The following is a 144,179-nucleotide window of genomic DNA, read 5'->3' on the forward strand; positions in this document are numbered from 1 at the left end:
GGTTTTTTTTGTTAAAACCGCAATTTTCTTAGCACTGGGGAGAGCTGGGACAGACGGACACTTTCCTGCAAGCGTTCACTTGAAAGTCAAATTCAAGCTAAAGAGCTGTGAGCAGCACCCAGCTGCAGGTAAGCAGCTTCAATAGAACTGAAGTAAGTCCCACGCGCTCCAACTAAGAAACACCAATCCACCAAATGGCTAAAAACACAAAGTAGAGCGGTGTGGACTGCTAGGCAGTGTCATGGAAGCGATTTCAGATGCTTACCTCAGCGTATGGCTGGTTTGACCCCTCTCTGAGCAATTTCCCCGTAGGGGCAAGCAACTGGAGCACCGTGCTCTGCAGCCCGAGCTGCGGGGAACACGGGTGTTTGGAGAGGTTCGCAGCCTCCCATGCAGCCAGGTTATATAACCAGGCGGTCCCTCCGCAGGTGCAGACCTGTAGGTTTGGAGAAACGAGGGCGGGAGACTTGTTCTGCAGCATTTGTTCTCGTCTGCCTGCTTTCCGAGAGTATTCAACGGAAGGGATTCTGCGGGCAGCGAGGAGCTTGCCAGAATAAGGGCAGGAACTAATGGACCGAAACGTTTCGCTGTACTGACAGACCAGGACCAGAGAACCGAGTATCATTAGCACCTAAAGCCACTGATGTTTTAAAGCTGGATGTTCCTCTGAAAAAAGCCTTCCCTTGGATCAAAACCCTTGGATTTTTGACCCACTGTAGGAGCAAGGATGTTTCTTTGTACCACCACACCTCAGAGCTCGTGTTCTGCAGCCGACCGCAAGCGCCGCGTGTTGTTTTAGGACACAGCACAGTAACGAGACGCCAGCAGTTGTTCCCACGTTCGGCCCACAGAACAGCTCCACAAAAAAACTGGGGTTTGACGTGCTGCTGGTCTTTTCCCCCCCCACCTTTAGTGGTTAAAGAGCAGCAAGAAGCTAAAATTGTATCAAATAACGCTTATTAGCAAGAACAATACTTGGGGAATTGCTGGGGCTGGCACGGGGACGTTCAGCTGTTATCACTGAGCGGGGCAGAGATCTGCACTATGAAACTATGAAAATAAGCCTGAGACCTCAGCTCTCCTCGTACGCTGCAGGAGACAGAGCAATGGGTTTGCACCCAACCCGTTTTCACTGGCATTATCAGCAGAACAGCTCAGGAAGTTGTCTTTTCCAAGGCTTTTCCATCTTCGCCTCAGGAAACTTCCTCAGCAGAGAAGCAAGAAAAGCAGCAAGAAGCACATTCCACTCGACTCATAGACTGAGGTGTTACCTTGGACAAAGCATCTCCCCCAGGCGAAGCGGAAGGAGTTGTTTGCTCAGGCTTCGGACACAAAAGGGCAACGCTGCTGCCACCCTGCTTGGCGCTGGGGGAAGCCCTTGAGAGCCCTCCCCGCACTCGTTCTGACGGAGGCAGGACGGAGCACACGGATCAGCCCCTTCCCTTCGTTCTCTCGTTTTAACACAGAAAGCATCGGGAACTCACGGATTTTTTCTTGTCGGGCAAGTTCAGCGAGAGAAGCCAAGGCCGTTTGTGCTCTCCTCGCTGCAGCGCACGGGAGCCGCAAAGGTCAAGTCAGAGGCCTGCCAACAGACCAAGGAGAAAGCTCTTATTTACATATGCTCTCATTAACATTTTTTTTTCTTCCATATTCAGCACATTTCTTCACTGCCCATCGCATTCCCTCGTCAATCTCCTGCTCCCATCAGCATTTTCAACCTCTCTATCATCTCTCCCAGTGCTTTGGCACCCGATTCTCCCTTTTCTGCCACAATCTCAATTATGTCACGGCCTTCAAGCTGCAATCCATTTACGTCTCTCCCAAACTTCCACCAGGCTCTGCAAACACGTACTGTTCATCTAACAGAGGCAGGATTTCACCCCGTGCCCCCTTTCTTGCTGAAGGGCTGTTCGGCAGCTGGAATTTCGGGACTTCAGCAGCCGGTTGAATGGGCACCTGATGTCACAAAGTCATGCAATGAGTGTTTTAAGCATTTCCCGAGGTACTGGCAGTGTGAATTTATTGCAGGCAGCAGCTCAGTTTAATTTGTAACTGGAACAAAGAGGGTGAGGGTGGTCAGAGGCTGGGACAGGCTGCCTAGCGAGGTGGTTGGTGCCCCGTGCCCGTCAGAGTTCAGGAGGCATTTGGACAGTGCCCTCAGGAACGTGCCTGAGCTTTTGGTTCCCCCTGAAGGGGTCAGGCGGTTGGACTCGATGTCTCCAAAGGTCCTTCCGACTGAACAATTCCATTTAACAGAAGCAGGAGAAGAATTTAGGTTGTCAGATGAACAATCTGCATCTGCGCTTTTAGAAAAGCTGCGAGGTTACAGCTGTTCAGATTCTTGTTGGGGCAACAATGAATGTCTCAGGAAACAAGTCCAACGGTTCTAATTATATAAATCTCTGATGAAAAATGTTGATTCCTACATGCTAGTTTTCTTCACAAAGCTCTAAAAAGAGCTCCAACCCTCTAACCAAGCACTGCTTCCTCAGCACAGGAAGCTTTCTCAGACAGTTTGCTCTTCTAGATTATACAACCTTTGACCTCAGTTTTGAAGAGAATCAGGTTTTCGCATTCCCCTGTTACTGAAAATGCACAGTAATTCAAAAAGAAACATGTCTGAGCTATGCTTTTTCAATTAAGATACAACTGAGTGTTATTCCAGCAATAATGAAAGCAAACATACTTATTAGGAAGAAGTTAAATGGGAAAATAATCCTCAGAAAATTCTCAAGCCTTCTTTTTCTTTTCCTTCCCTGAAGAGTAAAACTAAAAGTTCATTATCAAAGCCTCCAACAAGGTTTAGCCTGGACAGCATCTGTGCTCCGCAACGCAGCAACTGTGAGTTACCAGCAGAGGATAACAGAGTTAGTCATCCCTACAGAAGAGCCTTTTTGGAGACCAGGAGTTTGCAACCTCAGGCTCACAGCCCCCCAAAGGGGCTCTAAGGAATCAAAAAGGTCTAAGTAAATTCAACAAAACAGACTGAAAATACTGCACAGAGCATCAGCCCTAAAACGGAGGTTGGTGTTTATCACACCCCAGCACACCGGGATATGGAGAAGGAACAGTGTCTGCCTTAACCTTTTCTATGAGCTATGAACAATGTTTCTGAACAATCCCTTCCCTAGCAGTCACCAATTTAGCCATCAGGACACAAACATCCACTTTTTTTTTTCCCCATCTAACCTCGACTCAGCTATAATCCACATTTCTGATGTTCTAACTGCAAGCAAAAACTGAAAAGAAATTGTTCTTGGGCGGCACACCCCCAGACTGAAAGCCTCGCTGTAGGGAGGTAAGGATTTAAGTAAGCTGTATACGAAACTCACCAGATCTAAGCTTGTGCATTAGGTACGCTGAAACAGGTTCAATGTTTTTATTTATGCTTTTAGAAAGAAATTCTAAATTACCGATCATTTTGAGATGTACAGTTATATACCTTCAGGACCAGCTTAGGGTAGTTGAGAGGGAAATTCCACTTCTATCAGAACCCTGTGATGAAAACCAGCATCTAAAGCAGACGGTGGCGCGAGCAGCTGCTCAAACCTTCTCCAGCATTAGCTATCTTGGGGAAGATACCTAAATAATTTTTGGTGTATTTGTGCTTCTTGCCTGGTTATAAACAGTGCAAGTTTACTGCCATGAGTATTTTGAAAGACTAGAAGATGGGGAAACATCATCTTAAGGAATCAGCTGTTGCTGCGACAACTCCTTACGATGAACTAAGACCCTCCGCTATGGCACCACCGGGAAGACATCGCACAGATCGTGGCGTTCACGGCGTGGTGCACGGCCTGCAATACAATCCGCACGTGTGAAATACATTTGGTATTTTATTAAGTAAACAATGCAAGTATCAGTGCACATTTGTAAGCAGCAAAAAAGAAAAGCACCTCAGACGTTCATACCGTAACAAAATTCTGTGGAAGCTGCATTTTATTTGAAAATCCACCCATCTTTGCTAACATACATTTTAATATTTTAAACAAAAATAGAATCTGCAGAGACAATGCAGCAAGTATGCTTTAATTCATGTACAGAATTGCTTTCATATCACTGACTATCCTTCTGAAGGCCCCTCTCCACCCAGAAGTAATGATGTATTTACACAAAGCACCGATCAACAGTGCTGCTTTAATTCTTCATTATCTAAATTCCCGCTAGGCGTATGTAAGGAAGCTACTTCCCGCTTTTAACTCTTAAAAGGTACGTGATCAGAAACATGGCACTAGCCAAATGAAAAGGCTTCCCCCCCAACTCACGATACCTCAATTTTTTGTTTTTTATTTTATTTTATTTTTACAGAAGAGAAGGAAAGTCTTAAAGTGAAAGCAATTCCTCACATTCATTTTGGAAAGGCCTTATAATGTCAAATGTAAAAATAATGACATGCCAAGCACAAAGCAATAAAGTTCCTTCCCAATGCACTAATGCTGAATTAAAAATGTAGTGCTTCTTCTAGTCAGTTAACTGTTCCCTTGCAAAATCCTAGGCACAGAATTGACTATAAGGATTAATGCATTTTACAGCTCTTCCCTAATTCCCATATATACTGAGAATTCATTAGATTCAGACCTTTAAAATATTTAGTGCTCTGTATGTCAGCTGAAAAGCATTCTGAATCAGATTCATTCTTTGTGGATAAAAATCAGACATACTGTATACATCCATACTCATTTTCATAAGGAGTTTTTTTTTGATACAATATTAATGTTAAATTGATAATCATAAATAAATACAAACAATAATACATAAGGAATGTCTACTGCAAACTGAATATATAATTTTTTTTAAAAAAAGTTAATTTCCATTACTGCTGTGCCTACATTTGTGAGGACTGAAGAAAAGGTAACTGCAGAATTAAGAGTTAGGATTTGACCCTCCCCTCCCCGGAGTCTTGTTTTGAGTTACAGCAAAGGACACATCTCCAATCCAGACAGCATTTCCAAACACCAATCTCAATTTCCAGAATAAAGGCTTCTCTTTGTACGTTATCGATTATGGATATTATTAGAAGCTGAAAGTATTGACGTGTTAGTCACCAGGACGAAAGAACAGATCTCAGTCTTAACTGATGTCAATTCTTGGCTTTGTGTTGCGTATCGATGCTTTCCGATGGAGTTGTCCCAGGTTCCTTCATTGGTCTTCATCGTGTCACGGCATCACTTAGTGGAAGAGGAGAGTTTGACAGACTGAAGTTCAGTTTTTCCTGGAGTGGGGGCTTACTGGTGAGCACATCTTTTTGGAAACGTTCTTTCTCTTCCATCTAATCCAGTTACATAAACTGAATCTGGAAAGACGAAAAACCTTCACGTTAACATCCGGCATCACGAGAAGTGGGATTTTACTACAAACTTGTGCTTTCTTCAAAGGTTTCCATTCCCCAAATGCCCAGGATAGCCACAGTTCTGAAGTTGTGAATAGAAATTTGCCAAGAAATAAGAACAGATGAGGACATTTGTCCGACTACACCAGCCTTCAGAACGCCTGCTTGCACTGAGCTGTTCCATCCAACAAGAACAAACCTGACTGACCCACGGGACCTCGCCACCAGCAGCAAGGTGACACAGATCAGCGCGGCCGCACAGCAAGCTCAAGGCCACGTTCGCTTTGCTCCAGAGGAAGCGCCCAAGGACGAGCAGAACGCGCTGTGCGCTAACAGCCTACTCTTTGCACCGCGTATTCTTTATTCTTACATTATTTTAAGGTTTCACTCATTATTGCTCCCACCCACCCCAATACCAACATGACCAGGAGGATCCCATGACACGTCCGTACTGAAACGCAAACCCTGCACACTCGGAGCCCAGCACCTCCTGCAGGAGGCCGAGCAGTCGGCGAAGGGCGCGAGGAGACCGTCGGAAGCAGTCAGGTGGGTGCTGCTAACCCTGAGCCCTCAACATTTTCCTGACGTTTATGTACCCGTGAACAGCAGGCAGAACCAGGCCGGTCTCCCTAGCAAGTGCTGCGTGCCCTGGCTCCTGCAGCGCAGAAGGGAGCTACCAAACTGTTTCCAGTGGGCTGAAGCTAAACACTGCTCCGCTTGGTGAGGCCCTCGAACTGCCAAGGATACTGAAATTCCCAGTCACTTCCACAATGCTTCCAACTCGACTGGTTTTTATTAGCGTTTTCTTAAACCACTTCTAGCCATAAAGCAGGAATTAGAGCTTTAATTTCTATGTCACAAAACCAGCATCTCCCCAGAATAATGGACAATACCTAAGTTGTTCTACAAGAAATCCTGGAGAGAGAGCTCTGCAAAGGGGTCCTTTCCTGAGGCTCTGTGAGGACTCTGACTGGAAGGGCTGGATGCTGCAGACAGCTAGTAGGAAAGACGACAGAGAAAGGGAAAGAAAAAGAAAAAAAGGTCTCAGAATGACAGAATATGAAAGCTGAACATGTAATGAAAGGACAAGGGGAGGTTAAGAGGCAAACCTGGCAGAAACCAACTATTAAACCAAGGTTTTGGTCACATGGAAAACAGAAAGCCTCGTCATGGTTGGCGTAATGCGGAAACGAGCCAGATGTGTCCCTCCAGAAAGGAAACTTGAAGTGGTGTTTTCCAAACAAGCAGGTAAGCCTTGCGCTTTCCCAGCAGTTTTCTCCAAAAGAAGATACAAAACCTGACACTCCTGAGGAACGTCAGCGCCCTGCCTGCTTCCCGGGGAAAGCTGTGGAACCGTGCCCAGCAGCCGCCCGGGCATCTTTCTCCTGAAGAAACAGCTCTCGGCGTCTTTTCCCCTTAAAGTATGAGGCATCTAAAAAGAGGATGGAAAGCACCTAAAAGATCATTCTTAACTTGGGGCCTAAACGGAGAGCACGGGATATATTCTTGGGGAAATAAACAAGAGTTTGTCAACTGCTGCTGTTTAAGTGCGAACTGAAGACTGAAGCCGCCAGTCCGTGCCCTGACAAAAATCCCACCAGACAGCCACGTCTTTAAAGCACCCCAGTACCAACTCAGCCATACGAAGTGCAGAATTGACAGGTAGGGATGCTGGCTTTTCAGCAGCCGCTGCTGGAAGGAACCAATAATCCCCAAGCTGCAATGGCAGGAGTATCTACTATTCGTTTTCTTGATTTTTTTAAAGCTCTTTTCCCCTTTGTTAGTGCTTTCCCAGTTATAAATGGCGCTTTTTTAAATTATGCTTGCCCTTGCCCCTCACAGAACTTGCCTGTTTTTGCGGTTACAAGTTAACAGTCGGCTTTCTCCACTTCCAGCTCCACCACTTTACTGGTAACTGAGTCACAAGTGACCAGCGCACACCCGCGCTCCGTACCCAGTGCAGAGCCCCCTGCGTGGAGGTGTATTTCCTTCAGAACCGCTCAGCGGCTGCCCACCTACGTGTGACAGGGAACACGCTCACGGCAACTGCTTGCAGCAGTGCCCGGAGTGTAAATACTGCCATTGCAAAATAACATTTTTCACATTAATTTTTTGGAAACCATATAACAGGGAGGAGTTCTTTTAGGATCGATACTCTCTACCAGGACTGAAAACTATCTCCTTCCTGAAACCCTGCTACCAGTGAGGCACCCTGACCCAGTCCCCACAGACAGGTTATGGAAGAGCCATGAGACAGGATGGGAAGTGCTCGAGAAGCAGTTTCGGGGTGTCAGAAGCCCTCCTTTCCAACCCAGTTGTTCCCTCTGGAAAGCTGCAGCTCCCACCCCAACAGCACTCTCCAGGATTTGAAGCAGGCTGATGATACCAATGACAAGTCTATCAGAGTCCTAACTCCAGCAAGGCATGCCCACTGCAACTTGATTTCACGTCACATCCTTTCTCTTCATGGTCAAATGACTTGAAGCTGCACATTAAAAATCCTGTTAAATTGGTGTTAATTGGAAATTTACCAGATCAAGTCCAAAGAAACGTCCCAGTTTGAAAGCAGTGTGGAAGACTGGTAGGTTTAGAGCTCTGCCATTTGTGTAACATCAGCATGTAACCAGAAATAGAGGTGAAATTTCAGGAAGTCTGTTCACATCAAATACTTACTAGATGGCTCAGCTAAATTCAGACAAGACAAAGTAACTTAGAACAAATACATATTTTAACAAGACTCTCTAATTATTAAAAAGGAAGCCTAGAACTAGTGTGAAGTATAGTTAGATAAGGTTTCCTACATCTATCACATCTATCTAGAATACTGCTTATAAATATAACTAAAACCAGAACGTACCACAGCAGTTTTTTAGCAGAAGCATTTAAGAACAACAGCACTGGCCATCGGTTCCTCTAGCACCAATAGGTTTAGAGCTGGATTTCGCCTCCTTCCTGCCCAGTGCTCATGCTGTTTGAAATGCAAGGCACTATGCGGGACCAGACCCAAAGCCTCACCTCCAACACCTTCTGCTTTATTGAAGTCAGATTTCTGAGAACTCAGCACCTGCAAGCAATGCAGACTGTGTCTGAAGGAAAATCCTTCCTGGTCATCAGTAAGTGCTGATTCAAAGGGCGCGTTTTCAACCAAATTCATTTTTGCAGGAACCAAGCATGCTGTCAGATAAGCACAATAAACATAGCTCTACACACCTCACTTGTGATTAATTCCTCCTTTTCCTGTTATGACAGCCAGCTGGGATTCAACCTAGACCAAGCCCTGCAATGTCAAATGAGGCAGGAAGGCTCAACCCACCTATTTAGACCCACCTACCTGTTTATAAGTGAATTAGACAGGCCTGCCTAATTAGGCAGGTCAAACATTTTTTCCATGAAATACATAAAACCCCAAGCAAAAGATGCTGAATCATTTGCCTGAAGTGACAATGAACGTACAAATCTGCTTTCAGAAGCCCAAAAGAAAGTCGATTGTAAACAGCATTTCTAGGTGAAGAAACCTAACAGTGGCTCTTTCACAGAAAGCCTTTAAAAAAATAAATCTACCCACATAACTCTGAAGTGAGAAGAGGTTGAACACTGCCCACTGGAAGCATAAAACAGCTTTTCCTGTTAAGGGTCAGATTAAGGCACTGGAGAAAATTTTGAGGCTTTTTTCCCTTCCAATTTACTGTTGAAGTCTGTTCCCTCCACATTCCAGAGGCCCAAAGACACACACACCCCCCATACACAAGTTTGGGTGCTTCACCTAAATGAAGAAATACCTGCATGTTTTTGAACAGCCACCTACGAAGACAGAGCTTTGATCTTACTTTATAGTAAGATCAAAATACAATCCCAATATATTACATACTTTTTAAAAATGGAATCACAAAGTACAGCGTGAACTTTAAGAAACATGTGACTGGCAAGTAAAAACATGCAGCATTAATACCGGAGTTCCAATCTTCCAACTAAACTTGGCTCCACCTTACTACACATATTAAATATGAGTATCTTGGTAAATGATCTCACTGTTTTCTGAAAATAGTATGGAAGCATTCAATATTTGTTTCCCCCCCACGTTCTTCCCTCCCCCCCTATTTCTTGGTCTGAGTCCAGGCAATCTTCCCAGTGACAGAAGTTTGCAAAACAAACAACCAAAGCGAAGAATTCAGGAGCAGCATGGATAGTCAGCTACTTTCAGTGTTCAGAGTATCCCTTCACCACATCTTTTATTCCAGCCAGTTAGGAATGGATCTATACAGAACATTACATGAGAACCAAAAAAGCAGGCACATGTAGCATCTTTCTTGTGGGGAAAGACCAGAGTGGTTTGTACAGCTATTGAATATCTTTACTGTGCCGTAAACAAAGGAAAACCTCAATCATACTTCCAGAAGAACAATGGCTTAAGACATCATCTGCTTTGCTTTTGTAAAACAAGCTCGATGCCATCACCCTGGGCATAAGAATCAATCCTTACATGAACTAACGTGCTTGTGCAATGCATTTGCCCAACACAAGATACTGAAGTACCTTTAAAGAAACTGACCCAGCTATAATTTGTTCCTTTTGTATTTGTAATTTTGAATGTACACACCTGTGCTCCTGGTACAGGGCCGAAAGGGTTTGGTGGTCTCATGACAGGCTGACTGTATATTAAAGTTGGCTGTGTCATTACTGGTATACCTCCCATCTGTGATGGCTAAAAAAAATCAGGACAATATCAAGTCATATGTAGCATTAGTATATTTCAACTAATTAAGAAGAGAAAGGAAAATGGTAAATGCATGAAAAGCCTTGGCCATGTCTGCTATGTGCAATCATATAAAACATTTCTACTTTATTCCACAAATACAGGTTACTAGTAAGAAACAGAGCATTGTTAAGGAATATTCACAGTAACAACAGAGCCCATTTAATCTCTTGCTGCAGAGATCTGAAACACTGAAATACTTGTTTAAACACAAGCATTTGTGCTGCTCGTCTTGCCCCTAAAACTGAGGTCTGACAACACTTCCCTGTCCATGCCTCCAGAAGCATAAGAGCCATTTTACAGAGCTGGTGGAGTACAGGAAAAATTCAAAACTGAGAACTACGCGTACAGTTAACGGTAAGTCATTTTGCAATCAAAGTCTAAAGTGTTCTGAGATTCTGCCAAATTAAGAATTTAACATATAGTAACGGTATTAGGAGTGTATTACTGCTCTTAGGAAAAAATAAAGACTAGGTTGTAAAACAGGTCAACATTTATGAGATTCCTAGCAGTAAATGTCTTGAGTCAAGTGTGAATGAGCCCGAATGACTTTCGGGATGTGTTCTAAGGCCAACTGGTCATTCTGTAACAGCCCATCTCATCCATCGGCTCAGATGCTGCATGTTTTTGAACAGGTAACAGCAACTTGGAACAGCAGAGCTATGGCTATGGCTACTATTAATTCTAGCTGCCATTTCCTACTGGCATTTAAAGCTGCTTTATGCAAGATTACTTTCTGAAGATGTTACCTTCCCCAGCTGCTCAATCAAAATCACCAGGAAAATGCTTCTTGTACCTGCAGTGCCTGGTTGTATTGATCAAGTTTGAGTCGGCACTAAGGCAGTTTAACCACAGCGACTTTACACAGAACACACTACAGGAGCTAGGGAATGGGTAAGGGAGAACACGAGACCCTCCAGAACACCATTTGCCACATTAGCTGCTCGTTTACTGAAGGCATAGGAATTATAAATCGCGAATCAAATTTGATTATAAGATGAAGCATTTCAGCTTATTTTTATTATACAAATCAGGGAGCCATTTAGCAAAATAGTTATTCTAGGAAAACTCCCTCCCTTTTTAGTCAACTCAGCAAAGCTGTGCTGTACCAGTAAAAGCATACTAATAAAGAGTTAAATCCCATCATTTCAGAAGTATTTTCAAATTGGAGCTAAGAACAACACTCTGAACAATTTTCTGGAGCAACAAGCAGCAAAGTCAGGTCTGTATCAAAGGACTTGTGGCACTGGTGTGTCAGTGAGAAGTGCAATTCTCAAGCGACACCACAACACAGTGCCACAGTCTCACAGGTTTGTAGCATCATCCACTTCAGATACCTTTTGCTGAGGTTGGGAGCACGTACCTGGGGATGGTTTTCACTTCACTAATAAAACGCTCCTGTTGTGAGTGTAGCTATACTTACATGACAGACCTATTCCTACACCAATAGAGCCCAACAAGAATACAGTGTCTTAATTTAAACAAAAAAACAACCAGGTAAGGTAAGAAAGGTCTGAATTTCATGTAAAAAAACCCACTATGTTCATGCAGAAAACCAGGTTTTTACTGATCTGGTGAAGAATAAGGGGCTGAAATTCAGTCTCTAGTAAAGTAGTTCAGAAAAAAAACACTGCTACTGCAATAAGCAGTTAAATTGCAATAAGCAATTAAATCCTAACAGAGTGTCTGACTTCTGCTGGGGTTACAGCAGCTGTACTTACCATCCCGTAGCCCATCATTCCTGTCGGTGTTGTGGCAGGGTACGCCATGACGGGTGGTGCCTGAAGTGACAAACAGGGGTGAACTGAAAGGAGACCACCAGCTGCACGCCGCAGCGCTTTGCACATTGTGAATATAGCAAAGAGTAATTGTGCACTTATTAGAATTTGCAGTCTTGTGTTAAAATGTACCCAAATTATTGGAGACCGAGTATCTAAGCTAAAGCTTCCAGATGACCTTGACAATTTTATAATGAAATATTCGCTTTTAAGCTCTTTGAACTCTGGCTGACTAAACTGCAAGCTACCATTCTCCTGGCTTTCTCCGCTTTCTCTTTAAAGAACAAAGTATGATAAACAGAAATTTTAGAGGGAAAGTTCAGAAAAAATTTTTGAATCCCATGAAGTAAATGTTTATATTTCAAAATCAGAAGTAACGGTGCACAAAGGATCTTAAGAGAGAATTTTAAGGATCAAAAGGTCAAATTACCACTGCTTCTGTAGACATTACAGGAATTCTCTTCTATCTAGCCAGGGGATTTTCCTACCACGTTTCAGTATAAATTCAACTCTAACGATTGGGATGGTAACTTAACTGGCTTTTCTCGTCTCTTCCTCAGTCTCAAAAGTAAATCTAGCTAACAGGATAAATGATTAGTTCTAAAGCTACAGTGGGATCATTCCCTAAAGCAGACAGAAGTCCAAAAAGAATTTACATCTACAGAGAAAACGTGAATCTGCACCTTACGTTCCCTCTCACTCACCCAATTAGTGCACTCAACTTGAATAGGTTAAAAATCCTCTTAATACTTTATAGACATGTTTATATTACCCGTAACCCGCTCGTAACTTTTATGAAGTTACAGTAAAAATGCTGTCAACAGAAAAAAACTGGGATGAAGCTACTGTTTATAAACAACTTGGCAACATGTACATAAGAACAGCTGATAACTCTTAGGAAGTAGGAAAATATATTAAATATCTCTTCATATCAGAAGAGATATTTATAATATCTCTTCATATCAGCTCTTCATATCAGAACCACTTTGTTTTTCAGTTTCATGAGCCACTTTTGAAATTAGTATAAACTCTTACAAGGACAAAAAATGTCTCGTTGTTTTTCTGGACTATGAATTGTGCTTATAAGTATTCAGATAGCTTGCTGTCTATCCTCTCCACCTCCTGTTAGCTTCTCTTAAGAAAAAGTTTAATTTCCATGTCCTGCGCTGTGGGGAATACTGTTCGTAATGAGACAAAGACCATACGCACCTCTCAGTGCACAGGAGATTGTTAATACAGAAAAAAGGGAAGCAGTAAAATATCCATAATGCTGCGTTAATTACAGCAGACAAGTGGTAACCTAATGAATAAGACATCAGCAATGCTGCTTCTGCAGTCAATCCTTAAGTGTCAGCTGCCTGCCCATGTACAGTGGCTGGTGTCACCGGTATTTCAATTGTCACCAGGACAGATTTCCCCAGTCAAGAATCATCTATGCTGCCTACTACCCAGGTACTCCACACAGCAGAAAAGGCTGCCCTGAAGGGTTTTGTTTGCTTGTTTTTTTCTTTTTTTTTTTCTTTTTTTTTTTTTTTTGCTTACACACTTACAAACATGCTGACTAAATTTGTTTCTTGAGTGCTCAAGTATAGACCTACCATCCTTTACTTAGTTACCCTGCAATGAAAACAGGATACAGGGAAAGACCAATATTTACATTAAAAAACCTCTGAAACGAAAAGAAACTGCATTCCTCAGACAGCAAGCACAGGTTACTGCTTGCCCACTGTAAACTGTCAGCGTGGATTTTCTTTTTTTATAGGAGCATTAATGGCATATTGGTCTCTCCCCACCAAAAATAATTCAAGATCTATCATAAATGTGGATAAAGTGCCAAGTATAACAGAAGCCCGTGAGATTTCATGCAGTTATTCAAACACAAACACCTTATCTTCATTCAAAAGTCACCAAGTGCATTAAAGGCAGCACAGACACACACCCCAGCTCTCTGGCAGCAAATGGTACAGTTTAAAGCAAGGAAAAAAATCTCGGTACTTCCCATGCCATCATTCGAGTCAAGAGCCTGCAGAACACCTATGAAGTTTGTGTATGCTAGGAAAAGCTGAATTTTTTGGCACACCAAAGGTTTTAAAATGAGGAATGTGTAAATAGCAAGAAGGTTATGAGATTCTGCAACAGCAGTGGTTAATATCAGCATGCCAGTTGATTGCAAAAAGGCTGTGGGTTGTTTCACTTACGTATTGTGGAAAATGCATGCCATTCTGTATTTCCCAGGGAGAACAATTACATAATGCAATAACACTGGATTAGAAGCAAATACTTACACAACGGAATATACACAGATAGCATTTTAGTTCACAAATACATTAAATGTCTACCCCAACACATTCTTGTAATTCAAGTCATTTAATGAGACAACGTACATCTGTGATACTGTCACCAGTAGGTCTGTAACTATTTTGCATAGTCCATTTATTTGATATATGCCTTTTTTCTGAAGGCAAGAAAGCCTTATTTTCAAAAGCATATTTATTTAGCAAGCAGCAGCAACTCCACAATAAATAGACCAGCACAGGAAGACAAACATTCTTCTAGATTATTTCTGTTTCCTTTTATATTTTTTTTTAATGTTAACAGTTTCACAGGAAAAGTGTCTCAAAAGTATCTCTAAGGAATAAAAGCTGCTAAGTTTAATGACTTATCACAAGAAGATGTGCACACAAGACACAAGTTATTCAACAGATCCAAGCACACACGTAAACTCACACCACCAGTCGTTAAAGCAGGTGAGTAGTCCCAGTTTCTTCAATACCTACACACCCTCCAGTAAGGCCCACAAATATTTCTGTCTATGTGATTAAGCTGGTAATGGGCACCCACTAGGGAAGATCTGGTGGATCCACAGAGAGACTCTTTCCTAATCCATGATGTTTTATTATTATACTGTGGCTTCAACCTCCCCCAGTCAGTTACAGCTGCAATAAATCCTCAGGGACTTTTTGCTACCTGTTCCGTCAGTTCTCCAGGTCATTGGTGAAAGGGTGAGTAGGATTCATATGCAAAAGTGTTCATTAGCATTGTGAAAACTACCCACATAAACTTTTTTTTGGACACATTAGTCAAGAAACCTTGCCCTACACGCTACCCAACCCCCTTGCCAATACTACATGCTACGATAGACACTAAAAAATAGACATCACCCAAACTGAGATGCATTAAAAACGATTGCACACATCAGGGCAGGAAAGCAGTAGTTACACACATTAAGAAAGCTATAGCCTGCATTGCTGCACAGACACCTGTGCAAGTACCCCACGATTAATCTCCCTGCCCATTCTCACTCCCAGAGCAGGCTACGTGTTGTAACATTAGACGTGCTTGACATAGGGATGCACCCATGAACACACTTTTCGCACTTCTACTTATCCGGACTGTGAAGTGCCCTCCCACATCACCTCAATTCACAGCTTTATGTCAGTTTAGTGAAACACAAAGCCAGCTATCTTGCCATGAGAGAGACTGGTCAAATACTGATTTATGACGAACTTGCATGTCACACTGCAACTACTGTACTAGAACTGCACAGGTGACGAAAACAAAATACAAACACACATCTCAAACTGACTTCTTCGATTTTCTACTACAGCTATAGGTCACTTACAAATTTCAGTTACTTGTCAGTCCACATATCTAATTACACAGAACTCTATTTTAAAATGAGTATTTGCTTACCAACGTTGGAGCGTTCCACGCAGTTGTAGGTGCAATCTTGGGTTGCCAGTTGGAACCACCTGTTAGTTTCTTTTCACCTGGCTGAGTCCAGTTTACATCACTTCAAATAAATGTGTAAATTGTTAGAAAACAATGGATTTGCTTACTAAATTCCCTCAGGCAAATACCATTTCCTCTTTGAAACATGACTTTCTTTCAGCAAAGGAGTTGAAGAAATGTCTCATGACAACTTGTTTTTGGTAGGAAAAGCGAGGTAAGATGTCTAGTATGAGCCACCTCAGCCTTATCTAAGCTCAGTCAAGTTCCCCAGTATAGGTAAGTTAGTCCAGCTGACTTTCCTTGGGTCAAAATAGTTTAGTTAAGAACAACCACATACTGTATTTCTCAAACGATTTCACAATCAGCATAGAATGCCCCAATAAGCCTGAAATTTGCTTATCGCATTCTCAACTTTGCTGCTAGAACACATATTAGCTATTCTAGAATAGGCCCTGCTTTGAAATTCTCTTCTCTAAAGGTCAATGTGAAGTTTGACGTTGTGGTTTCACAGTCATTAATACAGCTCTGCACACATTTGAATCACACAGAAGTATCTATAAGGTCTGCTACAACTACTACAACGTTTTGATCAATTCATTTCCCAAATATGCAGACAATCCCAAAGGAATCATAGAAAGGATGACACCTTGCCAAGTATTATCACTGTCACTACTCAGCCTACAATCACCTTCAACCAGCTTTTAACAACTCATTGTATCTCACGTGAGAAATGAAGCACTGTCCCAAGCGTGCTCTGAAAGCTAACATGCTATTCTTATGGAAACATTTGAACCTGTACTTTCATAAAATCTCGCTACCAAGAAAATCAAAACGCTTAATTTTTGATTAGGCGTACTCACTTTTTAGCAGTTCCATTTCCAATGCCCAAATCTGTCACAAAGTAGGAAAAGACACTATTGAAATTCCATTCACTTAAAAGAATTAAGTGTGTGTTATATATGCAAGTCATTCAATACTTACTGCCTACAAGGTTGGCTAAAGATGAATCCAGATCATCTGACACTAACTTGTTAGGTGGTACTTTGGCAACTGGAAGACTCTGGTTTTGGGAGGCCACTGTTGGTTTTAGGAGACCACCTAATTCATCAAAGCCTTTGAATGATAAACAAAAAAAGCAATTTGAGTCACTGACCTCCCATGAACGTTCAGTTAAGTAGACAGCAAGTTCAACACAAAGGCTAAAATACAAAATTTAACCTAGTGATGCTACAAAGTACAAGAAGTATAAGACTACTATGCCTATGGATAAAGGAGGTATTTACTACAGAAAGGAGATTTTACTCTACTGGTTTAACTTAAATGTCATCTATTTTACATGAAATGGATTCACAAAGACTATACAACAATGAAAATGTAAATCAAAATTAAGATTATCTAAAAGATTCCAATCTTATCAAAATATGTAGATTTGTTTTTAAGCAGATCACTTTTCTGGCCAAAACCAATCCAATACCAAAAGAATCCAATGTCAAAAGACCAGAAAGTATTTACTTCCCAGATGCTCAAAAGAACGTATGATTACAATCCAAATTAACTGTTTTGATTATTTTCAGGAAGTGATCATATAAGATAAATCATCTCCACATCCAAATATAATACATCAGCAAATAAGTGTTAAAAAAATGTGTTGCACGTAAAGTTAAGAAGTAACATTAACTCTACTTCTTATGACCATGGTCTCCAAGTGCAAACTTCAGTTGACAACACACAAATGAAAAAGGCTGTTCACAGTGTGAAGTTTTAATGCACAAAAGCTTTAAGTGTAGGAAATAAATGTAAACATGTCATCAGAATGCATACAGAAATAACATGTAAGGAAAAAATTTTTTGATTGTCCAAGAAAGAGCTGGGTGAAGAATGCTGTTATTGACCTTTTAAAACCTGCTTTCTTTTTTTCAACTGGAACATTGTCACAGCAATATGAGTAAAAACAGATTAAGAGATTTATACTTCAAGAATAAATAAAATGTTAAAGGACATATGTCATCTATTTTAGTACACGTCTTACCACCAGAATCTAGGACAACATTAGAAGATTTGTTTCCAAACACAGACTCAAAGTCAACATTAAGGCCAGCTGATGGCTGTGGTTGAGCAACAGGGGACGGAGTGAACCCTGTGGGGAAAAAGAAGGAAGTTTAATGTTTTGTAAAGTATGCTTCCCATAAATTTATCTTCTTATGCAAGATAAGCCAAACAAACGTGTAGATTATTTAAGTACTGAAGAAAGATTAGGAATACCTCAAATACCCAGATTATACCCTGACATCAAGAAGTGTATTGGGAAAGCGCTAGAAGCACTTTATTTAAAGTTATTCCTCAAAAAAGATAAAAAAAAAGCTTCTCTCAAAATATAAGGCAGACAGGCCACGGCAGACCCTCGCCCCATTGCTAAATCTCAGCACTATTTATAACATCCTTCTTCTTTCACAAACTACTTACAATAAATGTATTAAGAAATAATCATTGTGCTTTTGCAGGCAATGCAGCTGGCTGAACACAGAATCCGTTTCAAGATTAGCTGCCCGCAGATTGCTCCCTCCATCTTTTGTGTTAGTTGAGCTGCTCTCAGATACAACCAAAGCAAGACCTGTACTGTCCCAAGATGCCTGACTCATAATCCCTCAGTTAGAGGCTCCTAATACTAACATTTTTGTAACATTTGCTTAGTTATATTTGAGAACACGTTAATTACTTCATTTGTCTCCTCTTGTGCATCTGTAAAGCAGCTACAGTCTGCTTGTAAAGTGTTCTCCAAATACATATTTTTTTCTACCCTTAGAAAGTTTATTGCAGCACAAAGTATTGAGATTTTGGGGCAATATTAAATAAAGTTGATTGCTCAATAAAATTAAAGTGAATGCCGAGCTGTTCCTAAAATCACATTTCTGATGTTATATATAGCACACATGCAAGTCTATGTATACATGTGTGCCTTGACATCTTGACATTCAGGCAGTTACAGAAGTAGTTACTCCTTTTGTATGAGAAGCACCAAGGAATGCAATGCCATCTTGAAAATCAACTTTTCTGTTAGAGAACAGAAAATTTGATGATATAGAGAAATAAAAGGAAAGGGTGACAAATAGTTTGGTAATAAAACATCTCCATGAACTGATGTGTCATTTAGTTTGCTGTGACAGCTCATTTCAATCTTACTGTTCTCCTGAAATGAGCTTTCACCTACCAATTAATAACTATGTGATGCTATCCTTGTACACAAGCTTCACAGAATAGACTGATTTGGATCACCTTTTCTTCTTATTTGTCTTAAAGGAACATACAAGTCGAAAGCATCCGCCACTAAGAATTTATACAACTTATATTAAAAACAAATCAAAGGAAAATTTTGACCAGCATACAGCAACACAAGGGAAGCAGTAATGTGGGAGAAGATAGAGGGTAAATAAACAACAAACCAAAATGAGTATCTTTGTGACAAGTATACCGTCAAGTTGTAACAAGCCATTTCAGAGACTCTGAACTGCAGATAGGAATTCCTTTGATGGGATGTCCTGCAACTCTTAAAATCGTGCCTGTACCAATAAAAAACGTGACTTAAAATAGCTCTGACTTTTCTTTAAGAAAGTGGGCTTAACTGGTACAAGCTAAACCTCCTGCTCTCACATTTTAGGATGTTTCAAGCTACATTAAGCTAAGTGAGAAGACAAAACGTTACGTGGGACTCCTTTGAGTCAGGCTCTGAAAACATCTAATCCTACTGCTGGTAGGAACCATCAGTCCAGGGCACGTTGTCTAACCTACGTGTTTAGAAAGGTGCAAAGGCCGGACAGAGCTCCTTTAAGAGGGTAAAACAAGACTTGACAGGAACTAATTACTCTATTTCTTGGACATGGAACAAAGGAAACAGTGACACAGAGTATTTAACCTTTCATTAAATGACTCTAGCCGGTTTCTATTTAAAGACAGTAAAACAAAACGTAACTTTATGTGCTTAAGAATTAACTCTTCCACGAAACATTCACTGGAGGTATTCCTAAACCTGGCATAGCAGCAATGTTAACACTCTTTCCACCTGGTTTAGACGGATTATCTGTCACAGTCCACAGCCTAGTTAACAACTGTCAGCAACGTATTCCTGAAATAGCATCAGTACCAAGTCACTACGCCGACATTACATAGCTGCACAAGTGATTAGACGGTAATTTAATGCAGCAGATACCTTTGGCATGTTTTGTTGCAAACCTTTGTTTTAATGCACGGCTTAAGAGCAGTATATCAACCAAAGTGGCAGAAGCAGCAACATCCCAGTCCCTTTGTCTTCAAAACCGTGAGGCTAAGTAAGATGAGAAGATACTTCTAATGTGGAAGCCTTTCATGTGGCATGAGGCAACATGGGAACTACAGGAAATCCTGAAATGGGGAGATACTCATTTCTCACACTAAATACAAGTCACATACCACTTGTGACAACACATCTAGCATAAGCACTACTACATGAATCAAAGTTGGAGGCAAAGTAATAACACACTTCTGTAGCCAATGATATACCTACTAGCTCTAGGCACACAACACATTGAAATTTCCGTGCTCGTGGTAAGGCTGTATCCCATTACCTACCTCCAAATAGACCAGCTACAGAAGAAGGCTCATTGCGGAAATGAGAAGCATTAGGGTAAGCTTGAGGACCACAGAAAGAGTCTGATAAGGCATGGCACACAAAAGAGAGAAAGCCAGGAAAGGAGAAGAAGAAGGAGAGTTACAGAAAGAGAACCAAGATATACTCTATTTGCTATTCAGAAGTTTAATTTCAGGTTAGCCTATAAACCCACATATAGTCTAATAACACAGAAATAACACAAATGAAATTAATACACACAAGACATACAAGAAACAAGTTTTCATTATCTATAATACTAAAGGGAAAAAAACTGTTTCAACACCACAGCTATGTTAGGATAAACACATTTTTCTTTTCTTTTCAAGCAAATGCCATGTTTTACACCCTTGGAAAAAAAAAAAAAACAAGTGTAAAAGCTTCAAGGCATTTTTTTTTTAATATACCTGACGTATAATGATACAGCCCAACAGTGGATTCATATTTGGTTGCCACAAAGGGATTTAGTTCAGTAAATGGATTGTAATGATCTAAAGAATCAGAAAGAATTATTTTAAATCAACGTTCACATTAATGTAGCACCTTGCCTGTGCTACCACTACAGCTGCATCTACGTTTCACAGCTCAGTCTGCCAGGAAGTCACACTTTGGATCGAGATACGACTTTACAGAATGAGATGCTGGAAGGGAAAGCAGTGTCACAAGGCCATCCATCTCCAGTGACTTCAGGGCTGAGTGCGATGAATGTGACGCCAAACTTATCCCCAAAGCTCACCCAGCTGCTCGCTGACAGCCCTGCACTGACACAGCTTTCTGTATGGCTGCAGAACAAATGCACAGGATGTGGTGGAATAACAACCCTACTGAAAAAGGCGTATTTCAAACAGTCATTCTCCATCCGCCTGCAGCCATACACATTGTCTTGGAAGCATGGCAAAGAGTGATTAGAAACAGACCAGGTTATTATGCAGGAGTTACAGCTTCAAGTATATGTAAGCTCCTGCCTTAGCCAGCTAATCTGCCCTGGGAATTCTGGACAGGAGTTTCACAGCACAAGTTCTGCTCTAAAGACCTGCTCCTCCTTCTGTCCCCACTAAGAAAAGACGAGCCAGGAAACTAGGCAAAATACAGGTGGTATCTCTGAAGCGATCCTTTTTTTCATCCTTGTTAACAAATGTCAGAGCTAACAAATCTCTCTTATAAGACAGCCTGGATTCTTCTGAGATCTATCCTAGTGGGGTTCAACCTGCAAAAAGAAAGCCCTGTTGGTTCCATAAGACTGTCTTTAAACCAAGCTTTACTTAGGAACAGAACTAGCATGTAATTAACTGATTTTTTTCTTAAAAAGCTAAAATATTGAAACAATCAAATTACTAGGTACCTGCACCAACAGAAACGGCAGAGGGATTTCTAGTATGACAGCACATTGAATCACCTCTGAACTAAGTTATTCACAGTTTTTAAAAGGTGAGTTCTTAGTCAATTGCCTGGTAGGTAGAGTTTGAGCACAGTATGTACCAAAATGCCCGTGGCTTTATCAGTTTTGTTAATGCCAGCACAACTGGGGAAAAAACAAAGGAGCTCACTTTTTTTTTGCAGGGGATATTTATAAAGAATATTTCAACGTGAGGAACAGAAAAGTAGCATTTCCTTTCAGTTCTCAGGCACATAGAGTATTTTACCTTAAAATTCCCAAGCATAAAAAACTGTGTTGAAACGTACTGAAATGCAACTGCTTTAACTGTAACTAAGTTTCTTTATATCAAAAAGAAAAACACTTAAGCAGTTAAGCAAGGATACTAACGCTATTTTCATGGCACAGCTATAAAATCAAGTTCTAACATAGCACAAAAGCCCCAAATGACCAGCTTTCAGTTCCTCTAAGGCCCCACAAATATACTTTAGAAACCAAAATACTATTAAAATTTTAGGAAACAGGTAATTAGTTTAAAACGGTACTTTACCAACAAACATTTCATGTGTGGGTGTCCTACTGGTGAAAGTAGAAACATCAGAAGACACAGACAGATGAGCAGCATCGTTAGTTTTTGTAAGGAAAGGATTTAGGTTTGGAATGGCATCATCAACATTATCAACAGTAGCAGAAAAAGGATCTGTCCAATTCCAGAGAGCAAGAGAAAGAAGAAAAGGGAGATGGATTTAGTTATATGTTGCTTCCTAGGGATAGGAGAGTAAGAATTCAGAGTAGTCCAGGAAGTATAGTTTTCTCCTGGACATCTCTAAATTTGGGGTGACCTAGCTAATTACCTAATTTTCAAGTTGTCCAGAACTATCCACTCCCTGCTCAACAGAAAGACTACAGGTATTAGCCACTCCTGTAATTTTAAAATGAATTAATACCGTCTTGGTCTTATGAAGTGTGCTTCTTCCATAGTTTTACATAGAGAGTTAGTACGTTACTTCTCTTGGTTGTGTTTACAACCAGCTTCTGCCTGCCTCGGTCATGTCCTCTGATACCTGCAACAAATTCTCCAGAGCAGTGACTGCTTCCTACCACAACAGAGCCCAGATGGGAAGAAAGGAGTCAATTCTACAGATGGCTTTAACAAAATAAAGAACATCCCCCAAACCCCAACACTGGAGCTGTTAACCTGCACTTTTCCATCTCCTGATCTTTAAACTTTGTTTATGGATATCTTGTTACTGGGCATGGTGTAATGCTCGAGAGCTTTACCTGCACTGAGGTAGGCACGCAGGGCAGAAGCCTGTTACTTACTGCCAACAGCCATCAGCTTTGAGCAAACAAAAACCTGTTCTGCTTCAAGGGACAACAGCCAGGAACAGTGTCAAGGAAAGAGTTCCTCACTAAAAACCAGACAGTAGTGGGAATAAGGGAAATACGGATCTGTGAGAGTGACTTCCTAGACACAGAAGAGTTTTGAGGTTTCTTGAGGACGGATACAGTATTCCAGGATCCAGCATATAAAAAGAAAAGGAAACACAGCTGGAGTGAAATAACTTACTGACAAAAAGAAGTGAGGCTTAGCTGTCTGGCTTCAACGTACATGAACCCTTGGTGGAAAACTCAAGAACTCCCTGGTGAGATCAGCAAGAACTGCATCTAGCCCTGCATATGACTGTTTTATCACACTGCCCAGAACTGCAGCTTACTCTTCTAGACAAAATCACATACAGAAATGTTGGAGTAATAGTCGCAAGAGATTTCTCAAGTGATTCACTGTTTTGGCACATTGTTCTTTTAAACCTGGTTAGGTTACAGCTTACCCACAACTCTTGCAAATACTACAGTGTTGTAGGCAGCAGTTTCAAACTAAGTTATTTTCTCTGCCCAAATCTGACCTTCATGATTCTTAACTATAAATCCTAAACAGCTTGGTATCATGTAGCTTTCAGTCATATGTAAGTGCTAAAGAAAATGTTTTAGAACCATTATTCTTTGCAGGCTTAATACATACTTTCATTTTCTGCAAGTTTGACGTCTTACTCAGTAAGACTTGACTTCTCTCCCAGACTGCCTGGCTATGTCGCAGGAACCTTAAAAGGCCTTTTTGTAAATCATTGTTATCAAAATCACAGTGCCCAACAGCGAATAAAGAATAAACACCATAAACTAATATTGTATTTGTTATATACACCAACAATACAAAGCCTTCCACTGGCTTACGCATGTTTTAGACAACCATATTACCACCTAATGTACTTGTGGACATGCCAGTCAGCCAGCCACCTGAAACTGCGTCCTTGCTTTCAGGTTCTTATAACCGCTGTCTGTTACGAATGCTATTTCAGAATGTGCAGAACAAACAGATCTGACAATAAAACAGATCAGATTATTCTGTAATCAACGCCTGCTTGCTTGTTCTGTTGCTGCTTCACATTCTTCTGATCCTATTGGTTCTCCTTGCAACTGGAAAAATTCCCATCAGATAGAGCAAACTGATTATTTCCACACTGATACGTTTGTTGTGCTTCTTAAATTTAGGTACAAATTGATAACTGGCAAGTATACCAAAACAAATACTGCTAGAACGGTCTTTGAACAATCCCAATAAACAGCTCTGATAAAAACTTCCTTTACTCTTCTTAGCTTTTTTTTTTTTAATATTAGTTTACAATATTAGTTTGTATCTACTATCTACTGAAATTAAACATGTACAAAATAGGAAAACTGTTAAATACCACCTTCTGTTCCCAAATGCCAAGACTGAATATAAACTCGTGTTTTGGCTAGTAAGACCACACAATGCAATTTTATATTATCAGGATTTTCTCAGAAATATAACCTGGTTTTAGACTCTTTGCTGATCTGTCTCATTCTAGCTCTAGCCAGTGTGTTCAAGTCTCAAAACCTGCCAATGCTCGTCACAAAGGTAATTGAAAATTAATTAGGTTGGGGTAATTCACATCCCAGCATATTCAAATAATAAAAAAAAAAAAGCTGTCTCTCCTGACAGCAACACCTAAACATTTCTAGAGCCTAATTTCATCCTTGAATACACATGGCATCTGCTTGTGGCAAGGGAGCTGCTCTGCACCTTCAGGCTATCTGAAGGCATTAGTGATTCAGGTGCATTTAAAAAAAAGTAATCTAAATTCAGCCAACTTCTGTCTTTAAGTTATCCAGCTAGAAGCATCTTACCCGAGATAAGAATGACAAAGGTTTTCCAGTGGTATCTCTTCCAATTTGAAAAAAATAAACTGAAAACATGCGATTACAGAAGCTATTCTTTGGGAGTTTTTAACCTCGTTATTAGCTTTAACATCTTTTTTCAGGATGACAATGAAAGGCAGCAACCCAAATGTAACGCCTCTGTAACAGTTTATGCTTTTATTACATACCTAAGAGTTGCTGCATGAAAGTCACAACCTGTAACTGACTCTACCCCATCTGCACCTGGTTCCATACTCTTCTCAAAGTCACCACATACACCAAATACAAACATCATCATGTCAGAAAGTTACCTAAGGGAGGGATGCTGTGCAGTGGTTAGAGCACAGGACTGGAAATAGTTCAGGTTCCATTCTTGGCTCTGCCACTGACTGGCCATATGACTTCAGGCAAGCCAGTTAATTGCTCAGATTTCCCCATCTGTAAAACGTGGAAAGCACTTCTTATCTACCTCGCCTATGTGAAGTGAGTGTTCATGTCTGTAAAGCCACATAGATTCATTTTCTTTTAATGAAAGCTAACAAAAAAAAAACTCTGGTGATCTCAGAGTTTTGACCTAAAACTTCAGCAGACAATCTGTAATTTAATCCTGAAAGTATTTAGAAACTTGTCATTAGCAAGCAGATTATCAATGACTATTACTGAAGACCTTACCAGGAGTAACACATAACGTTAAACAAACAGACTTCCAGGCTCAATTTCAGGTTGTTAATACCAAAAATAATAAAATTAATAAAAAACCCTAGATTGTGAATGACATTCATGAGGAAGGTAACTTCCCTGTCCTTTCCCACCCCTGAGATAATTAGGACAAGCTGAAACAGAAGGTACTCCCAAAAGCAAACAAGATGAGCCAAAACATTTTTCTCCATTTCTAAACTTTAAGCCTAATAAGCACTGAAATTTGTCTGCATAACTTGATATGCTCCCCACTGCATCCTTCTCAAAAGATGCTCTGCTCAGCCAAACTGAAGGACAAGTAAGCCATGATTTTTTTTTGAAGCTAGCGCATATATTACTATTGCTTCCATCACCCCAAATCGTGTGTTATTTCCCTACAGACCAACACATAAAGATACAAGACATGAAGCACACAACAAAAGTAAACAGGAAAGTGGAATACATACACTCCTTATTACGAAAATAAGTTAGTTAACTGGAAGGATGCTTTGGAAAAGCTATAGCTCAAAAAGAAATTGTGATGTAAAGTTTCAGAATAGTATTCTCCAATGCCTATGAAGTTTTTTGATGTAGCACCTCCCACTTCTTTTTCCACACCACAAAAGAAATTTGTTATAAATCAGATGCTTGTTAAAATGCTTATCTGGAAATAGCCACAGAATAAAATAGTAAACTCTGGAACTAAGTGTCATTTATGTAGAAAGGTAAAAAGAAACATCTTGTAAGAGATTTTTAATCCCCCACCAGTATAACCAACAACACAAGCAACCAGCATGTGTTACCTACACAAGAAGTATTCTGTAACATTGCAAAGCAGCAAAGAGAAGAATGGCAACAGCTTTGACCAAAAGGTTTAAGATTAACTCATCTTGAAGCAACACTCATGACTTTCTACAATACTCCTGCCTTGCCTCCCTGGTTTAAGGGCATACCGGGATCAGTAAGATCATTTAAGATCTCATTCAGTCCATCACAGCAACAGGGCAGAATGACAATTTGCATGTTCTGAAATAAATTGAAGAGATTCCCTTTCACAATTTAGCTCTTCAGTTAAAACAAAAAAAAAAAAAGGTTTGGTTGGATGTCTTTCTTTGCTTTAGCCACAGCTTATTTGCTTTTGTAGTTAAATACAAGTTTTCTGCTGCATTTCAAAGAGGTGCTTTGTTTTGTTTTCAAAAACTAGCTTTGGATTGTCTTGCCTTTTAGACACATTTGTCTCACAATTGCCTCATCTAAATTCTTCTCTATTATCACTTGCAAAATTGATTTACCTTCACACCATTTAAAATGTATTTGAAAACTTGCATATTCGAGTTCAGAACATGACACGGTTCAGTATCTGACAGACATCTTCACAGAAACCACTTCTCACAGCTAAGCTTCTGTAGCTCGCTATGTGACCCTTGAAGACAGCAGTTATAAGGCTGACTCAGCTGGAACTAAAGGAACATTTTTATTAACAACACTTATGTCAAGACTGTGATCACCACATGCTTCTCCATTACTTTAATCTGTACCTGGATCTGACTTTTCCCCTGCTCCTTTAATCCATTTCTAGCTTGTCTTTGCAAGTTCTCTTCACAAGTTTTTCCTGAAGAAACAGCCCACAGACCAGGGAAACATTTCACAGGAATCTTGCCACAGCAATTAGAACCTTAATCTGAGTCAGAATTCTTACCTCCCCAGGTACTTCCTACTTGTGGAGCAGCAGATATTGGATGTACAGATGGATGAAACGTTGGCTGCAAATCAAGCAGATCATTTGGCAGTTTTGAAGTGCTACAACGACAAATTAATACAACTGTTTGAACTGCACCACAGTTTTCAATACAGGGCAAACACTAACAATTGCCAACAGTAAAGAAAGCTTTGTTACAAATTGGCTGTTACAAAATGGATGCAACTAAGCCATAATCATAAAGTCTGCTGATTTTCACATTTTCAGTTTTGTAGAGAAGTGTTAACATAGTAAGCAAAGTTCTGTTATACCAAGTGACTTTTGCCAAAGCCCAGACAAAAATAACCAGCCTTCCCATCTTCCTCGTGGTCTAACACCATGGCTAAAACTCTTAAGTTCAGTAATCTTCACCAAATAACCTCATGAAAGCTCCACAGTGTAAGATCAGGCTGATGGAACTTACTTTAACGGGTTACGCCATCGAAAAGTTACATCTAAAAATTCCACAGTCTATCAGATCTATCCACTCAGATCTAAACCAAACTGAGATCCAAGAATATCCTACAGAAATGAAGAGTGAAGTCTTAAATACAACTCTTGCAGTGACTTCAAGAGTAACAGGCACAATAAAACTCATCCTCTAGCAAAGAGTTAATTTCAAAATTAAATTCCTCCTAAAAAAAGAAACGGAGCACTGGTGTTCACCTGGAACTTTTCAGCATGTGAAGTGAACCAACATCTGCACACTTGGCTACAGACAGAAGCTCAGTAACTGCGGCATTCAAGGTTTTCTTGAAATGAGACTGGCAGAGTTTGAAGGCTAGAAGGGACATCCTAGACCTTTATCTCTTCTTGCTGACCCAATTCCTTGTGTCATTCAGTTCTTACCATTTAACTTCAACAGTGACCAAAATCACGTTTTGCCACCACTGCCTCTATCAAAAAATAGGGTGGTCTGGCACAGCCCTGTTTAGTGAGCAGGAGAGTCAAGGTCGTTTTCAAGTAAAGCTTGTCCAGGTCAACAATTCCATGGGAAACATTCTGTCTAATAGCAAGCAACTGAACTTACAATCCAACAAACCCACTTCATGGCAGCTTCTGTTGTAAAATCTATTCTTTGCTCATCACAGTCATACTGCTGAATTTAGAAATATGAAGCATGTCTAGCCAGATATTTCTGTATTTCAGACATTGTAAGAAGGAAGATCAGGCATTCAAAGTTTCTAGTTCAAAGCATACTGCCATTTCAAATATTTTGGCCTCTAAAACGCAATTTAAAAAAAAAATCAAGGAAACCTTTCAGTTACAAACACTGACAGATTCTCAAGCTCCTTACACATGACTCAGCTGTTTGCTACTTATGTGGTGTCAAGTAACTTCCTACAATAGTTTTCTAGTGGGACAGAAGGCTGTAGAAGTGCTGACTCCTTTTAAAGAGCCGCAAAGAGCAAAAGGGGGCAAGTAGATTCTTGCATGAGTTCTAATGAAACTAAGCAATTCTTCTTCAGGTTTAGGTTCAAATCCAAAGCAAAAATATGCCTTGAGAGAGTTATTTCCTTCTTCCGTACTCATAGAAGCACTGTACTCTCTGATACTATTTGATTTGACAAGTATTTTACAGAATAAATCTCACACACTTACTCATACCAATAGCTCCTGCTAGTCAAAGAGCAGGATTAGCAGGCAGTGAGTACTCCTGCACTATCTTTGCAAGTCCTTGCAGACAGATGTTCCAGATACAACTCAAGACAGAAAAACCTGCCTCTCTTCTTTCAAACCCTGTTTCAGGCTGTCCTTTTTCTGAAAATCTACCCAGAACATTTGTTACAATTCAACTTCTGAAGATCTAGAAATGCAACATGAAATCCTGTGTTATCTTTAAGACCTCCCATACTGAACTTTTATTTGACTTTTCCTAAAATAACTTGAAAGGTTTTCTGGGGCAGGACACATGCAATTTACAATTTCAACTGTCTTGCTTGCCTGACAACAGATACAAGAGCTGTCAGCAGCTGGTTCTTATCAGAAATTATTCTGCAAACAGAGGATGAAAAACATTTCTACGTTGTTATTTTTAGTGACAGGTCATTTTCCCATCAACTTTACACTAAACATTTCAGTCACTAACGAGCTCTACACCCAAACAACCTTCTCCAACGTACACTCCTCCGAAGTTTAGAGGAAACCCTGGCTGCACCCCATCTCACAGCGAAGCAACATCATTGAAGCATACCTGTTTGAAGAGCTAGGGGTAGAAAAAATATCAATGGCTGGTGTAGTCATTATGCTTCCTGCTGCAGTCGACACGGGAGAAGCTGCAGTTGTTAAAGAGGTATGAGGTTTCTTTGCAAGTTCTTTTAGACGTTGCTCCTGTTGGGAAAGTGAGCTGGCATAAGAAATCCAGAAACAACATTTGTGTATATGAATTTGGAGGCAAGTAAAACAAAACCTAAAGATTGCTTTTTTAATTATTCCACACAGTAGCGTGTCAGTTACTTAAGACAGTTACAGGAGTCAGTGGTGCCCCAAATCCTTCAGAAACTGCTTTAACAAACCCTTCCCAAGTTGTACAGCATACGTATGTAAGAGTCTTCTTCCAGTGCTTTGCCACCAGCACCCATTCAGTATGATCAACACTGGCTTTTCGTTCTGCTCCCTCAAGAATCTTAAGCTATCAAATAAGAGCACAGAAGTGTTTTCAGTTAGAAGTTCTGTATGCCTACCTTTAAAGCTTTCAAGCGAGCCTGTTCCTCCTCTAATGCAGCTTGTTTTTCCCTTTCATCAACTTTTGTCAGAGACAGGCCGGTGCTTGCAAGGGAAGAAACTGCATTGGAAAGGGTGGTAGCCCTAAAGTAATTGGACCGGAGAAAAGCTGGCTGTTAATAGGTGACACGTGATAGAAACATCTGAAGAACACTTTGCCTGTATCCACCCTCCTGCTCAGTTCCTTTTGAACTCTTTAAAACACCGGTTATATCACTGTACAAGTACCGTAAGTTTCAATAAGATACAATGTATGAACTTGCAAAATAAAAATGCCTAGCAATCAATCTATTCTCACATGTCGGATCGTGGGTTTACCTTCCTTAAATGTTTCCCCTCCTAACTCTGTCAAGGAAATCTTTATTTGAAGCTTTTGCTCTTTCCCTATTGACTTAGGACAGCAATATGTGTAGATACACAAAAATCTCTGATAAACTAGGTTCTGATTCAAACTGTTGTTAATTTAACAGATTTAGTTAATAAACTATCAATGGAACTAGTAAAACCCAGAGAAAAGTCTGCAATTTATGCTTAAGAGTGTGCAAAAAGATTCAAGTTAAATACTAGACTTCTAAAACAGACTAAAGTAACACTACAAAAACTAATAAAACAGTGCTAAAGTCCTAAAATTGTCACCACCATAAACAAGAACATGCAAAATGTTAGTGCCTTATTCTTTGAACATGAAAAAATAAATGCTATTTAATTTTGCAAGTCTTTTCCCCCACCCTCCAGTATTAAGGGTTTTTTTATTTAATCATTATCAAGTTAGTCGCCTAGAGGATTTCTCTGGATTGTACTTTGTCTTTTAGCAAGCATTCAAAAAACAATGAATGCTTTAATCCCCAATTACTTTGAGCATCTATTTTTAATTTAAGGACTTCTAGAAGCATTTTCTTGCTTCTGACAAAAAAAAGAAAGAGACTCTCTCATCTGGAATCCTAAGGACATTCATAAATAAATGCTCCATAACTTATGGAAGTGTAATTATTAACAAAACAAGGATTTCTGACAGTTAATTTAAAAAAAAAAAAAAAACCACAGTTTCTCTTCCAAGGCTCAAGATTAGATGTTAGAAGTCTACTACACTGTGGGATTCTACAGCAAGTTTTTGCAGTTCCTTAGGTTCTATTTCTGTTGACAAGGAAGAAACTGTCTGAAGTACTCGGCAAGACATAATGATAACCTGCTATACCATGATAACTAACACAATACAACCTTCACTTCACAGAACCTATGCAAACTTTAGTTCATAATGGAGTCCCAAAATAATGGACTTAACATTTGATTTATTATATTTTTTTTTTTTAAAGGACAAGGGCATAAGCACCTGCTTGCAGCTGTGGAGTCTTTGATTTTCTTTCCTTCTAGAGAAGCTAAATGCTGCTCCAAAGCATCAAGAAGGCTACTTGGTGCCTGGAAAGAGACACAACAGGTAACAGATAGGAAAAATCTAAAGACAAAGCAAGTCAGTAGTTAAAAGACTTTCAGAGAGTACAACTCTAAGGCAACTCGTAACAACTCAAAATACTTATATCACATCTTGGCGCCCAGTTGATATTTAATTACTTTAAACATCAGGTGATTTAGTCTCCTCACTACATTATTCTGTGTCATAATGACTCACCCGTAAGGTACTGAAATATGTCAAGAGATGTAAAAATTAACAGCTAGGAAACAGTAAACAGACAATCAGAAGCAGTCTGTATTTCTGGAGACTTTAAGAGGGAAATTGTACCTAAAGTCACTTCTATGTGCATGCTCTGCAAACCTTCACAAATTATTTCAATGGGCACGTTGCCAAAAAGAAGCTTGCTAAAAATCATAGCCTCGTAACATCATGTAAGAACTTCATTACGTGAACTCAGAGACAAATTGTGTTATCAAGCATGATGAAAATTACATTGTCTCAAAACTCAATTAGAGTGTGAAATAAACAGCCTATAACATTTTAAAATAGGATCACTGCATATGAAAGCCAGGCTCTGACAGGGGTTTGGATTTAATCACAAACTTTGAAATAACTCGGTGGCAACATATGCAAGAAAGCGTAAGTGAACGCTATAATGCCAAATTCTTCTGATTATGCAACCCCAAAACAGACATGTACTGACAAATGCATAATAGCTTTATCTACCTGTGAAAGATCTGGTATGTCTCCTCTGTCAATTCCAACTTGCTGTAATAAAACAAACGAGCTTTAGAATCTGTTTGTGTTTGTTACAGGCAGAGATGCTCAAAAAGCAAACAATGTTAAGATGGAATCACGTAAAAAGCATAAATCTGTCCAGATACGTTGTAAATATTGACAATCTGAACTCTATAATGGTTGGTTATAGGAAATTCTTTTGTTAAATGCACACACATTACAGAGATTTTAAACAGATGTGACCTTACAAACAAAACAGAATGAGAATCAAGTGTTTCAGAATTGTAAGGCTGGAGAACTTTGCCTATCCCACAACTTATGGAGCAAGTTCAGACCTACAGAGATGTAAGTGCTAAAATAAAGCACCTTCAAACCTTTTTAAAGGAGCTTTATTTAACTATTGCTGTTTTCTGAAATGCACAAACTAAATGTTCTGCAGCAGCACGTACACTGTTACAGTAGAAAGACTAGTAGCCTATCAATTGAAAGGACAAACAACAAAAACAAGCTTTACTGTTGAGATTTTTGCAAAAAAAGTTATGAATAACAAAGAAAAGTAAAGCAAGAGCAGCAGCACATCTCAACTGAGAAATTTCTTAATACTAGGACATTCAACAATCCTTCAAAATGCAACAGAATAAATACATTAAATACATATTTTTCTTCTATGAGCATGCTTATAGGAGTTAGTCATAAGATCTTTAAAAAAAATCACAGGTTCACCTACTTATCTCAATTTCTTATTTGTTGAGCTGTTATTTCATCTAAAACTTAAAATGACAGAATTTTGGGTTTCAAACTAGAATACATAGAAAGTAGCAGATCACCTTGGTTACAGCAACGCTCTTTTCAAGGACTGCTAACCATGTTACACAACCAAGGAAGTTTTAAAATACTGGTTTATCTTTCGCTTAAGGAGGATGTATAAATATAAAAGCATTTTGTAGTCAGGTTTTTCAACACAGTCCTCAAATGAACTGATCACAAGGAAGGAGACTGACAGGATGACACTTTGATGGAAATGAAACTAGACAGGCTGAAAGGAAGCAGTATCTGCTTTACAAGAAAATAAGCACTTTACAGACTGTTTCAACTAGAGGACTCAGTCACTGTGGTTTACCTCTGCAACTTTGAGGAACTCCGAAATCCGTGTCATTCTAGTGAGAAACTTCTTATATATATCAAGACCTTCTTTGCACTGGTTCTTTTTCATATCAAAGTATTTTTCTATAAACAGTAAGAATATTTGCATTAACTAAAATCGAGCATCCTGCAATGTTCCTGTGTGTATTTCAAAAGCAAAAGCAAATAAAACAGGGCAAACAGAAAATGCCTGCAGATTTGGTTTGCCATGTTAACTGTAGAAGTCACCATGCCTACCTCACATCAAATGACAAAAGCACCACTAAACACAAGCCAATGATCATCTGCACGCAGTTAAATCTTACCTTGGAGGTACTAGATCTCTCAAACATAAGCACCCTGAAGAGGACTGTCAGGCCTAAGAATAGGTCACCCAAAGAAATGTAAATTCATCCTCCTCGTTAAAAAAAAAGTTTATGATCTGACAGTCACAAGTCTACACTATTCCAGTATTCAGCTATCAGGCAAGATTGCGGTATTTTCTGCAAGACTGATGCCTGTTTTTATAGCGTGGCCTACAACGAGATGCAACAGATGGCAAAACACTGGTGCTGAAAGTGGGAGGTTCTACCCCACCTTCTTGAAATAGTCCTTTCAGGCCTGTTTCTATACTGGGCTTCATTCAAAACATCAATCAAAGCAACTTTATCCAAGTTCTTATCACTAAGGGAAAACAACTTGACAGGGACTCTAAATATATCTGTCCTTCATTGACTAATTCTGGATTTTACTTTCCATTTTGCCAGCACTGGCTATAGCTGCAATCACATAGCTTGATCCAATCACAGAATACAACTGAAAACAGGCATATCATCAGGCTACTTTCAACTTAGTTATTTCTAGACTTTGTCTGCCTTGTATGTGCAGTGTGTACAAGTGAAAAGACCTGAAGTGGGAAATTATAATTTCCCTTAAAACACAAGATATGCTCTAGAAACAGAAGCCAGCCAATTACTTAAAACAACCAACATTAAGGCTTCAGAAGCCACTCAATCAATCACTGATACTGTGGCTGCAAACTGGTAACTGACAGTAACCTGCTCCATTTAACAACAAACAAAAATGCGATTGTTTCTTCTTCCTCAAAAAAAAGAATCAGTATTATGGTTCATATTTGCCAAGCAGTTCAATGAGAAACAAAACACTACAAGAAAAAAAAATAATATCTTAAATTGGCTTTGCTTTCAAAAATGTGCTGATCCCTATATACAATGCAGTGAAAAATGCAACCAGACAGAAAATCCTTGGAAATAAATCTGGCTTGGGAAAAATAGCATTGCTGTAAAACCAGTAATATTACCATTTCTATTTCTCAAAAAAAGAGCAGATGTTTGCAACTGTTTACTGAGCTCCCTCCCCAAAATGTAGCATTGCAGAAAGCAGTTATATTTACCCAAGAGGTTAATAATCCCTTCGTTATATGCAGCAAACAGTCTAATGGCATCTTTGAAGAGAAGCATGAAGGCAGCGTTAATTACACCATTTGTAAGTTCATTGCTATTGACCTAGGAAGATCAGAAAAACGTTAATTTAACTGAATTGATCCCTTATTGGGAAACTTAGAGTTGAACTTCAGTAGTCTGTCCCAATGCATGCTTTGCGATCATCTCATTGGCTGTTACTGGAAGTTAAGCAGTAAATCAACACAGGATCCCTCAGCAGAGAATAAATTCAATCATTTTGATAAACATTTGTGTTAACTAATGTTAACATTAATTAACAGAACTGAAGAGAGTGCAGAAGTAATCAACTTTTACATGAATAACATTATTATACAATGTGCACAATTAGCACTGATTTAGTATGGAGCATTCTCTCCAGTGAGCATCACATTTCTTTTTTTCTGGTTTCTTGGGGTATATCAATGAACAAAATGCATTTTGCTTTTCAAACTCTGGATAAGATGAACAAAAAGGAAGAACACGAAACCAGGTTCAAGACCTTTAATCTTAACCTATTTTACAAGCTTGTAGAGGTTGTAGAATTGTCAATAGCGTGTTTGATGTGTACACACAGCTAAACTTACATTGAAGTCAAGAAGTGCATCCATTTGATTTTGTATAATTGGTACAGTTTTTAGGAGTTTTTCTGTGCTCATTGTTCTCATCACTCCGTCAGCCCTGTTTGCACAAAACAAAAGAAAATCCTTCGAGTGAATTTTGAAGGCAACCGTTAGCGAGAAACGGAATGTAGAAAATGAAACAGGTCAGTGAAAACATTTAAATTCGTATGGCCATACAAAGCAGGCATTTTGATGTTTAAAAATGCTGTCTGGCCAATACAGCTGTAATAACTGCAGTGCACAAAAGCAGCAAATTTTATTTGGCCAAAACATGACTCCAAAATGAATATTTATTCTGAGGGAATGAAACTGATATTGCTTAGAAATATAGTAGTTATGACACATCAGGTAACCAAAAAAACACTCCCAAGTTGTTTTTTTTTCCTGAAGCATATTTTTACCTATGCTTTTCCCAATAACTCGATTGTTTCATGTCACTCTAGATTATTTTCTTTCCGACTGAAAGCAATAAGAATGAAAAAACAAGCTCAGTAGTATGCTTTTCAATCTCTTCCAGAAAGGCTATAGAGTTTACATGACAATTCCTTTTAATGGTGAACCACCAATGGTTGTTTAATTGCTCAGAACAGACTGAGTGTTATTTTGCCGTCTGAAAAAAATGTATGAAATTACTATTAAATATCCAAGAAAAGCAACAGCCAAGGAAGAGGTTAAATCACCTCAGTGAGGAGAAACAACTGCTGCCTGTAAGACAAATCAGCCAGCCTTACAGTCCATCTGCATGCGCACAGCAAACCAAAGGTTTCCTGGAAGTGCAAGTCTGTGCATCTGCACAGAAAGGCTGTGGCTGTTCTCCAACCTGGAAGGCAACAGGCAGCTGGCTGTGGTCAGCTTTCTACTTGAGCAGTTTATTCCCTCCTAACAGCCAACAGCGACTGCAATAAGCCCAGTGTGACAGGGCACGGGTGCAGTGCCCTGGGAAAAAATGAGGTGTGGAACCAACAGATCGCTGTCCCCAGAACAGGTATTTCTCCTACCTCGTGGAAGAACCTCCAAGCACATGCTGGGGGCTAAATAATTTACCTCTTAGGCCTAGAACATCTTGACTATGAAACAAGTGTGCACCTCTGGTGGGTCTGCAGCTACCTGACCCCCACGCACACCTGCTGTGAGGCCAAGAGTTTGGTGCTGCTGGGACTCCAATCATCTCTGAAGGCAGAAAGAGTAAAAGAAATCCAAGTGTTCCCTTTTTACTTTATTATTACAGTTTAAAACAAAATGGGCTCTACAGCATTAGCAATGAGACCTAAGGGATTTGGACAGTGTTCTCAGGCCACTTCCGCTGCTGCAAGACAGTAGCAGATGACATAATGCTATGGTTAACCCCTGCTTAATTTTTAATTAAGTTTTGTGGGTGAAATAAGATTTTAGCAACACTAAATTATCCTGTCTATGGATGATAAAGGATGTTCAAATGTAAAACTGTTTTTAAACTTTAAAAAACACTGCTTACAGAGGTAATGAACGAAAAAGGAAAGACTTTTAGCCATGATCGGTATACTCTCTCTGGCCTCTCATGAAGGACATCTCCTGATTAATAACACACAAATTATCCAATTACTGGTACTCTACATTGTTATTTTGCATGCAAAACAGGTACCAAGTCTCAAATAACCAATTTGTCTTGAAGGAGCTCACTTTCAAGGGAAATTTTTAATTCAGGTAGACAAAAAGCAACTGCCACAATGTCCTCTCAAAAGTATGAGCTGCACTACCTGAACAAAGGCAATCAACTTGCCCCAAAATTGCTGTGTGAAGAACAGAGACACACCAGGAAATCCAAAGTATTGTTTCACTAAATATGTGTCATTTAAATATTCCAAAGCTAGATGCACAAGTAAGCTGCAGTCCCATATACTGCACACAAGGTAAAGCAACTTTTTGATTTATCACAGAAAATTTATCCGTTTTTCTTAATATACTTTGATGCATGTTGTTTTTCATTTCTATATATTAAACTCAAAGTTTACAAGAAGTAAGATTACAATAACTGAAGTCAAATATTCTGGCAATATATATTACTAGGAAGTTGAGAGTGTGTCTTGTGGGGCATATCTAAGTGAGGAAAATAGCCATTACTGTGTAATTTCACAAATATTTTTACGTATACAGCACTAAGTTGTAACCAACATATTTCCACTTTAATTACAGACGTATGTAAGACAGAACCTCAAGATAAGCAAACCAAAAAGCAGTTCTTACCCTCTTTTTACTTTTGTGAAGTCAAAAGCCACCTGTCTATAGGAAACTGCCTTTTCATTCAGATACCTGCTATACCGCCTTATAAATGTTGACATGTCATACCCTGAAAAAAGAAGTTTCAGAAGCTTATTACTTACCCAGTCAATTAAAGAACAAAAACCTTACTCTAAATGTTCAAGATACTAACACAAGACAGCTTCATTACATTTTTGCCTGGTCTTCATTATATTTTTGCCTAGTTTTGCCACATTAGTCTGTGTTACCAAGAATTGTGTACGTCTTTGTATTCAGCTTGTAAATCCAACAGACAATACTGCAAACATGTACCAAACAAGAACCAAACTATGTAGAAGTTTACACTTCACTTCCTAAGGAAATTACTTTCAAAAGCAAAACGGTATTTTTATGCACATTTCCTAAAATTAGGAGTGAAATTACTACCAAAAAATTATATGATGCATTCATGAAGATGTTTGCATCAACTCCACAAAAGAAGTGGCATTGAAGCAAACAAAAGAAGGCACTGAAGGAAACATTAGAATGTGATAGAAATTTTACTAAAATTAAGATGGTGTTGACAGACTAACAGTTATCAAAATATTTCATAAGAATGCAGGCCAAAAAAAATCTGTTCATAATTTATATTGGGAGCATGGAAACTGAGACTCAATAAAATGAGGCAATTTGGTAGACCCTTGGCTATCCGTGAAAGGCAGCTGTCCCCAGGCAATCACCCAACATACCAGGGTTAGTACACTCATAGCAAAAATTACAACCAGCTATATAAAAAGCAATGCAGAAAGCAAAAAACACCTCATGGAAAAAAAAGAGGAAGACAGCCACATGTATGATCAGCACTGCATTGAACTGTACTGTAACGGTTTGGAAGAATATTCCAGTTAATAAATCTGAACCAAGTGAAAACTCATTTACCCACAGAATTGAAAGGCTATTTCATCCATATCAAAAATGACTGAAATAGTCTTTAAACAATTCTGAAATACATTAGGTCGGGTTTTTGTTTTATTGTTTTTATTTTAAGACAGCAGTTCTTGTCTCACTGACATACTGAATCCAATGCACTTATGATGCATTTCGAAATTTAACTTACTAATAAAAATATACCTTTCCAAATGGAGAAGTCTTCTCAGAAATTGCAAGAATACTAATTCAGATCTATGTAACTAAAGACATTTGAAACATTTATAGAAATTATTTCCAAAAGACACAACAAATTCCTCCAGCATATAACTTCTGCCATGCCACAACAGCACTCTAAATTAAGAAATGCACTCTGGGGTAAAATGCACAGAAAAATTACTTCTTCAGTGACAAGGGTCCATCAAAATTACTGAGTTGCATTTACTGTCTGCCAGCACACCACTAATTTTTAATGAAAGATATCTTACCTTGTAATCCGCTTTTGTCTAGGAAATTGCTCAAATTAAACAATGTGTTTCTGGACGCCAGATACTGGATAAAACGCTAGATAAAAGAAAAAATTTGAATCCTTTTACTATATTACCAGTGAGCTGGAACTGAGGTAACAGTAGTAGAAACACTTGTTATCCAGGTTATAAAATTTAACTTTTAGGCTTTAGAATTGATTTCAAATCTGGAAACTATTACAAAAACTCAGCTGAATTATCATATGAAGCTATTTATTTATTTCAGTAAAAATCTGTGAGCAAATTCAAGTCACAGATATTGCATGAAGGATTGACTGAAAGACTCTTTATTTTAAGCCAGAATACCATACAGGAAGCTTCTAAAAAATCCCCCCAAATCCTCATTCTGTATGCTCAAAGTTTTTTCACTAACTTCAATTTTAAAACAGTGAATTTAATTTTACCAGTCTGCCATGGAATCTTTACTCAGCACATAATTTTAATAGCACTTAGCTTAAGTATGTAAATAAGGTAACAGAGGTTAATTTGCTTATAAATTAAGCATTAAATAAACATAATAATCCATATAAAACATTGCAGTACCATGCTTAGTACATCTCAGGTTAGTTACATGTAATTCCAAACTGTTTCACAAAACGAACGATGTGATTTTCATCTTTTAAAGACATTTCAGACCACTGGCAGCACATCTTCAGTTAGCAGGAAAAATCATTTTATGAAACACTCTCTAGAGAGTGGCTACAAATATAACCCAGACAATTATTCACTTGTAATAAAATTTTCACTGAGGAAAAACATTTCTGATTAGTGTAACACGTACTAAATTATTTTCATTAGCATAAATAGATAATAGACTAGAGGAAGGTAATGCACTCAGTACTCAGCCATAAATGAATTAAGTGAAAGCTGAAGGACCAAACGCTTCTCAACTTTTACAGAGAGATTTACAGATTCTTTATCACCTTCCAGATATTTTCATCAGCATTCAATGATTTCCTTGTTTATTGTTCAAGTACTATTTCTAGCTGTGAGAAGCTGAATCTTGAGAAGCACTCATCCTCATAATTTCTGTAACACACTTGTCAAGCAAAATTTGTTTGGCAGTTTTATTCTTAAAATTTTAAGAATTTCAGACAGCGGTTCTGTGAATACCTTTAATCGTAAAGCATATCAGTATCAGTTTAAAACTTATACCAAAAAGTGCAAGCACAGCAAAAGCGTAGAGGCTACTTTGGAAAGTATCAACTAGCCCAACAACGATGCTTAACGTCAACATGAAAAGTTTGCCCTCTTGTGGCTTACTTAGCTTCAAAGGATAAATCCAGTGTACTTCACCAAGACCAAAAGTACTCTGCAGCTAACCTGCAATAGAAACCTGTGCGTGTGTGTAAATGCTGATATTTTTTGTACGTATGTATGCAGGCATGTATTTTTTACTTATTTATTTTTAATTTAAACCTCACAACCCAGCCACAGAAAATACAAGAATGCTGAATGCAAACTGAAATTAAAAGTTTTGTCTACAGAATTCTACTTGTAATTTTCTAGAGCTATCCCTCAACTCCAAAATTCACATAGCTTATATCATACTGACTGTTTGCAGTAGCAAGCAATGTTTACAAATACTTTCTAATAAAGCCTGAAAAGTATACAAAAGCTTTGCTGTTTTTTAAACACAGAAGATCCAAGCAGCTGCTATGCTTGGCATCTTGAAAAATAAAGCCCCATAGGAATTCATGTTGTGGAGCAAAACAAACTTACTGCTTTTTGTTTAAATTGGGGTTTTATTCATTTGTTTAATTGTTCTACAGGATTTGGTGTTACTGTGATGTTCACACTCCAAACCAGCTCACAGGCATGTAGTTCCCTTCACTGCAAAAGGCTGGGAGACGATGGTAGAAATCAGTAAGGAGGTGAGTTTTAAATAACACCACAGAAAAAGGTACCTCCAGCACTCAAATCTGCATTCAGAACAAGCACTACAAACTTTGAAGCAGAAAAACGTAAGTAGACAGATACAGTAAATCTTATGTTCATGTAAAGTTGGACACAAAACAGGCTAAAATAAAGATTTTCTTTCAAAGATAATTAGTGGAAAAATTTAGCTGAAATAGGAATGAACTCTTGTAACTGTTCTCAGAAAAATATCGTTTTCTGTATTACCTCATTTCCATACACCATTAGATGATGGGTTGTGATGAGAGATTTGAAGACCACTACCCAGCTACTGTTGGTCGTTCTTTCAAACAAACTGTCCGCCAGCTGTGGGATGTTCACATTCATCTCATTTGTGCACTGGATTAAATCTGCAAAATAGATATTTTCAAAATTATTATTACATGTTCTATGACGGAAGATCAATGACAAAAAAATCAGTACACTGATTTTATAAATGAATATTTCCAACAAAAATGCTGGGGCTTTCCAGGGAAATGAATAATTTTTTGAAAAGCACCATGTCTCTGGTCCACCAGAACCTCATAATACAAACTCCACTTTCCTTGCTGCCAAGACTCCAGGTGCTCCTTTGTTTTTTGCAGTTGCCTTAGAAGGTCCTGGAACAGAATCACCAAAATAATTTATGCTGCTTCTGACTAACAACTCCCAGCTTCAACTATCCAACACTTTAATCCAACACTTTAAAGAGCAAAAGAATTCTTAATTGCTACTATTTAATGAAGCTTTGCTGGAAGACTAGAATTAATTTTTAGTATGAAAACTCAGATTTTTGGCTTCCAAATGAACCAGTAAACTCTTCTAGCCTTTGGTACAGTGTGAGCAATAAAAAATTTAAAGACTGCTTAGTCTTGATACAGTGCAATCAACACCTTCAAAAGTGCAGCAGAAGTGTAAAATGAAAGAATACACCTCTAGCTATAATGCCAGAAGCTGACAGGTTAATTTAGTTAAAACACTGTTGGTTCTTCTTAACAAAGCATGGTTAGGAGCACAGCAGAGACCAAGGCTGGCTAGCTGAAACAATGCTACCCAATTTTTATTCCGTGGACTTCTGATAGACAAGATCTAGTGAATCTTCAAACGGGTGTTTAAAAAAGTTACCCTGCCTACCTTCCTTCCAGCTTTGCTAGTGTCACAACCGTCACCAGGAGAAGACAAAGTTGAAAAACTGCCAAAATAATAAGTAGCACTCCAGTAACTTAGTTTCAAACTCTGATGAATGAAGAGGTGATTTACGAGCATGGTGCTACAGCAACACACACAGAAGCAACTATTAAGATCGAAACGTGACATAAGGCAGCTTGCTAGCACTGAATATGAAGCTTTAACTTTGCTCTCCACAATTACCGATGACATTTTACTGTTATTATCACTCCAAAAATCAGTCACTGGCACTCCGATAGCCTTACCAATAAGCATCACCCAATAAGGATCAAAAATCAAGCCTTTGTGTGGTCTATTGGGACTTGAACTGGAGACTTTCACCTGAAAGGTTTCATTCATCCTTGAAGGCAAAGCTCTGATCATGGCAGGACAACCTCTCATCCGGAAGGACTTGGGACAGACAATCTTTCTTCAGACACACGAAGCAGGCAGCACAGCCACCATAAACTCGGAACCAGTGCTGCCAGAACTGGAAGAGCTGCCATTTACAAGTGTAATTACCAAAGGAAGCATGCAGGAAATGACTTCCCCATCCAAAAGGCACTGAGATCGAGAGATTAGCCCTTCCTTTAACTACAAGTCAAACTGGGATGACTCCAGGCATTCATGACCTCATCTTTAAGTCACGGTTATCTATTACTGGAGGATGACTTTTGGTCTTAAGACAATGCGAGGATATTACTCAGCAAGAGAAGTGCTCTGAACCGGATCATTAAAACCAAGCCCTGCAGCTTCATCTCCAGGCCCTGCCACCTAAGGAACAACCCGAGCTGTTCTGTGCGAGGCTATCTGGCAGCACCACACATCAAACACACAGGTAGGCATCGCGGGATGGCACATTTTGCCCTAAGAGGTGCAACACACAAGAAAGCCAGAACTTCTACGATTAAACGCAACATTTGCCAACTAGTCAATAGTCCCAAAGAGGCGTCACCTGAAAATCCACTACCTACAGTTACTGAAGAAATCCCATCCCTTCTAGATGGGATCTTCTGCTGAAAAGAAGTGCTTAAAAAAAGACTTCGAGATCAGGCTTTGGGATCTGCTGCTGTGTGAAAGAAAACAGGCTCTGTGACAGCAGCAGCAAATCATCCCTCACAGGACTGATGAGTGTTTGTGTGAAAAGCATATGAATGAACTTCGGGGTGGGGGAAGAGAGGGCAGGCACGTTAGGAAGGAGAAACATCAGCCAACTGGGAGAAAACGGGCGAGAAGAGAAGTAAACAGGCAAGTCTGGCCTTGAATGGAAGGAAATGCATTTGCAAATGCAAACAAGGGGAAGAGTGACTGTGAAATAAGTTACTACAAAATTAGTTTAGCAAGTTAAGAAGCTTCTTTCTATATAAAATGCAGGTTGAACAGATGCACAAGTGTGTTCAACAGAAGATATTTTCATCAGCACAGATGCTTAATAGCCTGGTACATCCTTCTACACTGAAGTGCCTATGTCAGATGTACTTTGGAAAAGTTAAAGCTATCTGAAAGCTTCTTTGAAAGTATTTGCATGAGGAATGCTCATCAGGTAAAGAAACACACCAGCGATTTGCGTGCTAGGCAGGGCACGAGAAGCAAGCAGCGAGGCAGCAGGAGGGACACGGCGCCCCGCATCCTGCTGCCTGCGTTGGCTCACCAGGCAGAGCGTCACACGCGGCGTTATTTATCCTACCCCACCGACAGCCCTCATTAAGGGAGGGAACAAATGTATAATTAGTTTCAACATCCTACGCCTTAACACGAGGTGTCTCACGCCCGCCCATCAAAACACCAGCTGCGTATTTGGAAACCCAAGTGCCCAGAGCAGCGGATCTCGGGCCCCAGTAACCAACCCCACGGGCAGGTGCGCGGCCAACGGCACCCACGGGCAAGGCACCAAAAGGAAAAGATTTCACCTCAGAAAAGGCCAAAAAAAAGATAAAACAACCCTCGGTGAAAGAGTGGTGACTTTCAGGGTGGTGTTTTAACTGTGATCTTGTTGTGCGGGGGAGGACAAGGAGGGTTGACTCCTTACACCCCCACCTTTCCAGCTCCAAAAGCTTCTCCAACTTCCACGGCGCGCAGCACACGGCACAGAAACGTGAAATAACCAGCAGGGATCGTCGCTGCAAAGAAAGCAGCGCTCGGCAACAAGAACTTCAAGTTCAGCTTGTCGCTGGCTGGGACAGGCGTACACGGGAGGCTTAGGCTGCAATTAATGCACAGCCACGGATGTAGCCGGGGACAGACAGACAGACAGGCCATGGGGATGGCCGGGGTGGAAGGAGGCGGCTTGTTCATCCGCACAACACAAGGCTAACTGAGGTGGGAGCACAGGGAGGGAACATAAAAGCTGTCTTCGGTTCACAGCAGGTTCCTGGAGGCAGCAGATGTCGCAGCAAAGGGAATCCACACCACAAAAAGGGGAAGATCCACGCAGTGGAAGCAGTCAGGTACCAGAACCTGTAAGAAACCACGTTTTTAAGCTTACCCTGGTCAAACAGCGGGATGATTTGTGGACCTTCTGAAGACTTCGTGATTTTTTGCCCAGTCAATGTAAAGAGAATAAGAAAACGGGCACACAAGAACAGAGAAGTGATGTACACAGTCTAGAAGAGTTGTCCAACATAAATATATTTCAAATAAAGGTTTCAAAGCCTTAAACCTCTAAGTAATAAGAGGGTCCGTAGAATTGTTTCACCTACCTACATTAAATCACATATCAAATTTCAGGAAAGATTTCAAAATTACATTATTTCCTCAGAATCATTTTTTTTTAAACTAGAAAATACTGAATCATTTTATTACATCACTTGAAAGTCATTTAGCAGTAAAGACTTTTTTTTTTTTCCTTTTTCAGCAAAGCAAGATCTTTCCAAAGAATCACGACAAAGGTCTGGCCTGCAGACTTTCTAGCGACACCGAAGATGTGCAACTGCACCCACACCAAAGCAATTCTATTACTTCAATCTGCTGAGGTCAGCCGATACGGCCTGTGCAGCATCGTGTTGTAGAGTACCTTGGGTGGGAAAAAGAACGTATTTGCTCTCCCAACCCAGATATCTACAATCTTTACAGCTGCTCGGCCTTCCTTACGGGACAGAACCAAATGATTCATTGTTTTTACTAAAGCATTACACATCGATAGCTGGTTGTGCAGAGCAGTACAAAGGTGAGAGGCACAGCAAGACCGGGGATTCACACCCAAGAAACAAGCAGCTGTCTGTGCACAAGGCTGCTTTGGTGCAGCGTCTACAACACACCAGGCATGCTGCTGTGGATTAGCCAACCCATGGCAAGCGGTGGCATGGACCCAACGAGGCAGCCAGGCTAGACAGTTAGGCAGAAGCAGGGCCACAAATTACCCTAGAGAGCACGTGTGCTGTCAAGATGTGCCCCTGACCCAACTAGTGCAGGAGGAGAGGCTGAGGGAACTGGGGGGGTTTGGGCTGGAGAAGAGGAGGCTCAGGGGAGACCTTATTGCTCTCTGCAACTGCCTGAAAGGAAGGGGTGGGGAGCTGGGGGTCGGCCTCTGCTCACAGGTAACCAGTGATAGAACCAGAGGGAACGGCCTCAAGTTGTGCCAGGGAAAGTTCGGGTTGGAAACGAGGAGACATTTCTTCTCAGGAAGAGCAGTCAGGCATTGGGACGGGTTGCCCAGGGAGGTGGTGGGGTCACCGTCCCTGGGGGTGTTCAAGAAAAGGCTGGACGTGGTGCTTAGGGACACGGGTTGGTGGGTGACATTGGTGGTAGGGGGATGTTTGGACCAGATGACCTTTGAGGGCTTTTGCAACCTTGATGGTTCTAGGATTCTATGACCTCATTCTGCACGGAGCATCCTCAGAAGACAAAAGCCATGAACAACTACTTTGCTTCCCCACATAAAGCAGCCCTAGGTTACCTAAGCAAGTTTTTATTCATAGAATCTTTTTGACTTTTTTTTTTTATCATGTGAAAATAACTTGGGAAGCTACATCTGGACGAGTGATTTATGGCGCAATACTTCCAGTAACAGTTGTGATGAAGGACCTCATTATCCCAGTGTTAATAAAAAAGTGAAAATATGGCAATACACACTTTTTTTAAACAGATTGTTTAAGTTTGGCTTAAAACAGGATCAATTTTTCTGAATAAGAGTGCTTTGCTCTTCATTGATACATGTGTGTGTATACTGCATGCAGTTTCATGAAGCTGACTGGGAAACAACTAGGAACCAGGTGCCTCAGCCCTGGAGAGCAGCTCACCTACAACAGTCAAACCAGCTGCTACCGGGAAAAAAAAGCAAGTTGCAAGTCCTGCTAGAAATTCAGGTAGTTTGCACTGCGAGAATTGGCCCAACTTCTTTATTTTTTAAAAGCCTGTGATAAAACAAAGCTCCAAAAGCAGGGTTTCAGAAGATGAGCAGGTCAGTTGCCTATTGCTCCTGTTTAAACAATCCAAGTTTCTTCCCGAAGCTATCCGGTATGCGAGGGGCATCGCCTGGCTGCCGGATTTCCTCTTGCTCCCTAGGTGGTAGCGCTGTGAAGTCTCCCGTGTCCCCCAGCACAGCTTCTCACGGGAGTCAAGCTCATGTTTGACGCTGCCCGCTGGCACAGAAATCGGTGTCACCAACACAGCATCGCAGCTATGTACAAGATTTAGTACAGAAATGGCCATCTGAACAATAAAAGGGGGGGGGGGAAAAACATCCTGCTGCATATTTTAACTTTGAAAACCGTTTGATTAAACCGTAAACTTTTTAAACCATTTGTTTTCTGCCTAGCCACCAGAACAGCAACACACAAAAAACCACCAGTGAGGACCAGTCAAGCACAGGGCGTGCTAACACCTGAGCTTACACATCCAGGATACACACACACAGCTTCGGGTCCCATAGGAGGCTCCAATCACCTCCCATTTGTTCTGTGATCTTCCACAAGCACACACTTAACGCAGCTGTGCCCAATAACAAGTGCTATAGATGATTAGTTTCCTGATTTTTAATGAAAAGTTAAATAACATTAAATAAATAAATTGAAATTATTGAAGCACCACCCCGGTGATCAAATAGCTAATTTCTTGGTATCATTCTTTTGGGGCAGATGTGTGTGTCATACCTGTACTCTACCACAAGCCACTGTCAAAGTTTAAAGGTCATTTTGAATAGATTACACGCTCTGCAGATAGCATATGCTTCCTTAGTTCAGATAAACTCAGCGACCAGACAAGGAAAGTACTCTGCCAGGAGGGATACACCTATCGTCTCACACGCATTAAAACTTTCACTAAGAATTCTTAACGCCCTACTCTTCCAAAACAGCTAGGATCTATTATTCTAAAATACAAACCACCACAAGTTGTAGCACCCTGGGGTAGAGAAAGTGAAATTATCCAACCGACTCCGTCAAGTTGTCAGGAAGTTCTCTCCTTTGCCTTAGCACTTCATCTTTAAGGGGAGGAAAGCCAATAGATACTATTTGGATCCATCAACATACACGAAATTTAAGTACAAGCCAACTATGCGTCAAATCAAGTTTATCTAACTCAAACTTGCAGCTACAGCCAAAACACATAGTGAAGGCATATATTCATTTTTTAGATATCAAAGGAAATTTAAAACATTTCTTGAATGGATTTAGTGATTATTCCTTTGAAATTATGTCAACATAGAGGAACTGAACAGAACACAACACGATCCATTTAGCATATGGATTAGCTTTCAAACCGAAGAGATAACGCATGGGTGACTGACATTCCACTTGCATGAGGAAACGCACATGGCTAATCATTAAAGGCAGAACACGGGACAATGTCTCTACTTGAAATAATCCTACCCAAGAGTGCTCATTTGCTTAAGATCCATCCTCCCTTTCACCTCCAGCTGTACCAGTGGATTTTAGTTAAACTCTTGAACTAAGAACTTGAACAGCTATTGATTAAAGATCCCCACCATGGGAGCAGTTTCTCCAAAAACCAAACATCCAAGGCTAAACCATTTGCATTTTATTACTGTTCTGAAGATCATATACAGTGGGGAAATTCTGGTGTCTGTACTTAGCCCAGCAGTTGAAACAGCAGAGCACAAGCTATAGTTTTATAGGACTTCAGTTCAATTCCCTTCTCTAGCTGCCTAGATTTCCATTCTTATAGCTCCCAGGTTATAACCCTTGCTGCTGTGCTGGGCTCTCATTTTCTTATGTTAATATTTTTCACTCTAGGTAAATATCTGCTCACTGGAAAAGAGCAAGAAATGTGAAACTTTCCATCAGTTGGTCATCAATCTTAAATGCGATGCAAATGCTGAATATAAGCAGCTATGAAATGGTTTCACAGCTAGGGAATTACAGAGGGCTGGACGAGAATCTCAGCAGAGACGTGACTCCTTCCCTTCTGACCATGCACAGCATCACAGCAGCTACTGGTGTCAACTTTCTAGGAATTTGGTGAAAGAAATTTGAAGTCAGCAAGCTTGCCTTAAAATGGTTTCTAATCTGAAACAATCAGATTTATGCTGTTACTAAGTTTGCCACTAGACAAAAAAAATATTTCCTTTGATTGTGTTAAGAATACAGCTAAAGCAAGCACTAATGGTGGTGTAAAACAGTTTTTATTATTTCTAAACAACTGTTATATGTTTCGGATTAACACTGGCAGTCCCCTCAGAACAGCTAACATGATCTATATATCCATGTTGATTTTACCTATCCCCATCGCAGGCTCTGGCAGGGTGCATGTGCCTGCCAGATCTTTCTTTTCCAGGAGGACATGGAAAGCATTATGCAATAGAGAAAACTGAGGAAAAAAAAACAAATGAAGACTGCAGGTACATTAAGGTAGCATTTTGCAGCAAATTTCAAATGAAGCAGCCACATGTTGTAGCAACAGCATCAGTATTTTCCATGAGTCAGTTTTTATTTTGTCATTTCCTGATCTAAAACTTTCCTTTTAACCCACAAGTTTTCACTCTTTGTGCAACGTTTAGCATAAGACTTTAATTTCTTTACCTCCTATATTTTTTCTAGTTGCTTTGTTTTCTTCAAGTTTCCACAGCAGATCATTGTGCTACCTTGAACAGAAGGTGAGTCAAGATGGCCCCTTGATTTCTAATGTCCAGTCTGAAGCATCAAGAAGAGTCACTGTCATCAGGGGCTGCTGCTGATAAGAATTGCTTTGGATCATCGAGGTGTTTTTTTCCTCATCTTGACAAGCTGATTATGAAGGTAGCAAGCACTTCCGTAGGTCTTAAAGTCCATTCTTATTTTACGCAGTTACAAAGAATTATTTCCCCAAAATTAAGACCGAAAAATGAATAAATGAACTTGAAAGTTGAACTTGAAAAGGCTTCACAAATACATACCAGTTTCACTTGAAAACATCATGAACCCCTGCAGAACCCCTCAAAAACAGACCATTTAGCACGTATTATTCTTCAGTATTTGAACACCAGAAGATTTAATTGTGCCATGAAAGGATTCTGGACCCTTATAAAACACATGAAACCAGAAATACTAAAGTAAGAACAAAATAACGGAGGTTGGCTGATCATTAAAATCTCCTTTGACAGGCTAACAGTTGTGCTGACTGCAAACCCTGCTACATTCAGATCTGATTCTACACATTCCAATTTGAGTCTCAAACCCAGACAATTTAATGTATACATATGGTAAATTTCTAACTCATTTCCCAACTCTTCCACAGATGATGCCCTTACTTAATTACGGGAAATACGGTTAGGAAGTTGGTGGATGTAAATAAATAATTCTCAATAGAAAACCAATTTGTCTAAAAGCAATAATCAAAGTAGCTCTTTTGAATGAGAATTAATTCAAGCACACCATACTGACAATTCTTTCAAATTGATTTCTTCCTCAACGAGATACATTTGGTAACTGCAAGCGAAGCCTGTGCCAAAGCAAAGAAACCCCAAATGACATATTTAAGTGGTCAAGAGAGAAAGAATGATGTTAAATTTTAGCATGAGCCAGCAAGAGAGATTTTTATCTGCCAGAAGGATATTATATAACTCGCATGTCTTTAATAACTGAGTGAATACCTAATTATTTTCACAGTTACCAGAAAATATCTGCATTTGCAGTAGAAAACAAAGTATTCCGTAGACTGCATTTTTTCTCAACTTAGTTGTGGTTTTTCTTTTCCCTGCTATTCTGAATTAATGTATTTGTACCAAACTTCTTTACTAGATGGAGTTTTCCACAGCAGACCTCCCAGTGCCTTCATCCAAGTCCCCTCAACAGCGGGACAAGGAAATCTAGACGATACATTTCTCCTAACAACAAAAATTCCAGCTGATGACTCTTCTTTTGCACATCATGTGTTTCTAAGAGCTAGATACACTGACTCAGGAAACAATCTGTGGAAGAGTTAAAGAAATCCAAGAATGACTGTTCTGGGCTTTCCGTGCTTACAAGGAACATGATTAATCTTATTCATATTAGATAAGCAGAATAAAAAAGGCAGAAGGCAAGTTTAATATAATGTAGAATAACTTGTTCTACAGCCAACAATTTCTATTTTCATTTCATCAAGTTGTATCTTGCCTTTTTTTTCCCCCCTTTCCAGTTCAAATACGACTAAACTATTCCCTCTCTCGCTAAAACTGTAATTTTCATCTGCAATTCTTGGAAACTGTTTTGTGTTTCTATCAGTAAGCCTGCGAACTCAGCAATACTGCCTCGGTATCTTTAACAGTCCAGATTTACTCCTATGGCAGCTCTTTGACTAACCTTCACTTCTTGTGTTTGAGCACTGTAAAAGCTGTCCAAGATACTTCATGTGAAAGTGGAGTAGAGTAGGAGCAGGTTCAGCTGGGTAACTGCTTCCACCAGGACTTCCGAGCAAGCTCAGGAGCTTTTACCAGCAAACAAAGCATCAATAAATGAAATAAAATAAAAGAAACAGCTCAAAAACCAACAGGTGGGTCACACTAAAAAACAAGGAAACTTCCTATTAATTCCCATGTACAGGGAGGTTGCCAATTATCATTTTGATCTGATTTTTTTTTTTTTTATGTTTTTTCAAAGTTCCCCAGTTACAAACACTGGCAATGGCGAGTCTGATTGAAGACCTACCAGAATATTGCTTCCTCTATCAATTCTTACCTTTAGACTTACTGTCTTACCTTTAGACTTACCGTCACGTTATTAAGGCTCACACTAAAGCACTGCTTCAGCCACACATGTAAATACAACTGTCTAGCTTCAGGTTTTTTTTGTCTCATTAATTGAGAAACAGTTACAGGCACAATTACACGTGATTAAGTGTACCGTGATGGCACATAAACAAGCTAGAACAGTTCAGAAACTGGATATACCAACACCATGATTCTTCCCTGCTCATCTAACCAGATACAGTTCTCCTAGTAAAACAACATCGATTTTAAGCTGTTCCATTTACCCCGCGAGCACGATCACATTACACTTTTGGACAAGAGATGCTGCAGGTATTCTTTCAAGTTCAACCAGGAGAACCACCTGAATTGCCAGCGCATCAGAGCACAATAAAGGAAACAAGTTATACGTCATTAGGCTCAGAGAGATGAAAAGTCACCCATGGTGGGCAGCACCTCCAGAGGTCACCTATGCTGACCCCACATGCAAAAAGGTCCATTTTGACCAGTTTTATGACTCCTTTTTTTACACAAGGAAAAGGCAATCAAGCTCACACTGAGCAGATTTCAAATTAACAGATCCGGCTCAGGTGGCTGCTGCTACAAGGCAACTCACTCCTCCGCTCCCCCAGCACCACTACCCTGCAAGTAAAACACAAGCCACAGCTTGACTTAGACCTTAGACCTAGACCTTGATCCACAATCCTCATGTAAGTCAAAGGTTTTTTTGTGGGGGGAAACACAAAACCATTTCACAGCAACAGGTTGGGCTAAGTTCCGCAGAGTAGAAAAAACAACAGGGAAGCAGGTGAGATTTAAAATACATTTTCCTGCTGACTCTCTCACCTAACTACCCTTTATATCACTTCACCCACTAGCTACGTTATTTTCAAAGCCCCTCGTAACCTAGCCTATGACACCAACGAGGGGTGGAAAGGACCTCAGTTAACACACGATTCCCCTGCTTCAGGTGAGGGACAATTATCTACAGGACATTTCGCGGGACAGCTCTCTGACCTGGAACAGGGTGGTGCCACTCCTGTACCTGCGAGCCAGGCACAACGCTATTTTCTGTCATCCGTTTTCTTAGTAAAATAAACATTTTCCTTCCAATGTTTCTTAGCTGTCCAGTTATCTTCCTCCTAACTATACAAACTACCCAGCTGAACTCTGCATCCTCTCCAATTTCACTTTTGTTCCCCTCCAAAATATAGCGCCCAAAACAGCGTAAGCTCCCCAACACCAAACATAAAGGAAAGCTTTTTGCCCCATACTACACCCCCCTAAGGTCACCCACCCTTACTGCAGCCTAACATTGGTGCTTCACAATGAAAGTGAGAAGAGCCAAAGCCTCTCATAGTGCTCCAGCACTGCCAGATAATCCTTATTTTATACTCAACCTTGACATCCTCTTCACCCATTCAGAACTCTGTACTTGCAAGCATTCGTGGAGTACTGCTACAATTTCTCAGCATAACTTTGCCTTCTAATCTTGTCCTGAAGAGCAGCTGCAACACCACCACCGCACATTGTATGCCAACATACCGCTTATAAGTACCATCTAGCACAAAAGAAACACGTAAGGACATATTCTCCTCTTTAAATGTCTTCCAGCTTGATGGCAAACCACACTGTTGTTCCTCAGACACTCACTCAGAAAAACAACATCAAAAACCACTCTTGTTCTTGTTACCTGTACCCATTGAGATCAGTATTTCTAACAGGAAAGAACTAAGAGTCTATGGGAAAAAGCAATAAATTATGTAAAAGGTAATAGTCACCTTCCTGTAAGCAGTTTTCCAGGTCCTCTCCCTACAAGTACTTTTTGTCTGCTGTCCACAAGTACTCAAAGTTTCATAGAGAAAGCTACCAAAGATTTATGAGATTACCTGAGCTGGAATCAAGAAGTTTATTTCAGGGGGTGTTTACCAAGTCCTGCCGATCTGAATTCAACTAGCTTAAGTAATCCTTAACATAGCTTTGGGTAAGGATCTCTGGAGTGGATGTATGTACTGACAAAAGTTACTTCAGATGAAGAACCATTAGCGATAAGACATTTTTCCACAAAAACTGTTTTGATGGCATAAACTACATCTCTGAGGGATTTTTGGTAGTGTCCAACCTGGTCTTGGGATGGGGCATCCACAGCTTCTCTGGGCAACCTGTTATAGTGCCTCACCACCCTCTGAGTGAAGGATTTCCTCCTAATATCTAATCTAAATCTCCCCTCTTTTAGTTTAAAACCATTCCCCCTTGTTCTGTCACTGTCTGCCCAAGCAAGAAGTCACTCTCCATCTTTTTTAAGCTCCCTTGAAGTATTGAGAAGCTGCAATGAAGTTACCCCAGAGCCTTCTTCTCCGAGCTGCACAGCCCCAGCTCTCTCAGCGTTCCTTCAGATGAGAGGTGCTCCAGCCCCCCAAATAAACTTCCAAGACCTGCTAAAACAACTGAACAGTTTTGCTCCATGTTCAATTACGACAGTACCTTTTAAAAGCATTTTATCACAAAATCAGCCCTAACTAACTATTGGCTTCCCCTGCCAAAACACTAGCATATTATTCCCACTGAAAGCATCTGTAAACGTAGAGCCTTGATCCTATCTTTACAAAAATGTGTAATAATGAGCTTACGGAACATATTTTAAAGGTGATTCTTGATTACAAGATGAAAACTGCCTGCATCTGCCAGCTCACATGACAACCGCCGCATAAGCGGAACATTTAAACCCAGCATTTAACCCAAGGTCATCTTTAAACCAAGGAAGAAAAAATATATTCTTGCGCAGTGATCACTTACACTGTTTTAATGAAGAATAAAATTACGAACAGTTACTTGTTCAGTGTTGAGTTGGTATTTTCAGAGAGCTGAACTGCAAACAGTTGAGGATGCATCCACTTCTTCATGCTCCAACGAGGTAGCCACCTGCTTTCTAGTGTCCTACTGTCTGAGGATACGTTAGGTCTGCCATCAGAGTTCTTTTGGATGGGCAGGCTTTGATTTTGAATGACAGCCATCCACCTCAATACTGAAATATTAAGTATACGGTATAAAATTTACAGTGTGGACTGTTATACAGTGGCTGAATGGAAGTGGACTGGAGTCAGAACACTCCTATCTTCTTGAAGACAGAGTACTTTGAGAACCGTATAGCTTCAAACACTTCCATCTCCTACTGACAACAGGGAGCTATTCCAAGCCAATTGTCTTCACCCAAGTTCATCCTAGAGTTTACCTTAAGGTACTCAGAGAGGGCACTAGCATGGTTTACTGGTAGCTGGGAGAGATCTGCAGGTTACGCCAAGGATACTGGCCTTCAGGTCCCTCCACCAACAAGTACACACAGCACGCTGGCTTTTCTCTGACACAAATGGTGCCCAAGCCATCTGCTTTTACATCTTATTTTTTGTGATAGCATGCACTTACAACCTTTTCCTTCTGCTGCAAAGAACTGGAGCCTGCAAATATCCCACAGCTCTTCACCTCCACACAGTAAGAAGTTGTGCTGATTGAAGTGCGTTAAAAAAGAGCTTGTGAAGCACGTGGACAAACCAGTGTTGTACTGCCAGTAGTGAGCAACCTGCCCTTACAGACTACTCTGGAACGCCTCCTGGACTCATGCAGCACATTACATTAACGGTATGCCCTTACCTGGTAGCATGCTGTCAGCATTAAACCACTGGAGTCCAGCCTACTGGGACAGAGAAACCGTTTTGTATGTAGCAGACACACTGCAGCAAAAAAATCCTCGCCATGCAGTGCTTTTGCAGCAAGAAGGTAGGATTTAAATATACCTACGGCTTCCTCTGATATTTGCGACTCCCTTAATCCTACATTAGAGGAAAGCACGCAGAAAACTTGCCTGACTTTGAGCCCAGACACATTTTGTCAGTAAACACCTCCTCCAGCAGAGTTTCTAAGCTTTAAGTATTTTTTGTATATATGAAGTATTCACACCATTGCAGTTTAGGTGGGTTTTGCTGCAATGTAGGTGTTTGGCTACCTTCCGCATCATTTTGTTCTAAAGGATGCACCAGAAAACAGTTCTGTAGTGACAATACACCATCGTCTTCTAGCATAGTGTAACTTAAACCACCACTGAATGCCAGCCTAATTTCCTACCACATCTCATTGAACAGATTTTCAAGCCACAAAATTCTCCCTTTATTTTAGAACCTATCATTCACATGCAATTAACTTGTTTTTCTTCTTTTTGAACAGCAGTGTTGCATCTTTTAATTAATTTAATAGACAAAACCAAAGATGAGAAATAATCAAAGCCATCTGATCTGAGGTTTTCCTACTTCAATACTTGTCTCATTTCACGGGCTCAAAAGCCTGATTCGCTCCAGCAGAGTCGTTTGGGATCTCTCTTATTCTCCTCCCATTCTTAAAACACTTTGGAAATTGGATTTTCTTCTAAACAGAATCTAATTCAGAATATCCCATTTCACCTACACGCCTTTGAGAGACGAAAAGAAACACGCATTTGAGTGAAAGGAGCTGTGCCCCGCGTTAGCCTGCCTCCATCAGTGCTGAAGCTGCAGATCGAGATGCACAGATCCACCTCCCGATAGCAAAAGGGTTCAGCCGCACTGTGACCTTCTCTAGATCAAAATTTCCCTGTTTCTGGGAAGCACTCATCCACAGCACATCCTCCCAGACCGGGTGATGCCTGCAGAACACCAAGTAATAGCATACCTTTGTCCTCAGCAAAGTGGTAATTACACAGCCAAGTAAATTCAGTGTAATTAAAGCTGTACATTGTAATTGTACAAATATTTAAGTGCACGATAGGATATCTTTCTTGGCAGCTGTCATCCTCTACAGATTCTCCTACAGTAAAGAAAGGGTTGTCCACTTAATTACTAGGGGGAAAAAGGCAACAAAGCAAACCTCAGACACGATTTTGTGCAAACATGCCTGCTTCTGTCAAGAGTTCATATTAGTCTGTTGCACTAAATGAGCTGTACTGTCAGGAGATTCCAGTGGTGCAAAACCATCTATTTAGTGCCTTTTGTCCCTGCAGAATATCAGTTAAATGGTGTTCTTAACCAATATTACTGAAACAACAAGAGGCAAACGAACTTAATCCATACTAGTGGTCTGTATGTGCTACCAAGTCAAGTTCTAGAGCTCAAGAGCAATTTTTCCATGTCTTTAAGGAACTTTATCGAAGACTGCATCAACCAAGACCATACACTTCTGAAAACCTACCGAGGAAAGACACTGCAGTAGCGATGTTCAACGTGACAAATGTTACAAAGAACACACAGAGGCGTTCTATATATGAAGAGCAATACTTTTCATATACTGACCTAGCAGTTGATCACGCTCTCTGAATGCTGTAGAAATGCAAAACTGGCTTTAGGTAATAACTTACTGAACCACCACAAACTTACCGAAGTGGGTGCGTTTTCTGGCATGTAAGAAACAGAAGCAAGTCGAAGCTATTTAGAAATATCTTTATTAGTCCTGCTTATTGCAAGACCGTGCTACACGCTTTTCCTTATAAATAGCACTACTCTTGGAGCAGAACTGCTCAGATGTGCGGCTTCAGCCCAGACTCTCGCTATGAGTAAACTTCACACACGTCGTGCCACCATCCAGATACGCTCCGTTTCCTATTTTGGGTGCAAAGTCGGTATATCCTACTTTTCTGTCGCTCTCACAAAGTACCTACAGCATGCCTCCACGGTGCCCGGCTCACTGGTTTAGCTGTCGAAACAGAACTTAAGGAGTCTCGACGAAATCTGCAGCTCCAAGTTAAGCATCCCACACAGGCTACTCATTAATAGTTTGTAAAAAAAAAAAGGACAAAAACATCTCCTCAAATAAACGCACTCTATTTTTCTAATGGATATTTGATTAACAAAACTCAGTTGATTACTGAGGAGGAAAGCAATTTCAATTATTTGCCAATCACATAATCCTTTTTCCTAAAGGAAAAGTTCTGACAACTGATTTAATGCGAACATGCAAAGCTGCTAATAATCAAACTTCAAATATTTGTCCTTCAATGAAAATCAAACACCGAGCTTCAATTTGCTGATGACAAAACTGGGGGGAGTGGCTGACCCACCAGAGGGCTGTGCTGATCCACAGGGACCTCATCAGGCTGGCAAGAACCTTGTGGGGTTCATCAAGGAGAAGTGCAGGGTCCTGCCCCTGGGGAGGAACAGCCCCAGGCACCAGGATGTGCTGGGGGCCAGGCAGCTGGGCAGCAGCTCTCAGGAACTGGGGGGTCCTGGTGGGCACCAGGCTGAACGTGAGCCAGCAATGGGCCCCTGCTGCTAAAAAGGCCACAGGAGGTTCTGTCTGGACATCAGGAAGCACTTCTGTGCTGGGTGGGTGATGGAGCATGGGCACAGGCTGCCCAGAGAGGCTGTGGGTTCTCCTCCTTGGAGAGAGAATCTTCAGAACCTCCAAAACCCACCTGCATGTGGTGCTGGGCAGCCTGCTCTGGGTGTCCCTGCTCAAGCAGGAGCTGGACCAGGTGGACAGAGAAGAAAAGTAGTTAAGAAAATAGTTGGCTTCGTAACAAAGCATGGGGACCAAGAGGATAGCAAGCATGAAGCCTGAAATGAATTCTAGACATGAAATTAAGAAATAGGTTGCCTTCCTTCTATTCCATGTTCTTTCACCTCAATCTCACAAGTGATTTCTTCATGTGAAAGGCCATCTACACACCAGCCCTGTATGTATGCCTTCTGTCTACTCCTAAGAGGGACTAATCTTCAGCATTGCCATCAGGAATAGGATAAAAACACTTAACACAAAACAGGAAGCTGCTCCTTCCATGTCAACATATTTGGTGACTTGTGCTACATTCTAGCAATATTGGTTAAAAGAAGTCTGTACTATCCAAATTACCAATTTCTTTAAGCAACTAAAATTCAAGATACTCAGATCCAGAGGATTTCTTGCAGCCATTTTAACACAAGCTCCGCCAATTCTACAGCACGCTTCACATTTTGCACATAAAGCAGGTGAACTCATTAAATGAGATTTACCATTGACAGCCACTTTCATATCTTTATTCTCGGGCAGCGCACGATCAGTTTTTGACATGAATTGTTGAACTGAATAGAGTACAGCAGTTCAAAAGAAAAAAGTCACCTCTCCCCCATCAATGCACATGTATCTTCATAAAAATGTTTCAAATGAAACTCATGTACTCTAAGTGCCCAGCTCTCCTCTGAAGAGAGGCAGTCAAGTAAAGGAGCAGATAAAATCCTTCAGTCTTTTAATAGAAATGTTGGAAATGCCTGCCTAATTTAGCTTTTACTTCCTTCTTCAATTTAGACTAACATCTCCCATGAGGTATGTGGAGCTCCCTGAGCAAACAAAACTCATTTTGGCTCATCCCAGCACAGCTTCAATGCACATTTAAATAGCACCATTCTACAAGGATGCAACAGCTAAAAGATCAAAACCATCCTTTAAAGCCCATGCGAAAGCTCTTCAGAGTAAAATCGCAAAATATATTGTGATATAGGTCAGGGTGGAGCAGAAATAGTTTCAGCTGAGACCACAGAATAAAAGTGAGATCGTATTTTTCTAGCAGTGTACACTAAGCTGTACTGATTTCAATAGATAAAGCAAGGGTCCATACAAAGGGAAGCCCTGTTACAATAGCAGTGTTATATTTGGGCTCCATAAAACCAGACCAGTTCTGCCTTTATCCCCCAATTTCAGAGATTTTTCATGAGCACTTTATTAACAATCATGTGGTTATCAAGTTTCACAAAGTTTTAGAGCAAACCTGGAGCTCCAAACCCTTTAAGTCTGAAACCAGAGCAGTAACGGAAGTTGTAAAGTGAAAGAATTCCTCTGGATCCCACAGCTTCCAGAGGGGAATTTCTGTATTTACCGTGCACAGAGACAAGTCCGGGTCACAAACAGCCTCTAAGATAAACTAAAGCCAAGAGTAGAAGTAAATACCATCTGCCTTTTGGTCCTCAGTAAAAGGGAAGATGACTTCAGACGTCCTATCTTTAAAACAGAGCTGTTTTCTAAAGAAAAGCTCTAATAATGAAATATCTGCTTAGTTATTTCATCTGCTTCAAAGTAAGAGTCACACTTTGGTTAAAACCTCGGAGGGCTAAAAGGACAGGGGGCCATAGTGAAACTAGGTGTTATGGTGTCTTGTGTGTGCCCTGCTACATACCAAGAGGCTGAACACATTCCTATCTACAAAGGCTCCTCATTAATAGGTTTGTTTTTTTTATAAAAAGGACAAAAGCACCTCCTCAAACGCATTCCTTTTTACTTACAGATAATGACATCTGAAGAAAGTCTCCTTGTAAAATAACTGAGTGTAAACAAAAAGTAGGAAAAGCAACAGAACAGAAGAATCAACCCCTAAAAATGTAAGCTTCAAGTTCATAACAATGCCATTCCCAACATCCCAAGTTCAATTAATCACGCTGTTCCCTGGCATCTGAGCACGAACACAAAGGCTTCCCTGGATTTCCATCTGCTTACATGCCAAATTAAGCACTGAAACAAACTGCACATATTCCATATTTTTAATGCAAAGTAATCTACTAGGAAATTGCGTTAGCTTTAATTACGTTTGATGGTAATGACGGTGCTGTTTGTGGCAAAGCATTTCGACTGATCTGGAAGGAAGTTACAGCTAGTTCCCTATTAACCATCCAGAACTTTAAAAAAAAAAAAAAGCTGCATTCAGCCCATCATTTTTCCACAAAGCCCAACACACTGTGCTAGTCCTGTGCTTCCAACAGCTTACAGCTGGCAGTTGTGCATCTTGAGCTTCTCCATCAGACAGCTAATCAAAAGCAGCAGCTTACGATGCGTTTCATAGCCTCGTTAGAAACAACTACAGCCCAGTCATGCAAAAGTGCTCATATTTGGTTTCCAACGACTTTTCTTTCATTCCTATGATTAAAATCCTCCTCACATACTTCTGACGCTCTAGATTTCATTCCACAATGTTGTACAGTGATGCTCCTGGCTGAAATGCAAGCACTCGGGGGAGAAATAGCTCCTAGTGAGTTTAACAGAGACTAGTGATATAGTAGAGACAATTTTATTGAAAGTTAATAAATTCAGATACAGTAGTTTGAATAAAAACAGCTAATTAGAACATATCTGTATCAATGAAAGCAAGGCAACATGGAGTGCTACCCTAAGAAGTAATTCAAAATTAAAAGCATACCTATGGATTCCAGTATGTCTCTAAATAGTAAACAAACTTCGCTTGTCAAGGGAAAAAGAGAACACAAGGATATTGTTCAGAAAGGCATTTTTTCCTGACTGCAACTACTATGATTTTAGCAGTGCTACTTCTAGCTCATGAGTAAACATTAACTGCAGGTATAATACCCCAAAACACGCAAACCGACATCATCACTATTATGTGAATAATTAAATGTAAGTATTCCTTGTAAGACAGGAGAAAAGGGCAAGGCATTTCATGAGGAAGCTAGACTGAACTGGGCTAGCTTTATGTGAAGAAATGAGTTGCTTGGAGATCTACAGATCTATTCTGAGTGTGGTGGCTTACCCACCACAATAGTTTAAACAACTTTTAACATTTCACATCAAAAATGAGGTCAGGTCAGGAATACAGAGAGTTGTGGATCAGAAAAATTCATAAAGTTTGAAATAGGTTGCAGTGACGGCTGCAATTATTACAGCAATACAGTAGGGGGAGGAGGGGATGGGGATTTAAAAAAAATCAAATTCAAACTCAAGTATGACCCAGTTTCCAATGAAACATCAACCCATTTGTCGTCAGGAGAGGAGATACCAGCCAAATAAACCAAGTACAACTACAGACAGCTTTTGGTGAAATGCTGAAGAGATTTCTGAACAAAAGCATTTGGGTACAGCAGGAAGGGAAGTACTTCATAAAACAAAACTAAACCCCAAATAAAGTACACAACTGAAAAGCAAGAGACAGGTACAGAAACTCTCGTATCCCCTTCCAGCTGTTCATTATCCATCCCAGAAGAACCCAAACACAACCAAAAGCAAAGCAAGTCACAAGCAGCCCTTAAGAAGGCCAAGGCATGAAGGCACCTATTCCTCCTGTCTGATTGCAGTGGTACTCAGCCTTCTGGTGTGGCAGCTGCTACCACAATCATTACATTATGAACATCCAGAGCTTCTGTGAGGGGATTCTGCTACCAGATTAAAGGTGCAGAGAATTTACAGCACTCTGCACCGATGCGGCCTCACCTCGAGCACTGGATGCAGGTTTGGGAGCTACAGTATAAAAGGGCCATAAAACTATCAGAGAGCATCTGAAGGAGGGCTATGAAGATGGAGAAGGGTCTAGAGGAGATGTATGAGGAGCGGCTGAGGTCCCTTGGTTTGTTCAGCCCAGAGCAGAGCAGGCCGAGGGGAGGCCTCATGGCGGCCTGCAGCTCCCTCACGAGGGGAGCAGAGAGGCAGGTGCTGAGCTCTGCTCTCTGGGGACAGCGACAGGACCCGAGGGGACGGCATGGAGCTGGGACAGGGGAGGGTCAGGCTGGGGGTTAGGGAAAGGTTCTGCACCCAGAGGGTGGTCGGGCACTGGGACAGGCTCCCCAGGGCAGTGGTCACAGCACCGAGCCTGCTGGAGTTCAGGAAGCGGTTGGACAATGCTCTCAGACACAGGGTCTGATTTTGGGGTGGTGCTGTGTGGAGCCAGGAGTTGGACTCGATGATCCCTGTAGGTCCCTTCCAGCTTGGGACAGTCTATGATTCTAACTAATCTTTAAAAACATGTTTACTTCCACCGGTAACCTGAGTTTAGTTTAAAACTTGGTATTTTGTCCATATGGGGTCCTGAAAACCAGTTTACTACTGTAACTTTGGGAAGTTACACATGTAACTTAGCTGGTATTCTGGTGCACAGCATTTTTTTGGTTTGGGTTTTTGGTCGAAACTAATTGAGGAATGATATGAATGTCATTACCACCCATTTAAAATGGGTAAAATACAGTTTTAGAAGACATTAACATGGAAAAAATCATGTTACATGTTTACTAGGAAACCGTTAATGGAATTCACAGTTCATGGTTTAAATGTATTAACTATTAAAATCAAAGGTTGCAAACAATAGGAATGTTTTTTGATGTCATAGTACCAAGTTGGCAACTAAAACAGCTGAGCTACATGCTACTGCAAGTACCATATTTAGAGTAAATATGCGAAATAGCAGAGCACAGTTTCAACCAGTGCAAACTTATCACTTCCTACATAAGCAAAGGAATTGCTGCTTCTCGAATGACACCGCTGCTATAGCGTGCGGCCACGGGACCTGAAGGACTGCTTGCTTAGGGGGAAGTAATAAAGAACATTAAGTGAGGATTTCAAAAGCGTCTTTTCAGGAACATGAGTAGAAAGAGGAAAAATAAGAGCTTGACGCGGAAAGCTCTTCCTCAGGGAAGTAACACAGGTGTCAAAGAAATCGCAGAGAAGAGCTCAGAATTAGAATAAAACTCACCTTTTTGTATTTATACACAGCATATACAAACATACTGCATGACATGAACTAAAATAAAACCAGAGGATTTCTCCTTGTGCCGCTACTATTCTCTCCAGTGTGTTTACTTGTGCCTCATGCTAAGAGCTGAGGCTCCACACTCATTTTTTGGTGTAGATGTCATCATTTTACACCTTCTGTTTTGGGGTAGAACTAAAACAAAAAACACCACTAATTTACTCGTGTATAACATTGCAAATGATCCAGATAAGCATTACTTCAATAAAGCTCCTTTAGCAAAATAGCATAGGGATGTTTAGTCAATCTGAAAATCCAGCACATTTGTTAAGTCCTTATGAAACGCTTAACTTAATGAAGTTCTTTTCACAGACGCTTAAATACAGCTTAGTTCCCTGATTTCTCAAATCTCAATACCCGATTTGTCACATATTACTCATAACTTGGATTTGCCACTCATAGCCGTGCGAGTTAACACCAAATTTACCAGCAAATTTACTAGCATTATTTTGAGGTTTACGAACTGCCAGGCAATTTACAAAGCTCTATGTAAAGCTAAATTTGAAGTGCAACAGTATTTCTACTTACTGAGTTTTAAAGAGTACATCAGTTATTAAAAGTCCATGTCCTGCCTGATCAGAATCATTTCATAATGGACATAATTTCAGGAAGGGCAAAAAAAAAGATATCACAGCAACATTTTTAAAATCAACATCAGTTTCTTACATTTCTGCTTGGTTGTTTCTTGTTTATTTCTCCTCCAGCACAGACCTAATCAGCAACAAAATCTCTCTCCTACCTGAATCTTTACAGGATAACATTCAGCTCCAAATTACACTTACTTTTAAGGTTGAGACTTCACCTGGCAGGAAACCTGAAAGGTTAAGCTCACATACTGATGGACGTAAGAGCAGGGTTTTGACAAAATGAGGCTTTGTCAAAGGACTTCTGTAAAGTTTCCACTGCTGCAGCATAAGAGTTCGCTAAGATACTCAGAAGTAAGATCACTTACTTCAGATCATTGCTTTAAACTTGTATTATGAACTACTTGGAAATTTTTAATCACATCCCAGTACAGGGCTTCAAGACTTCATGAACAAGTCACTTACAATACTCACTTGATTTCTTCTAAAATGCTTTAGGAACTGCAAGGTTTACTGAGGTTTAAGAGCGCGCATATCTGATCAGCAGTAACTGGGTTATGTTTGAAAAAGTAATTGATGTTTGAGTATTAGAGAGTGAAAAGACTTTAAAGATACCAAGAAGCTCACACCTAAGAGGGCTGTTAAAAAATACTGAGCATTCAAATACGTATCATCTCTCTGCTTCAGAAAATGCATGAGTTTTTAGGGAGAGCAAGGTGTCAGGAACATTTTATAGGTGAACTTTCCCAGCATTCTACCAGCATCATCTGCTACTGTAATTTAGTGTTCCTATAGTTTACATAAAACAATGTACACAAAGATTAAAAAAAAAAAAGAAAGGAAGCTTTAAGTCCCAGGTTGGATAAGTCATCTCTTTTGTATTATTATGCAAAAAGAGTGTTACTCTGTCAACTTTTTGTCACTAAGAACAGCTTCAGACTTTCACATCTAGAGGCTGAAAACTGATCTTCAAATTACAAACTAAAGACTGAAATAGATCATTAGATCACAGTCTGAACTGCAGAAGAATGTCTTTCTTGAGCACATCGCTTTCAGAAGATGCAAGAGACAACTGCACCATCAAAAATCACTGCAAGAACTATAGCCAAAGTTAAGTGACACCTGAATAACCGCTGCCGACGCAGAGCAATGGCAGCACGAAGATCCCCGGTAAGCTGATTGCAGGTGTCCTACAGCTTCTCCTTCTTAGTCCCTGCCTCTTACTTCATCTGAAGTAGAATACCGCTTCAGGCTAAGTAAAATAAAACAACAGCTGCAGAACTGAATGGCTATTCTTTCTGCAAATGAGCAGCTGTGGTAGAAAATCGGCCCTCTGGCAGTCTAGAGTATGATAGTGCTTGTACTCTACTAAAAGGCATAAATATTGCAAAGGAATTTGAGTAAAAAGTTCGGAAAAGTTGGCCAGGGAGGTAACGCTAAAGGGATCACGGAGGAACTTAGAGAAAAGCAAATACTTCAAAAGAAAGTTGTAACAATGTAATTATCTGCATTTGACATAATTACGGTTACACAGAACAGTTCTAAGCAAAAATAACCATGGACTGCCTCCAGAAATTTAAGTCAGATATAAAATGGGAAGCAAAGCCGTGAGAAACTTCAGGTAACCCTGGCAAAAAAAATAAAATAAAATAGAATAGTTTTGGTAAACTTTTACAATGCCATAAAGAAAATACACAGCAGTATCTGGAGACCCCAGGAGTTAAGTCAGGGCACCACTGAAATAACCCAGTTAAGCTTCAGTATTCAAAGGCAGATGAGCACTTAAAACACTGATTTTCCCAGCTTTACCACAAATCTGTGATAGAGAAAAGCAGTGATTCCCGGCCCTCAGTTCTACAAGATCCCCTCTGCTTATCCTCATTCAAGAGCAGAAGCTGTCTCCAATATAGGCATAAAGCAAAACTTCAGATGGACTTTTTTATTTTTTTTGTTCTCATAGCAACCTGTAAGCAAAATCAAACCAGCTGACATGAGGGCCTTGGGAAATAAGTTCCAAACAAGCTCAATAAAGTTACTTTCACTCATAGAGCTTCCACGAACACCTGCACGACACAGAGCAGGGTGCTGCTTTACTGTCTTCCTTAAAAATACTGATTTTCTTCCCACTAAGAAATCAAGGAAGCTGCACTCTGGCATGACTATAGAGAGATTTCCTGTTAAGAATGGATAATTACAGCATTGCAACTTCCTTCCAAGCCATCCAGCCACATTCTCCTTTAAAGAGCACTACTCCAACAGCCACAGGCAGACAGGGCTACAACGCCGTGCTCGCTCAAAAAGCCAGCCCTAACCAGATTTCACATCAAAGCTGCTGTAAGTACACAAACTGGCACAGGTACACAAACACCTCTGTGCTACCGGGATATCACAGCCCCACAGGCTTTACTGACTTGACCCAGTGAAACCTCCTAGTTGGTATTAAATGCGTTACCCCGTGGCTTTCCTAATATTAATTATGCACTACATATATGTGCACAGCTCCCCCCAGCCCGACACTGGGATCCTACGACATGTGGCAACAATTTTTCCAGCACTGTTTACATTCAGAAAATTTACAGCACTTGTTCTTAGCATCACTGTTCCGCACTGAAGACAACGACTAGGTATGAAAGAAGTGGCTGTGTAGATCTCCAAGTCCAAGTTAAACTCACAAACTAGTTTTGAGCTATCACTGCTCAGAGACGTGCAAAAACTGGGACAAAGCGCTAGCGAAACTAGGTTTTCTGTTAAACAAATTTCACGGACTACACTTTGCAAGGTTTCAAGACTATGAAACCCGATTGCTATAAAGCAAGTAGTCCATGGTTACAAAAGCAGCACCTAGATTACAGAACAGAGAATCCTTACCCCAGTTAGAAGACTGGACCAAACCAGGAGGATATCCAGAGCATATCTGGCTATAAAATGATCAATGCTACCTTACCATAGCCCAAGTCCACTTGTAAATTCAGATTTAATTCTTTCTCCCTCATATCAAACAAGCAATTAAACCTGTAACTGGAGAGAAGGAATGTTCTTTGGAGTAGCTTGCATTTTTTAATCGTTATGGGCCAAGAATTTTATTTTTTTCTTAAACTGTTCGATTATTAAGGCAGTGGTCATTGAGGGAAATACAGAGGCAATAAACAAATACAGAATGGGAGCCCTTTAGTTTTGGAACTCCACAGGAGTCAGGATAAATAAAAACAGGAATGATCCTGAGTACAGGTACTTCTTTTGCATTTCCCCCAGTCATATGAGTTAGTGCAAGGCTGAGCTACTTAAATGTGCTCTTGATGGCTCAAGCCTAATAAATGAAGTTTCAGAAACAGAACAGTCAGAGACTTTATGATCTGTATAAGCAATGCATTACACCACATTAAGAAAAACATGCCATGACCTCAGAAAATGCTAGGACATAAAAAACTAAGACATAATTCCAGGAGTCTTCAAAAACTCAGCTCACCAACTTGTTTAGGAGACAGCCTTTAACGAAGTTAAGCTTTAACTGTCATTACTGCAATAAACACTAATTAGAAAAAAAAGACTTAAGAAGCATACTGCCTATGGAAAACTAGTATATTAATTGTTATTCACAATGAGAGGTCAGTGTTTTGGATTTATTTAGTGGTAAGGAATTAAACTGTTTATAAAAGGAAAATATGTGCAAATAACAGAGAGGTGTGGCTTGAGTCACAGCTTCTGAAAAAAGCATTCCTTTTTAAACATACAACCATAAACAGTATGAACAAAGAAAATTTTCAAAATATGGAATTGTGTCATTTCCTGATGCCAGGACCAGAGACTCCTGATGAATTTATTAAGGGCTGCATGCAAAACTTGACCTATCCAGGAGCTATTTTTATTGTCTGAAAAAAAGTGACAGCAGCAAAACTAATGAAAAATAAGTTCACATTGATCTGATAAAAGAATTATCTGAGAAAGAGGCTGAACTGGGACTTTTCCCAGTCAAGACCAGACAGGGGAAATACAGAAACAGGCGTCTCACCCAGCAGCTACCAGACGGCTTTCCAAGGAAGTTCAAAGCACGTCAAGCACCCTTCCACGACAGCATCCTATGCGTCTTGATCAGGATGTCCCCCAGCAACCATGTTCCAAACACCACCGTGGCACATACTCAACTCTAAGGTGGAGTCAACTGGTCAGGTCGATGCTCCTTTTTAAAAGGTTTATATGGTGCAATCGTTCAGCTGCTCAATGCCCTATTATGAACATGTGCTTTTTGTACTATTATAAGTAAAGCTGACAAAGGTTTCTCCAGAAAGCCACCCTTCTGTTGTGCGGAATCTAGCAACAACGTGACTTCATACAACAGCCATATGACAAGGTGCTTCCTCTATCTGTGACTGTTACATAGAGGCCAAGGATCTCCTCAGCCTTCTGCTCCCCTGAGCTGGCAAAAAAAAAAAAAAGCCACTCAGTTAATAGTCAGACTCTCAAAGCATGAGAAGAAATGGAAGAGGGCATACCAGCAAGAAACTGCTGCAGCTGTTTCACCGGTATCCTAAAAAATGGACCACGTTCCTCCCAGGTACTCACAAATCAAGAGTTCCTTTACCCTTCAAGTGAGACATGTTTTGGTGGAAAAAAAGGGAAGTAACTACAGCATCCCAGTGCTATAATCTGGTCCTGTCATTTGGACAGAGCAGGGACACAGAAAGCACAAATTCAAGACACACAGAGACCCAGCCTTTTCTTCATACACATGGGTGGGAGGGAAGGACAAAGCATTCATACAAAGGGCATGTATATCCACAGGAATCTCTCCAGTATCCTTCCTTATAGGTGGGGGGTGGGGGAGAGTCCTTAAAGGGCCTAGAATAAATAGATGTGATGCAGTCAAGTATTCAAGCCATAGCCCTATGACTACGGATGACTTCCAGCTCAGTGGAAGACCCACTACGATGAACTTCAGTGCTCATCGTTCTCTTCCTGATCACCTGGATGGCACAGAATTGAGAGAAAACCTTTTAAGCCTTCCCACTCTGGAAGCATTTTAACAGAAGCTGAAAAACGGCCTATCCCTGTATGGGATGTTCAGCCCAGGTACTGAAGGTCTGAAGTCCTCCTAGGCCCATCTTCCCCTGTGAAGGGGACAAACTAGAAAGGATAAGACTAAGAAGAACACCCTTACAGAGACAGATTAGTCCCTCAAGCACTCATTTCACATTGAAGAATACAGGGAAAGGTTGTAAGAATGGTAGAAAAGCAGTTTTTTCTTTCCACTAATCGACTATTTTGGAAAGAAATAATATCAGCTATTCCTTCTGAAACTCCCGCATCTCCTCCACAGAACGGGGGGAGCAGAAGACGAATGCGACCAATTAGTAGGGAAATCGCAGCCCATTCCTGTGCTCGGTTCTCCAAGGGGTACGGGGCAAAGCTCGCATTGCCTGGGGTCCTGTGCACGAAGAAAAGCCAACAGGGCCCCTCCAGCAAAGCACACACACCCTGAACAGCCTCTCTCCGGCACTCCATCGCCACGTCCTCGCTCCTGACCCCCCCGGGGCACGTCCTATAGCGAAATACACTGGGCTCCTCCACCCAGAGAGGCTGCCCGTCCCCGTGAGGCCAGAGGAAGGAGGGAGGCAGCCCCACAGCGGTCTCGCCGTGCCCGAGGAGGCCGGGCAGCCCCTCAGCCACCCCCGCCAGAGGGTACTCACAGTCCAGGTGCTTCTTCTTGGGCCCCATCACCTCGTGGGTCGTGGCCTTGCAGACGGTTTTCGAGACGGCCGAGCCGGTCACGCTGTGCTGAGCCGCCGTGATGCGGTCGGTGAGGCTTTGGCCGGACATGGCTGGGGGGGGGCGGGGAGGGCTGGCGGCGCTGGGACCGAGCGGCGGCTCCGCTGCCTCCCCTCACAGGGGCCGGGCGCGGGGGGGGGGGGGGGGGGGCACGGAGCTGCGCCGGGGAGCCCTCACCCCGCCGCTCCGCCCTCAGGGACGGGCCTGTCACCCGAGCACGGAACCCTCCTCCTCCTCCTCCTCCTCCTCTTCCTCCTCCTCCCGCCCCCCTCCCCCTGCCGCCTTCCGCCGTGCCCGGGGCCAGGACAAGGGGGGGACGCGGGCCGGGCGCCGCAGCAAAATGGCGGCGGCTCCTCCTCGGGGCCTCAAGGCGGGGGCCGCCCCCGGCACGTGACGCGGCGCCCCGCCCACGTGACACGCCCCCCTCCCCTCCGCCCCCTCCCCTCCCCTCACCTCCCTCCCGCCCGCTCCAAGCGCGGTACCGGGGAGGGGGCGGGGTCACGTGGTACAACCCCCCCCCTCCCCTGAGGGGAGACCTCAGCCCCCCCCCCCCCTCAGCTCCCCCCTCCAGTTCCCCCCTTCAGCCCATAGGGACGGCCGCAGCCCCCCATTTCTGGGGCATAATCCCCCCCCAAATTCTATATGGACGTCTGTGCCCGCCTTCCCATTCCCATCAGACGGGTGGGAGAGCCGGTGGGCTCGCTTTTGGGCTCCTTTTCCCTATTAGGCTGCCCCCCTCCTCTTTTTAGGGGGGGCTTGAAACGTGAGGAGAGTTGCCCAAGATAAAGTTTTCGCGTTCCTCAGCTCGGTAGAAAGTCCTTCAGTGTCACCTTGGGCAATGAAAAATTCAAGAAAAAACCCTTTCAGCAGCTGCGAGGAGTTGAGAGCTGCCTTCACCTTTCTCCTCAGAGTTATCTGAAAGCCTGCCAAAAAGTTCTCAGATGTACATCACGGCAAATGTTAAAATAAAAAAAAAAAAAAAAAAAAAGTTCTCAAATGTGCACTATTAAAAAAATAAAAAATCTGTTTTTCAGATCTTTCATGAGCAACCTCCCCCTGGTTTACTACTCAGCTCATGCTTCTCAGGGCTCTTGGATTTACTCAGTGGCTTGTTGGGGGTTTTGTGCAAAGTTGTGTGGTGGTTTCGTTTATAAAGTTTGCTACCTGTCCCTTAAGGTACCACCTGTAGGCCTGGAACCTAGATGACCCTTATAGAGGGGTGAAAGATCCTAGAATCGTTAGGGTTGGAAAAGCCCTCCAAGGTCATCTGGTCCAACCATGACCCTACTACCAATGTCACCCACTAAACCGTGTCCCTAAGCACCACGTCCAACAGCTACTCCAGTCATTACCCCACGTGTTGCCAAATTGTCCTCGCAGCCACCCAAGTGTCTGCAGCACTCATTACGTGTCCCGACAGGGTGCTCCTCTCCTTCCCAAGCATCCTGCAGCGAATAACACAGCAAAACCACAGGATTCCAGCAGGCAAATGTTCTTCCTCTCCTACAAGTGCCTCCCGATGAGTCTTCTTGGAACTGTCACTGCTCCATGAAGCCACTGAAGTATTTATTAGGCAACTTAAACAGAAGCAGTATACAAACGATGCTCAGCTCCGTCTGCCTGACAGGGCATATAAGTAGGATTATCTCTTTATAATGCGTAATGAAAATCAGTGTCAGATGAAGGACATCTGGTGAAAGCTGGACCCAAATAATGCCATTGCTGTGTATGTGGAAAGAGTGCTTGGACGCATAGGACTTTCTTCCTTCGTAATGTCAGGCTCTTTGAAGATACTGTCATGTTTGCATTTGAAGATACTGTCATATCTGCACTTTTTGGCTCCTTCTGAACTGTTTCTGGAGTCCCAAATACCCATGCTGGGGAAAAAAAAAAATTCACTGATGTATATATGACAGCAGACTCTGAGATAAGACTGCTCTAGCATAAAGCTTTGCACAATGAAAATACTAAGACTGCTAGGGGCTATTGATACAGCAGCACATATCGCTGTGAATCCATCATCTTTTTGTATTGTTTTCAGATTATATTGTAAATAAGAGATTACAATAATGTTGACGCTGTTTATATTTTTCATGCTAACTTCAGCTAGGACCAGGATTTCAACACCCCACTTCAAGAACTCTGCTTGCTACTTGGGAGAGTTCCATGGAATTGGCCTAAGAAATTTGGGCTCCATCAGTTCTTCTCTGATTATGCCCTTTGCTTTCTCCAGGAACAGTGAAACTGTCCAAACAGAGGATGCTTGTGACTGTGGGAGTTACTGAGACCAGATTTGGACAAAATATCTCATTCCTAAGGGGACAAAAAGTGACCTCGGTCTTAAAGGTCCAAAACCAAAAATAAATTTAGCCTAACTTGCGATAGCTCTTCATTTGCACTGAAATCTCACAGTTTAACCCCACTCAGTTAAAAATTCTACTCATTATTTTTTTCTTTCTTAAGTAGAAACAAGAGAGAGAAGTGTTGGGAGGACTTTTTTTTTTTTTATTATTTGTTTGTTGCTTTTTAATTGCTTGGGAGGCACTTGATACCATTACAGCGAGGAGGTTGAAGCACTGTGTCAGATAATATCTGAGCACCTCCCAAAGATTTGGAAATTGAAATCAAAATACTAATCTCTTTTCCTTTCCAACCTGAAGAAAACAAGTTTGATTAGTTTATAACTCATTTGTTTTTGTTTGTGTGTCTGGGTGTGCTTGAGAATGAAAGAAGAAAGGAGTACACAGTTGAAGAGAAACTAATCCAAAGATACGAGTCCTATATTTAGTGAAGTGGCAAACCTAAACAACATTCTTTTCTCTTGTGAAGAGGTCTTCCAGAGTCTGCATCCAGCTCCTGCGAAAATGCTGCATCTTGCATTCACAAGCTCCCGAAAGTGTCAGTGATTCACTGGCATCCAGCTATCCTGAAAGGACGGGCAAGCTGACAGAGCTGTTTCTCCCAGTGTGTGCTGCGCAGCGCTGAAACTCTTGCCTCAGCGTGACCTCTGTAATTTATTATGTATATCACTTTCTTGCAACAGTGTCGTTTCTGCTCCGTGTGGTGCCTGCCACGCTGTAATGTCTGCAGTCCAACTGTGTGCTTTAATGCTCACAGAGCTGCTGGCATCCGCGCTTTCCTCCACACTTCATACTCTTGCAAATGCTCGGCAAGCTATTAGGAAAGCTGTGGTTCGAGGGGCGTTATTAATTGGGTGTAGCTTCAGATTTAAAAGAGGTGTTTTGGCTGAATTTCAAATCTCTTAGAAATCAGCCCTTCTTGGGCACAAAACTTGTAAGGCAAAGAGCTGTGCACATGCTTATAAACTGTAGCAGGTTCATGCTAAGACTTCAAGGGCATATCAGCAGCAGCAACAACAACAAAAATCAGCAACCATAATCTGGGAAGTGAAAGGGGCTGATGAATAAAACTTGCAGAGGCAAAAAATTTGAAATGGGGCTGGTTCAATGGAGTGGGGATGGAACAGCTGAGGGGCAAGGTTAAGAGTGACAGTGATGGGGCGAGGAGGCAATGGGGAGGAAAACCAGAGGCAGTGAAGCCACCTGAATATGATCAGAAAATGCTGTTTCAGTGTTTTATAAATGATTTGGAAACATGCTACAATCGAAACATTTCCTATGACCCATTTCAAGGGTCACCATAGATTCATCTGCTGTTAAGGACTGCAGTATTTTCCCCAACTTTTAAGGAAAGGGAGATGCCAGCCCAGTAATTTAGCATCTGTTTGAGTTAGAGGTAGAAGATATACAGAAGAATAGACCGTAGGAAATGGAAAACACCAGCTCTTTGGCTTCCCAAATGTAGCTAGGTGTGACATATGCCTGCCATGGTTCATTTCTGGTGCACCTCTGGGAAACTCCGGAGCAGCTGATTATCTAGAACCAGACAACTCAGTGATTTTATACGGCTTTCCCTAATGGAGGTGGTTTATTAATACAGCCTGAGCTTATTGATGCACTTTTAAACAGCCTGATTTTGCCTGACCTAGCAGAGCGCTGCTCATTTAACTGCAGCATAACAATCTTGAAACCATTTTCAAAGAGTTTGGCAAAGATTTACCCAATGTTGCTTTCCTGTGAAAGACATCTAGAGTAACACTCCGTCTTGACTATAATAAAAATTCAATATAATTTGTGTCACCATAGCAACTTCATCGAAGAATTTTATGGACAATAATTAACTTGCATTTGTAACACCTCTCAGAGGAAGATAAACATATTTCTGAGAAACGGTGATGTAGAAAGGTTATGGTCAAAGTGACACTTGTTAATGGCAAAATGAAATGGAGTAGCTCAGGCATGTGGTTCTCGTTACTCGTTTGTGCTGCCAACATGATCAGGCAGCCAGCAGAGGTATGCAAAGTGGCCAGATTACATTTGCGGGGAGGAGGAGGCATGGCCATTGAGGACTGCTCGAATAGTGCGAAATTTATACCCTTTCCACTGCTCCAAATGTGCCGGTTTACACCCACAACATTTCTCTTGTCCACATGTAACGTGACGGCCCACCAGCTTTTATTTGTATTTCTCTTATATCCAATTCATACGAAATTGTGTTTCTGATCCCTTGGATTTTAAGTGCTCAGCTCCTTCCTTTCAGTCCTAATGATCGTTATTCCACGCTCCGTTCATTCCTGATTCAAATACATCATTCTCTGCTATCTAAATACCACCCTTGAGTCTATCCAAAATGTTCCTGCTGAAATTACCCATTACTCTGCATTCCTCTCACAGCACCTCACATCTAGTTCAAACCTCTCGTCCTTGCAGACAAAGCCAACTTCATCAAGTCCGTGTTGAATCTGACAACTCTTTTTTACTTCTCTTCCGTCCTTCTGGAAATGGTGCCAGCTTTGATATTTCTTTCATTGCTCTCACATTTCCTCTTTTGTGCCTCTCCGTGTAAGACCAAGAGCCAACATCCTTCCCCATGCATGCTGTTTGGAGCTCTGGAGCTAGTGCCACCTCCTCGTGCAGCTCCAGCTAACGAGTCTTCAATGTCCCTTGCTATTCTCTTCCCCAAAAGGAAGCTGACTTTGTCAAGGAAGAAAGCAGCAGCCCGAGAGCTAACATAACTTTGACATGGGAAAAGCAGATAGAAAGGGAGAAAAGCAAGTCAGTATTGGATCACAGGAGAGAAGTGATCAGAATTAATTTTACTGTGTTCACTTAGGAGCAGGATATCTGAGTAGGAGCTCCCATGTCACGAGCAAATCTAGAGCTGAAAAACAAATCCAATGCTTCTGAATCCTGTTGTGTGTTACAACAGCCTTCTCTCCTTGCCATGGCATCAGCCTTAACACATTGCAAAACCAATCGTGTCATTAATGCTGTAAGCAAATGCCTTCAAGACCAGGATTGCTACCTGCAAGACAAATGCATCTAACAACCGCCTTTTAGAGTGTGAGATAGAGAGGAAACAAGCTGCCCTACATTTTGTTCGCACTCTCCAGTGGAAGTGTCAAACACTGACACCTCCGAATAGCGAGAGGTATGCTGTCCTCTGTGTCTGCAATGCACTGCCCAGCCGCAATCATTCCTAATGCACTCCTGCTGCTCTTTCCTGAAGTCTTTTTTTCTTTCACACATCCCTTCTCGGCAGTGGGCATCTCACAGTAACTCACTTGGATGCTCCAAGGGGAAAACAAGCCTTGCAACACAGCCTTACCAGAGTGATAAGTGCACCGATAAACTTCCCTAAATTTATGGGGACTTCTTTCATACAGGAAAAACAAGTGGCCTGGTCCCAGCTAGTGACATTGTCTCCATCCCTTCCCTGTAATTTTGTGTTGAAAAGCTGAGGCCGTGCTGCCAAATACTCTTCTCATCATCATTCCAGGCTGGCAGTGTTCATGAGACTTGGCAGGAGATAGCATTTGATAAGAATCCTTCTCTGGGCACTTCTGAGAGGGCACTGTCATTCGTTTCACTCCCCTGCCAGTTCACAAGCCCCAAGCCAGCAGGGCGAGTGCAGGAGGAACCGCATTCCTTTCAGGCTCATGTAACTCGGAAGCAGCTCCTATCATTTTCTTCAGTCACCTCTGAGCCAAAAGCAAGCATAAGGCACTTCAGCCCCAAAGGAATATTTTTAAGGAAAGTTATAAACAAACGAAAACGCAGGGTATGAATGGAACAGCCACTTCAACCTGCTGCCAAGCTATAATTAGTACTTATGGTCACACTCTTGCACACACATACGTGCAGCAGCGCTTAATAGATTCCCTCATTAACGTTGAGGCTCATGTGCTCATGCTCTATGTCTGGGAAAGCTTTACACCCACATGAATTTTGATGTGGAGCTGAAACAAAAATGTTGATGCTGGCAATGCCAACGCTGCAGAGTAAATAGCTGGGTCCAGTCCTGCCAGCGCTGCCTTGAATGGGGCTTCTCACCCAGAAGAAAACCTATGTGCAAAAGTATTCTCAGGTCCAGGCCTGCACAGCAAAAGTAAATCCTGGTTGTGTTCCTCAAATGAATAAACCCGTTTATGCCAACGAGTCGGTTTCGAGCCTTGTCTAGGTAGGTTCCAGCGCCCGGTCTTTGTGTGAGATCTGCATCTTGCCCACTGGGGTGAGGCAGGCTATCAGTGTTTGGCTCTGTGCTTCTGGGGTCAGTGGCTGCATTTCCACGTGGGCAGGCTTCACGCTGATTAAATCAAACTGCTGTACTGAAAAGGACATGAACTAAATGCCTCCCGACATCCTGATGGGGTATAAGCTATTCAGAATCGTAAAATCGATAGAGGGTTTGCCCTGATTCATTCCAGTACACACAAGTACATAAATGAAAGTGCTTTCCACTCAGTGGAATGAAGGAAATGCATAAAAGAAGAAATGAACTGGATGTTTAAGTTGCTTGCTTTTTTATGATCTGAGAAGCAAGGAATTACAAGTTAATACATGGGTGACTGTTCTTGCCTTCTCTGTCATCCTGTGTTTCCTAGTTTTATTTCTCAAAGCCCAAAAAGCAATACTTCCTGAGTAGCAGCAGTGCGAGCTTGTCTTGATAATGTGCTTCAGCCATGACCCCTGTCTAGAAGTAATCGGATTATATGTTCTGCTTGTTTCCTCCACTGAGGCCAGGGACAGATGCAGGCCAGATGTGCATGAATCATAGAAACACAGAACCATCATGTCATTTCGGTTGGAAAAGACCTTCAAGATCAGCCATCAACCTGGCTTATTGCGTCCCATCACTAAACCATGTTCCTAGTGCCACATCCACACGTCTCTTATAAAACATCCAGGGACGGGGACTCCACCACTTCCCTGGGCAGCCTGTTCCACTGCTTGACTATGCTCTCCTTGAAGAAATTCTTCCTAATATCCAATCTAAAACTCCCCTGGCACAACTTGAGGCTGTTTCATTGCATCCTATCCCTTGGCACCTGAGGAAAGAGACCGACAGACTCCTCACTGCAGCCTCCTCTCACATAGCTGTAGGGAGCAGTGAGGTCTCCCCTCAGCATCCTTTTCTCTAGAATAAACAGCCCCAGTTCCTTCAGCAGCTCCTCATAACTCTTGTTTTCCAGGCCCTTCACCAGCTTCATTTAAATTCCCTGCACACGCTTGATCAACTCCCCGTCCTTCTTGTGGTGAGGGGCCCAAAACCGAACGCAGCACTCAAGGTGCGGTCCCATCAGTGCTGCATACAAAGGGACAACCACTTTTCTAGTGCTGCTGGCCACACCACTTCTGATGTAGGCCAGGGTGGCATTGACCTTCTTGGCCTTTGGCCAGTGGCAGGAACCCCACAATTCCTTCACAAACCTGCGACAGGCGGCCATATTTCTGCCAGCCTGTGGGCCTCAGGAGGATGATAGAGTGGAGGGAGAAACTCAAAAGAATGCATACGCCTGGTTCTGCCTCAAGTCGTGCCTTCTCTTTGGCTCCCCACGGCTTGCAGATGGGATTGAGGTACCAGAGAGAAGATGAGGTTTTATGCTGGGAACAAGCGAGTTGCCAACACTGCGGCAGGGAAGTGGGACAGCGGCAGCAGCAAAACTAAAATTCCCTGGGCAATCAACTAGTAAATCCATGTCAGTTTGAGGCCATGAGTGAATCTGGCAGCAGCCTTCTGTGAGTTCAGATCAGAAGATGCCTACTGTGTTGGAAGCTGTGTGATGTCAACCTCTGGCTGGCTGCTGGTGGCAGGCCAGAAAATTCAGTTCCCATGGATCACAAAATAATAGGAATCTTTACTGGTCATTTTTATCTGAATGCAAGAGCAAGGAGGGTCCGTATCCCATTATTAACACATCCACCTACCCAGCTCCTCTCCTTGGACCACTTTTTCTTTGTGCTTTTGGTAATCAGTTAAGCCCTCCCTCGTCTTTTTATACAGTGTCCCTTTTCTTTGGGAAGCCAGACATGTTGGCAGTGCTTGCTACTGTAGGAATAAAGAAGGAATAATGATCCAAAAGAAAGGATTATAGTCTCTCATAGTGCCCTGGGATACTCTCAAGTTCAAGAGTAGCCCTGCATGCGTCAGTGTTCACTTTTAACATTCTCCAGGAGCCTGGTCATTGCTAAAGATTTCATGCATTGCAGCAGCAACTGAGATTTAGGAAGAACTACAGAAGCAATGCTGCTGAACATTCTGTGTACCTGTGTTTTTCAGCCCTCACAACCCAAAAAATAGCGAAAGATAAAGGGCAAAAATGAATATCAGATGCATCGAACTGATTCAGGTTATGTAACCCATTTGGAGGAAATGGGAGAAGATAAGTTGTTTTGTGCAACATTTTGTTGATCTGAAAGATCAGATGCATAAAAGAACATTTAACTAAGAACAGCTGTAAGGAAAGCAGAGTAGTGTGGGCAGGTAAAACCACAAATCAAATACTTTGCAGGTCCATATTTCATCACATGCAGTTATGCTTTCAGATGCCAGATTCTGTTCCTATTGAATCTATGGCAAAATGCCCACTGACTTCAAACAGAATAGGTTTTGTTCCTGTAAGCTAAGAGTATGGTCAGCAATACCAACGCGGTGTAAAAATAAACTGTGTAGGTGAGAAGTAGGGAGTGGGTACTGCAAATTTAGTGCCTGCCTGACCTTAATGCTTTTATTTTCAAATTAAGAAAACCATTTCACGCTCCGGACATTATATCACTCGTATTTTAAGGTCTGGAATATTTCAAAGTCTGACGACTGGAGTGCTTAATGCTAATAAACTTTCTTTAGAGAGTAATTTTAAAAATGGTTAAACAAAGTGTAAACATCAGAAACATTCTTTTCAAAACAGAACTTTTGGGTACCATGGCAAGTTTTGCCCAGAAAAGGTTTTTAAACCTTGGTGTTGTTTTTATTTATTTACTTACTTATTTTACCCTCTCCTCTGTTCCATCACATTCTTGTTACTGAAATTTATACAAACCTATATTCTTAAGTCTTATCCTGAAACTGGATTTGATAGATCTTTGTACTTGTTTGGCATCTGCTAGCATTATGGTACGTATCCGAGTGTGGGTCCGTGCAGGGATGCAAAACTGAGTGACAGAAAACAAACTGCTGAACTTTTTGCACAATTAACTAATTTTGCATCAAAACAAGTGAAGTTGCCAGCAGTGTAGCTGTAGTATTGTAAAATTAGTTAAAAATAGGACAGCTGTATTCTTTAATTAGCATAGCTGAAAGTTGGCCAAATCGGCTTCGGACACAGCAAGAGACGTACAGTTTGTCCTGATTTTGTGGGGAACAAAAAAATGTAATACTTGGCAGATGAACTAACTACACTAACCCAAAATGTTTTTAAAACATATTCAACTAAATCAAATATGTTGGTTTACCAAAGATTAGGCCACATATTTTAACGGAACAGAAGAGCACAGTTTCAAAGCTGTGGGCTACGGAAAGAAAGAAAATCTAGAGAAAGTGATTAGCAGTGATATGAAAAACTTGAGGAAAACTACTTACGTACTGAAATCAGTTAGCAACTTTTGCCAAACCCTGGCATTCTTACCGACACAGAGGAACATCATCCGCTGGGAGCAGTTCTGTTGATTTGGGAATCGGGTCTTTTATGGTAGACTGAAAGTCTGCGAACCACAAAGTGCTTCAACTTGAATGAACGATTTCAAATGTTTGGATGTTAAAAGCCACAGTTTTTAATTTGTATGTACCCAGTTGCTTCAGATAGGTTTCCATGAGGTTAGATGTATAATATTAACATGGGATAAATTGTTTATTAAACAGGAACAAATATCAATGGAGTAAACACTTATTAGTATTCACAATGTCTAGCCTAAGATGTAGTCCCTGCCTTTGCATGATGGAACTGCAGCATCTAACTAAGCAGCTACTTGTGTAAATTTAAGGGCAGATTTCTAAGGGATGCAAAGCCTTTGCAACTTTGTCATTCTCAAAGCCACGTCCTTAAATGGAGATACTCTTAAGAGTCATGAAAAACTATGAAGGGCTCTTATGATGAAAGTTCAGTAAGAAAACCCTTGATGAAATCGGGTGTGGGCTTCAAACAAGCCGTGTTACAGAAAGGTAAAACTGATTCTTCATGAAGCTGTAAGGACTGAATCCAGAGAAATTAACCTTTAGAAGGGGCATTGTTATCCTCTCTTTGAAGGTTTACTGTTTTAAAACTTTTAATTTGAATTCCTGCCAGGAAGGTTACGAAGGATACGCAATAAATTAGTGCGTGTGGCAGCTACTCTCATCATTCACTTCTCCATAGAGAGCCCAACTCAATTTGGAAGCAACTCTGGCCCCTATACTAGAAGGCAATGTGCAGCCAGCCAGCTAAGAAATGTACTATTTACTGGCCTTTTCTGCCTTTAGAAATGCTTACTATTCTTTTCAGGAACGTAATGGTGAAGACTGCCTCATTCCCAGATGTGACATTTCACAGTTTTAGAAGAAACAGTTACCTGAAGAACTTTTACAGATTGCATCACAGAGACGTATTTTTCCATGCTTCTCTAATCCACAGTATTTCGTTTCCTAGAAAGGACAGCTCATCATTTCACGGGACTGACTTTCCCCTGCACAGATGGTTTGCTTCTTAAAAATTAGCCTTCAGAAACCGCAGTAGAACATGAGCGCTCTTAGGCAACGGTTCCCAAATTCAGTTTTCTGGTCCTCCACGAGGCTGTAGCAGTCCTGAGTGAGGTTGTGATAGCGGCTGAAATTAATTCATGTAGGCAGTTCTGGGGCGGTGCGCCAGACTGGAGAGAACCTGCAATCAGATGCCAACTGGACCACATCAAATTCATGTATTAGCTTCTACCTTTGAAGACTTTGGTGGTTATACACATCACACAGACTAGAAGTTGTATCTGATAGTCTCAGTGGGTGAAGATAGCCCATTTTACAGGCAAGGAACACCAAGATGGGAGGCACAAAGACAAAAGAGGCCCCGAAGACCTGAGGGTGAGGCAGCAAACCTACCTTTCCTCAAGACAGATCCATTGATTCAGTTTGCAACCCAGTCTACAGAGCTGCTTAGGTGACAGACACTTGTGAGGTACCCTTCCCTGAAGGTCCTCAGACCTCTTTTCTACCCCAATCCCATATCCCATCAGTGAGAGGTGGTAGGATGGCTCATCACCCCAAGGGTGATCACTCCTCCCTGATGCATATGCTCAACAAAATGCATCCAGGTTCTTCGGTAGGCAAAGGGATGTGTGGGAGCATTTGTCCCCTTAGAGGCTTACAAAACATCTCATGGGTATAAGGAGCAGAGCTGAAAACACAGACCTATTTCCAGCGCTCCGCAAAAACCTCTGGCCAGCCCCGTCTCTTAAAAAAAACACAGTGGAGGAATGTAAACATGTGTTTGGCCAGTAAACGAGTCGTTATATAAATGTTAATTATGAAAAGGATTTCCCATGAGCACAGGGCTTTCGACACAACTTTGATCTCACGCAGGACACAAGTCTCAGGAGTCACATGCTGTGCCTTGGAACTGTGCTGCCACTTCTCCCGGCCCCAAGAAGCTGCATTTGCTGTAGCACAGGAACAGAAGAAGCTTTGATGACTGCAACCGAAGCTTGCCCAGCATCATGCCGAAGCAAGCCTCTGTTTAATTAAAAAGTCCCATTGGGTGGAACATGTGAGTTTCTTGCTGTAATCCCTGGGTGGCCGATGCATAAGAAATTCAGTAAAAACAAATTCTCCTGAGCCACCCGAACTCTCTCCTCTTCCCCACAGTCTAGGTAAACCAGCCATAAAATCCCTCTCTCTTATCTGCTCACCCAGCTATTTTCTTCTCGCCAGCTTTAAACAGCTTCCTTTGCTCTCCCCTCTCCTCCTGCACCTTCCTGTAGGTCTTTGTTTTTCTTTGCGAGGCCAGTGCCATTCGGGTTACACCTAGGGAGCACACTATAGCAGCCTGCTAAGCAGGTAGGCGGAGTAGTGAGAAGGATTGCTGAGCTGGAGCACTCGAGGTGTTTACAGCAACTGTATGGCGTAAATGCACCCTTAGGTCTTGTCTGTCTCCGTCCGGACATTTCTTCTACTTCATCCTCACTCCCTGTGCACTCCTCTTCCTCCCCTCTCCCCTGCTCACCCTCCTACCAAAATTGCTTGCCCCTTGGTCTTCCTGTGCTCCTAATCCTGATCTCCACTCTGCTGCTCTCCTCTTGAGACGTTTTCTTAAAGTAATTTCCACTGAAAGCTGCTTTTCCCTTAATAAACAGCAAACAACTATAGCTAATAATAATAATAATAAAAGAATAAATTAAAGCAACATATTTGGCATAGCAAGGGTGGAACAGCCCTTTTCTGTCACCTAGTTGTCAAATCCTATCCATCCTTCTGGCTCCATCCCGTGCAGTCCTGTCAGAGCCACGGTGTGATACCCGTGCTCAGAAATCTGCTCGTGCTGTGCTCTTTGCGTTTTGATCAGAGCCAGGAGGCTGGGTCCTTAGTCACGTATGTGACAGCACGCCGTGCATCCCAAACCTCCAGTGAGAAACCAGATCTGGGAAAAAAATCAGCAAAGAGGCTAAGGAGTCACTGCATTTTTGCTGCTAGGGGCGTGAGACTCCCTTTGCTTTCAGCTTTTCGAGTTGTTGGTCTCTGACTTTCATGCTTCCCTCCACAACCAGGCGGGTTTCAAGCTAAATTGACCTTTCCAAGCGGATGCTGAGGTTCTCACATGGGTAACATGATTCCCACAAGCATCACAAGGACGGGGGACAACCTTAGGCTTTCTGCGCCGTGAATAATTCCATTTAGCGAAGGGAATGACGCACCGTGTCCAAAGGGGAGCTTGCCCTCGCATCACCGGGGTGAGGACATCAGAGGACCAGCTGAATAATCAGCCTGTCAGCGCTGCTGGTGGGTTAAGCAGACGCCGTGACCTTCCTCGCTTCCATCACGGCCACCCCTTCCTCCCGCCACGGCCCTTGTGCGCACAAATCTTGTGCCTCTGAATCAAACCTGGGAACCCATCTAGCCGAAAAATACCCCCGGTGTTCATTTTTCAGTGGGATCAGAGTTCTCTAACCCAATTTGCCGTGTGGCTCCAAAGCGTGCCGGCACGGAGCAAGGCGATGAGGGTGGGAATGTGCAGGCAGGAGCGGGAGCTCAGGGATGCGAAAACCATGCAAGAGGGCTTCAGCTGTCCGCTCGCTGAATATCGAACCATGCTTTGGGACCGAAGCCTTCTGTCTGCCTTGCTTGTTAAACTTCTATTACATGTGGTGCTCTATAAATAATGCCTTTTGAAACTACTGCGAGGCTATTTTAAAAGAGAAATGCTATTACTGAATTTCCACTGTGATTTATCTTCCAGCCCTCCTCCCTTCCCAGTCCCTCGTGGCCGATCGTCTCATTTATGTATTTAACAAATGGGAAACAGAGTGCCCCACTGCTTTTCTCCCTTTTCTTGAAAAAAAAAGATTGTGACAATTCAACCCTTCAAAGGGACAAAGCAAGGCAACGGGACCTCTGCTGAGGACGAAAGACAGAAATTTTCTTTTGAAGCTCTTGAGGGTTTCAAATTGCAAGAAAAATTTGGAACATTATGAAAAAATACAAAACACAGAATTCTTCAGCAACCTTTTAATGGAGGGAATGTTTTATATATCAGAGTTTCTGCTGCATAGCAGTCCTGAACTTGCAGCAGAGAGTTTGTAGTCACAGGGTAAACATAGTTAAGATATTAGAGTTGAAAACAGCATTTTTATGACAAACAATAAAATGTGAGTTACAGTTCTGGAGACGACAGAACTTGAAGCATATTTATTTGCAGTAGAAATCTGTCCCTGAAGGAGGGAATAATGGTTTGCTGATAATATTGATCCTGAAATAAAGAAGCTGTGATGTCAGAGGGCCAGCTTTTCCAACAAGACGGTTCTTTGAGCACCTTTGGTACCCACAGAGCAGGCAGCAGATAATCCATCCTTGAGCTACGGCTCCTCACCACACTACCTTTTCTTCTACTGTCGTAATAACATGCTCCAAAGGGGAGTCAAAGCCTCAGCTGCGTTTAATATTGACCCGCAAGCTTTTGGAACAGGCAAACATGATTTCCTGATGTCTTGACACCTAGGAAAGAATGATGGCTGTGAGAAATGTAAATCTCAAAGTCCTGTGTTGGGCATAGCGGAGCGAAGGAGAGAAAATGATGACAACGTAGCATTTACATGGTCAAAGTGCTGCAGCTGTAATAACATCCCCAATACCCTTGTCAACTTAAGGAGTAAACACTATTATCTCTGTACAGAAGCTCACCTAAGGCGATGTGCCGTGGAACTTGTTTTAAGTAAAATTGAACTCTTCAGTTCCTCTTGAGAAACTAATGAAGAGTTGCAAAGCAAGCCTGTAGCAGGAGTAAGAACAGATCCTGGACTTGCTGGGTTTCAGGCCCGCACCATCTCACAACCTTCAAAATCTCCTGTACAAGAAGAAGCTACGTTAAAAGCTGGGGTTTGTTTGTAGTTGCTGCAGAGTGGACCAGTTCTCTGGAATTTGGCTCCTTCACATTGTCCTTCACTTGCTATGTCCCTGAACAGAAGCAATCCTTGTTTCCACCTCCGATGATGAACCGCAAGTTAAAACAAGCAACTTGTCTCTTGAATGCCAAGCAGCTCTCATTATACAGTTTGTTATCAGATCGAAGCAAACATGACCTTAGCCCTCGGCCGGCACATCGCAGAGCCATACCTTTCAAAAGGGAAGGAGGAGGAGGGGAGAGGAAAACACACACCCTGCCTTGCTGCCCAGATGTGACTGCAAGTATTTTAAAACATAATTACGGAACAGACTAAGCTCTTTGGCTCTCAGGCTGATTGGGTGCCTCTCCTCCTCAGTCTATTTCTGGGCACTCTAAATATTGCTGTTCAGCTAGCAGGACAGCAACCGCGCCACAGCGTTGACTCAAAAATGTGCGGACAGATAGAAGCCATACCTATTTCTGAAGTCACCAGCTCAGCAAATCGATACAGGTCTCTGCTGGCTTTAGACCTTAGCAGGAGTCCTCGCTGCATGGGGGTGATTTTGTGTGTGAGGCGTCGTGCTGTGGCAGGTGTCCTTCCCTCGATCAGAAGGGGACAGATCCGAGCCCAGACTTGTCACCTGGAGGAAACCTTTGCCAGGAGCAGAAGATACCTCACCGAGCTGTTAGCTCTACTGTTGGCATTTATAATTCTCTGCACTTTACATTAAAGCTTCTGGCGTTGGGTGGTTATGGGAGAAATTCCGCTTTTGTTTATTTCTTTGGAAGGCATTCAGGTTTGCAAAGAAAGGACTTACAAAGCCAGGGCTCGGAAGTCAGAAGGCAGGGGGAACCCCTCGCCGCAATTGCTACCTGTAGGAAATGTAGAGACTTTTAAGCAAATTTCATGGTAATGAAACCTGAGTCATGATGTTTTAAGATCTGGGCTGCTGATAGTGCCTTTTTTAATGTCCTTTGCATAGTCCCACAGACTCATGCACAGCCGGTCGCAGACCAGGCACAGCGTTTGTGCTGTGTAATAGCAGCACAGCAGGTTTCCTGCTACCTGCCTGCATCTCAGAAGTCGTGTCAGCTGGGCTCTGCTTGCATCTCCGCAGCCAGCTATTCCCCTTCTGAGCAAAGAAAGAGCTTTAGGCCAACTTGCACGGCACTTCCCACAGCTGGTGGCTTTCCCCTGCTTTCCTCAACATAACATTTCTATCAGTGATAAGAGCGAGCTCCAAACACAGCGCTGCTTGACTTAAAATGGCTCTTATCTTAAGCATCGCTTTGCCCCTGAGTGTGATCCCTTGTCCCTGTGCTGCTCACACTTTTCGTTGTAACACTCAGAGCCATTACAAAATGCGTTGTTAACTAATTAATCCCTCACAGCACCCCTCGGAGGTGTGCAAACATGTGTTATCATCCCTCCTTTATTGGTGGGGGACCCAAGACATGGAGACTGAAGGTGATATTCTCCCCTTTGTTTCCATTCCTGGAAAGGAGCCAGATTTATTAAATTGAGGAAGGAACATCAGCATGTGGGGGCAGGTCTGGGATAAACTCTACCATTGCTGTAAAGTGTTGAAAACAGCTCTGCTACGGCCTTTGCAGGTCAGGCCTCTGTGAGGTCCTGGGGAGGATGAAAAGAGGCAAGAGAGATTCGTGACGGTGTGAATTTTCCATCAGTCTGAGAGAATAACATTGCTACAAGAAGGTTGCAGCTGGTCACTGCGGAGACGGGAAGCAGGCAGTAAATGACACAGGGTTTATAAGGCAGAATATTCTCTATTTACAGAAGCAGTGAAGTGGCCGTAAGAAGTGACGGGGCCTCTTGCAAGCTTCAGTGAGTTGAAGTGGACCTTGAGATGAGGAGCCCCAGCCAAGGAGCGGGGAGCAAACAGCTTGGAGAGCAGGACTGGGGAGCAAACACCTTGAAAAGCAGGGCTGGGGAAGCTTTGCTGTGACACCAGTGAGCCCTCCCAGCTCTTCGCTGCAGCTGGAGTGTTCCTGGCTCCCAGAGGGAAAGGCCAATCCATTAAGAAAGAGAAAATGATGCTGATTAAATCAAGCAGAATTTGGAATGCATTTGTGAAGACGGACTCCCGGTGAACAAGATGTGTAATCTAAGTACAGTAGGCCAAAACAGGGCCCCTAACTTAATAGAAAGAATATACCCTAGCAGGCGAATGTCACAGTGATAGATAGCTATCTGCCTCTTACCCCTAGGACGTGGCATTCCTCGGGGGAGCTGAATAGGCTTCCCCTGAGAATTATGAATTCTATACTAGATAAACAGCTCCTATACTTAAAATCATCTGGCCGAGTCTCTGAAACAGCTGGTACCTAGTAAAAAAAATCTGTTCTTGTACTTAAATTTATGCCACAAACCAGCCCTTCTTCGTCCAGCTTTGTCTCGGTAATGACTCCAATTTCCGGAAAAGGAAGAAGATGCCTCTATCCATCATCTGGTTAAGACTCGGTTCACCCACCACTGTCATTCCAGAGGAGCAGAGAGAAATATGTGGTTCTTCTGAACTCGAGGACATTCTGTAATTTGCTTTAGAGTTTAGAAAACAAGGTGATTGATGCCTTCTAAATGTCACCGATAAGACAGATAGGTGTTCCCTCCTTAACCTATCATTTTCTTTCAAAGTCTCCCCGTCTTTTTTATTGTCTCTTTTTCTTTCCTGTGTTCATTGTGAACGCAAGGGCTGAGGCCTGCTGGTCTATGCAGCGCTGACAGTCCTGTGGTCAGGATCTCTGGCTGCTCACGCTACCAAAACTGTAACGATAACAGTGCTAAGCTCTGTTGAAAAGGCAAACACGGAGCATCCAGTCGCCATTCTTGTGTCTCAGGGCCTTCGATTCCTGTATCCAGGGGAATCATCAGCCAAGACGTTACGTCCTGAAACTAAGATTTCTTCTTCTCCTCATGATCATACATTCTGATCTAATTCCCCTCACCACTGTGGACATAAACTGGAAAATTCACCCACAAGCAGTGGACACAGCTATGTTCATAGAGGAGTTTTAGCTGTTTCTTGACGTATGCCTTTTTTTTGCAAGACGAGGCCTGGCACACACATATGTTAAGTTTCTGGGCTGCATTCCCTCTTTCAGCTCCCCCTGAATCTCTTCCTAAGGCTGAACTTTTCCCCTCACCTTTTTATTTTCACTCACCCCAACTACACCCTACCACATTGTGGGACCCCCTCATCTACCTCCTTCTGGCCTTGGCTGGGTTAACAGGAGGAATAAACACAGAACCCCAAGGCCATGGGGCATGTTTCTGTTCTTCCTTCTGCCATTTTCCTTCTGGGCAGAATATCAGGCCTGCTTCAGCAGCTTAGGAGAGTTATGGGTGCTGTCTTTTGCTTTTTCCTCCCCTCCAAGTCTTTACTTTCACATTTTTAAGCTTTTGTTGCCTTCTGTTTGCCTTTTGTTCATTCACTGTCCCCTGGGGTTTCTCCTTTTCTACCCCTCTCTTGCCTTTTCCCTCCTCCGTTTCTTAGGGAGGGCTTTCAAGTTGTTTCAGAAACGGGCTAATCCCTGTCACTAAAACAGACAAAAGGTGCATGAACCATGTCCTCTTGTACCTCACATGGCCTCTCCTAGCTTCATCTTATGCCCCCATGCTCTTGCACTGGAACAGGCAGTGAAGGGTGGCCTAAAGAGCTAGTCTGGTGTTCTGTGCCTGGTAGGAACTGTAGGAAGACTTTGGGGAGCTCTCAGCCCTGATGTGATTTAGGCTGGATGTTCAGTGCAGCTCTTCCTGAGGGCACAATGATGTGAAGTTTTTGTGGGATGAAGGACGGGAGGTAAAGGCAACGCTCAAATGAAAGCCAGAGGTGACATGAAGACATTTTCATCACCTCTGCTCTCCTTTCTCAGCTTTGTCCTTCCCTTCTCCAGCTCTCTCCACTAGGGACTAGGGCAGCCAACATGAACTGCTGCGCCCATGTAGCTGAGAGAAAGAGAACTTACTGTTATAGATTTACTTAGGGTAATATTTATATGTGCAGTGCTCCATATGAAATAGCTACATATATGTAACGGGCCAATCTTATGCCATTTAAACAGCTCTTCAGACAAAAGCCCCCAGCCTAACATCACTTAATTTCGGCTGCTTGCATCTGATATCCACCTTCAGTCACTGTTGGAGACCTATCTACTGACTAATGCTAATGACTAATGAGGTGCCCAGGATGAGCTGTTCCCAGAGTCCTCCAACCAGCACACTGATACTGATCTTGTTAATGTACCAAGTTGGCAAATGCCCTTGCATGTGCTGTCCCGAGGCCCCCGAGATGCAGCTTTTGACTGATGTTAATCCTGAGCTACCAAAAACCCCATAGGTACAGGAAAGGCAGCTCGTGTTCTGCAAATTGTATGCTGGGATCTCGCCAAGAACAAAAGAAACTAAACAAAAGCCACAGCCAGGCCTTTGAAAGTTAAACTATGTGAAATATTTGCTTCTGTTAAAAATACTCCAAACTGCTTTTTGTGTCAATCCTCCTGCAAAATCATTTGCCTCTATGGCCTTTTCTTTCCCCAACTTTGGACAGAAAATGCTCAATGTGGACGGCTGCCAAAAGGGTGAGGTAGTTTTTCTTAGGTCACTCAAAGAGGAGATCTGAGCATTATTGGTTGGATTTTGTTGCACAGTGAGAAGAATATAAGATTTTTCTGCTTCCCTCTTCAGCCACTCTTGCAACAGTCAAAGCAAACTGTGTTTTCACTGCTTTTCTCAGAAGAGGCTGTATGATGAGCTAGCCAGAAAAGTAAAGCCAATCTGGTTATCTCACACAGCTTGGAACATTATTAAGAAGCCGGTTCCCTTGTGACTAAGATTTTCCAAAGGTATTGATGATTTGAATGTGCTAACATCTTTAAAATCCGAGTGACCTCCTCGAAATACCTCAGAAAGCCTGGTCTTGGAAAAGTTGTGCTCCTCCACCAGGAAAATGAGCCCTTCTCAGTTGTCACAAAGTAAATTGGTGGTACCAAAATCGTAGACACTTTTGAAAATCTTGACAACGTTAATATTTGCCTTTGTAGTTACCCTCCTCAGATCTGTCTTATTTAGAGGTGGATTTTAAAAGGCGTATAAGATCCCATTTCACAGAACCTAGAGCAGGTTGCACGGGATGACGTCCACGTGGGTTTTGAAGATCTCCAGAGAAGGAGACTCCACAGCCTCTCTGGGCAGCCTGTGCCAGTGCTAAAGAAGCCCTAAAGAAGCGTTAAACCATAAAGAAGTGTTTCCTCATATTCATCTGGAGCTTGCTGTCTTTCTTTTTGTGCACATCACCTCTTGTCCTGTCGCTGGGCACCACTGAAAAGAGCCTGGCCCCATCCTCTTGGCGCCATCCCTTCAGATATTTATACACACCAATAAGATCCCCTCTCAGTCTTCCCTTCTCCAAGCCAAACAGGCCCAGCTCTCTCAGCCTCTCCTCGTATAACAGATGTTCCAGTCCCCAGTTTAATATAAGACATGGGAGTACTTCAGGAGAATTATCAGTGATGGCTTTAGCCTCTTTCCTGGGGTAGACATGAGCAGAATCTTCCCTCTCCCATTAACTTCCCAGCTCCTCAATAAAACATTAGAGAATTAGATTCTCTGTTGCCTGTTCGAACAGGAAGCATTTAGTGCTGGTGCATAGTATTGCCCATATGCAAATTTGCTTATTTGCTGCCCCTAACTTCTTGTTACGGGAAGGGGTCATTTATTTTGCTTAAAGCTTTCCCTAGGAGTTATTCAAATTAACAAGATGATAAGTGCTTTACTGAGGAGGGTCTTTAATTTCCTCAGCTGGTACAGCTGGAAAATCCATGTATATTTATTCTGTGCTCAGAAACGACTGGGACAGATACATACATTTGCTATGTAAAGTATATTGTTAGTTTCTCAGCATGTTTCATCATGCTGGGTTAGAGTTAGGAAGGTTAATGAAATGTTTAAAGTGAATTTTCACATATAATTTTTTTGGTGTTGTAATGGATGAACCACAAATCCAAGAGCATGTTTGTGTAGGGTAGCCCATCAGTTGTTTTAATCCTATTTAATGCATAGAACATTATTGAGATGTTCTTACACAATTTGGAAAAGATTATGCTCTTTATAAATAGTCTTTTAAATGCATCTTTGAGATTTTCTTTTAAGGGTCTATTGCTGGAGTAGATCAGTAGAGTTTATGTCTCCCTGTGGTTGCTTCATTTTCTGCTAGAGGCCAGATTGGCTCAACTTGTTTTTAGGACTGAGAGTTTTGTGTCACCCCTGTTGGTTCAAAAATCAGTGGAGCTCAAGGGGTATGAATCTGGCATGTATAGCAAGCAGATAGCAGTCACAGTAGCAGGAGACACATAGAAAATACAGTATTTCTGCCTAGCTTCCCCCATTCGAGACATCCAGATCGATGCACTATGTAATGGGGATTTTGTCTCCATGCATTTCTTTGCAGAACTCCACGAGCAGTGGAATTCCTCGAATTTCATCAAAAGAACCCAAACCCAGATGCGGGCTGCTCCTGCTTGAGACGCCACAAGTGAAAACAGCTTTCTGCAGCTTCACAGACTGCAGCGAGAGAAGGATTGAAACCTGAGTTATTTGAACGCCATGAAATTACCCCCAAATGGAGCGGTGGATATGTTCGCAAGGACTTTTGCAAATAAACAAATAAAAATGTCACCACTTTCACACAGCGTGGCTGGAGAGGAGCATGCCAAGATCAAATAGCAGCTGTACCCGCTGGAGCTGGAACTGAAACAATCTGATCCACTTCATTTGCTACTTAACAAACAAGAAGCTTGATTGATAAAAATGCTCTCGAGCCTTTCTAGCCCTGTGGTAGTTGCAAGATTGCTCCGAAGTAGCTTTGCAGGAGCAGGCTTTACTGGCGGAGCGTGGAGACCATTTGACTTTTTCTAAGCAGTGGGTTTGGCATCTGCTGAACAGATCAGAGTGTGCAGACACGAGGAATGGGACCAGCACTACAAGCCAAACACACAGTCCGAAAAAAACTTTGTGAGGCTGGATTTCTGTTTTCTTTCTGTCCTGCACTTAGAAGAAGCTGCCATTGTCACTGGGCTTGTCATTAGCACGGATGAGAAAGATATGGGGCAAGTCTTGGACCTCGCTTCTGCTACTGTAATGCTAAAGTAATTCTGACTGTAGGGATGCTTTTCCATGGATGAGAACTTTTAGGCATTTACCCGTTTGTTTAGTCCCTTCAATAAACCCATTGATACCAACAGCAGCAAAGTATGGTCAGTATTTGCCAGTTATTAGCTAAGAAGACAAGACTGCAGTTTCAGGGGAATTTGCCCCAAACAGCATCCCTGATCTTCTCACAGCAGAGCAATGTAGAAAGGCAAATGGCCTTGGTTTTAGCAATGTAAGAACCAGGGATCTGAGTTAGACATGGTTTCACTTGTGTATTTTTAGAGGCATCGCAACCCATTTACTTGGGAATTTGTTTGATGCTATCTTTTAAAAATCTGGAAATCAGCTTTTTCCTTTCTTCGTTTCAGCAGAGAATTGTGCCGCAGTTTCAGCTAAGTGAGTACAAGGCATGGCATCTTGAATGCTTTTCTTCAGAGCGCATGTCAGAAGCTGGAGTTAATGGATAGCAACAACAGAAAAAAATGAAAATTCTGTGCTTTAAAGAGTGGTCAAAACACTTTGTCTTGTTAAGTCTCTCTTTTTTTTTTATTTTTTATTTTGGTTACTTATATAAGGATTTTGCAAGTTCTCCAATCTCTTTCCCAGGATAAATGTAAAACAGACGAAGAGACAAACAACCCTCCTTTTATGTCTTCTGCGTTCATCACAAGGAAACAAAGAGTGACATAAGCCTCAACAATATCCAGGTGACCTAGATTGTCAGCTGAGAAACACAATGCTTAAGGACCAAAACTTTTGCCAGCAAACTTGACCATTTGTAATTGCAAATGACCCAGCAACGCCAGTAGGCAGAGCACTTGATATTATTATTTTTTTAAACATTATAACTGGATATGCACAACAAGTCAGTGTGTGCCTTAGCAAAACTGGACGTCAGGAATCCGCTGACTTGGGAGGAAGATTGCGTTACATACGAAGGGAAAAACCTGTTCAACTAAACGGTTTCATTTGTACCTCGCAGCAAACTGGATTCCTTCAAAATCTCCTCAAGGGAGTGTGGCATCACGGAGCCTTTCATCAGGGGGCCCCAGCCTGGGCTCTGCTTCAGACTCCTTCAGAAGAACAGAGCAAACATCCTCCTTGCACCGAGCCGGATGTTTTCTGAAGGTGGAACAAGGTATCCACTGTACCTCAAAGGGGAGGAAGGATCACATAGCGCCAGCCGTAAATGTGGAGTTCCCAGTTTTCACAAGTTTTATTATTGCTACTTTTTTAAACCAGGAAGCTTTTCCACATCCCTGTTGGAGCTGTGAAGTTCTCTGGGTTTTCTCTGCTTTGCATCTACTGACATTCAAGCCCCGGGCTCTCCAACACAGTCATTATGTGCTGGGCATCTTGACAGAGAGAGTGGCTGGTAGAACATTTCACTCTCACAGCACCCCTGTGACAAGTACAGAAATGGCGTGCGTGGAAAAATATTTATCAGGAAGCATTTGGTGTATTTTTAGGTCCTCATTTAAAGCAATTTAGTGGCTGGAAAGCAAGGGAGAGGAGAGCAAGTTCCCTGCACGGTGCCAGTAACTCCTCCGGAGACTCCGGTTTTGGAAGTCGGTGCTGACCAACGGCACAAAAACTTCTTGGGAGCTGTCAGCAGCTCCGATCGGGGCTGAAGCACCTTTCTTATGGCACCGTGCTGCTGCTGCTGCTATTTGCTTCCTTCAACTCACTGTCCTCTTGTTAGGCAATAGAGAAAAAGTCATTTCATGAACTTCTGATCACTTTTGATCGACTGCTTTTGATCGCTCTCTAACCAGATTTGTATTCCCATCATGGTGTTCTCCAGAATGACGGCACAAACCATGGAAAGGGTCTTTTTCTCGAGTAGACTTCATCCATTTCAAGAAAGAATCTCTGTAACACTCTGTCCCTTTTAAATAGCTCACATTCCTCCGGACTTCTCTGTCAGTGCTCTAAGGGTTTCGCATATTTTGCCTGTACATGCAGAAACACTTAGATGGAGATGTTGTTTTAAGCATTCTGGAAAATCTAATTTATTTCACTCGTGCCCAAGAGAGGAAAGGGTCCGATCAGCCCAAGGGATTAGTAAATGTGATTTGAAGTTTTTCACCTCCTGGTGACTCACTTCAAGACTGCAAGTTGTAATGAGTTCATGGCTGGCCAGAAGCATGCTAAAGAAATGTTTCACACTTGCAGCCCCATCTCCCTAGCTGGGAACATGTCACAAACCTCACACTGCCTAGCATTTTGGGGCACTCACAGGCATTTCCAAGCCAATTGACTGAAAACTAAAGGGTAGGGAGTTGACCTACCTCTTTGCCTTTAGAGGATATGTCTCAAGAACAGGAGAAACTCACCCTGCAGTCCTCTGTGCTCAGTCTATTGCGTTGATAATGAAAGTTGTTTTCTTTTTTACATAGTCAGATTGCGCTTCCCATAAACTCATGTTTACTGAATAATGTGTCTTTCTGGGTGTGATTAAAAACAAGAACTGCACAGGCAGCAACAATGCAAATTTTAGCATCTCCTCCATCCCACATGTGCCAGTCTTTATCTGGAGGGACAAGCTCTCAGGGAAAGAAGGTAATTTCCTTAATACACTGGCTGAATATTGGCTTCTCTGCTAAGCTGCTAATGTGTCCTGGAATAATGATAATGTTACCTAACTGCTAGCAGTGAGACATGATTCCCTTTGTAGAAGCTGAAAATGTTAATTAAATTTTTTTAAGTGCGTGCCTACTTTAAACTTCTGCTATCTACTGTAGAGGGAATGCAAGTACCAAACTCAGCAGTGTGAATTACATTCCCCGAGCTAAGCACTTATTTCTTAAGCTACGAGGAGTATCATAACATGAAAATACCTTCCTAGACGTGGACCATAACCCAGAGACACTGAAGTCAATATGAATCTTCCCATGGAGTTCAGTGTGAGTTATACTAGAAGAAAATGATGAAGTTTGGTTCTTTTGGAAGAGTAACCAAGTGGACCAGTAGAATGGGAAAGACACTCGATAATAACTGTGATTATTAGAAGTCCGTTAAGAGCTTGGGTCCTTTTTCTCAGAAGGTGATGATCGAGGTTCTTACGTCTGCACAAGACGTCTGCGGCAATGAAATGAAGCTACAAAAAGAACAGAAGTGATGTCCTGAACCAAATTAGGGCAGTTTCCCAAGCAGACCCAATCATCAGCTTGAAATGCTCTGCAGAACTGGTATGAAAAGGAGAGAACAGACCAAGAAGCGCTGATAAAGAACAGACTCTTGGCTCAGCTGGCTTCAGAAGATAATCATGAGCTTTCTGGAAGCCAATTTAAGTGCCATGCCAGAGCACAGCCTAATTTCTCTGTTAAGCCCTTTGCCAGGAAATAAACTATTTCATTCAAGTGGTTATTGCATTAAGCAGAAATGACTAAGGCTGAGATTCTGAGAGCCAGCTCACTGCTGAATGCTACCTCACTTGACAAGCAGACCTTAAATAACTAGAAAAACATTTTGAAAGTGAGCTTTTAATTCACATATATTTTTAGCTGGGCCTCCTGCTAACCCCTAGATATCTTGTTTCTTATCAGAATGAGTTAAAGCTTCATGTAGCATAAGATAGAGGAAAGCTGAACTGCTACAGCACATGGCTTTATTTACTGAGTAGGATGAAATAGGTGAGAAACTGGTGATGCTGTCTGGGAAGTGGCTTTCCTTCTCTGCACAGAGCAATGCCCAAGTGTGGTAGTAGGCAGAATCTGTTAAAAAATACAAAACGTCGAATGTACTCACAAATACTTTAATGAGTTTGTCTTACTCTGGCTTCTGCAATCAGAATTTTTTGCAAATATTTGGATGACAACCAGATTTTTTTCAGAAGAATGGCATTTCATTGTTCTGCTTTAAAAATTTCCGTCATTCAATTAGGGAGCTGAAACAATGTCTTGGACAAAAATGACATGTTCGCTGCAAAGCAAACAAAAAACAAACACAAGCCCAGTGGTTTTTTCCATTAAAATAGCTATCTTTCTCCAGCTGGCTATCCCAGTATAAATCCTAATGGAGGCAAGGCACGGCAGTTTCTAACTCGAAACTCAAGGTTAAATGAAGCTGGAGGAGGAAAGCTGATCCAGGTACCTCCAAGTGGAGAACAGACCCCTTCTGCAGTGAAAACAAAGCCCCAAGCAATCAACCGCACGACATGAGTAATGCATAGTAAAGTTGTAAACAAATGATTCACAAATAAGCCATAGGCTGAGAATTATTCATCGATTTCCTCACTGGATTCTGACACACGCCACATTTTTGACAAGACTTTCTAACCAAAAAAGGTATCCTATTTGTGGCACGTTTTTACCCAGAACTGTAGTGTGTCTGGAAAGAACTGGGTTGCTCTGAATACCTTCCTTTGAATGAAACACGAGGCCTTGACCATTTTTCTTAATCATTGTGATCACAGCACTTTTCGCCGAAGTAGGGTGTTAACCTCTGAGACGTGGCTCCGTTCCAGCTCAGATGTTTTTCTTTCTTCCTGCATTTTCTCTGTAGTTTCAGTGGGATGACGTATTCCTCACTTCCCTTCCTTTGTGTAATCCTCGTGGCACAGAATGGGAAAGGCTGCTGGGTTTCCCACCACAGATATTGCCTGCTGCTGAAATGCAAGTAGAGGGGGCTGGCTGTGCAAAAAGAACCACATCCGTACTCTTTAATGCATTCAAGAGAACCTGCATATCTCCGAGGCAGACTTTGCCCATGGTGTTAAGCATGCTGGTGTTCTCGTTAATAGTATCGCAGAAATGGGGAGCGTTGTTATCCTAAAGACTGTGAGTTGTCCATTCCTCTTCTGGAAAACAAGGGTTCTTTGCTTCATGCCTAGAAAGTCAGACCATGATTAGCTATGAAATTCCAAGTTAAAAAAAAAAAAAAAAAAAAAAAAAGAAAGAAAACTGCAAAACAAGCAATTTGACCTGTAGGTGGTCAGTCTATATGACACATGAAAGGAGGCTCAAAGCACTAAAAAGCAGTCTGCTCTGCTTCTCTCTTTTACTTAAAACTTCTGCTTGAGTATAAAAATCTTTAAAACCTTCCTCTACCACGATGTCATGCCATCAAGTGGTGCCTTTCTCAGGTAAAGACTTGTTTCTCATATATTCTCCCAGCACTATACTAAGATGGAAGGCTACTTCTCTTTTCTCTAGGCAGAAATCTGAGACATGGGCAAATTAAAGGCTTCTCCAAAGGTCTCTGAAAGTTCTGGGCTAGCAATCTTCCACCGTACCACCAGCTACCTCCTAACACAGGTACGTATCTCGGCCTGGAATGAGTTTACCTGATATTTCAGCCTCTCTCAGCTTGGAGGGGAAGGATGAAGAACCACTCAAGGTACTTTTCAGAGCCTAGGAAGCCTTTCGGTAAAACCAGGGCAAAGTCAGGCTTGATATTGCTAATATTTCCTAGGAAATCCACCTCATCCCAAGATCTTATTTCTTCACTCGAGTTTTATAACCTGTAAGGATTTCTCTGTGTACTATAAAGAGAGACACAGCCCTCACTTCTTGAGGATAACTTCTAAATCTGCTCCAAAAAGGTACCAAGGCAATACCCCTGGGTCCAAAGGCTCCAGACTTTTGAACAACCCAGATCTGACATTTGTGGCTCAGGTCCATCCCTGCTCCAAAGGCCAGAAAGCCATTCCCCTTCCACCGGTGTAATTTTAATTTTAAAAGCAGTTCTCCTGGCAGGCTGCTCTACCCTCGGCCGATTACGCAAAGTAAACTATTGACATATGCAGACCAGTTGAGGCCATTTTCTCCGTTAAATTCAAACCTTGTTTTAAAAGTGCAGTTTTAACATGTTGTTCTTTCTGAAATATTCCACAATATGTGCTTTCACGTTTGGTTATATAACATTACATTCTTTTATAATAATAAAGCACAGTGTATTTTGGAATTGTTCGCAGACTGAAGCTGTTTAGCAAATGGGACACATCCAGATGTGAAAACGTTCTGTGGCTTGGCTAGACATGTTACTAAAACTTTGAGTCAGACGTCCAAATGACGCTCAGGATGAATTTAGATTTCCTTTCTGAAAGGGACCTAGTGCTTTCCTAGTACGCTCAGAGGGAATCAGGGGTTCCTGTTTCTGATGCTGGGGCTCTGCACTTTAACACAACTTATCATGCATTTTGACCTGAATGTTAATTCAGTAATATCTTAATATCTTAATAGTGTTCTTAATAGTGTTAAATATCTTAAAAGTGTTCATGAGCTTCATTTGGGTACTTACATAGCCTGCTAATGACCTCCACGGAGGACAACACATCATCAAATAATAAAGTTGCGTTGAACCCGATGTCTTCAAGCTTCAGACTAGGGCAGAGGTGACGGGTGAGAACGTGGAAAGAAAACTCTGCTCAGCAGTTTTAGATGTATGGGCAAATTCCTATGACTTTTCCACATCTGTAGGAGGGTAACACAAGCAATAACGGAATCTGCTGTTCTAACAGAATAAATAAAATCACTTCTAAGTACGTGGGGTTCTATTTCAAGAAGCTTCTGAGAAGATGTGACCTAGGCAGGGTCCCCTGCTGGGTGAAGATGGGCAACCAGCAAGAAGAGATTTTAGCAGGGGACACCTTTGGCCATAGGAAGGCCTTTTTTTTTTTTATCCCTGGGGGAACAGAAGACAGCTCAGGCCAAAGCTGTGGTCTACATCTCTAAACAGCCATCTGAGAGCACTTACAGAGCTTTGCCAAGGGTGTGAGATCATTGGCAGGAGCCTTGGCATGGAGGATCTCTCGTCCAGCTGCCACCCCTTTTCTCCTGCATTTTCGTATGTGGCTGTTCCTCGTGCAGCTATGTCACCTACTCGTTTGGTTATTAGGATGTTCATTCACTCTGGCCTTGTACTATCTGCAAATTTAGACTTAAGACACCCCAGAGAGACTTCAAAGGACTTGTATATATTAGTCCTGTATTGTCTTTGCATAAGGAGAAATGTTCTGGACTTCAGGAATTTCACAACAGCTCCATGCTCTGAGTCCCGGCCCTCATTGCTCCTGTTCTTCCCTGAATCACCTCCCCGACACCTGATTTATCTAGGGCCTGGGGAAGTGAGGACTAAAGGGTCTCCACTAGGACCGAATAATCTGCTTCAGTTGGCTTACTCCAACCTCAGATTCTGGTCTGAATCAGTCAGGACCTGTCCCATTAATTCAGCAGCGTTTCCGCTGGTATGAAACAATGGGTCTATGTCAACAGCGTGCTGGTCTGGGTTTCCATCACGCTGAAATCAGAGCAGTCACAATGTCACCGCCCTGCAGAAGCACAGTGGTGAGTTCATCCACAACAGATATTTTAAATTTGACTTTTTTTTTTTTCTGAGCTGATTTTGATGGAAAACTCTGGGCTGACTGCCTTTGAGGTTGCTATTTTTTTGTTGTTGTTGTTTGTTGTTCTGCTTCCTGGTTGTTATTAATGATATCCCATCATTATCCAAATACTTTCTAACCACAGGAATTAGCACAGCTACAAACTCTCTCTTTCTCTCTCCCTTTTTTGTATTTCTCCCCTTCCCCAGCAAATAACGAATTGCTGTTTATTTGTAGGGGCCAAAAGTCACAAACTGCTTTCATCCTTTCCCTGCAAATAGGCACAGTTCGGTGATTTGCCACACAACCGAAAACTTCAGGTTTACTACTTCACACTATTTATTGTTTCATTTATTCACACAATTCTTACTTACTCGTTCAGAGGATTAATCCCGGTACAATTCAGTTTATTGCACTGGTGAGGTTCTAACACAAATGTTGAGCTTTGGCTTTCTTTATCAAAGTTACCGCTTTAAAAACATGCTTATCTTCAACTAGCCTTCATCCACAGCTGCGAGATATCTGGGTGGGAAATGAGAGACAACTTAAAATTGCATGCCAGATCTGCTTTATTTGCAGATGTGCAATGTGCACAGAATGGCCACCTGTCCTTACTAGCCATAAAGGAAATATATATTAATGTCTGCACTGAGATTTGCAACGATTTCAAAAAGTTTTCTTTTTGAAGAAGAAAAAAAAAAAAAAAAGCACTGGACATTTCATGCACTTATATGGTATTTTGTGGACTTGGTACTTTAGAGCCAAAGGAAACGTCCATGTCCAAGAGAGCTTGCTGGATGTGCAGGCAGTATTCTTGGAACTGGGTTAAACTGTAATCATCAGGGAAATCACATTGTTGCTTTCCTTATGCTAGCATATCCAATGTGAAAAGCAGTGCGAGCTTCCATCCAGCGTAGGAACTTCTCCATTCTTTCTGGAAGCAACAATTTCATTCCTGGTGGATCAGTGAGCAGCACACACACACACAAACATGCAGGGCTTTGCTCTCTTCACACTTTATCTCTGGGAAGTCTCACACTCACTTGGATATTAATTTACCAGTTCTGTGCTGGGGTCTTACGGTTCTCCTCCAGATCTGCCTCAAGGGCTGGGAATAATCCCACCTCATGCTAGGCATGCATAGCATAGGTGTCTGCAGCTAAGCTAGACACCTGGTGTACTGTTTGTAGTCAGTGGGGAGACACCGGCGTTTTTAGGGACCAAAGTTAGGGACCTTTTTCTTCAGAACTGGCCTCTGTTAGATATTTAACTTGGATTAAATGGATTGCACCCTAAAATCCACTTAATAGCTCTCCATTGTCTACAAAGGAGCTTGGGTCATTGACTCAGATAGACATAGATGCTGTAGGGATGTCCGAATCCTATCCCTTCTTTCCAAAGTAAAGTCTCAGCCTGGTTTGACATCCTCTCTGGATGTGCAGTGGGTTTATACTCCATCAGACTAAGGGAGACATGTCAGCTCAAACCTCACTCAAACCTCGCTCAAACCTGCTTATCCCTTTCTCAGTCACCGTGTCCTGCACCAAGATCACGCCTGTCAGTCAGACCCATACGCTAGGTACCAGTTTTGACCTCTCTGACCTCTTCTGAATTCCTTTAAATACAGACTGTCACAACTGTTTAGGTTCCTCTAGGATAAAGCTTTTCCTATGCGTCTCCATGGACAAAAATTTTTTTGCAAGCCTTAGGTCTTCTCCGTGAGCAAGCTGTAGAAATTGTCTCCAATCAAACTACTTACGAATAGAAAACTCATTGATGACTTTAACCGGAATATGGGTAACATAATTACACGGTTAATATGTACGATCCATATATGTATGGCCACACTATTTTATGTCTTCCCCTTCTGCGTTCCTCAAATCTCACCTTCGCTGATGTCCACAGCTTTTCTTTCCCATCTCTTCCTATCATCCGCATTTAGAGAGCACTTCTTGCTTCTGTCTCTCACCCCTTTTGCCACATTTTCTGAAAAACTCTTCCCATTAAATATCTATCAGCCAAGTTCATTGTTCTTCAGATTCCTCCTCTAAGCTCGCCTTGGCCCTGATGCCTAGAAATACTTGGCAATACACGCTGGCTTGCTGACTAATGCAGTTGCATTGTTTCCTCTCTCTTCATATAGGTCTGTTGTCTTCTGCCTTGGATTTAGGTTGGAAAACTATTTATCCATGCATATATAGCACTGAGCTCAATTGCTCCTGAGCCACCATAGTACAATGAGTAAACAACAACAATTAGATAAACAGATTTTGAAAACTCAGGGGTAAGTAGCTTTTCACAAAAATCTTTCCGGTGGAGAGTTCCCCCGTCCTTTTTCACTAACACCGTGCTCCTTTTGTTACACATTCCTCGTTCTTCTGGTTTTGATTCCTTCATGCTTCAAGTTGAAAAACTTCAGCTAGGTTCTGAAGCCAACATACGGTCGCAAGCATGTGCTTTTCTTTTTAAAATTCTTTCATTTTCTTTGTGTCAGTAAATGGCCACGTTTTAGGAAAAAAAAAGGTCACCACCTTTTTTAAGGGTGCTCGAGGGAGGCAGAAAACTTCCAGGCTGTAACAGGTTTCTACCATCTGTTGCTCCGACAGAATGGGTTACACTGCAAGCAGGTATTGGTGAGATGGGGTTTACTGGTAAGGTCTTTTATTAGATCTGCTGGTATAGCTTGAAAAATTAGGCAGCTTTCCAAAGTATAAGCCCTTCTGATGTCCCGAATATGTCCAAAATAGAATGTATATAAAATGCATAGTCTAATATAGCTTATGCTGCATTAATAAGCAAAAAAAAAAAAAAAAATCCAACAGATAAAATACACCAAAAAAGAGGAAGTATACAGCCAAAACCTGAGATACATTTGGTCTAGAAAGAATACAGTCAGTAAGTGCTACATCAATAATCTAAGGATTATTTTTACCAAAAGATGCTCTTCTACTAAAGTAGATAAAGTCATTGAAATAGGTATTTAAACTTCTCCTAAGGAAATGCTTCAGATCAGAAAGAAAACCTCCTCTGATTATGGATTAGTGAGAACACACCATCCTAGCCTGGAAGCCATGCAGAGCAGTTACAGCTATGATTACAGCCTAAATAAATATTCTAGTTTGAAGAAATCCTTCAAGGCCTCTTATCCTACCCCAAAACAAACCTCCACTTCTCTTCATTTGAAATTAAGGTGTCATCTACAGAGACGCAGTTTCTTCAGGTCTTCTGTTTTGTCTGGTGTCTTATTTCTTTTTTTATCTCCGGTGAAATCTAGGTGAGGAGATCATAGGTGGAAGACTCAAACCTCTGCAAGGCAGTAATTAATAATAATGCAAATTTTAGGGCCACAAAGGTGATATGGGGCCTGGAGCATCTTCCCTATGAGGAAAAGCTGAGAGACCTGGGTCTGTTCAGCCTGGAGAAAAGAAGACTGAGAGGGGATCTCATCAATGTGTATAAATACCTGAGGTGTGGGAGACGAAGGGATTTGGCCAACCTCTTTTCAGTGGTTTGTGGGGACAGGACAAGGGGTAATGGCCACAAGATGGAGCCCAGGAAGTTCCGCACCAACGTGCAAAAGGACTTCTTCACGGTGAGGGTGATGGAGCACTGGGACAGGCTGCCCAGGGAGGTTGTGGAGTGTCCTTCTCTGGAGATATTCAAGGCCCGTCTGGACACCTACCTGGGCAGCCTGCTCTAGGGAACCTGCTCTGGCAGGGGGGGTTGGACCTGAAGATCTTTTGAGGTCCCTTCCAACCCCTTCAATTCTGTGATTCTGTGACTCTGTGAAATAGCTTTGTTTGAGAGGCAAGAACTAAGAGCTTGTTTTTCCCCAAATGTTCATCAGGAACAGAAATCCTTACAAGCTGCACCTCCAGTGAAGTGAAATCAGTCAGCATTCGTGCTGGCCTCTGCCTAGCCTTTTGGAGGCCACCCCAACAGCGCTGCCTCAACAGCTCTTGCGTGCCCGGTTCCTCTGGATAACTGCTCTCTGCTCTCCGCTGGGGAATGCCGTTGGTCTGGCACGACGCCCGAAAGCTTTTGCAGATGGTCGGGAACGTTTTATTCTGATAAAGAAAGGACTCCAGATGTAAGAATGTCAGTTCTCAGCCCTAAAAGAAAAAGGGAGGGGAATACGTTTTGGAATGGAAATAGCCATCCTTTTCTCGAGGACAGAGGATGTGGGTGACAGCTTTTCTAATTCTTTCTGTTGTAATGCAGCAGGAACTTCTGCTGTACCCAATAATTTTTTTCTGTAGAGGAGGACCTCATCTTCAGCTTGGTGGTTTACCATCCACACCAGCAACTTTTTTCTGACAGTAGTCTTTTCATTGCAGCCATTGCTCCTGCTTTAGATCTGTTGATCCTGATGTTCTGGTAACATCTGTATAAGACTTCCTTTATTACTGTTCCAGGCACTGTCGCTTTCCATCTCTTTGCCAATGTTTTGGTATGATGATGCAGTGTCCGAGCAGCATTTTGAAACTGGTCACCTTTATGTAACACAGCACTGGTCCCAAAAACAAATCTTTTTGAATTTATGCTTGAAAATGTCAGACCTTACTCAGTAGGAGCCACTCAACAAGAGCCTATTCACTTCAGATCTGAACGTGGTCTAAGCGGAAATAAAGACTGTAATACTAATCCCTGAGTTAACCTACCCTTTTTTACAATCTGTAAGATTAATAAAAATTCAGTCTTGCATTGCATTACATCCCTTTACTACACTCTTAGAGAGACACACAGGACAGAATAACCCCATCCTAAAGTAAATGCCTAGAATAGAGTAGATGAATGGTGCTGCCCCCTCCGCTGACTGCACTTAGGCACCAAGGTGCTCGGCTGAGGCAGAGTCACCTCTGCTATAGACACTGGACGATGGGGGAAATGAATCCCACCTAAATTGCCTGAAAATCCTGAGTTGTTAAAAGCATGACTTTTTTTTTTTTTTTATATGTAAGTACAACTCTGTGTTCCAGCACAGATTACGTATGCTGGTCATTGCTGCGGGACACTTACCTCCTTGTATTGTTTTGTACTATACAAAGCAAGATAAGTATATTATATTTATATATAATATAACTGTATCAAGTAGCCTGAGCAATCAAGTCCACGGATCAACATTCATGGTTCTACATCTGCAATATTTGTTTCTTTCTTCAGTCCCCAACAACTGAGGAAAAATAGTATTAACTGTTCCCATAGAGTATCTATGTTAGGATTCCACCCTTATCTACACAGCCACATGCTGTTTTGTCCCACAGGAACAGGGCACAGAATGATTTCACAGGAGGAGAGATTTAGGACAACTTTCCATCTGGCATCTGCTTAGCCTTCCAACCTATATACATGATGTTTTGCATAGGTTATACAGAAAATGTAATGGAGAGCTGCCTGTGAATGCTGTTCATAGTGTAGTCAGGGTTTAAGGGGAACAACAAAGGAGAAGACAGTGCAGAGAAATGAGGTTATTTCTTAGCATCACAAATGATACTAGGAAAGTGCCGAGAATGGGAGAAAGAAATGAGGTTATTAGCAAAGATTGAGGAAGAAAGTAATGGAAGTGTAACATAAATTGTAACATGACTCAAAAACTGGAGATACTCAATGCAGAGCTTTGAAAGAGCTTAAGATTCGATGAAATGCCAATAAAACTATAGAGCAAGCTTGTAAAAGATCATTCAGTGATTTAGTGCTGAGACAGGGGAACTCATGTTAATTTTCTCTCTGGGAACTCTGATACTGGTCCCTAGAAAGTAACATCATCAATATGTGTTTCATCTGACCTTCCACTGCATTCTTAGGTGTAAACCAGAGGCACTGCCAGCCCCATGGTTGCTCCAGGCCTCCTGGATGGACTTGGGTCAATAACAGCATCCTGCTGAATATTTGTCTGTATTGTGCAGAGCCAAGCACAGTGCAGAGCATCCCCCAGTAAGAGCTGGTCCATACTTGCAAATACATATAGTAGAGATGTTCCTGATCTTATCCACTGTTATGTTTATGAGAATTGCCTTTTGTAGGTGGTTCAGGAGAGGATTCCTTGCAGAAAGCGAGCGTAGGGAAATGCACCTGATATGAAAGTCATATTGGTAGACCCATTACAAAGTTTAAATTTGAAGTGTGATGTTCTTTCCCCAAACCTATTTTGGCCTATTTTGGCCTTGCCAATGGTAAGTACAGATAACCTTGGAATGCATGTGCAAGTCAAGTTTTTCATGAAAGCATCTTTAAGTGCTAGCCAAAGTGATTTGTTGTGGCTGTAAGTGTTCTACCTAGTAATGTGCAAAATTAGAAAGCATTTCTTTTGCCCAGTTGTGGATGTTCTGCCAGGCTACATCCTCCCAGCTGAGAACTGTCCTTGTGCCTGACCAGTAAGGCAATACAAAGACAGCGTCTCCCCTAGATCATTCCTGTTAAGAACAAAAGGAGCAGCTTGTCAAAGGGCTCAAAGCCCCTGAACCGTTTCTCTGAAATGTCTGAAGATTTTCACCGCCCCCCCCAAAAAAAACCCTCTAGCTGAATTGCTGCTGATAATGACCCAAGGGCCACTGACCTTGGGTCCTGTAAACCTGCATTTAACTCTAGCCAACCACCAGGCAGGCTGTAAACAGATGTTGTATTCCAGAGCCAGTTGTTGGCAGAAGACGTGACCGCTTCTGCCTGACCCCCCTACCCCGTAAGGTACTACTCTTTCCACCCTTTTCAAATGCCAATTTCATAGGTTACTTCTTGTGAAACAATGGGAATGCTTCCTAAACAATTTGAGTGACAAACAGACAACTTAGCTTAGAGAGTTAAAATAATTCATTTTCGCAATCTAGGTCACTTTGCCTGGGACGGGTTTAGAAGTGTTTACATGAACAACTCAGCTGACAGATACGAGAGGTCAGGCATCTGTGGAAGAGTGGCAGTGAGGAACATTTGGGAGCGATAACTCCTTCCAGTGTCACAGCTGAACGCAGAGGGAGATAGCAGGTCGCAGACTGAAAGTGCCTACTGCTCAGGAAGGATGTGGGCAGCTGATGTACATAGATAGTAGCAAAGCCATGCTTTTTTGCCCAGGGTACTGACTGGGCTGCAATTAAAAACAGAAAGATCAACTAAAAAGATGATAAAAATAGGACAGATCCTCACACATCTTCTAAAAAGGAAACTTACGTCTCACCTTTACATTATAGCACTCTGAATCCATCAATAAAATAGGAAGAGAAGAATCATAGAATAGTCACAGGACGGTTTGGGTTGGAAGGGACCTTAAAGCCCACCCAGTTCCAGCCCCTGCCATGGGCAGGGACACCTCCCACCAGCCCAGGTTGCTCAAAGCCCCATCCAGCCTGGCCTTGAGCACCTCCAGGGATGGGGCATCCACAGCTTCTCTGGGCAACCTGTGCCCAGTGACTTGGGCTTGAAGGAGCCTCTGAATAAGTTCATCACAAGGAACCACAAGGGAACTAAGCTTTCTGAGAGACACAAGATGCCACCACGGGCCAGAGTGTGGAGAAATCAGTAGCTCCTCCACCCACATCCATCACGGCCACATAGGCCGCAGGACTCAGCAAGGCCTTGCCACTCTGCCAAACGGCACGAAATGTCCTGGGCCTCCCAGCGTGGTGTCTTGGTGCAGCTTTTGCTGTACTAATGTATACGTTGCACAGGTCTGGGAATGATGGTGGTGACAGAAGGCGCACAGACTGTCACCTCCTCTGTCACAAATGCCAGAAGCAGTCCCAAGGCCTATTCTGGTGAGAGGGACTAAATGAGAGAACAAATACTTTTTCTACTTGTCATGACTGTTCTAAAGGAAAAGCATCATAAAACAGACATCAATAAAGCATTTTATACCCAAACTAAACTCTTGCTTGCATAAGAAGAAAACCAACTTCTATTATTATCCCTACAAGTGCCACCTGGGGGCTTCTCAAATTATATTCCTTCTTTGGAGTGGTGTCCATGGATTCATTTATGAACATTCATAAACTGGGAAAGAGGTGAGAAGTTGGGAGGCAAAACCTGCAGACTAGTCAGTATTATTTAAGGAAGGAGAGTCCTGGAGAGACTGCAAAGATTTTCTGAAGGTTTTATGCTGGAATAATGTGCTCAGCTTGGCTACTGTGTCTAAAAAAGAATATAGCTGAAAGAAAAAGTTTGAAAGATGGGTAGTAAAAATCGTGTAAGAATGGAAAACTGTGAGTATTAGAGGAAAAATGCTGAAATCATTAATTTTAGAAACAGAACAAGGAAGGGAGACTATGATGAAGTGCATAAAATAAATGCTCAAAAGAGGCACCTTGGGAATCTTCCATGCATGTGCTTTTCACAAGAAAATATTCACTGAAATAGAATAGCGGTCAGCATGAAAGGGACGGAGAGAAATATTTCAAACCCTATACAACCTCCACTGACTTATGGGGTGCTGGGTAAGAGATTAGCTGGGCTGAAGAACGGAACGAGTATTTTCATGAAAAATGTGAACTGAGATCAAACATGTATGGGAGAGAGATAAACCTTAAAATTCTGTGGCATTAATGTAGCCAAACTATAATGATATTGTTGGGGAGAAAACACTTACCACAAGTATTAATGCAACTAGATTATAGGATCTAGTCATTACTAAGGACAGGATATTTAACTTAACAGATTACAATTCAGATCCAGTAAGATCATTCCTATGCAAGGACCAACACTTTGGTGGGCATCCTGATTAAAGGCGGTGCATCATTGCCAGAAAAATTTAGACATCTATGTTGAATCACCTTGTTTGGCTTTGAGTGCCAACAGCATGAGGTAGCAAGAGCTGCTTAATCGTGACACGATGTCTGCAAATCCTTTGTAAAAGAACTCCTTCAGATACTCCCTCTCGCTACAGTGACACTCGAAGCGTCTCGTGCTAGTGAGTGGGTATTACATGGGAAGATGTTGTAGTAAAAGTTTTGTCCTCAGATGTCTCTGAAATTGTACACGCTCAATCAAAAAGAAAAAGGCTCGCGCTTAAGGCAGAATGTGCTGGATGGTTTCAGTACTGCCCACCCTTCTCTTATTTCTCAGTCTAGGCTGAGAAAGGTAGATAACTGGTTTGATTGTTGGTGGCAGCTGGCTCTGTTCCAACATGAAGGATAAAGCCAGGCCAACATGAGGCATGGTAATTCCTGGGATTGTATCAAAGGCAGAGATATGCGAATTATCTTCTTTACTCAAAAGCTTTTAAGACTTCAGCAGGATGTGTCACAAGCTTTCGGTAAGGAATTTATTACTTTAAAAATTGCTATGAATCAGTGCCATGGTGCATGTGAAATGAACATGCGAAAGGGGAAGAAAGACGGTCGTGCCCAGCAGCCTGACAGCCACTGCCTGTTTAGATGCTGCGGGAATCTGTTCGTGAGCGTGAGCATCATTAAGAAATTATATCTTCTTTTACTGTGAAGTGCCATTCCCTGGATAAAACAAAACAAAAGCTAGATCAGGCGATCACCATTGTTTCAAATCTTAAGCCAAAGCACTCTCTCTGTGCTTTTCCAGTACTTAGACATCTCATTGTTGAGCCAAGAGTAAAAGAAGGGTGAAAAAAAAAAAAAAAGAGTAAAAGAAGGCTGAAGCTTGTACATTGTCCTGATACGCAGCAGCTGAAGTCAAGGTTGCTAACTGGGACCTTCTCCCAAAATCTCTGGCCTCCACTTCTTTAACAAAATGGCTGCATTCCAGTAGGTTTCTTCAGGGATCTCTGGAATATGCTGATCTCCAGTTTTTCTTTCTAGTTTGCAATCCAAGATGTAGGCAGCACTCCTCCGAGAAAGATGCGAAAATACAGTCCTAATATTACCTCTTCCATGTGTCTGTGTTGTCCTGAAACTTGACTTTATAAATAAAAAGGTCACTTTAGAGGTGGTTTTAGCTCTAGGGATGAGTGGTGAGAGTAGGGTTGAATTGTGGCATTTTGCTGTGAGCTCAGAGAAATTTAGGGTTGTGACTCAAGGTCACAGGCAGATTAGGAATGGCTGTAGGGGCTGACACCCACAATATGGACACAGATTTCGTTGTCCTTTGTGCTGACACCGGAACTTGTCCCGTCCCTTGATGAGTTGGTTCAGGACACCAAAGTGGCAGGAAACAACTTCAGGAAAAAATAAAATAAAGTAAAATAAAATAAAATAAAATAAAATAAAATAAAATAAAATAAAATAAAATATAAAATAAAATAAAATAAAATAAAATAAAATAAAATAAAATAAAGGAAGTGAAAGGTTTTTGCTGATTTAGTGACATGGACTGGGTGATTGAGGGTCATATGAGCATGAGAGCTGGCACCAGGAACAGGGCGGCTTCATGGAGCCGGGGACTGATCAGGGCTGTAACAATCCGACTGGCTTCAATTGTCACAGAACAGGGAGCAGGGAGTTGGACTGCCACTGTGGGTCAGAGCGACGTGGGTTGTGGATGGACATCCTATGCTCAGCTCTGCTAGCTGGTTCTTCCAACCTCCTCTTCCCACCTGATGGTGATGTTCACAGAATTACAGAATGGTTAAATTGGGTAATGTTGCCCCAGATCTGCCAGCAGAGCTGCCCCAGTCAGTGGCCGTAAGCCAAGTTACTGTTAAAAAGATTAAGCTAACCAAGCTATTTGGGACTGAAGTGGGCTGGGAGACAGCTCTACCAGCAGACGGGACAGTAAACTCCTGAGGAAGGACAGGGCAAGAGGTCTGGTGGGCTGGGTGCACAGGGTACACACAGCAAGAACTCCTCGGTCACAGCTGCTTACAGCATGCACACTACTTTGTACCCCTAAAGAAGGTGCATATTTTAACATTTAAATAAATAAATAAATAAATAAATAAATAAATAAATAAATAAATAAAGAGACAGACTGCTAGGTCGCTTGATAAACATTATTCTTACAGGGAAGAAATAGCAAGTCTCTTAAGTTTAGTGGAGAGACATAACCAGAAGAGATGGCTGAGAGCTGGAGCCAGGCAAAACTCACACGAGAAATAAGGCACAATTGTTGAGCTGTGACAGTGATTAACCAGTGGAACAGGCGAGAACGGGAAGCAGTAGATTTTCCATTCCTTCAAGTCTTCAGCTCAGGACTGGACACCCTTGTGGAAAATCCTTCCAATAAACATGAGATTTTGGGCACAGCACTAACTAGCTCAGTAAAATGCCGTCGTGCTTGTTAAACGGGAGGTCAAGCTAGATGACATAAAAGCCCGCCTCATCTTAAAAATCCCTGAAGTAGATGAAACAGCTATTGAGCTCCACTATGGAAATGTTTAGGGTATACATTCATACTCTTTCCTTGTTGGTGTCTTGTGGCAGTGTTTTGGAATACCGCAGCTGCAGATGACCCGATGTCCAGGCCATCATCCTGCTCCTGCTGAACCCTCCTTTGGGGTCAGTCTGTCTGTCTGAAACCCCTTAGCTATAGCTACCTCCAGCTCAAAAATCTGTGTCTAATTCTGACTGTGCTATGTAAAAGCAGAACTACAAATTAAGGGAAAAAGGAGCATACTTTTGTACCGAGTGGAAGGAAAGTAGAAGGAAGTATATTTATTTAGATGCGACAGATGTTATGTGTGAATGAAGGCTGAGTAACGAGCTTTTCATGCAGTCTTCAATCTGCAATTTGCTCAGCACGTCATGTCAAAAGCTTTCTGAGTCTCTAAGGTGCATGCACAGAGCCCGATACCTGTGCGTTATCTGAGTATTTGCATGAGACCATCATTTGGAAGAGTTAGCATGTGTGAATTCAGACTGTTTGTGCACTCAGCTACACAACTTAAAAGAAGGCCTTCATTTTGAGGCTGAATTAAAAAAAAAAAAAAAAAGTCTATTCCTATCATTACTTTGCAATATTACAACACTATTTTCATTCAAGAAAGAGCCACAGCAAACAGCCAAGCATAACCCACGGTTCACAGACTGGATCTGAAGGCTCCACAGTTTTCAATATATATATATTTTTTCTACCAGTCAACTCTGTAAACCACCTCCCAGCAGCAAGCCTGCATACTCACAGTAACTCTTAAGTTTCTCAAAGATTATCAGAAATATGTCACTACCCGGAGCCCAAATCTTAGCTTGGCTGTGAAGGTAAAGGAAACAGGCCAGTGAGACTTTTCCTTAATTATGATGCTATGTAATTTACTAGATTACCGTATTTTACTCTTAGCTAGTTCCGGTTAATTCTGTGCTTCCTTCATGTTGTCTGCCCTGCACCTGTAACACGCTTGTGTAGAAGGGAATTCAAGATGCCATTGGCCTCATTGGTCCTATATAGGATCGGTTCTGCCTCAAATGTTCCTGACTGACATTTCTCTAACCTTAAAGGTCTCCATACACCATCCTTCACAGCAATCTTTTCCTATTCATTATCTATTTCTACAGTTTTCCTATATGTACCCTGAATCTTCTTTACTGTAATTAAAGCCCATTGCTTCTTGTCCCATAGAAAAAAAAAAATGTTCTTTTCAATGGTCTTTCATTTCTTTCATGTCTCTTATCATAGTCTTCTCAGTTTCCTGTTGTTTAGGCTAAGAAGTTCCAGTTTGTTCCATTTTTCCGTTGCAGGTCACGGTTTCAACCTTCTCATCATTTCTGCTGCTTCTTCTCTGGGAGCTCTCCGATTGACTCATATTGTTCTTGAGCTGTATTGCCTGAAACTGGATACATAGATGAGACCTTAGCTGCAGCAGACGACATGATGCAACTTTTAATCTGTTTTAATGCCTTCGATCTCCTTCCTGAAACCTGGTCTTTATTTGCGTATTCTCTGTCCCGTGCTTGCACAGTTGAACATTTCTGCTTAAGTGTTTTATCTGAAATTTATGTCCAGTGAAAATCTATTTTCAGACCCTTTTAGAAATACGTGAAAAGCTTTTGGAATTCTAATCCTAGGCCCTAGTGTATTTTCGGTCCCCTCCTACCTCTGTCATTTCCATGTGGAATGTGCCCACCTTCCATTCTAGCGGCTAAATTATTAACAAATTGATTATAAAGGACTTTAAGCATGGAGAGTCCAACTAGCAAGGAATGGTACAAAGCAATTGTGACAGCACTAGTCTGGTAGTACTCAGCACAGAGACGCACTGAATTTGTCATCTCCGTACTTTTTAAGGTCTTCACATAGAAAAATGGCATAAAGCAATGTTGGGCCATGGTTTAATCCACTGTTTTTGAAAGAATCATTAGTTAATGTGGTATTTTCCATTTGACACCTGCCCATATCCTGCACAGCCTCTTTTGTCAGCCCAACACAACTATTTGTGTAGTGAAGCGGTAAACCAGGCTCGGGGAAAACTAAAGGGCACAGGGAGAAGTACAGTCCAAGGCTAGGTTCATGCTCTGTGCTGGTTCACGGCGTGAGCTTGTGCCAACACGAGGAAGAGGACAGGAACGTATGGCTGGGAGTGTTTAAGCAAAATTAAGCCCTTGCTGCTGCTCAGAGGAACGGCCCCATGCACATTTCTGCTCCAGTCTTCTCTCTGATGCTGGGGGTAGTACTTAACACTGCTTTCTTCTTTTTGGCTTGGTTAGTTCTCGACCTGATCGGATCTGGCTGATCACACATCTAAATGGTCACCGATGTTGGCTCAAGACCAGTATTGGACATATAAGAGGGGTCCTAAAAAGTAGTTTCAAGATTGGTTTTTGTCTCCCTAGAACGATGTTTTGGCCCAGAAAAGTGTCTCCTTTACCACGCCTTCCATCACCTCGCTGTGCTGCTGTGTGACCGATAAAAAAGACACACCAGGAGCGTGTACGGGGGTGTTGTACCAGTGCCTCGCCTTCCTTAGCCGGCTGTATCGCTGAGGGCCTTCCACCTGCAGCTCTGCTTTCCACCCCCAGCTCTCTATCTGCTCCCCCAAGATACCTTGGCAATGTTTCCCAGGGCCTCTGGGGCAATATCTTTTCCTTGTTTTTCTCGTGCCGTTGTTCTCGTGCTCTTATTCTCATGACCTTGCACCTGCAAACCTCGATAGTTTTCTTTGCAGGTTCTCATGAGAAGTAATTGCCACCAGCGTGAGAATCACCCCTTTTCCTCCCTTTTCCTCCCTTTCCACCCCTTTCCCAGCCTTTGGTTGTAGTTTTTAGTTTACGTTACAGGGGGCACAAAGCTTCACAACCCACCAGAATGCATCTCCTGCGATATGAGCAGCTACAAGCAGTAGTGTTTGAGTGGGTCCCGATTAAAACAACACAGTTAATATGGGAAAAGCGTGATGCTGATCAGGGGTCAGTGTAGAAAGGAGTCCAGGAGAGGATATTGATCTGAGGACCCTCCCCACCTTTTTTTTTCCCAGCTGCCCACTTGGAAGAGCTCTCCCTTTCCCTTCTCTTTTTCTCTTTCTCCAGTTTACTTGCACTGTTAGATTCAATATATGCCCTCAGCCACGAGCACTGCTACTAAATCTTTGTGCATCCACATCCTATGTGCAACAGGGGAACGGCAGAGAGGGCAGGAATCCCCCAAGAGCCTCTTGCTTTAGCAGCAACAGTGTCTTAGACTGGCTTTGTGCATCCTACAGGTGCAGGCAGTTTAAGCTAATAAAAATTGGGGTTGCAGAATCAGGATGGGGAGTGACAGTGGAATGGGAACGTGCTTTCTGGTGGCAGTCTGCAGCTGCATTGGGTTGGAATAGGGAAGCACTCTAAGTGGGAAGAAAAGCCACTAATACCCAAGACTTTGTAAAGAGTTAACAGCTTACACGAACTGGTGTGACCAGATTACTTTTGTTCCAGTTCTTACTGGTGTGACCAGAGGAACGGTTCAGGAACAGAAAGCTGCCAAGTAGATCCCTGGCTGGTGGGATGGGATTTTTGGGAGAAGAACAAGCAAGAGCAAAGCCACGAGGTGATAGGGTACAGGTGCTGCTCCAGCAGCTGCTGCTATGGCATGCATTTCCTTAACACTGCTGGTAAATCTGTGCCTGCGACCTGTTACAAGGCTTCATGGTTACTTTGGAGTTTTTCCAGTGCAACTACTGAAAAATTAAATTGAAATACGAGCTGAGAGAATAACTCATTCCTTTAAATACAGATTAACCTTAGGTGTCAGGCCACTTTTTCCAAGCAAACAATTCTTGCCCCATGCGGCTAAAGAAAGCCTGATGTAGAAAGAATAATAAATGTGCCTCTGAGGCATTTCTAAATCGCCTGATTTTGTTGCAGCTGAGCATTGCGCGGATATTTTAGTACTGCAAGTAGCTCCTGAGGATGATGCCAACACAGTCATCATGACTGCGTGTGTTTCAGTGGAAAATACTTCGGGTTAAGTTTTGGGCGTGGCTATCTCAATAGAAAAATATTTAAGGGAAAGTGTATTGTCATGGTAAACTGCACTAACAAACAGGGTGGGGCATGGGAAAAAAAAAAAGCAAAAGTTACATATTAATGGGAAAAGGCAAAAGTCACATTTTGCAAAATTCTCTTCAATTATCCTTATATTTTTCACATCAGCTGCTCCTTTGCCGAGCGTGGCTTACACAGAACAGATAGTGCAGCACAAAGCCAGGTCTGTACTGCCTTTGCCATGGACTGGCTGTGTAACGGGGGTGCTTTTTTAGGACAACCCCCTGGTGTTGCAGACAGAGCCAGGCCATGAATACTCGACCCAAAAGGCACCAGGAGGTAACGGAGACATGGGGCTTCCCTGGATGGTCGTGACCTGTTGCATCTTTCCCAAGTTGAATGCAAATCTTGGTGGGGAGCATCCTTGTAGTGTTATTTTTGGGAAGATGTGGAGAAAATTTTAGGGAGGTAGCTCCACGTATGTTCACTACGTAGACAGGGAAAGTGAAATGCAGTTTATCTGAACTGTTTCCTATGCTGGCCTTTCAGACTTTTTTGGTGCTTTGGTGTTAGATTCAGTACCTTACCATTCACGGTGATAGGAACAAGTGCTTGGATGGCCAAAAGGATGGACATTAGCTCTTGGCATTTAGGACGCTTTTAATTCTGATACAAAAGTACCGTGCCAAACCAGCAGCTGAATTCCTGTTGCTGGAGGTGGTATTGCTACTGGACCTTGACACAGGGCCAGCGTGGGCTGCAGATCCCCCCCATTCCTTCCACAAACTGGGGTCTCAAATCCCTTCATAAATACTCTTTATAAAGTTCAAAAGTGCCTTGCTGTCTCGGTGAGAGCTCCTTCACACACAGAACAAGTTCTTCTGGAAGAAAGGTTATTTTAAACTCGACTAAAGGCTCTGGTCACATGAGCTGTGGGTCCACGAGGATTTGGTGATGATACTGGCTTAAGTAACCCTGGCTTTTTTCCTCCCATTTCCCCCTCTTCCCACCAGTCGTCCTTGTGCCACTCCCCGCGCTGTGCCAGCAGAACTGTTTGTGTAGCTACACGGCGAAAAAACAAGGGGACTGATCCAATACAACCAGACAAAATGGAGAAATCCTCTTTGTTTTCTTGAGCCAGACTGTTCGGCCTGTGTGATTCATTGCACAACTACACAAATCGCTCAGCGGCACAGACGAGGAGGGCAGGGGGAAGCAGAAGAAATTAGCTGGGTGGGCAGAGATGGGATGCTCAGGGCTCCGAGGTGCTCAGTGCCTGAGCAGCACTGGTGCCGACGGTGAAACCACAGATTGTTTAAGATTTACTGTTGCTTACTGCTTGCTGGATTTACTGCCAGCACGGCAGCAGAGCTGTTAAAGTAGCACAGATAGTCTCGGGTCAAACCTTTCAGCCTTGATCAAACCATGAGCACACAGGGAGGTTTTGGGAGACGGCTGAGCTGTAGCTCCCCACCACCATCAGGAGGGGATCTTCTTTCTCAGCTGTCTTTCATCCCTGCCTGCAGCTTCCAGCCTTCCCTTGCACCACTTCAGGCAGTCAGCAGAAGGTTTGCACAAGTCAGATCTTCATTAGCTAAGCAGAAAGATCGAGTTACTTTGTGCTTGAGCAGTTTTCTCCTGGGTTAGCAAGCTGAACTGCCTCATTGAACGCCTTTTGAAAAGCAAATACCGGGGAAGAAAAATGGTGGAAAACCAGAACTAGGAGCACAGAGAAGGTTTAGAAATGGGGGTGGGTGAGACAGCCTTCTTTTAGCGGCGCTGAGCTGTGAGATCAAGTCAGCTGTCTCATCGTCTGATTCAGATCCACCTTCCACTTTCATGCAGGTCGTTAGCTCGAGCAGAAGACTAAAATACATGGCTTCTATCCATACCATCCTAAACTTCTGCCGCAAGATTTAAGCGTGTGAGCTGTTCCCTGCTTTCAGAGCATGAGTCAGCTGAAGGCTTGACCCATTAATCTTTCAAAAGTGAGAGGGGAAAAACACCGCAGCCTTTGCTGGCTGTTGCATTTCCATTATGCAAAGGGGACGCTATGGGTTTCTGTGTGAATGTGTTTTCATTGGTCTCGAAATATGCTGTTTTCATAAGTCATGAAATATGACTTTAGCTGTCAGACGTACGAACTCTACTGGTGTTTGAAAATCCAGCTGTGTTTTCAGATTCTTAACAAAAAAATAGCAGTAAAACGACCTCTGTAATTGGAGCTTAAGTGACAGGGCTCTTGACAATACGTGAGGCAGAACAGAATCCACCTCAGTTGCCATGGCTATGTTTTCCCGTCGAGCTAACAAAATTAAAAATTTACTTTTGCCAGTTAATTCAGCCATTCTTACCAATACGCCCATGAAAACCTGTCAATATCAAAAAGAAGGAACACTTTTGCACAGCAGATGGGCAATTCAGAAGCAGGGTTATCTCTGCACATAGGTAAAGTAACCGTGACCGAGGGCAGCACAATATTAGTGGCAGCACAAGGGCCAGGGCCCGCTGTAAATGCCAGAGCTCCAAAAAGCCAGGCCCACAGTTGCTCCACTGAGCGATGGGAGAGGTTTGGAGGCCAGGTACAGCCTGGGGAAAATACCTCTGCAAGAGGCACGAGCAAGAAAATTAGTAGAAACACAGCCCTGGACATCAGGAAAGCAGGCTTAGGAAAATCTCAGGCTCAGACTGGAGTTAGAATCAGACAGGGAGGTGAAGGTTAACAAGAAAGGCTTCTGTAGGTGCACTGGCACCAAAGGAAAATATGGGGCCAACTGCTCAATGGAGGCAGTGATAAAGGACATGGAAAAGGCTGAAGTACTCCAAGCTTTTCTACCACGGTTTTCAGTGATATGTTCTGCCCTTAGGCTTCCCGGTTCCCCAACCCTAGTTGCAGAGTCTGTGGAAGCGAAGCTGTACCCAGCACAGGAAGCACTAACATGAACTGGATGTACACAAACCCACGAGATCAGACGGGGTGCAACAAAGCTACTGGAAGAGCCGGCCAGCGTCATTGCATGGCCAATCCTGATCATCTCTGAAAGGTTAGAGTGATCTGGGGAGGTTGCTGATGGGTGAAGATGGTTAAAGATCACTCCTATCTTTAAGGAGGGCAAGAAGAAAGATCTATGGAAGAACAGGCCAGTCTGCTTAACTTTAGTCCCTGGGAAGGTGGTGGAGCAAATCCTCCTCGAAGCCATGCCCAAGCCCAGGAAGGACAAGAAGGAGATTGTGAGCAGCCAGTGTGGATTTACCAAGGCAAATTGATTGCTTTCTAGGATGAGGTTATAAATAAAAGACCATTTAATGTCTTTTATTGATGGCCTGGATGATGGGATCATACAATCCTAGAATTATTAAGGTTGGAAAAGACCTTCAAGATCATCTGGTCCAACTATCACCCTACTACCAATGTCACCCACTAAATCATGCCCTAAGCACTGGTTCCAACCTTTCCTTGAACACCCCAAGGGATGGGGGAAAATAACAGCAAATTTGTGGACAGTACTAAACTGGGGATGAATGACTGATAGGCTTGAGGTCAGGGCTTCTCTGAAGAGAAGGTAGAACTAGACAGGTTGGAGAAATGGATTCACAGGAATCTAATGAAGTTCATCAAAGGCACCCCAGTAATATTCTGCATCAGGAGAGGAATAGTCTTATGCAAGAGTAAAGTTTAAGGGCCATCAAAGGAGCTCATCAGAGAAAGACCTGGAGGTCCTGGTGGACAGCAAGTGGAATGTGAGTCAGTAGCGTGCCCTTGCAGCAGAGAAGGTTAACCAAAACCTGTTATTAGCAAAAATGTAGCCAGCAAGTTGAAGGAAGTGGTTCTTCTTCTGTGTTTGGTATTTGGAGAGCACATCCCAGAAGCGTCCAGTGTTGAGCTCCCCAACAAGAACTTGACTACAAGAAAGATATTGATATACTGGATTGAGCCCTGTGAAGATCCACCAAGCTGGTTAGGGGACTGGAGATCTGATGTATGTAAAGAAACTGAAAGAACTGCGTCTGTTCAGCCTTAAGACAAAGGTAAGGAGGAAGCTTATTGCTTCCTACAGCTAATGTGATGGCACAGAGAAAATAGAGATGCACAGGATAAGGATGAGAGGCAAGGGGCACAGACTGGGATATGGGAACTTCTGACCTGGTACAAGGAGAATAATATTTACCGTGAGGGTAGGAAAACACAGAGAATAAGGACTTGTCTTGAAAATCTGCTCTTGAAGCTATTTGAAAATGGACTTGCCGAGGCCTTCAGCAACCTGCTTAAGTGGACCCACTCTGACCAGGGGTTGGACTAGATGATCTTTGGAGGTCCCTGCTGATCCACATGGTCCTGTGATTCTGTGAAGAAATACGGCTTGAAGAGCATGAATGAAAGGAGTGAGTCTGATTTACTTTCTCCCACACATATAGAAAGTGTTTCAGTGTCCCTGTATGATCCAGAAATATTCTGGTATGTTGAAAAAAAAAAAAAAACCACCTTCCAATCTGTTGAACACCCCATGACTAGTTTTTTTTTTTTTTTTTTAGCATTTACTATTGCAGTCCTTTTAGAACTCACATTTGGCAAAATCCTCTTATATATATCAAATCTAGTCCTCCCAAGCACACACTGTGTGCTCACAAAATACCACTAAATCATCATTAACTGAAACTGACTGCAGATTTCTTTTTAATATAATTGTTCTCCCATTTTCCTCTATACACTATTTCAAGGGCCCTATTACTTCTTAGTTAATCTACGTATATTATATAAAAGTATCATAGTACCATAGCAATTAAACAAATCAAGAACCATAATACATATATTTTCATAATCCAACCCCCCCATCCCGTGCCATGATATGAGAAAGTCTATGTCCATCACACCGCTGAGAAACTGAGGTATAGAAAAGCTCAGAGGCTTTCCAAAAAGAATCCTATCAGAGCACAAAGTGAAGTACATTCTGTGAGCTTTCAAGCCAGTGTTTAACCACAAGCTAATTCTTTAAATAGATGCCTGATGAAGTGTACTATGACTTTTGGAAACTCATCTCCCCTGGTGTACTGGCTCTTCATGCCTTCTGAAATAGCAAAAAACAGAAAAAAAAAAAAAGGCAAGTGGTTTAGGCTAAAAACCAGGCAGAGAGGCCAGCAGGACTGTAACTAGTGAAAGAAGTCCTCTAGCATCCAGATGGGAGAAGGCAGAGACCAGTTTGGGCCCAGCGAGCTGGCGATGGAGACGGAATGGTTTTACTGGCTGATTGTGGGTGTGGGCGGAGAAGTTTCCTGTGTGCAGACCAAGAATCATAGGTTGGCTGAGGCTTTCACTCCCCTTATGTTTTGGATGAGCCACTGAAAGGTGGCGGAGCTGGGTGTGTGGCCATCTGGAGGATGTCAGTTGACAGCTGCGAAATGCAGAGGAGTTGTCTTCTCTCCATTAGCTCAAGGGCACCCATGGTGAGAAGTTAAATCCTTCCACTGCTGAAAACTTCGTGCCTTCTTTTCACAGGTCTGCAGCACAGTCGTGATTTAGTCTTAATTAAGATGCCACTCTAAAAATATCCTGTTGTATTTTTTTTTAAATTATGACAGGATATTCTTAGATTGGCATCTCAAGTCTGCTCATTCTTTGTATACGTTCCCACAAAGGTATAAACCACTCTTATCACAACCTTGATCTCAGAGCACAAATCTGAGCAGTTGTGAGCTCCCAGAGCTTTTATTAGTTGTGATCTACAACCTTTTGCTGTATATTATGCAGTGCTTCAGTGGAGCCTACAGATCTGCAGCAGAAAAGAGACTATTGCTAAAAACAGCACACACCAGTTTAAGCTTCCTCTCTTCCTCCTTATCTCTGAAGTTTATGCCAGATTAAAGTTTAGATAAGGCAGGCTCACCTCTGTCACTGCCCTCCAAGAAACCACTTTGCAAGACCGGAATGTCTCCCCCAGGGAGGAAAGACTTGTTTCTGCCCCTACAAGAAAAGCAGATAAGACATTGTGCCTGTGGGCAGATTACTTTCCCCCTTTGGTAGCGCTTTTTTATTTTTTTTTTTTTTTTTACTGTTCATAATTATTATGACTCTGGGACCTGCGGTTTTAGAGATGAATAAATTAAAATCTGGCAACAGCAGCATTTTATCTACAGCCGTGGTAGAAGTTTGCTGGGGAGCAGAGGGCCGGGTGGGTTTTGGACAGGATTTTATTGCTGTATTTCATCTGTGCCTGAGGTGACAAGGCAGGTGCCAAGGCTCGCCAGCTGCCTCGTATGCTCACTTTGTGGGGCTCTTTGGAGAGTAAAAGAACCAAAAAAACCCGCACTTCGTGCACATTAAAAGGCACTTGAGAGCAGCATGAAATGGACAGAGGGACTGCTGGCCTGGAACACAAGTCCGATGAGGAGCAGCTGAGGGAACTGGGGGGGTTTGGTCTGGAGGAGGCTCAGGGCAGACCTTACTGCTCTCTACAACTGCCTGAAAGGAAGGGGTGGGGAGCTGGGGGTCGGCCTCTTCTCACAGGTAACTAGGGATAGCACTAGAGGGAATGGCCTCAAGTTGTGCCAGGGGAGGTTCAGGTTGGAAATGAGATATTTCTTCTCAGCAAGAGCAGTCAGGCATTGGGACGGCTTGTCCCAGGGAGGTGGTGGAGTCACCGTCCCTGGGGGTGTTCAAGGGAAAGTTGGACGTGGTGCTTGGGGACATGGTTTAGTGGTGACATTGGTGGTAGGGGGATGGTTGGACCAGATGATCTTGGAGGGCTTTTGCAACCTTAATGATTATAGGATTGTATGACAGAGCGACTGTGGGACAAGAACACCTCACACACACTCACACACACCCACTCAGCCGGCCAAGCTTGCCACGGTGACTAACAGCACACTTACACCGCCTGCCAAACAACGACATAAAACACCAGCACGCCTCCGCGCAGTTAAAGCCGCCTTTATTTAACCCCGAGCTCCAGCAGCTCCCCCCAGCCCCTCAGCGCAGCGGCGCCGCGCGGGAAAGGCCCTTTTACGGCAGTGTGGCACCTGCCCCGGCTTTCCCTACGGAGCGGGGCGCGGCGCTGCTTTCCGGCAGCGTCCTGCCGACCTTCCCCGGGCGCGCTTTACGGCAGCGCGGCGGGGGCGGGGAAGATGTCTGAGCGGGGAGAAGCCCCGGCGGCGGCGGCGGGAGTCGGGCCCGAGATGCCGGCCAAGAAGCAGAAGCTGAGCAGCGACGAGAACAGCAATCCCCGGGGACCTGTCCGGAGACGAGAACGTGAGGCCCGAGCTGGGACCAAACGCTGGGTTTGAGGCGAAGGGGCCGCGGCCAGGCCCGGCCCCTCTCTGAGGGGGCAACGCCGCGATCGTTCCTGAGGCTGGGCCCCGGCCTCGGACCCCCCGGCCGGGCCCTCAGGGGGTCGGGGATCCCCTGTGGGGGCTGTCGAGGGGAGACCTCCGGCTGTGGGGAGCCCTGCGGGGCTGAGGGAGCGCCCCCGCATCGCCTCCACGTGGGTGAGGGGGAATTGGGGGCCCACGGTGGGCTTTGGCCCCGACCAAAGTGGGCTCAGGCCCCAGGTGGTGCTCAGGGGAGGCGTTAAAATGGCACTTTTAATTTGTCTTTTTCCCCGTGAAACAGCGAAAAGAGCCAGCGGTCTTTCTTCTCGTGTCATTTGGCTTCACGGCCGTGTTGTAGAGTAAAACTTGGTGTAAGTGTGCACGTGTGGCCCCGCGGTGGAGGAGGAGTAGGGGATAACGCTCAGGCGCTGGCAGCAGAAGGCAGCTGTGAGGGGTGAGGATGTGAGCTCCAAGCATTTCTTCAAGACATTTCTTCTCAGAAAGAGCGGTCAGGCATTGGGACGGGTTGCCCAGGGAGGTGGTGGGGTCACCGTCCCTGGGGGTGTTTAAGGAAAGGTTGGATGTGGTGCTTAGGGACATGGTTCACAGAATCACAGAATCGTCTAGGTTGGAAGAGACCTCCAAGATCACTGAGTCCAACCTCTGACCTAACACTAACAAGTCCTCCACTAAACCATATCACTAAGCTCTACATCTAAATGTCTTTTAAAGACCTCCAGGGATGGTGACTCAACCACTTCCCTGGGCAGCCCATTCCAATGCCTAACAACCCTTTCAGTAAAGAAGTTCTTCCTAATAGCCAACCTAAACCTCCCCTGTGCAACTTTAGCCCATTCCCCCTCGTCCTGTCACCAGGCACGTGGGAGAATAGACCAACCCCCACCTCGCTACAGCCTCCTTTAAGGTACCTATAGAGAGCGATAAGGTCGCCCCTGAGCCTCATCTTCTCCAGGCTGAACAAGCCCAGCTCCCTCAGCCGCTCCTCGTAAGACTTGTTCTCCAGACCCCTCACCAGCTTCGTTGCCCTTCTCTGGACTCTCTCGAGCACCTCCATGTCCTTCCTGTAGCGAGGGGCCCAAAACTGAACACAGAACTCGAGGTGCGGCCTCACCAGAGCCGAGTACAGGGGGAAGTTTAGTGGGTGACATTGGTGACAGGGGGAGTTTAGTGGGTGACATTGGTGGTAGGGGGGTGGTTGGACCAGGTGATCTTGGAGGGCTCTTTTAACCGTAACGATTCTAGGATTCTGAGTCCGGTGCTCAGGGCTTGAGGTAGCATGGTTGGTACAGAACAGCTCCGTACCCAAAAGGCAGTCACAGGTATCTAACTCATGCAGCTGCTGCAGTGGGGAAGTTACTTGGGTGCTATCCCTGAACAACACTTTCCTTGGTTAGAGTGCTTATCCAGAAAGTGAGGGATCTGCGCCACGTCCCCAGTACCCCCTGGAAGTGCTGTTCATGGGGGAACAGCCCCAAGGTGCTGTGTCCTGCTGCTGCTGAACCTTTTTAGCTGCTCATCGTCGTCTGGCAGCTGTTCGTGCAGACCAACAAACGTATGTTTGCCCTACAGATATGTGCGTTTGTGAATCTGGGTGAGATATGGTGACAGATTTTGGGGCTTGCGTTAGTGTTCGTTGTAGGTTAGCACGTGGGCTGTGTGATTACTGAAGATGAGACCAGTCTCAAAAGGGAAAGCGGTCTGTTCCCGAGGGTTTGTTACTGAACCCCGCTAGTCCAGAAAGGTCTGGATTCTGCTTATGTTTGGCATAACAACTGATTCGGGGGAAGTCTGTCTTTTTGGTCCACAGGCATCCCAAAGGCAAGCTTGTTGGTGACGTAGTTACAGGTTCTGTGAAGTGCTGTGGCTCTTGCTAGCGAGTACTCTTGGGAGACCAGAGTTTGGACAGCTCAGAAGTTTCTTAGGGTACAAGAGAAGAAATTGGAAGAGCCAGCTATGCCTGTTGGGAGAGGGTTGGCTCTTTTGGGAGTGATTACAGGCTTGGGCAGTTCCCTTGCAGCCTCCATGGTGTGTTGTCTTCCCTCCTTTTTCTCCTCATTGATGTCCTGGTTTTCAAAGTTGTTGGGCAACCCAAGACCCGTACGTCTGTCCCTCTTCTGGCTGATGGTACAAATGTGAAACTGGGACAGAGCATAAATGTTTGGTGGGAATCGATGCGCTGATGTTTACAGCTGCCCTTACTCCATGCTCCTAGTGGAGTTCTTGCTGCAGCTTTGTGTTACATCGAACATCTTCCAGTGAAAGGCTGCCTCTGTCTCCCCGAGGTCAGCTGTAGTCATTACGTGGCCTCATTTGAGATGTTTTCTCCCAGCTTTCTGGTGGAAGATGACCAGACTAACTTGCCAGGGGAAAAAAAGGTTTGTTGATTTAACAAGCTGAAGTTTCTCGTGTGGAACTGCAGGCGCTGCTTGTTGTGGTGCAGGTGGAGCGTGCAGTGATGGGGGATGCAGGGAATGGGGATGGATGTGCTTGTGGGTGGTGTACTGCAGGTGGGCTGCATGTGGAACCGTAAAATGACACGATAGCCCGAGTCGGAAGGGACCCACAAAGATGATCAAGTCCAACTCCTGGCTCCACACAGCACCACCCCAAAATCAGGCCCTGTGGCTGAGAGCGTTGTCCAAACACTTCTTGAACTCCAGCAGCTCGGTGCTGTGACCACTGCCCTGGGCAGCCTGTCCCAGTGCCCGACCACCCTCTGGGTGCAGAACCTTTCCCTAACACCCAGCCTGACCCTCCCCTGTCCCAGCTCCATGCCGTTCCCTCGGGTCCTGTCGCTGTCCCCAGAGAGCAGAGCTCAGCGCCTGCCCCTCCGCTCCCCTCGTGAGGGAGCTGCAGGCCGCCATGAGGCCTCCCCTCAGCCTGCTCTGCTCTGGGCTGAACAAACCAAGGGACCTCAGCCGCTCCTCACATGTCTTCCCGTCTAGACCCTTCCCAATCTTTGTAGTCCTCCTTTGGACACTCTCTGATAGTTTTATGTCCCTTTTATACTGTAGCGCCCAAACCTGCAGCCTGTGCTCGAGGTGAGGCCGCACCAGCGCAGAGCAGAGCAGGACAATCCCTTCGCTCAGCCACTAGCAATGCCGTGCCTGATGTGCCCCAGGATACGATAGGCTCTTTTGCCTGCCAGAGCAAGCAGTATTTTCTGTTAACTTGGTAGTTTTAGGTCAATTTGCGACAATTATGTTAAGGGTGGTTTTGCCCACCCCTTATTTCAGCTTTCCCCCTTCTTACCTTGGCTCTGGCTGCTGTTGGTTGGAGGCCCGGTTGGATCAGACAGGAAACTATTCTTTATGTTGTGGTGTGGTTTTTTTTTTAATGCAGCTTTAAGTCGAAGCAGGAATCTGTAGAAAAGAGCAGAGGGAGGGGTGGGACTTCCTCTTCTAGTGGCGGTGCTGACTTATTGCAGAAGCGCGTTACTGCAGGGCTGCGCTTTGCCTGTAGCTGCTGAGGGTGTCCAGAAATCTCCCAGCAGGGCTAGATGCCTGACGTGGCATAACCTACTGTTTTTCCACAAACACCCTCTTCATTCCTTACTTCAGAAGCACTCGTTCCATCTGCGTCAGAGATGCTTTCCAGGGAAAGCAACCACTTTATCTTGAGACGTTTCCTAAGGGCAGCTTCCTGTATTCCAAGGAAACTTCGCTAGATCACGGCGCACGTATGGCCCCTTTGGATCAGCCCTCGTGTGACTCACGTTCTGCTTCTGGAGAGAAATGCGATTACGTTAGCAATGGATTTAAGTACGTGAATCTAAATAAAGAAATAAAAAGTCCTGGGAGATCTGCTGTCCTTATGGAGGAGGGAAAATGAAAAGGCTGAGCTCTGGAATTAGCTGAATTCATATACCATTTAATGATACCTTCGTTATATCCTGTATAACTTTTTAATATTTATTTTATTTATATTTTACACTTACTGTATTCTGTACAACCTGTTTTCAGGATGATGCTGTTAGCATTGAAAGTGGTACTAACACGGAGCGCCCAGACACCCCGACGAACACTCCTAACGCACCGGGAAGAAAAAGCTGGGGGAAAGGCAAATGGAAGTCAAAAAAGTGCAAATACTCCTTCAAATGTGTAAATAGCCTAAAGGTGGGTGTATGGAAGCTTCGGCATGGGGATGGTGGGTACCGTTTGCTGGCGGTGATATAAACTATGTGACAACGTCAAAATAATTACACACAGAGCAGAGAATATTTCAAAATATCCATGTTCTGTGCTTATTTGATGAAACTACCTTACTTATTTGGAATACCCAAAGTTCTGAAGAAAAAGAATACTGGGAAACAGGAATCAGTAGGTAATGCTGCAATTAGTCCTATTTTTTATGTTTTTGCAAAGTTTTATGTATGGTATTTTATAATTATTTCACCAGAGCTGTAGTTATTGAGACAAGATGCTGGGTAAACAGATTGATACCAAACAAAATGTGACAACGTGATGCAGAGCACAGAATTCATATGGACTTTTCTGCCTGATGAAATGTATTTTAAAAAGAAATCAAAACATTCTTCTTAAAAAAAATAAATTACAACGTTCTTCTTAAATTACAGCATTCTTCTCACACTTTTAATATCATTTTTTCTGTCGTCAGGCAATTGACGTAAAAGGTGTGCTGTGTGCTGCGGTTAATTTATCAGGAGTGTTGTGACTGTGTGGTCACACCTGATGTAGGTCACATCTATATTCCCACAGAGCATCTGGAGGCATTAAGGGACGGGGATTCGTGATCTTTACTCCCCGTTCTTGTGTTTTAGGGTATCGTTTTCTTCTGCATAGTTGCAGACTATGGTGAACCGAATCAATTATTTACATTTGGATTCTTGCGCCCTGTCAGGGTGTTCTTTCCTTCCCCAGCCTTGTGGGGGATATTTGCGTGTCAAAAGCTGTAAACACACTGTGCGATACAATTTTTCTAAGATTTCTGAATAAAGGAAAGTTGGACCTGGAAGAAGATGGGAGTTCTCTTAAACTTTATATTTGGCTAACAAGAAATCGACATAAACGCATCTGCATTTTCTGCAGAATTCCTGTAGCAGGTTTGTCATTCTCCCGCATTCTCAACAGCTGTTGAGCTTTGCTGGTGACACTGTTCCTGAACTAAGGCTTCAGACCGCCTCACAGAAATAACTGGGTAGCTGAGCAGGAGGGGCTGAGACGTTTGGAGCCTGGAAACCTCCTAAATGAGCTTTGCCACTGGAGAAGTTGCGATATGAAGTTAAGCTGACAAAAATGTCTGGGAAGCAAGTCGATCTTAACTTTTATGCTTCAAAAACCACGTTATCTCTTTCAGGGCGGCGGAGGAAGAGTAGTTCTTTCGCTTTGACCTAGGTAGGCAGCTGCTCCTGTGATTCACAGGCATCGCCCCCGCAGACGGTGCTTTCTGTGGCTTAAAGTCTTGCTTCAGCCACTGGCGTGGGCCTTCCAGCACCCAAACATTTAGCAAGTCCTGAGTTTTGCTGAGCGTATTTGTTTTCTTTCCACGGACCAGCTATCCCAAAGTGGTTAGTATTTACCGAGTTCTTTTGGTAAAACAGAGCATCCCCTCATCCCTGCTCTGGGGTGACCCAAAGGACCACCCTGCGTGGTTAAGCAATCCCCAGTTTCCTGTGCAAGGGGAATCAAACGCAGCTGAAAAGCTACATTCACTCTAAGCAGGATATTTTTTTGTGTCTTCCCATTTCTCTTTGAACTGGTTTAAAGACCAGGTAGCAGCCAAATTTGGTCAGCCTTTTTTACTTTGTTTTTGGGGAAGCTTCTCTTCTTTTCTTTTTCCTGTTCCTCCGTACTAATCTTGGAAATACCGTGAAGATAAAGTGTAGCGATTGAATGTTGTATATAGGTTCAGAAAGACACGACTCTTTGGATATCATGTCATGTATATCCCATTCTGCCTTTGAACTATGCTGTAAGACGTATGTGCTGAAATTAATGAGAAGTCAACGTGATTTAAAGACATGGAAATTTATTTTAATGTTCTTTAGAGGTGTATAAATTATGGTTTGTTTGCTTCTTTCAATTTCCTACTCTTATTTTTTCCTTTTTTTTCCCCCCTTAGGAAAACATGCCCATTGCCCACTGCTTTGAACGTTAAACGGTTATGATTCAGCCTGAAAAACACACTGCTTGCTAAATATGCTTTTTAAACACTAGTGTGGAAGTTATTTGGGCTGAAATTTAGGCATCAGGAAAACAAATATATAACTTGGAAAATGACAGGAAATCAGAAAGTGTTTTATTTTTATTGCTTTTTTACGGTACTGAGTTACTGTGGCACGTCCTGAAAAAATCGTTGCTCTCTGAGTGGAAACGTAGTTTATAACTGAGCATATACAGTGAGGAGAAGTACATCCTCACATACATCTATGTATAATTTTTTTATAGATCTTCCAGCAAAGAATTCTCCTTTGATGTGCTCCCTTCAGAACAACGCCATCATCTGCCCGACCCTTTGCTCTTGTTTAGAGTGTGCCTCAGTAGCTGTTAGCAGGTCGATGTCTCTCAGCCTCTACTCACTGTCCCCTGAGCTGGGAATCAGGAACCAGCCACGCGCAGGATCCTGGTTTGTTACCCTGGAAGGGAAAGCTGACTAAAACCACCGCCAGGAAGGTTTGCTTCCACTTGGGGGAACTGGGAGTGCGCGTGTGGTCCGTTGGTGCCTCACTAGCACTGTACAGTGTGCTCATGTAGTTGCAGGTAGTTATTTTCGGCTGCGTTGGCCTGGTGGTTATTTCCCTGCCTTCTGTCTAAAGGCAGTTCTAGTCTCACTTTGCCTGCCTGAACCTGCGTTGGCGTTGGGTGAGTAAGGGCAGAACTAACCACTGATTATCTGCTTTTGTAGCAGCTGGAGGTCTGTTGGTTTCTGCGCCTTCTGTCTGGTGCACGAAGAACCTGAGTATTTTGGGTTTTGTGCCCTTTATTTATATTGGGGTCAAGATGGCATTTCTCAGTTCCTCTCTTGAACCAGCATGTAGGTCAAACTTGGCTGTCTGCACAAACCAGATTGGGCATCTCATGATAACCAGAATGTGCAGCACCTAACAGTGTAAATTTTTTAAAAACCTGGTTCATCGTTAGCAGCTGGAACAAAGATTAGAGCAGATAAGTATTATCAAAACAGTATGTGCTCTCTCTGGCCAGTGAGGATGATGGTAGGTTAGATGAGGAAAGCATAACTTCTTCAGATAGATACCCAAGTGTTTTCCTCATTCTACATCTCTAATTAAGCTGCAGTGCTCTTTGCTGGTGCCAAATACCTGCTTTTTTCTCTGTCCTGGGGTCACTAATGACCTTGCTGCTTTTCCCCTGTTCCCCCATCCCACAAACCCACTACTTTGTCCTTTCATGTTATGATGGGTAATACTTTGAGTTGAACTGTGAACAATTCTTCTTAATGTGTATTCAGCTTTGAAAATTACAGCCTTTCTCTAAGAAATGCGGGAGGGCCTTCACTCAGAGATTTTCTTCAGTCTCTTTCCAGCTCTGCCTGTCGAGGTAATAACAGATACTGCCTTTCTCAGTAAATACTGCCTACTTTAAATTCTTCCGGCCCTCCTTACTTCTTAGTAAGCTTGTTCTGAGAAGTGTTGAACTCCCCGCCCCCTCCTCAAATTCATTCTTTGGTGCTTGCACAGGTCAGAGCTGCCAGGGCTAATATTTCTCGTCTTGTCTCTGAAGCCCTACCATTTGAAGGCTGCTTAACAGCCATCATGAGACACTTCCTTCCTGCCTGTACTGTCCCAGACAGTCCCCTGTGGGGAGGCACTCTAATGAACATTATTCTTACTGAAAACATCCTGTCAGGACAGGCCAAAATACTGTTATCAATTAATAACAAGCACCACCATATTCATCACAATTTATAAACATATCTGCTTTTTTTCTTCTCTTAAACTGATGTAAGCTCTTTAAAAATAATTCTTGACATTCTTCTGGTGACTGTTCTTGAAGGAGATCTGAAAACACTTTGTAGATATGAACTTTGCAGCAGCTTTGTGACGTGCTGGAGTTAGTTCATCGAATCTGTGAGAGAGCTGCAAGACCTAACTGTGCTGTAATAGCTAAATGTAACCCTTCTCCACTGTTACACCAGCATAATTCTTCTTAGTCCTTGTAGGTCTCCTCTGTGAAGTTGTGAATCCGTGTGTGAAAGTAATATAAAATGCATATAGACTTGGCCTTAAAAGCTTTCCTTGTTGGTAGTGGCAAAACAAAGTAAATAGTAGAGCTGCAAATATAACTCAGGAGTTCTGCCAAACTTCTGGCCGTAACTGTGAGACAACAGTTCTTCCCCTTCACTGTTTAAAACCTTTTTTTGGGGGGGAGGCAGAGGGGGAGAAGTATTTCTTTAGCCTCCCATAAGAGAGCCCAGTGAAAATGTGACGCAACAAAACTGTTCTTTTTAACTGTTCGCTACCTGAAATTATCCTGGATGGGAACCTGGTAGTTGGAGGAGAACGTAGCAATTAAACTGTTTACCACCACAGCTGAGTTTCACAAAAATAATGTGTCTGTGGGTTTTATTTATTTTGTCTCTAATCGTACTTTGCATCTCCAGGAGGACCATGGTCAGCCTTTGTTTGGAGTCCAGTTTAACTGGCACAGTAAAGAAGGTGATCCTCTCGTTTTTGCCACTGTGGGCAGCAACAGAGTGAGTAATCTGTTTTTAACCGTAAGCCCTTCCGTGTGCTTTTGTTTGCGTTCCTGGTTTCAACAAACCCTTTACCTGTGTTTAGCACTGACACAAGATCCTTCGTATAGCAAGCTTTACTGCTGAGGTACGTAGCGTCTGTTATCTGGGAGAGGTGCAGCCTCTGAATTGTTGTGTGATGGCATGCTTTAGCTATTTGGGAGTTAGCCTCTGTATGGTGATGGAAATTCCTCCGGTAAGGTAAACAGAGAGGAAGGAAGACAGGTGCATAAATGTATCTTGTCACTAAAATTACCCTTTGTACGTGTTACTGTTTCCAAACGGTTGTATGCTCTAAAATGGGATGAGAAGTGTCTGCAAGGAAGCCAGGTAGCTCAGTAGCTAAATTAATGGCCTGTGGGAGTGTCTTTATGGGCTTTTTATGGAGAAGGATCAATGTCATTTCAGCCTTGAAAATAACTCTGAAGCGCGTTCTGTGGAAGTGTTGTGAATAAACAAGAAGCCTTTCATTTCCTGGCTTCTTCCACCTGACAGTTAGCAAAAGTGCTAAACTAAGAGTAAACTGTGTATCAATTACTGCTGTAAAAGACTGCCTCTAGTTGGAGGCGGCTGCCGTGTAACTGGTTACAAACAGGGCTTAACCTTACTGAGACAAGTCAAGCAGTATCTGGGAAGGACTGCCAACTCCTGGAGTGGTGTTAAACTGAAACTGCTATGAGCATCTTTTATCAAACCATTCCCACCTGTGAGGAACAAATGGGTAATGGATGAGAGCTAAGGCATAAAAGCACTCTGCCCCTCTGCATAAGGAAGTCAGTATACAGGTGCATATGATTTCCTCCTGAAATATTACAATTGCTCTCTTTTTTTTTTTAACAGGTTACCTTATATGAATGTCATTCCCAAGGAGAAATCCGTCTGTTGCAGTCCTACGTGGATGCTGACGTATCCTTTTAAGTTCAAAAAGGCACTTGTTTGGTTCCTCTTTATCAGATGAAGAGGCTTCGTATTAAAAATAACACACAGGTTTTGTCTGTGATTTCATACTTTGCTCATGTGGCACATTGTTCATGTTAGGTCCAAGTCTTTTTCTTTTCCACATCCTAGAGTCCCTCCTATTGAAAGAATATTAGAAACACTGGCTCATGGAATGAGCTGTATTAAAATATTTGAAAACCAATTCTCTGTTGGTTTAATCTTCCTAACGCTAATTTGTGCGGTGTTTCACATCCACTGTTTTACAGTGTGTCTTCGCTTCTCTCTGGACTGGACCTGGATTTAAAGCCTAAGAATGATATTTCATGCTCTGAGTAATAATGTTTGTTGGTCAGTTTGCTCTTGATTCATCCTCATCTTTATTCCCAGTCTTTCAGTGGTTTGGAGAAAGAGGTTGAAAAGTGATGCCAAGAGAGAGGTGTTCCTTGTGTGTTATGGAACAGAAGTGAGGAAACATCTGGAGAAAAGTCAATGTTGCTGATATTTGCAGATGTATAATCAAATATTTATCTTTTTGTTATTGGACCAGCACAGACTCCTTGGCACTTTAATAAAATAGCAACAAGTTTGTTTTAAAAAGTCCATTTTTTTTATTTTTTAAAAAAAAAGTTTATTTTACTCAAAACCAGACCAAAAGTCTATGTTCCTTAACACGAGATGTTGTAGGCAGATGAAAATTTCTATACCTGTGCGTGGACGTACGATAGCAATACAAGCCATCCTCTTCTTGCTGTGGCAGGGTCCAGGGGTATTATCAGGATAATTAACCCCATTACAATGCAGTGCATAAAGGTGAGTGCTCAGAACTTTGGGATATAGCTTGTGTTTCAGTAAGGCATGAAACATATGTCTTCTAAATACATGTAAACATGAAGGGAAATGATAACTTGGTCTCTGAATTCTATCCCAGCACTACGTGGGCCATGGAAATGCAATCAATGAACTGAAATTCCATCCAAGAGATCCAAATCTCCTTTTATCTGTAAGCAAAGGTGAGGAAAAACAAAACTCTTTTGCTTTTGTATAAATCAGGATACTTTGGATTGGATTTTTGGTCTTGAAAATGGCCAAAATCTCTCAAGTCTTTGAGAATTTTGTTAATGGCACTGAACAAGTTTACCTTTAAAGTCTAGAGCAAATCTTGCTCTTTATGGCTGTACATCATGCACGTATTTAAATCCATGGCCTACACTAAAAATAACTCCACCTGTGGTGCAACGGGATTGTGAATAGTGCTGCTTTTTCAGAGAAAGAAATGTGAGAATTGGAGTTGCTCTTTCCTTTCTTAGTTATTAGTTTTCAATTGTTGAAGCATCTTGCCATCTAGTGGGAATGTCATAAAGTTGCAGGTGACATTCACCACCTTCGTCATGGGCAAAACTTTGATTCCCTCTCTCAAGAGCAGCTCTGACTTTAATTGGACTTTGTGTAAAAAGGATATTATGGAAGGGAGAAGCGTTTTTTTGGTATGGTGTCTCATGAGCTTGGCCAGTCTAAACAGTCACAACTTCCTAATCTTGGCTGTTCTGTTAAAGGAGGGGATACTTGATCTGCCTCAAGAGTTAAGCCTTCAGGAACACTAGGGCTGGCAACATAAGGGGGCTTTTGACTTCAGTGTTACTGAGGACATGACATGAGAATTAGGGTTGGGAACCTCAAGTTCGTGCTTTTGAATTTCTAAAGTTCTGTGTATTGTCTTTTTAATACTTTTTTGACATCAGCTGTAGTCTTGGGCCGGGTGCTACCTACAATTGGGCATGAGGTGGGAGAGTCCTGGGGTCTCAGAACTGCTTGGCTGAGAGACGAATAGAAAAAGAGGACAATGTTTGGGCCTGTGTGGCCTTCCAGCTGGCATTATTGTAATTCAGTGCAGTGTATTTGTGGAACCCAATGGGAAATACGGTAGAGGTTCTTCATTAGAAATTGTTTAAACTTCCTTTAAACAAGTGGATTAGTCCGACTGACTTTGAAATGTGTATCGTTTATGGAAACAGTAACTCCCATCCCTACAGTCTGTGATTCATAAAGAATAATTGTTTAAAGAATTAAAAAAAGGGGGAAATAAAAGCTTTATAAATGCTGATGTAAGAATGACTTAAAATTAACGTTTTCTTTTTTGAAATACAAAGTTGCTTTTGAGATAAGACTAGATAAAGGCATACTTGTCCAAGATCAGACTCTTTCTTTTTCAGAAGACCTAAAGACCTAAGTATATTTCTGTAGAAGCTATCCCTAGGGGAGGGGGACGGGCACGCTTTCTCAATTACAGAATTACTCTAACAGTAGCTTAGCTGTAATGGCAATTTAGTTAATGCAGTTCCATTGTTTCTAACAACTGAAGAAGAATTAAGTGCCTTTTAAATGTTTACTTGAACACCTTTTATTGAAAGTGGTGAAGCTGAAATATATTATTCATATGTACGTGTAAAAAGCAGCATGTAATTTTATTTGTTCTTTATAGATCATGCATTGAGGCTGTGGAACATCCAGACAGACACGCTGGTTGCAATATTTGGAGGAGTAGAAGGGCACAGGGATGAGGTGTTAAGTGCAGTAAGTGGAAGACTGTGGGGCAGTGATTTAGATTTACAAAGGGTAGTAAGCCTGTAATATGCAACTTTTTGTCCTCCTGTGCACTGTTTTCATACTATACCTACTGAAAAACAAAAACAGAAACCCTGAAGTGCATCAATGCTGTTTAAGGGGTAGATAAGTTTAAATCTAGAGGTTTGATCTGGCCACCTCTCGATAAACAGGACAGGTGTTCACTTGCTGTATCTGTTTCAGTAGCCAATTCTCTCAGTGCAGCCTAGACGTCAACAAAGTAGAGCTCAGTGGGGCTAGGAGGAGTAATAAATTTTCATTATGGTCCCACTTTTAAAGTTCTGGAGGTCTTATCAAGCCAAAGCAGCAAGAGCAAATAAACCTTTTTGAGACGTGGTAGTGAAGGAAAGAAGTTATTTCAGGTGAGCTATGCTGCTTTCCAGCGGCTGCAAACAGATGCTGGTACCCAGCAAATACTGAATAGAATCTTTGACTTTTAATACTCTTATTAACAACTGTTTCCTTTGCTGTCGTGTGACCCGAAAGCTGAGGTGTGTACCTACATGAAACCTGACGCTGTGTTCTCTGGGAGTTGTAAATACTCATCACCCAAGTAGTAGCCCTGGAGTTCTGCCAAGGTTGCTCCATAAAATGAAATCTAGGGAATTTACCGAGGGAGAGCACGAGCAGTAGGTTCATTCATTGTCTGTCAGTGCTGTCGAATATGCATCTTTTTCCTTGAGGGAGAATAACTATAGTTATTAAGCTACTATGCTTCTTTGCAGTGAGCAGGATTAAGTTGTTAGTATTTTTTTTCTATTTGAAATATGCAGTTTTATTGCATTCTCTACGCAGAAGATGCTGTTTTGATGGAAATGATGGAATAAAATCTGAGTTGATGTAATGCAGCTTAGGCTGGGGGTGCTCAAAATTATTTCATATACATAGGATTATGATCTTCTGGGTGAAAAAATCATGTCCTGTGGGATGGATCACTCTCTAAAACTCTGGAGAATCAATTCCAAGAGAATGATAAATGCCATCAAAGAGTCTTATGAGTACAATCCAAATAAAACTAACAGGTACGTAGTTTTCATCTTCTTGGCTGTCTTTGCAAAATAAATATGCTCATCAACAGCCCAGATTAATTCCTGTAGAAATTGGGAGTTCTTGGAGATAGTGAGTGACCTGGGGATTGTTGGGGGATACTGAATCTCTGTGGAAGATGTCTTTCTGGTGTCAGCTTCAGTAGAATGTCATTGAATTCAAAGTTCTGACACTTATTTTTAAATATCTTAGTTATTTTGTAATTATCTGCTTGACTAGGAAATGTGTGGGATTATCATCATACTTAATCAAAGCTTGTATTTCATTTTGTGTTAAGATATGCCAGTGGCTTTTCTTCCTCTTGCCTCGAAATTTCTAGGAGGGAATCAAATCTGTGTAATTAAGCATAGTAAATAATTTAGTTTTACATTGTGTATTTATCACTAATTATTGTATCTGTTATCTGACTTTGGGGCTGGGACAAAACCATTTATGTAGTAATACCTTTAATTTTCATCACTTTTTCTTATCTGACCTCAAATATGAGCAAATTGTCAAGTAAACATAACTACTAGATACATGATAGATAAAGCCTCCTTTATGAAGTTCATCAATTTTTTAATCTTAACTTCCAGTTAAACCATTGAGAGAATTGAAGAGTCTAAAACACACTGAACATGTTCAGCAGTGAGACTAGCTGTGAAAATGCTCTCGCTTTTTTTGGTAATGTTACCAAATATTAAATGATGCTTTAAAAAAATGCTGTTTTAGTGTGCTTTTCTATTTGACAATTTAGATGTTGCAGAAGAAGCATCAGGAAAGCTGAGCTTTAACCAGTTCTTGAGGTATTTAGCAATGGGAGCTGCGTGCAGCATCTGAAGGTTTTGCTTAGCACTGTCTCTGTACAGTCTTTTACAGTTAAACGTGTTGGAAAACAATTTCATTCATTAGGAATGAGGATGAAAATGTTCCGATTTTATTTTTAAAAAAAAAAAAGCATACAAAATCGACTTTGTTAGAAAACTGTTAAAACAACAAAAAAAGACAGACCTGTCATTTTAACATTGAGATATGTTAAAACTGGCCGTTGAAAATTGGACTTGTATTTCCCTGAATCTCACTTGGCCATTTTCTCCATAGGCCTTTTATTTCTCAGAAAATTCACTTTCCTGACTTTTCTACGAGAGACATACATAGGAACTATGTTGACTGTGTACGATGGTTGGGAGATCTAATCCTTTCCAAGGTAAAGTAGCAGCTTTTTCAGCTATTGTATTCTTATTTGCTTATTCTGAGGTTCTTAAACAGTAGAAGTTTTACTGGAATTCGGGTTGTAGGTTAACTGTGCTGCGTTAAATGATTTTATGGAGTATATCGTGAATTTTGTCAACTGTTGGGATGGGCGGATAAGCAACTTTTACCCAAAAAGTAGAATTATTGCTACAGTCATGGATCTGCTAAAAGTACAGGGGTGCCAACTAACCAGGATCTGCATGAAATGTCCAGAGAGAGGCTCTGCAGCTACTTACGTGAGAGGTCCTGCAGCTGAAGGGAGAAACGAGGGTTCACGTAATGGAGTTCCTTTGATCTGTGTGATAGCACTAGTAACGTTTGCTTGCAGGTATTAAACTCGGCGGTGTCGCTGCCTCTTTGCCAGAAATTGGGGCATGCAAAGTCCTGTTGGTTGAAGGGATTTGGGTGAACAGTCCTCAAATCTAGGTTAATTTAAACTGCTCATGAAAGTGTGTTTGCGTACTTGCAGTTGATTTCTTCTGAAGTGGGTGAGGGAGGGCTCCTGCAGTCTGGTTTTCTGGCAGAGCTGTGAGGGCAGTGGGCTCCCAGCAAAGGGCAATGATATATTGTTGGTGATTTGGCTGTGATCTAAGGATAAAGGTGAGATTTTTTTTTCAGTTTTACTTTTTTTTTAGTGTTGTTGGGGAAGCTATGACAGGAAATGTTAGGTTTAATTATAACTAGACTGAATGTTTTACTATATAAATTGTAAATATAGGTGACTTTTTTGTGTGTTCACTGTTTCTCCCTAGTCTTGTGAAAATGCCATTGTGTGCTGGAAACCTGGCAAAATGGAAGATGATATAGATAAAATCAAGCCAAGTGAGTCAAACGTGACCATACTTGGGAGATTTGATTACAGCCAGTGCGATATATGGTACATGAGGTTTTCGATGGATTTCTGGCAAAAGGTATGTGTGGGAGCTTTGACCTCGCTGCATCTGAAGGTGTGTAGCTTTTCACTTGATTCCATATTTATGTGTTTGGCACAAGTCCTGGCTCATGTAATGTGCTGTTTGAGGAGAGTTTGTCTGCTGCAGGTGGCTTTATATGAAGCTGATATATTTACTGATATCGTCTACCCCTGCAGAGAAGGGTAATAAAGTGGGAAAAAGGAGGCAAATTATGTAGCAGTTCTAACCCCCTTCAACAAACTTGTTAAGCCATTCATGTCCAAATACTCGCTTACAACTTGAAGTCTTCATAAAATTCCGACTTCCAGTTCCTTGGGATAATATTGCAAAACTTGTATGTTCTCTGCTTTCTTTTAAAGATGCTTGCTCTGGGCAATCAGGTTGGCAAACTTTACGTTTGGGATTTAGAAATAGAGGATCCTCATAAAGCCAAGTGAGTACTTCACGTTTAATTATAGTTTTGTTGAGAAAGGGAGTTGGGCCACTTTCCTTTTTCCTATACTAATAACTACAGAAATTCTTGAACAGTGGTAACCACTTTCCATTCTAACTGCTAGGTAAATGAATAACGTTAACCTTCAGGGACTTGGAATCTTTATTTATTTAAACTATTTTGTTACATTATAGCAGTGCCAAGAGGTCCCAATCAAATGGTGCGGGGCACTGTGTGAAGATACAGTGAAAGAATGTGTTTTCTTCAAAGAGCTTACACACTAATTAGGTGGAAAATTTACAAAGCAATTAGGAGATGGTAGGAGGGCGTAGCTCATGACAAAGCAGAAAGAGATGAAAAGACTAGAGTAGTGAGAATATAAAGGTTAGCTATGAGTGTGATGTGAAGAAAACAGGATGGCTTTTCAGTTCCTTGCCTGTGTGGCCAGGTGATTTTATTGCATGTTTGTGTGTGTGTATGCACACAAACATGAAATTTATACACACATAACTGCATGTTTGCGTGCATATATATGTAAATATATATGTATATGAATGCCTATACACATTTCTCAAAAATGCTGCAGTCTTGAATCACCCAATTACCATATTTTATTCCTAACAATTGAAAAAGCACATTGATTACCAAGTTGTAAATAATGTGATTTAGTAAGGTTTCAGTCCATGCTTCCATGAAAATTGTTGAGAAATGGCAATGGGTAAAGAGGGTAAATTGCTGCTTTCCCAACTCCAGATTTGGAATACGAAATACATCACTGAGGGTGCAATCCTGTTGCCCTTCAAATTCTTCCTAGGTCACATAAGTAAGACGGTGGTGAAACAGCACTTGTAGTAGCAAGTGCAGATTTAACATTGCAGCTGAATAATTTTCTTTTATTTATAGGTGTACGACTCTTACTCATCCTAAATGTGTTGCTGCCATTCGACAAACCAGTTTTAGCAGGGATAGTAGTATCCTTATAGCTGTGTGTGATGATGCCAGTATCTGGCGCTGGGACAGACTACGATAAGTTACTTTTTCGTAATTCAAAGTAGAAAATATATTTTCAAATTATAATATAGTCTGTTAACTCGCTAGTGTGGTAGACGCATTTAGTGTAGACTTCCTCGAAGGTTCAGCAGGCTGGAGCTGAACTTAGTGATGTTTACATTCTGTGTATTGTTCTGCTTGAACTTTGCTGCTTTTAATAAAAAGAAGTATTTTTGTAAAGTTTTCTGAATTGTCCATTTTAATTATTTCCCGCAAAGAATTTTCGGTTTTGTCTTATGAAATAGCTTTCTGTACAGCTAGTACACAAGTATATAGTAACTTGCTGGAAATTTGGTACGTGTCTGCTTGTAGCTGTACTTGTCTCTTTTTCATGCTGACTTAAAACTTAATGAAGCTATTGAATATTATCCAGGGACCTGAAAAAGTAAGTACTACACTTAGGAATATAGCATAAATAAATGTTAAATCACTACTAGAAATATTTTGAACTCATTCCTCTCTTTAAACTTGTTACACTTTAAGTTTTAATAATCTCAAACTGGGATGAACTTCTCACCGATTCTGTTGTTGATTTGGGGAAAAACTCTGGCTCTTTTTTGTGGTTCACATTGCTGTACTCTGGATTTTGTCTGTTTGGTTACTGGGATTATTTTATATCAAGGTTAGGCAATTAAAAATATTAATGTTGTCAGAATTTCCAAATAGTGTCATCAATGCTCTACTTGCTCGAGGAATAACTCATTCTAAAATGAATATATTATTTCATATGGGTTTAAAATGTGTACAGCTAAAAAAAATGAAAGGGGAAAAGTGAATATGACAGCAGAAGGCATTAACAGTTAAAATCTGTAGCTGAAACACATGTGCAGGTATAGTGGAAGTGTTGGTGTTTGTGTTCTGTGTAAGTGGTCCTAGATGCTGCACAGTAACTCTGTGTAACCGCGTGAAGAAGAGGAATGTTCACTGAGGATGAACCTTTTAGGTATTTTTTTTTTCCTACTGCCTTCTTATCCTTCACCAGAACACATGTTAAGTGAAAATAATGTATTAGGGTATTACTTACATACAAGCACCCTGTCTTTGGCAACGTGTTAGTGCTTTTTTGATCAGTAGATTGCGTTAAGAAATAGTAGTTAAGTCCAGTCTTCTACTGACTTTTCACATACGTATCTGACTTTTATCTTTCAGGGTATTGCATTTGCATCTTTAATTACACTTCGGGAAGCTCGTAAATGCTCTCTTCAGGTAGCCTGCCTCTTCAGTTTAGTCTGACTGAGCTAGTTCTGATATTTTGTACTTGAGAGTCTGCAAAAAATCAGATCTAGAGCTGGCAAGTAGTTTACAAGTGTTAGTATATAACACGTGATCTCATCCCCCTTTTTTCCCGTTTGTTTGTTTTTGTTGTTGTTGTTTTGTTTTTTAATTCTTGTGCTTACTACTAGGGAGCTGCAACAGAACCTTTGTAGCACAAATCTGTCCAAAACTAGTCTTGAATTGAGCTGGATTCTGGCCCCTCTCTTTCTTGCACAAGCAAAGCCTCCGGCATGCTTGTTCTCTGAGGGGTGCCCTTGTCTGACTGGCTCTGGGGGTGTGATCTGGAATGCAAGTGTAAGAGCACAAAAACAGCCGGGGGCCTGAGTACTGGAGGGAAGAGGCTGAAATACCTGCAGGGTTGAACACAAGTTAGCTGAAGAGGGAGAGGAAGGTGGTTGAGGCTGGAGTTTTTAGCCTCTGCTTTGAATTGCTAGCACAGTACGAACTAGCACTTATGCAACTGCAACAGGCCTGTGTTATCTCATGGATGTGGAGCTGGCGGAGTCTGAAAAGTTGTTGGGGTGGAGAAGCGATTGGGAGAGCACTCCAGAAGGGCATTGGGAGTGCTCAGGCTTTGTTTGGATGAGTTAAACTATGTCTAGAACACACGGATTGGAGACTGATACTACTTCCCCTTTGGGAATCCTTTACAGCAGTATACCACTAGACTAGGGCGGCTTTGTTTTTACATGTTCAGGGCTGAGAGTGAAATGGGACACAAAAACAATAAGGATTTTCAGCTAACGTTGTTTTGTAGGTTGTAAGTGCTACGTTCTTACAACTGAGCTGCTCTGCTTCTGAGAGGAAGGAAGGGTGGTCCTTGCCTAGAACCTAACACAATTAGGGTCAGCTTTAATTTCTGTGTTATTGTGAATACTGTGACCATTGTTCTGTTAAACTGTAGAGAAATGTGCCAACTGGTTTGCCCTGAGAACGTGGATGGAGCTGAAATCACATTCAAGGTGTGGATGCTGTTAATGTGGGGAGGAACTGGAAAACTGACAAATGTAGATCTGGAACAAGCCCTGGAGAAGAAGAAATTCTGCTTTACGTAGTCAGCCCCAGCTGCTTTTAGGATATAAATCAAAATAACAACTTGAATATGCACCATAGGGGAACAAACTCTTTCCTTTTATGTTCACTTGGGCTTTATGCATCTGAATGCAGAGAAGTGATGTTTGATTTGTTCTTTCTTTCTGGAGTTTTCTATTTCTAGAGTCAAAATGTGGAAAATCATTATTTTTGACAACGAAATACCTCTTCTGGCAGGTACAGAGCTAGTAGAATGATAGTAATTGAAAAAGAAGTTACAGAAGAGTTGGAGTTTTAAGAATTAAAGAAGAGTTTAAGCTCTAAAGCCTTTAATCTCTTAATATAAACTTCTGGTCTGTTCTTTGTCAAATTCTGTCATCAGCTCCTTCTCTTTCCTATCTTTACCTCTTTCGTCTGCATTTTGTTAGGTCAGACTCTGCCTGGGCTGCCTGCCTCTGCGGCAGGTTCTGTGCAGTTAGGAACCTGTTTCAGGAGGCTGCAAGGGTCAGAGATGTCTGTTCTTCCGAAAAAGTACAATGAAGCTTGGGAGCGGCTGTTTCCTTCAACTGTTGCATGCTGAGCATATCCAAAGAGATTTTTTTCTTTTCTTTTATGGAGGGATGAAAGGGACATGTTCAGCCTCAATGTCTAATGATAGCGGACTTTGTTTTAAATGGTTTTCCATTTAGTGGGCCTGATCTCCCACTGGCAAAATAGATTCACATGTGTATTGTATCTGTTTCTCCTCAGGCTGAACTATTTCTATATACTGTATACTCTGTTCTCTCATGTAAAAACACGGTGTTGAGGTTTAAAAAAAAAAGTATTGGTGGGAGATAAGCATCTAATCTATAGATGTGTACAATAATGATAGAGTTTGAACAAGCATTAGACTTCGTACTGTCTTCATGATAACCAGTCATATCCCATCTATGGGATCTTCCTTCCCTTTGAAAGGCACAGAGAAGACACTACAACACACTTCAGCCCAAAACAGGAAAATTCAGTAAGAGGTTTATTCTATCCTTCATTTAGGATAAGGAAACACATCTTTGTTGTAGCAAGCAGCTTAACCCTTATTATCTCTCGAAAACAAAAGGTAAATCTGTCAGGATAGTTTCTGACGCTGCACTTCAAAGAACAGAGAGCCCCCACCGAAATGGACAGGGGGCTGTGAGTGACCCTCACCCACATCAAACTTCAAAGGAGGACAACAGTCCTTTTTTTACTCACCTGCAGAGTTCGTGCCAAACTTCAGATGCATACACAGGCTTTCAGCAGGAACGATAAAGATTCCCCAGGCATCCTAAACTGGTCATAGTTTCAGATCTTGCACAGCCAGCGAAATGCGGGAGTACCCCTCTGTAGTCATACTCATCACAGGTAAGCAAGAAAACGCACTTATGCTCCAGTAGCTTGGTAGTCCAAATAAGCAAACCCTAGCCACAAATGAACTCTTACTTTCACAGGTGTTGTGAAGGACACCTCTGTGATACAGTTTGAAGGGGGGTAGAGTCTTTCTTCTGCAAGTTTCTGTTCTTCAACAGTTTGGAAAGAAAAGTAATTTACAGTGGTGGTCTCAAGTGTGTACTGCATTTTCTAAGCTCAGAGATGATATCTGGCTGAATCTACGAGGGCTAGAGTGCTTTAATACACACTACTGCATTATCCAAAACACACATTATTACATAGATTCAGTTGTAGCCTTGAAGACTGGAGCCAGCGCAACAGAAAGTATACTCTGAAACCACAGCAGTCACAAAGCTCATGAGGGATGGATTTGGCCATCCTGCCCACAAGGTCTAGCCTGGCTTCCCAAAGTCCCCCATTGTCATGGAAAGACCAGAAGGCAGCGCTGACCTGGTCAGAACAGAAGCAGCTTGTTACTCCAGCTGCAGGAGAAGACAGAACACCACCGTGATCTCTGCTGCTACAAACTGCCAAAATGAGGCTGTTCCAGTTGGTGTTCCTTTAGGTTCAACAATCATTCTTCACCAAACCACGTGAGCAAGACTGTAGAAAATGACATGAAAGAGCAGTAACACAGAGTACAACATATAGGAAGGCTCTGGACAATCAGCTGGAGGAAGTTGTAGACAGTATCCTTTTTTAGAAAAATAAAAACAAACAAAAACAAACACAAAAATCCTCCACACAAATTCTCCCACACTTTTGTTAATTAAATTGTGCTGGCCCAGAGAGCCATTAGGTCACGCTGGCATGCATTTCTTAGCTAGAGAGGCCTGCAGAAGCCTGTGAGGTGTTAATTATTTTACTTCCACACCAGGCAGACACTTCCCCTGCAGGGTGAGAACCTGAGAAGCCGCCACCACGCAGCTTTCAGTGCTGTCACAATGACACTTCAGTTCCCATTTGGACCCTCCATCTTCTTCCCAAACCCCCTGTGACACTGTCAGCTATGTGTGGCATCTGCCATCTGCACAACAAAGCCTGCCAAATCCTACAGCAGGATTTGGTGGGTCACCCAGATGACCCACTCTGACAGACAGCTCAGCATGGGCCTCGTTAACTGCCCTCATTGCTGCTTCACAAATGGGCAGCCTAGAAATGAGTCTTCAAGCTACGTCTCTGGTTGAGCGGAGTCCACGTATCTGAGGGTTTGCGTCTCTCACAAGGCTTTAGGGAAACAGCTCCGAGCTTTGCCAGCTAGGTTACCTGGGATGGAATTGATTTTACTTCTCAAAAGCAGCTCTTCCACAGCCTTCCTGGGACTCGTCTGTCTTCTGTCTTTCTCCTCTTGTGGCCCCCAGATTCAGCTCATGCCCCTTCTTGTGAGTCTCTGGTGGGGTTTTCAGCTATTATGGAAAGAGAGAAAGAGCCCACTTAATGTGAGATGAACACAGGAAATATCATTGAGCATGCTTGTTCGCATCACCAGTGTGTTTCTCAGAACAGTCATGCCTATCAAGTGAAGTCAACCTTAAAGAAATCCTTAAAGGCTTTGTTCCTCAGCCACTGAAGCCAAAAGAAACTTTTATTTTCATGTCAGGGGCTTGGGGATCAAGTCCTAATTCTTAATTATGTAAATGAATTTACAAATACATGGCAGTCTTCACAGCAGTATTTCTCATCAAGCTATTCTAGATCTAGTGACTGTGACCTGGAGCTCTCCCCGTACGGGATGGCTGGGCACAACTGGCTGAAGCCATCTCTGGGGCAGAATTTGTGTTCCTAACTAAGAGCCATCCCTTTGGGCCAAGGAGGCTCGAGGCCGGGATGATCAGCGTGTGTCCTCAGCACAGCGAGCTGCTCTTCCCACCCCTGGTTTGGGTTGAGAGCTTCTCTCCTGGTCAGGAGTTGCCAAGCTGAGAGACAACAGTCACCTCCTGGGCACCGCTGGTAACTGATAGCATCAAAATTCAGCTTCCCTGCAAAGACAGGCTACTTTCCACAATGTTTCGAAATGCCTGCTGTACCTGGGTCCTGTGTGTATTAGTCTCTGCTCTCTGAGCCTCACACTCTGCCCAATCTGCCTCCGCTTTCTTCTCCTTCCCCGGGGCAGCAGCCGTCAGGACTCTTCGTGAATGCCGCTCCACAGTGAGCTTCTCCATCTCCTGGGGGAGCACAGAAAGACAGCAGCGCACAGGATTGCCCTCCTCTTTGGGGAGGTGGGGGAAGCATTTCACCTCCCCTCACCGTCGTCCTTTCTGTCAGCGCTGTTCAGCTCAACCGGCAGAAAGGAAAAGCCCTCCTGTGGTACAACTGATCTAAAAAACCTGCATTTCTCTCCCATAACAGCTCAACAGTAATCTGGGTACAGCGGTCTTGTGTATTTCATGAGCACACAGACACGAGCACAGTGTAAAAACAGTGACTTGTAGCTGTTGGGTATGGGTCCACAAGAAGCAATTAAATGCACGAGTG

The 144,179-nt window shown here is 42.3% G+C and overlaps 3 protein-coding genes across 8 annotated transcripts in view; 1 reads left to right on the forward strand and 2 right to left on the reverse strand.

The window, feature by feature from the left end:
• Positions 1–3,908: 3,908 nt before the first annotated feature.
• Positions 3,909–69,355, reverse strand: PICALM (phosphatidylinositol binding clathrin assembly protein). 6 transcript variants are annotated; one of them, XM_048080945.2, is made up of 23 exons: positions 68,937–69,354; positions 41,115–41,257; positions 38,952–39,027; positions 37,543–37,645; positions 35,284–35,377; positions 34,651–34,762; positions 33,235–33,341; positions 32,103–32,144; positions 31,296–31,381; positions 29,926–30,049; positions 29,436–29,572; positions 27,203–27,303; positions 22,157–22,306; positions 20,195–20,275; positions 17,622–17,729; positions 16,574–16,705; positions 16,453–16,483; positions 15,554–15,653; positions 14,059–14,082; positions 11,804–11,863; positions 9,927–10,031; positions 6,223–6,325; positions 3,909–5,293 (listed from the first exon to the last, which is right to left on the reverse strand). In XM_048080945.2, the coding sequence occupies exons 1-22, from the start codon at positions 69,064–69,066 to the stop codon at positions 6,233–6,235; spliced, it is 2,139 nt and encodes a 712-aa protein (XP_047936902.1). In that variant the 5' UTR covers positions 69,067–69,354; the 3' UTR covers positions 3,909–5,293; positions 6,223–6,232. The 6 variants fall into 6 exon arrangements, with proteins under 6 accessions (XP_047936902.1, XP_047936903.1, XP_047936904.1 ...); XM_048080946.2 differs by lacking the exon at positions 14,059–14,082 and having other exon boundaries at positions 68,937–69,355; XM_048080947.2 differs by lacking the exon at positions 6,223–6,325 and having other exon boundaries at positions 68,937–69,351.
• Positions 69,356–120,725: 51,370 nt separating this feature from the next.
• EED (embryonic ectoderm development) lies at positions 120,726–138,170 on the forward strand. The gene is given in 13 exon segments (XM_013187311.3): positions 120,726–120,932; positions 120,934–120,957; positions 125,000–125,152; positions 129,618–129,710; positions 130,590–130,655; positions 131,373–131,498; positions 131,617–131,698; positions 133,168–133,259; positions 134,199–134,332; positions 135,438–135,543; positions 136,343–136,501; positions 136,864–136,937; positions 137,841–138,170. Coding segments are annotated over 13 exon segments (1,335 nt in total). The 5' UTR covers positions 120,726–120,833; the 3' UTR covers positions 137,968–138,170.
• Positions 138,171–142,131: 3,961 nt separating this feature from the next.
• The window catches only part of LOC106039852 (coiled-coil domain-containing protein 81), a 7,152-nt gene continuing 5,104 nt past the window's right edge, over positions 142,132–144,179 (reverse strand). Inside the window, exons 8-9 of the mRNA XM_066989938.1 lie at positions 143,732–143,869; positions 142,132–143,110 (exon numbers count right to left, since the gene is read on the reverse strand). Of these exons, the coding sequence (XP_066846039.1) occupies positions 142,988–143,110; positions 143,732–143,869 (261 nt within the window). The 3' untranslated portion in view covers positions 142,132–142,987. The remainder of the gene's footprint in view (positions 143,111–143,731; positions 143,870–144,179) is intronic.

This window comes from Anser cygnoides, chromosome 1 (assembly GCF_040182565.1).
Source record: "Anser cygnoides isolate HZ-2024a breed goose chromosome 1, Taihu_goose_T2T_genome, whole genome shotgun sequence".
NCBI classification, from domain to species: Eukaryota; Metazoa; Chordata; class Aves; order Anseriformes; family Anatidae; genus Anser; species Anser cygnoides.

Excerpts from the sequence above, each read along its gene's own strand:
- PICALM (XM_048080945.2), bottom strand. The coding sequence starts at position 69,066 with ATGTCCGGCCAAAGCCTCACCGACCGCATCACGGCGGCTCAGCACAGC. Across the intron at positions 27,304-29,435 it reads ACCCCTAGCTCTTCAAACAG|CACTTCAAAACTGCCAAATG; the intron begins GTATGCTTCAAT and ends TTGTCGTTGTAG. Across the intron at positions 14,083-15,553 it reads CGTGGAACGCTCCAACGTTG|AATGGCATGCATTTTCCACA; the intron begins GTAAGCAAATAC and ends TGGGAAATACAG.